Genomic DNA, 117,279 nt, shown 5'->3' with positions numbered 1-117,279 from the left:
TGGCATTCTATGCAACAGTGTGGTAGATTGCCCATTTCACGAAAAAAAGGACAAATTCAGACTGGTTATTTACCACCCAGTCTGTATACTCTCATCAGCAAAGTGATGAAAACTCATCAATAATATCATCAAGCAGCACTTGTCAGAATCCTACTTGCTGATGCCTAGTTTAGATTTCACCAAGACCACTAGGTTCCTGACCTCATCACTGCCTTGGTCCAAATGTGTATCAGGAAACTTAATTTCAGACATGAAGTGTGTAGGATCCTTAGAAAATAAAGCAGCTCATGCTTGCAAGCAGCAAGACACGGCAGCGTAGTACTTCGTTACATATTACTGCTGTCTCACAACTCTTAACAATGCAGACTTTATCCTGATCTTTGTGCTGTTTGTATGGAATTTGCAATGTTCTTCCTGTGATTGTATAGGTTTCTCCTAGGAGCTGCAATTTCCTCATAAAGATGTGCTGGTTGGTAGTTTAATTGGCTACCATAAATTATTCCTGGTGTAGATAGATAGTTGGAGAATTAGGCACAGTTAATGGGCATTAATGGAAGATTAGGAAAAAAATAATGGGTATAGGTGGGGGAAAGGGGATTGCCTTGAGAGTTTGCATAGTCTTGATGGGCCAGTTGATCTCCTGTGATTTCCAAAAGTAAATATGAAAATAAGACTAACTCCACACTTAGCCTAGAGCTGATGAGTTACAAATAACAGTTTATCACAGTAGTGTCAAGCATTGACCATTTTCAACAAGAAATGCCCATTGAAATTCAATATTTTTTTGTATTGGATCCCCACCATCAATAATTTTGGGGTAACTAATGATCAGAATCTCAACCAAATTGACTACACAATCTTCAATTCAATGTGGTGTAGCAAAGGCTGTGGGATTAGATTAAGGAATTGCAAATCAGTAGATTGGATTGCTCAACTCTGTTTACTGCACACTCCTTTTGAACACACTCCTGCTCTTAATTTATTTGTTTGTATGTGTTCAGCCATTGAGCTGCTCCACCTCTTAAAGTCATAGTCATATTTTATTGATCCCGGGGGAAATTGGTAAAATCATGGTTGGTTGGATTATAACGTACAGTTTGCATTCAGTAACTTTCAGTAACTTTCACCCCCTTGTTTATCCAACTACCTTTGCTTTAAGAATATACGAAGAATTTGATACAAACTATTTAGTTTAGAGGTAGTCTTACACACAGTGTAGTATGTAGCCTGGCACTGTGCCTACTGTGTCCTCTTGACTTCTCATTAAATCAAGATTGTTTCCCAATCAAAATAATAAAGACTAAGAAGTAACAACTCAGCATTGATAATTCTTAATGTGGCATTTTAGTAATTACCAGAAGTGCCATTGGTTATTGATTGTTCTGCTGTTCACCTTTGCTCACCTTGATCCTTGACACACTTCACTACCTTTATTTCCTTTAAGCTCAAAAACAATTGAAGAATCTCCAGTGTCTTGACAGTCTTTCATTGTTGATATTGTTTGAACACCTCTCTTCACAATTTCATCCAAAACTGTTGGAAGCGCTCTTAATGTGGGTGTCCTGAATTGAATGCATTATCCAATTACTGTTGCAACATGGGCATCCATCCAGTTATGTGGGAAATTAGTTTGCTATCTCTTTTTCACAAAAAGCAGGACCAAATGCCCCTGTTTTATTACCACCTTCAAAAATCAAACTCAACCTCTCTTTAGGTAGGAGATCAGTTTCAGGTAAATGGGAACACCCTGATTTCAAATTTTCTTCTTAAACTGTACCTAGCCCTCTCTTGGAATTATACTATCGTTTCTTAATTACTGTTGAGTCTAAATCCTGGGACTCATTACCAAATGGTGTTGAGGGACACTGCTACCAAAAGAAATGGTTCAAGGCAACATCTTCTGAAGAGCGATAGGAATGGACGATAAAATGTTCCCCTTGACAGATCCTGAAAATGAATATCTTTATTTTTTGTCTTAAAATGGTTTTACTATAAAAATGACCCAGAACTTGCCGACACCAAGCTTTCTGGTGCAACACACATCTGCAAATTTTCTCATGTTAGTGCGAGCATTCCGATGTTACTCCAGACATAAAAGGACCGGCAGTTTGCGGCTCCCTTTGTTGCTCTTCGCCCACGCATCCCTTCTGTAGTGCTTTACCTGCTGCAGATTAAGGCATAGTGCTGTTGCTCTCCCATGTAGAGAACAGCAGGGAGATCTCCCGGGGAGATGGCTGGTAATTCCTTAATCCCGCACTAATACTGACTCAGGTCACCTAGTGGAAGAACTCCGGAAATTCGGCAGTGTTTCCCAGTTACACACACAAAATGCTGGAAGAACTCGGCAGCATCTATGGAAAAGAGTACAGTGGACGATTCGGGCCGAGACCCTTCAGCAGGACAGGAGAAAAACAGATGCTGCCGAGTTCCTCCAGCATTTTCTGTGTGTTGCTTGGATTTCCAGCATCATTCCACAGATTTCCTCTGCTTCCCAGTATACAGTGGAATGTGTGTGTACGGCAGCAGCCGCCGCCGCCGCCTAGCGTTGAGGTCACCGCGGGCGGGAGCGCGCCTGGTTCCGACAGAGCGGGCAGGCACGCGCGGGGCGGGGTTGACGCGCTTGCGCGGTGCCGAGCTGATTGAGCTCGGGAGGTTGAAGCCTGTGGGGGAAACGGCCAGTGTCGAGGAGCCTGTCAGTCAGCTGGTGATTCGCAGCGTAGACACGGCAATACTACAAGGTAAGGTTTGGAAGAGTTTAACAATTCGGAGGCGGCCTTCGAACTGCTCCGGATTTATGAAAGCTTGTTCTACAAAGAGTGTTTAAGGGTGTTTGTCAGTGATCTGAGGAAGGGCAAAGGCCCCGATATTTACCAGTAATTGCAAAGTAAAGGAGGAGCTTATCGTGCTACGGAGTGAACATAGTAAGTTACTGTTCGAGTGTTTTCTACTTGAAATCAGGCTGCCCTGCCTTCACGGCTGAAAAAAAGTTTAAAGGTAGGAGTTACTCCGGGAGCTTTTTAGTTTCATCAGGTGACGCAATTATGTCGGTATGTGTTTAGGGCTAGACTTTGTAATGTACTGTATTATAGGCGGTTTTAATGTCCGGTTCCGACCTTGCCAGTGACATTGTTTAAGATATGTAATTGTATAACTTCCACAGAAAATTTGAAGTTCTGATATCCCAAGGTTACTCCGGTGTATTCCTGCTAGGTTAGAATCTGCAACATCTGTTTTGAAAATGTGCGGAAGTCTTCAAGCTCTTCCACATCCCATGCTTGTGGGGTGGGTTGAAGAAAAGGGAGGGGATGGGCGGAGAAACTATCGCTCAAGTCCACTTCAAGGACTTAGATGGAATTTATCACTGGAGGTTGTAAATCGGCCTATAAAGTTTTAACAAGAGTCGAGAAGGTTAATTGGCTCCTCTCTCCCTAGTGTAGATGGTTAAAGTGAAACTTCAAGAATCACAGAATAGATTAAGCTCGAAATCATGTGAGGGGTGGGTGGGGTATTTTAATTGGTTGCGAAAAAGTTAGTTAATTATTGGTGAAGCGCTCTTCTGATAGATGGTAATTTTTTTTGTGAAACTAATCACGTTACTGATACTAACCTGCGTCAGTGTTCCACCTTCATTTTGTAAGGTGATCTCCTTGAGAACTTGACTTATTTTGATAGCTGTAGCGGAGGATCATATTTCGTAATTGGGTTAATTAATAGTTGAAATTGACCAAAATTTAGGAGTTAATTAAAAATCGTGGTGTATATTCTGTACAGAATTTTTGAGAGGGGACTTTTGCTGATATTAAATTGTTAAATATGTTTTTATGTGTATTTACAAACTGAGTGGGGCCTAATTTCTGACAGTGAAAACTGCATTAGTTTATAATCCATTTCGGTGATTTAGGATAAAAATCGAACTTTAAAGCTCAGTTTATAGCTGAATTCTTAAGTTAGAGTTATTTTTCTTTTGAGGTGTCCATTGTTTAAAGTTTACCTTCATTCCTTTACAAATGGAACATATGATTTGCTCAGAATAAATGGCTGTACTTAAGTTTTTTTTACAGATAATTCCATATTTGAGTAGATTTTGGGGATTTTAATTGCTCCTTGCAATCAGCACTTTTAAAAAAAATCAGATTTAATAGCATATGCTTTAAAGTAGCATTAAATTTAAAGGAGGGAGGAAATCATCATCTGTGTTCTGTATTCATCAGGCTGGTTATTAAAACATTCATCTTTGTTTGCCTGCTCCATGTTTTTCGTGATATTTTTGCCTTGCGAAAGAAGCGTTTCGCTTTCTAACTTCTTGGATCTGTCAACATCTGAAAATGTGGAGTGATTTACTGTTGTAGGTATCATTTTATAGTGAATTTTTATCATAATTTTTACCCATTTTCATGAAACGTACCAAGTGCAAAAACTTTAAAAATGTATGAAGAAGGTAACCTTTTTCAATTTATTCTTAGGATGTTGTTGCCTTTGGCAAGGCCAAATTTGCAGTTCATTCCTAGTTATTTTAGAGTTATAAACAACTTCCTGAAACTGAAAGAATTCTTGCAGTTTTATAGTGTTAGGGAGCTTGATGATATTGACAAGTGGTGACACAATATTACTTTTGGATCTTGGAAGGGAATATTAAAGAAGTCCTAGTGATTAGCACTGTTCATGCTGTTGACAATGGCAGATACTGTCATATCTGTAAGAAAATACATAGTTGGATGCATCAGCAAGGGAGATGAGGCTGAGTACAGGGCTACGGTAGGAAACTTTGTCACATGGTGTGAGCAGAATTATCTGCAGCTTAATGTGAAAAAGACTAAGGAGCTGGTGGTAGACCTGAGGAGAGCTAAGGTACCGGTGACCCCTGTTTCCATCCAGGGGGTCAGTGTCGACATGATGGAGGATTACAAATACCTGGGGATACAAATTGACAATAAACTGGACTGGTCAAAGAACACTGAGGCTATCTACAAGAAGGGTCAGAGCCGTCTCTATTTCCTGAGGAGATTGAGGTCCTTTAACATCTGCTGGACGATGCTGAGGATGTTCTACGAGTCTGTGGTGGCCAGTGCTATCATGTTTGCTGTTGTGTGCTGGGGCAGCAGGCTGAGGGTAGCAGACACTAACAGAATCAACAAACTCATTCGTAAGGCCAGTGATGTTGTGAAGATGGAACTGGACTCTCTCACGGTGGTGTCTGAAAAGAGGATGCTGTCTAAGTTGCATGCCATCTTGGTCAATATTTCCCATCCACTACATAATGTACTGGGTGGGCACAGGAGTGCATTCAGCCAGAGACTCATTCCACCGAGATGCAGCACAAAGCGTCATAGGAAGTCATTCCTGCCTGTGGCCATCAAACTTTACAACTCCTCCCTTGGAGGGTCAGACACCCTGAACCAATAGGCTGGTCCTGGTCTTATTTCATAATTTTACTGGCATAATTTACATATTACTACTTAACTATTATGGTTCTATTACTATTTATTATTTGTGGTGCAACTGTAATGAAAACCAATTTCCCCCGGTATCAATGAAGTATGACTATGACTATAAAAACAGATGTCAGCTGGCTGTTGGCCTTTAACTGATAACACCAATGATTAATGGAGTTATCCAAATGATCAAAATGTTATTGATAACTTAATCAGCCAAAGAAGATTGTATTAAAATATCAGGGAGTATATATTTATGTGTGTGTGTGTATATATATATATATATATATATATATATATATATATATATATACACGCGCATGTGTATATATACATGTGTGTTTATGTATATATCTGTGTGTTTGTGCTTGTTTGTGATTTTATACTACCTCGAGATTTACCTTGCAGGCATCTAGAGGAAAATAAAGAAATACAATAGAATTATGGAAAAACTACATAAAGACTGACAACCAATGTGCAAAATAAGATATTGTGCAAATATAAAAATAATACTAAGAACACAAGCTGTGGAGTCCTTGAAGGTGAGTCTGTAGGTTTTGGAATCAGTTCAGAGTTGTGATGAAGTTATCCACACCAGTTCAGGAGTCAGATGGTTGTAGGGTGATAACTGATAATGTTCAAAATTCTTCAATTCGCTGTAGGCAGGATTGAATAATTCTAGTCACAAACTCTTGGATTTGATCCCTTTTATTTTTAAGTGTGTATATTTCAACTAGACTTGATGATTTATCCACTTCAATAGCCCTCCCAAACATTGAGCACATCTACATGAAACACCGTTATAGGAAAGCAGCATCCATCATCAGAGATCCTCACCACCCAGGCCAGGCTCTTTTCTAGCTGCTACCATCAGGTAGAAGGTACAAGAGCCTCAGGACTCCCACCACCAGGTTCAAGAACAGTTGCTATCCCTCAAACATCAGGCTGTTCAACAAAAAGGATAACTACACTCACTCTGCTTCTGGTGTTCCCACAACTGATGGTAAGACTTTTAAGGACTCTCTATCTTGTTATTTATTTATATTTGCATTTGCACAGTGTGCTCATCATTGATCCAGTTTACGGTTACTGTTCTATAGATTCGCTGAGTATGCCCGCAGGAAAAAGGAAAAAGAAAAGTTGTATGTGGTGACATGTATGTACTCTTGGTAGTAAAAATTTACTTTGAACTTTAAAACTTCAGTTTTTCCTCATTTACTATGTTCATTCAAGTCAGTATTTCATAGTTATTCTCCATAATTACAAGATTAGTTGGATCCCCTCTTGTGAAAACACCTGTGGTGTTTTCATTAGGAGTCAGAGTCTCAGCCTCATCCTCTTTACATGGGTTATCATAATAGACCCTACTCTTAGTTCTCCTGTTGCTGTATGTACTTATTTTAGTTGTCAGAATATATTTTAGTGCCATCTCTTTGATTTGAGTTTCCTTTTAATTTCATACCTTTCCTAGGCTTCATGCTGTAGTTTTCACTTGGTGTCACTTATACCTGGTAAATGCTTGGGAAATGTTGCTCTGAAGGACCTGGCACCGAAAGCCAATGTGCAGCTGTAGCTAGTGATTAGGAATGCAAATAGGATGTTTGTCTCTGAGAGAATTTGAATACAGGAGTTAAGATGTCTCACTACAATTATATAGGGTGTTGAAATGCACCCTAGGCATTGCGTACAGTTTGTTTTACTCACCCAAAAACAAAATGGAGTGTAGTGTCCAGAGGAAGTGTAAAGAAAATACACTGAACTAGTTTCAGTAATTTGTAGGACTTGACAAGCTGGATGCACAGAGGATGTTTTCCATGTCTGACAAGTCTAGATTTGTTTTATGCAGAGAGTGATGAGTCTTTGAAATGTTGTATTTCAAGACCTGAAAGCTTGATGTGCCATCAGAATGGGAAATCAAGAAGGAAAACCTACAATGGTTGGTATATAGGCTTGTATGCAACATTTTGGACCAGTGGAAATGGTCCAGAAGGGTTGTATGGAAACTATTATTACCATTTTTCTTAACAACTAATTTCATTACTTAGCCTAATAGGTTAGATTTACCACAGTACATAATTATCTATTTAAATGTTTATTTTGCTTTTATATCATCTCAATGTGTACTTAAGAATGTATAAATAATTGTAGTTTTATACATATAAAAAAATGGAAAAGTTATATGTGTGAAAAAAGTACATGATAATTGTGAACTCCTTATCCAAATAAAAATAAAATAAAAAAAAAATTGGAGAGCATAGGGACTGTTAATGAAGTTTAGGTCAAAGTTGTCAACATAACAGTAATACTAAAAGCCGTCTCAGTGACCTATGTCACATGTGTTACGGCTGTTTGAATTATGAGAATTCATCTTTGCAGAACTAACCTGTCATTACCCAGAATTTTGGGATACAAAATAAAATGTGTGCCCATGAATTTGTGTGAAATATAAATCAACACATTTTTCAACTTGTGTTTCTTTATGAATGTGCAGGTGATAGTGGCTTTGCGTTACAGAAAATCACAATGCAATTTAGTGTTTAACAGCTTCATCCCTTCAGTACTAATCAATAAACTTCAAAACGTGGGCATCTGTACCTCTCTCTGCAACTGGATCCTTGACACAGCCAGTAGGAATCAGAAATGACATCTCCTCATTGACAACACCAGCACACTTCAAGGATGCGTACTTAACCCACTGCTCTATTCCCTCTACACTCATTGTGTGGCTAGGCACAGCACAAACACTATCCATGAATTCGCCGATGATGCTACTGTTGTTGGCAGAATCTTAGTGATGAAACAGCATACAGAAATGAGATGGGTCAGCTGGTAAAGTGGTGTTACAACAAGAACTTTGCACTTAATGTCAATAAGACCAAAGAATTGATGGTGGAAGGGGAAGTCGATGGAATGCACACCAGTCCTCATTGAGGGATCAGCAGTGGAAAGGGTGAGCAGTTTCAAGCTCCTGGGTGTCAACATCTATGAAAATCTATCCTGGACCCATCATTGATGCAGTTATGAAGAAGGCATGGCTATATTTCATTGGGGGTTTGAAGAGATTTGATTTGAAAATTTCTACAGATATACCATGGACATCATTCTAACTGTTTGTATCACTGTCTGGTGTGGAGGGGCCCCTGCACAGAATCAGAAAAAGCTGCAGAGGAGCCAGCTCCATTATGGACACTAGTCTCCTGCCTGAAATATTTGGCATCCATCATTAAAGATTCCCACTATCCAGGACATACTCTCTTATTACTAACTTCAGAAAGGAAGTATAGGGGCCTGAAGACACACTCAGCGATTTAGGTACATCTTCTTCCCCCCGCCCTCCTATTTCTGAATGGACAATGAACCCATGAATGCTACTCAATTTTTGCTCTTTTTGCACTAATTATTTACTTTCATACATACATTCAGTGTCCACTTTATTAAGTGCACCTGTACACCTGTTTGTTAATGAAAATATCTTATCAGTCAATCATGTGGTGCAGTTCAAAGCATGTAGGTCAAGAGGTTTAGTTGGTGTTCAGACCAAACATCTGAATGGGGAAGAAATTTGATCTAAGTGACTTTGCCAGTGGAATTATTGTGGGTGCCTAACAGGGTAGTTTGAATATCTCAAGAGCTCCAGGTCTCCTGGGATTTTCACTCATAAGTCTGCAGAGTTTACAGAAAATGGTATAAAAACATCCAGTGAGTGGCAGCGCCGTGGATGAAAATGCCTTGTTAATGAGAGTGGTCAGGGGAGAATGGCCAGACAGGTTCAAGCTGACAGGAAGGTGATGGTAACTAAAATAGCTGCACATTACAACAGTGGAGCATCTTTGAACGTACAACACGTTGAACCTTGAAGTGGACGGGCTATAGCAGCAAAAGACCACACTGGATTCAACTCCTGTATCCAATAAAGTGGTCACTAAGTGTATATTCCTACATAAGTTTTAGTATATTTTATATACTGCACTGCTGCAGCAAAACTAATTTCATGATGTGTCAGTAATAATAAATCTGATCCTGATTCAGATTCTGGTTGGATGTCACATTCATGAAGTCAGATAACTTCAACAAAATGTGTCAAATGATGCAAACCCATGGAATATATGGAGCCAGTTGCAAAATCAGCCTTTTTTTATTTTGCAGTAAAGATGGCATGCTTGTGGTTTATAAAAATAGCAATTTCTTGGTAAAGTGGATTGATGTCTTGTTTTTCTAATGTGTATTTTAGTTTGCTTTCAAATATTTTTGCTGATTTATTTTATTGGAACTATATTTGAACTTTTTCATGAAGCTGTCAGTAACTTTTAAAAGATCACTTAAAAGAAACTTTGACAATTAAAATAAACACTAGGTTATGGTAGGATTTTCTGCTGTTGTCGGAAACAGGTCAGACAAGCAATTGTGTCCAAATAAGAATTAGATTTTCCACCAGCTGTATTTTAGTTTATGATGTTTTTTGTCACTGGGCGGTGGTGGAAATAAAGGATGGAGGACAGGGTTTCTGATTAATTTAATTGGTATTGATGGCTTATATGATGGCCTCCAAAAGTTGGCCATGTTAATTTTATGGTAGGGACATTAACGTAGAGGGATGCATGAAAACATGCACTTTAGTCCAGGCACTAATCCTTTCCTAACCCATTTCATTCTCCCTGCATTCCCATCACCAATGTTTGTATACTGCCATAACGATGCAACTAATTACCATTATGTTGTTCAACTTTAGTTGCATTGATGAATTAGTTATTATTCACAACATTTATTTCTCATTTCCCAATAAGTTTTTTCATATTTGGTGATGTTGTTAAAATAACCACTTAGTCAAAAGTCTAAATTTCTTGTAGGAGAATTTGAAGGAGATGGTGTGAGGTGATGGGAATGTGGGGAGAGTGAAATTGATTAGATGGGATTATTGCTTAGGTGGGTGCTTGATTGCTAGTGTAGGTTCAGTGGGTTGAAGAGTCTGTCTTCGTGTTGTATCGTTCCACGTTTATATCCCCATCCAATAATCATGAAAGTTATTATTCTAATTGTTCACAAATGACTATTCTGTAAAAATACTTGTTGATTTTTACAGTTACTGTAAGCTCAGTCGCAGTATCAAACAAATACATTAATTTTTCTGAAATGAGTTTCAGTAATTGCTATGCATGTCTTGGTCTTTATGAAAACCACCTTGCATGGAGCTCTGGGGGGGGAACGGACATTTTTTTTTAATGTCAGAATATACTTACAAAACAAAGGCACTGCTTTTCTTTTACACAGCGGACCAGTGACTGGTTAATACAGAACACTTAAGGAGCTTGACCAAGTTGGGTCAGCCATTCTGGGTGGAGATGAAAAGGCATTTTTTAGAATTTGAATCTTTGGAGTTCAGTACCCAAGAGGACTGTGGAGACAGTCATCACATTTAATCAAAACATTGAGATTTAACAGATTTTTGGATATTAAGGGATATTGAATTAGCACAAAAGAGTGGGATGTGGGGGAAAAGATCAATTGTGATCGTTTTGAATGACAGTAGGAATGATGTGCCAAAAACTATTGTTCATTTCAATGCATTACAAAGTGGTTGTAAGATTTTAGGTCTTTAAATTTTCAAAATGACTATTGAAAGATGCCTGAAGAACATCCCAAGAAAATAGAGAAACTGAAATTCTACTTAAAGTTTACCTTTGATCTAGCTTTTGATTTCCTCCATCATATGTTTCTTCTTGGCTTCTGTTTCCTTGAGTCCCGATGGTGCTGTGTGAATACATCTTGATTATTCATTTGCAGAGTGTGAATTCTGATGAACGTAGGACGGGCAGCATTCAATTCCCATTCTTAATTACCTTTGAACAGAGCGACAACTGGTAGCTCTTGGTAAGGATCTAAAATTTAGGCTGGCTAAATCAGAGCTACTGGTTTTACAGACTTATTTTTTTTATTTTATTGACGTACAGCATAGAGTAGGCCCTTTTGGCCCTCAGAGCTGTGCCGCCTTGCAATCACCCTGTATAATCCTAGCTTAATCATGGGACAACTTACAATGACCAATTAGCCTACCAACCGGTACGTCTGTGGAATTTGGGAGGAAACCAGAGCACCGGGAGGAAACCCACGTGGTCCTGGGGAGAACGTACAAACTTCTTACAGGTGGGGAGTTGAATCCGAGTTGCTGGCACTATAAAGCATTGTGCTAATCACTACTCTATTGTGCTGCCCCAAGTATTTGAAAGTTTAATGTACTAAATTAAATTCCCCAGGCTGTTTTGGTATAGTTTGAGGTTTAGATTCCAAGTCTAGGCCTTTGGATTGCCAGCATAGTAACACAACCATAATAACATTTTATTGCTTTGTGTCATCTTTCATTTCTATAAAACACACACAAAATGCTAGAGGAACTCAGCAGGCCAGGCAGCATCTATGGAAAAAAGTAGATTTGAAGTTTCAGGCCGAAACCCTTTGGCAGGACTGTTTTTCCAGCATCTGCAGATTTTCTCTTGTTTGTGATTTCATTTTTATAATTTGAATTGGTAGGAAAATGGTATACAGATAACATTTCCCAGTTTGGGTAGATAGGAGGAAATGTTTCAATGTTGTAATCAGTTTGAAGTGGTCCACTTGGTGTATGTAAATTGACTAGCAGTTTTGTCCTGATTATGAGAAATATTTAAACTGCAATAAGCTTCTATATTCCTGACAATGTGAAAATTGTTATAATCACATCCTGAGGTTAGGTGGGGGTTAATTGATGTGAGTGAGAAGATTATCTTAATAATGCACATTGCAAGTATCCTGTTGCTTTCTTGGAGTAAATATACCCTTTAGAATATCAAAAGCACTTTGTGAAATAAATTTAAAACAAAGATAAACAAGTAAAGTTAACTTGTATTTATAGTTACTTATGAAAAAGGAGGCTATTTGGTCCATGGACTCCATACCAGCTCTGGGTAATCTTATTCCCACTTACCAACTTATTTGCCTGAAGTCCACATGCCTATTATCTCGCCTCCTGATTTTCCTACAGCCTGTCTACACCAGGGAACAATTTAAATTTACCATAGCTGATTTACCATACCAGCGTGCCTTTGGGATGTGGGAGGAAAATTGCAATCACAGACAACATATAAACTGCTCTAACAGGACAGGATCAAAACTAAGTTATTGGAACTGTCTCTTTGGCAATCCCTTGATATTGAAAATGGCTTATCATCACTCCAGTTTGTTGTTGTTTTTTTTGTGGGGGGGGGGGGGAGTTCCTAAATGGCTTAGAAGGCTGATATGAGAATAGCAGACACTTCTACTGATGAGACAGGAAATGGCAGAAGGGGCAGGTGACTGGTTTCCAGGAAGGGCTTCTGTATAGTCTTGATACATAGCCTTGTGCTTCTCAGTACTGTCCAGAATATTTCTCTGTGATTTGACTAGTCATATGAGAGCAGGGTTTACTGTGGTGAATTTTGTGCCAGGTCTGAGAAGCTAAGCAAAACGTCTAACAACTCTGCTGTAAGGTTGGAACAACGTATTATTTCTACAGTTTATGGAACCAAGGGCAACATCCTTCAGACAGTTCACAGTACTGCTTTCACTTTTGCAGCTGCTTCTTTTAAATGTAATTCTGCTGCTGTTGGAGCCTGCAATCTACATTTTGGTGGTGTGTTTTTGGGCCGATTGGGCAGTCTTGCACCTTGCTGTCACTGAGGGAATTCGGTGAGGTTTCCAATCAAGTGTGTGGCTTCAATACCAAGAAGCGTGTGATCAACTCCATTTCTCACTGAACCCATGATGAAAGCATCGAGAAAGATTGAAATCAACGCGAGCAAAGGGTGTCAGCGCCGTCTACCTGTGGGTGACCAGTCTGTCGCTGGCTGCTGCCAGAGAAAGGTGTCTGAGTGACTGGGCTTTCGTTCTTGCTCACTGCTCCTGGAGGAAGGTGCCTGTGAATGGTCTCTCTCTCCCTCTTACTCTGCTGCTGGAAGATGGTGCCGGCTGGGCAAGGTTTAATCTTCGTGGTTCTGGTTTGGATTCTGTGGTTCATGTGTGTTTCTGGTTGTTTTGTGTGATTTTGATCGGGGCTGACTTGCACTGAGCCTGGGGGCAGCATGGCCCTGGATTGAACTGAAACTGGACTGGGCTGAATATTCCTGGACTAATTTGACTTGTGGTTCAATGTTTTATATTCTGTAGGAAGAGGTACAGTCGATGTTTCAGGCCGAGACCCTTTGTCAGGACACGTGAGTCCTGACAAAGGGTCTCGGCCCGAAACGTCGACTGTACCTCTTCCTAGAGATGCTGCCTGGCCTGCTGCGTTCACCAGCAACTTTTATGTGTGTTGCTTGAAGTTCTAGCATCTGCAGATTTCCTCGTGTTTGCATTTTATATTCTGGTTTTTTTTCCCTCTTTTTTTGTGCTGTTTTTTGCAATTGGTTCTTTGTGCGATGTGGGGCTTGATGAGTTTCTTTGAATGGGTTCCATGCTTTCCTTGTTTTGTGGCTGTCTGTAAGACGAACATCAGGGTTGTATAGTGTATATATACTTTGAGAATGAAAGCTCACATCAAACATATGAAGTCTTGGGTTTTTCATTTTCTGCTTTCTTTTTAAAATGTTGCGATTAGAAAAACTTAAGAAAAACTGAAATACAGTCGACCTTCACTAATCCGTCTACCTGTAATCCGGTTCCTTCGATAATCTGACACTGATTTCAAATTTTCCACGCAACTGTAATTTCAAACTTCCCAGGCCACCATACCAATCTGCTGCACATTGTTTTGGTTGCGCTAGATCTGTTCTCGTTTTGGCGCGCTCTTGTAAGCACAGACAGACAATTCCTGCTTGTTTTCCTGCATCTATTAATATCATTTGTGTGAGGCGCGGCCGCCCGGCACCCGCCCGTCTCACCCGATAGCGGCAGGGGAGCTGGCGTGCGCTGGATTGGTTCGCCTTTTCGCCTGCCTGCTGGCAGTTGCACACTGCCCTCCGGTGTCACCTGGCCGGCGCTCTGTTCTCTTCTGCCTATGACCTCAGATCGGACATGGTGACCCGCTGAATTTAAGCACATTACTAAGTGGAGGAAAAGAAACTAATGAGGATTCCCTCAGTAACTGCGAGTGAAGAGGGAAGAGCCCAGCGCCAAATCCCCGGCCACCTGGCGGTCGAGTGAAATGTAGCGTCTCAAGACCTCCTTTCTTGACTTCTGCTTCCGCTCACTTAGATGTGCTGCCACCAACATCAACAGTTTTTGAAGAAACTGTTGTGCCAGTTTCAGCACCAGTCCCTGATGCTTCACTCGTTTTTCAAGATGAAGTTGATGATCCCGTCAACCCCACACTTGCAGACATGTAACTTTGCCTGAAGTTTAGAAGTGGAAGTGCTCAACTGTTCTGTATTAGTTAACTCCTGTACATTTACCTGTACCCTTTATTTTATCTGTGCCTGTACAGTATATTACTTTATTAAAATTTCACTTGCTACTCATTTCATATTTCTGCTTCATTATTATCTAACTTGTACTGATTTACATGGTATTTTAAAGGTACGATGAGGTGGTTAGCTATTGCTTAATGTGATCCTTCTGTAATTCGGCATTTTCACTAATTCAGCACTCCTCAGGTCCCAATGGTGCCGGATTATAGAAAGTCAACCTGTATTAAGCTTTCATCTTAATATTAGTTTTACTTTAGAATCTAGATAATATATAATCCCTCAGTATCTATAAAATAAAGTGCAAGGTTATGGCATCTATTTATCATATTGAGCAATTGTTCTGTTTTTGACAGTTGATTATCAACTGGTCAGTTTAATATGGAATATTTCTGAAGCATGTTTTTTTTTAAAAAAATGCATGTTTTTGATTTACTTATTCAAACAAGGGGTAAAGTAGCTTGGATGGAAAAGGAATCCGTCTCTCATTTTGTCATACTTAATTGAACTGATTATTTGTGTGATCAATAGATATTTGTGAATTTGGGAATTGCGGAAAATCTGATTATGACCAGTTTTTGTTGAATGAGGTCCTTTGTCCCCGCTTGTGTGCTCCATTGTCTTGAATTCATTTGATCTAGGTCCTTACAGAGCCAGACTTATTTGGTCTTATTTGGATTTTGAATGACATGGGTTTAAATGATCTTCCCAGAAGACACACCTTTTGAAAATGTATTCAACCTTTGGCAGATAGCAAAGTTAACAGTTCCAACATTGTGACCTGTCAAAAGTGTTTATTAATGATGCAGGTACAAAATTCTATGAAAATTTGAAAACAAAAATTTTCCTAAAATTAAATTTGCTTAATAAAAAAAAGTATACACACATTTAAAATAACTTGGGCTTTTTTTGTGCCTTTTTCTGGAAGCTGTCCAATTGTCTTTCAATGAAAGCATTCACAGATCTGTCCCAGTTCTAACAGGATGCAATATATGAACACAAGTTTTGATAAATTCCTTCTCTGTTGTTTGAATCTGTACAGTGGAGCACAACTGCCAAGTTGCTGGTAAAGCTCAGTCAGTGCTAGTAGGACTTTGTGGGAACCCCAAAATTTGTGCTCACGTGAATAAAAGCCAGCAATTTTGTGTGGAACTGCCAGCAAAATTCCAGACCATTACTGACAAAGTTGTGAAGAGCTGAAAATCTAAGGAAGTTGTGCAGAAAGAAAGAACAACCAAGAACATGGTTCTACAACGATCCTTTTAAGTTCATGGAAGGTCTCTTCACACTGAAATAAAGTGGAACTTTGAAAACATCAACTAGAAGAGCACCTGGAAAAGATTCATACCGACTTGAAAAGGCTGGAACATGTCATTCCATCCAACATCCCACCAATTCTGCCCCCCACCTACCACCTGGATTCTGACCCTCCAAAATGAGAGAAGTGGAGAAGGCAGTCTGATGGGCAAGAACAGCATTTGCTCCCAGGCCTAATAGAGTACCATATAGGTTTTATAAGAATGCACTGGACGTCTTGCGGTTTCTCTGGAGGCTCATGAGGGTAGTGTGGCAGAGGCGAATAATACCTGAAGGGCTGATGGTGTCCTGATTCCAAAAGAAAATGATGAGAAAACATCAGTCGGTTTCAACCAGTCTGTCTTCTGAGCGTCAAGGGAAAGCCTTCTTCACTGCAATAGCTCAAAGTCTGGCCAGCAACCCGGAGAGAAACAAGTACATTGACACATCTGTACAGAAAGCAGGAATTTCAGGGTTCTCTAGGTGTTTGGAACATACAAGCATGATATGGCACCAGATCCAAGAGCTGGGAAGGACTGAAGAAATCTCTGTGATTGTCTTGGACCTCGCAAAGTCATTCGTCTCAATTTCCCATGCACTCCTCTGGGAAGCATTTGACTTCTTCCAAATATTGGAGCCCATCACAATGTGGGTGAAGCCATACTTTCAAGACCTGCAATTGTGCTTAACAACAGCAGATTTTACCACAACATGGCAGAGACTGGAAGCAGGCATTATGGCAGATTGCACTATATTATCCTTGGTCTTCACAATGGTCATGGAGGTCATTATCAGGGCTTCAAGATGGGTGGTAGGGCAAGTGCTGGTCTTCGTCTTCTCCTATTAGAAATACATGGACGATATAACAGCACTAACCATGACTGCAGTATGCACCAAGTGACTACGTGGAAAGCTGCAGGAAAACATCAAGTGGGTTAGAAAAAAAATCAAACCCAGCAAGTCATGAAGCATCTCCATAGACAAAGAATGTTGAAAGACATAAAGTTTTTCATCATTGATGACCCAATTCCAACAGTGAACAGCCTGTCAAAAGCCTGGGGAGGTAGTACAATGCCAGCCTTATAGAGAAAGAACACATGCAGCAACTAAAGCAACAGCTTGGATAGCATTGACAAGACCATGTTGCTTGGAAAACTGAAACTTTGGTGCTTACACTTCAGACTCCTGTCCCAGATGATGTTGCCACTCACTGTCTATGAGGTCCCACCAATAACCATGAAGAGGCTTGAGCAAAGCATCAGGTCATTCACAAAAAAAAAGTGGCTTGGTGCACCGGTACCATCATTGAGTCCTTGAACCACCTTTCACTGGCCTTGCAGAGGAATTCAGGTGTTCTACGATCTACCTACAGATGACACTGAATCGTGACAAGACCATCAGTAACGCTGCACAGACCTTATCAACTGGGCGGAAGTGGACCCCAGCTGATGTGGTGTAGCAAGCAACAGTGGCCCTTAGGCATAAAGACATTGTGGGGTAAGTCCAACAGGACAGGGGTCACTTTGGTCTGGCAGCAAGTGGACCCTCATGGCTTAAAAGGCCACAATTCCAGAGCGAAGAAGGATGGTTGTCGAGGAAGTGTGATGAGCAAGAAGAGTCAGACAGAGGTGCAAAGGCTTTTTCCTTGGCTAATGGATGCGGTGGGAAAGCATTGAGAGGAGGAAAATCAGCTGGAAGGACATATGGGAGATGGAAGCAAACAGACTTGGCTTTTTTATCAGAGTCACATATGATGTGCTTCCCTCACCAAAAAGAAACCTCCACCAGTGATTCGGTGAGAAGCCAACTTGTGCCCTGTGCCCGATTCTGGCAACCCTCAAGCATATCCTGGCAAGGTACAAAACCATCCTCACACAAGGCAAACACACATGACATCGCAATCAGATCTTGAAGAGTCTGACAGCAGCAATCCGAGACCAAGAGGAGAGCAGCCAACTCCTTGCCCCCTAGAGCGATCAACACTCTGACTTCAGCAGCATTTGTCCAGCAGGGAGGGAAAAGACCAACTAATCTCCCTCCTAAGCAAAAAACAGGACAGATGAACATGGCTCATGACTGGAAAATGCTGGTGGATGTCGATTAAACAACTCGTCTTTCCAGTGAAAATTGCTACCACCAATCCTTAGGTCAGACTTGGTTCTCTGCTCCAGTTCATTACAGATCATCTACATCGTGGAACTCTCAGTCCCGTGGGAGGATTCAGTGGCTGAAGCGTATAAATGCAAGAGGTTGCGCTATGCAGATCTAGCAGCTGAATCTCTGTGATGGGGCTGGAAAACCAAAGTTTGTACTGTGGAAGTGGGAAGTGGGATTTATAGCCACATCCACCATCAAATTACTGAAGGAGCTAGGGATCCACGGTCAGACTGTACTGCAAACCATCAGCGCCACATCAGAAGTGGCCGAAAGACGCAGTCAGTGGCTTTGGCTCAAGCTAACAGACCCCTCCTGGGCTCCAAGATAGCATCAAGAGAATGGGAGGACACAACAGGGGGTGACTCTGGGACGCCAGAAGTCATTGTCAAGCCCTGCAGAGATGTAGTAGGCTAATGAATGAAACATGACAGAGGGAAAACCCCTGCGTGTCAACCCTGCGCCACTCCTAACATCAAGGCAGTTTTGAGTAAGTGCTAACGACCTACTGGCAACAGGGATATTAACATCTTATCCTGTTTTTTTATTTTGATCTGTGAATGAGTTCTCATTTGTGCTGGTTTCAGAAGAACTTGGTTAAGGAGATGCTGTGGTATCAGTGTTCAGATCAGTTCATTGTCTTGGGTCACAGCAATATATAAAAACAACAATAAAACATGTTCAAAGGAAATTCCAATTTTTCTGGCTGATGTCTTTCTATTGTTCGCCTGATCTCTAAGGAACAATAGTATTAATGTTACTATTGTTCCATATTCTAATTGTTTATTCCTGTGCTTTTGCTATTGCTTTGTGATGACCTTTAAACTGAAATAAAGAGGTTGTTGATGTAAACATCATTTTCAGTTGTACGTGGGAGGTGGTAGTTGTGGAGAGCAATGGTGATTATTTTGTTTTGGGACAGGTAATCTGCCTGATAGGATAATTGCGCTTGCAGTTCATGCTTTCTGATGTGCATTCAGTCCTGGTCTGGCAATATTCGACTTTATATAACACATCTTTTTCAAAGTCCTCTGTCCTTCTACATTCTCAATTCTGCAATTTATTTCAGCTGAATAATACTCTAGTATTCCCAATCTTCTCTGATGTTGGGCTCTGATTAAAAAAAAATTAAACTAAGATTGGCAGCATGCAATTGGAACCTGAAGATCTACTTAGTGTCACTTTTTTTCCACTACTGCTGTTCTGTGAACACCTCCTTAGCCATGCTTTTTATTCCCAATTATCCTATCTATTTATTTGGTTCAGTGCTAATTTTTATTTCTATTTTTGTTCTTGTGTTGTTTTACTATTGTTAAAAGTTCTATGTAGGTACAGTTTGTTGCCGTTATGTAAATAAAATAGCTTACAATGTGTATGGTCTTTTAAATTTGCTGGTTATTGGAGAAGACAAGAACTTAATATGTATTTCAGCAAGAATTTGTGGTTGCTTCAAATTTTAATTTGAAAATTTTGGAATTTGTCATTTTGAATGCTATTTTTAGCATTTTAAGATCTCTTGAAATGCAGCTTTGGAAGGCATTCACCGAGCAATTATATTAGAAAAGTTTTAGTTCATGTTTTCATACATCCAAGTGACAAGAATATTTGTTAATTTTCAATTTTTGTGTATAGCAAGTAAAGATTGGAACAGAACTCTACAACTTTTATGAAAAATAAGTGGTTAAACAATTAATTACTCATGAAAATTTGGATCTCTCAGACTTCAGTGATTACTTTTGTATAATTTTCACTACATTCTAAAATTGATCTGATCAATAGTTGTATTTTGCATGCAAAATAATAAGAGTGAATTGATCTAGGTTTTGATGTAGCATCATCTAATATTAAAGTTTGAGCACTTTCTCAGTTTGGTTCAGAATGTGGTTTGCTTCGATTGTTTGCATGATTTTGAGTTTTTTTCTCTTGTGCGTCACGTGTTAGTCTTCTAAATTTGTTTCTTTAATTGGGTTCTTTTGGGTTTCTTGCTTTGTGGCTCCCTGTAAACAAATCTCAAGGTTGTATAACTTATGCATTCTTTGATAATAAATCTTTGAATCTTCTGAACTTTCTCTCCCTTCCCTCTGCTCCCCTCAACCAAGCTTCCTGTACAGATATGAATTTTAAAGTATGCTAATTAAATAGTTTAAAATATATAATTGAATCCACAATTGTTAAGAACAACAGGAGTTATTGTGTGTGTGGGGGGGGTGGGGAGCGAGATAGGGAATAATCTTTATGTACATTTCTCAAGATGTGATTCAGTGTTTCCTTGACATAAATTTTAAACAGTATGTATTAATATAACATGTTTCAGTAATGTCTAAAGTACTTTACATTTAGCTGTAGTCACTATTGTAAAATTCTAGGACACTTGATTATTTGCAGTGGCAATTAAAACAGAGGTTGAGGGTCAATCAGAAAATAAAACAGTTTTAGCAATTAGTTACCTTTTCAAGGGAATCCTTTCTGTTTATTAACTAAAGAATGTTTTGGAGTTTACAGCTTTGTTTATGGCTAATGCACCATCATATATTGAAGATGTATTTCATAAAATGACAAAGCACTTCTGTTTTAAAAAAAACACTGGATCTGGGGAAATCACATGACTTCAGTAATTTGCTAGTTGACATCATATCAGCAAGGTCTCCAGTTCCTTTTACGTACTTGGCAAACTGGGAAAATGTAATTTCCCTGCAAAGTAACCAGCTTTTTCTAGAGTCTAGATTGTGATGAGATAGCTACACTTTAATGTGGCTAACCCTATTATCATTGTAAAAGAATAAAATTATATTAATTATCTGAAAAGTATTGGGTAAATAGGTTAATCTTTGTTAGTGCAGCTGGAGTGCTAGCAGCTTGGGTTTAATCAGGTTAGTCCTGACGAAGGGTCTCGGCCTGAAACGTCGACTGCACCTCTTCCTATAGATGCTGCTTGGCCTGCTGCGTTCACCAGCAACTTTGATGTGTGTTGCTTGAATTCCCAGCATCTGCAGAATTCCTGTTGTTTGAGCTTGGGTTTAATATTGACTGCAAATGTTGTCTCTGTGGTGGTTGCACGTTCACTCTGTAACTGTACCTTTCCTCTGGGTGGTTCACTTCCCTCCTGTGTCCCCAAGAAGTAGGAGTGGCTAGGTTGAATGGCCACAGTAAATTGCATCTTGTGTGTGTGTGAGGAATAGAATCTGAGAGGACTTGATGAAACTGAGAATAATAATGGGATTCATGTAGGATTGGTGTAAATGGGTCTTTGATGATTAGTGAAGACGGGCAAAAGGACCTATTTCTGTGCTATATTTCTCGATGACTTTAATAGAAGTACTGTTTTTGGTGTGGTATTGTGTATTAAATGTAAACTAGATGAATATTCACAAATTCAAATATCTGAAAAGCGATTTATTCCCAGGAAAATGTTCCAGATTTTCAGAGTGAATTCTTCTTTTACTTTTACTTGTCATTTGATAGGATTACTTAATTACTCTTCCTGACATGCTGAAGCACCTTGTACAGTCCTCTATATATGGCCTGGTTGAGTTAGATGCCTTCATTCTTTGGAGTATTGTGGTTACCACATTATAGGGAATATGTGGAGGCTTTGGAGAGGATGCACAGGAGGTTTACCAGTATGTTGTGGATTGGAATGTATCAACTATGCAGAAAGGAGGTTGGACAAACTTCGATTGCTTTCTCTGCAGGTTTGGAGACTGAGGGATGACCTGATAGAAGTAGATAAAATTATAAGATCCTTTGACAGGATAGATGGTCTGGTCTATCTTTTCCTCAGGAAGGAAATGTCAAATAATAGAGGACATAGGTTTAAGATGAGGGAGAAACTTTAAACAAGATGTGTGAGGCAAGTCTACTTTTACACAGAATTGCATGTGCCTGGGATGCATTGCCAAGGGAGGTGGTTAATACAAATACAATAGCAACATTTAACAGTCATTTAAACTGCTGTTTGAACAGACTGGAATTGGAAGGATGTGGACCATGTTCAGGCAGAAGGGATTAGTTAGATTAGCATCCTGGTCAGCATAGATATGGTGGGCTGATGGGACCTGCTCATGCAATATACTGCATTGTATTTGTTTTCTGTGATTTTATTTTCCCCCATGTTCTTAAACTGTGTATCTCCATTTAATGAAACTTTGGGCTTGGATTGTGGCTAAAGTCGAAGGTGAGCTTATTGTCATATGCACAAGTACATGCATGTACGGGTGCAATGAAGAATTTACTTGCATCAGCATCACAGGCACATTGCATCTGATACGCAATATTCACAAGAGAAAGAAATATAAATTGCGCACAACTTTTAGAAGAATGCCATTAGAACAAATATTTTTTAAATAATTGTAGCACAAAGCAGTCATAGTGTTGCTATAATGAAGTAGTGATAAGGGTTGTGCAGGTTGGTTCAACACCTGAATAATTGCAAGGAAGTTGCTGTTTTTGAACTTGGTGGTGTGGTACTTCAGGCTTCTGTACATCCTGCCTGATAGTAATTTTGAGAAGATGGCATGGCCTGAATAATGGATATCTTTGATCAGATTGGCCTCCTTCCTCTTTTTAAAGTCAGCAATCTGTTCTTTCTTTTTATTGACATTGAGTGGGAGATATCAGCTGTGGCTCCGCTCAACCAGATGTCCTATCTTGCTCCTGTATGCTGACTCATCACCACTGGTGATTTGTCTAACAGCAGTGGTATCATCAGTGAACTTGTTTCCTGTTTGTTCTGAAAATTAGCTCCCCACCTGTGGAAAGTTTATTAGAAGTGAGGTTCCACATTATGGTGGGAAAGATTAAATCAAATGTTCGGGCAGTGATGCAGCTTGTTTGATCTGCTGCTTACTAAGATTGGCTCTTTTGTAGACCCACTGGTTATGATCATTGTTTTGGAAGCCATCATAAAGCAAACATAAGACAGAAACAAATTTCTATGGATGATGGAAGTTGAGTGTGCTCTACAGTTCCTCTGATTTGATGAAGTCAATCAATTTAAGAGGTCAAAAATAGGTGTAAGATGCTTTAGTTTCATTTCTCTTAGAGCTGTGATGCAGTGATCATTATCTCCACTGTGTGTCTTCTGCCACTGGGAAGAGGTGGTTGAAAAGGTTGCCGGCAGTAACTTGTGAACAGGAGGCGGCAGTGGACAAGAACGTATCTGTGTATTTGCAGACATGCACCCACAAACATTTTGATTACTGATTATTGATTTAATTACTTTGGCACAATATTATGGGCTGAAGCGCTTACTCCTATGCTTTATTGTTCAATGTGCATAGTGCCAGGTGCCATAAGTCTGTGAGGATTTGCCCACATAACAAATTCCAGTGTTTTAACCAGATACTGCCATCAGGTCTTCAGTTCCCTTTCGTAACTGGATCAAAAATACGCTCAGTTATTTGAATTAGCAGGTTAGCAATAACTTTCCATCTTAAGAAGACCCTGAACAGGTGTCTTTCACTCCATAATGTGAAATTTAGGACCTGGAATGAGACTATATTCATGAGTTCCAGTGATAGTAGTGGTGAATTCAGGTTACCGGTTGGAAGACCTGTGCTGAATGATAGGAAGATGGGAGACACTTTTAATTATAAATGCTTTGATGAGCCTATTGCAAATGCATTCAAAGAGATTGAAGATTTTGAATTTGAAACTGATTGTCAAAATTTTCTTAGTTGGGAACTTAGTTGGGAACACTTTGACATTGCTGACCTAAGTACGATATGATGGGAGGAGATGGCTAGCCCAAAGAACAAGGCTGAGGGTACATCTTAAGGCAGGTCAAACCAAAAAAGGATCATTGTCTACATGGAGTGATTTTTATCCTGCATCTCTGTGACTCTTCTTGGAGACTTGAACTAACCATACACAGTACAAGGTACATGTAAGATAGCAATAAACGTAAGTCAAAAATGAAATATAGCCCAAGTCCCTGAGTGTCATGTCCTGTAGATTGATGGTGCATGGGATGTTGTTGGCAAGAACAAGCCTGCTGCAGTCCAATCATTGCATGCTAATAAAAAGTGCAGCTGCAAACAAACACCATCTAGCTTGTCTTCCACAGAGTGAACACTGGGGAGTAGCACTGTCGGCAAGAGCTATTGGTAAGCTTCCAAACCCGGCAGTGATACCTGGTCCATGCAGCCGAGGCCACGCGGCCCCCCTGCCACTAGTCTTGCCAGTGAACCGAACTTGCAGAATTCTACATTACTTATTTTCAGCAGGGTCTTGCAATCATGAGGAAAAACGTCCAAGACAATCACTTAGATTGTTTGTTGGATTGCATATAGCCTCTGATGCCAACTTCCCTGGGTGGCTGGAGCAGGCTGTAATATGGTACGCAACAAGTCTGGCTCTACCGCTATCAAGCAACTCACTAGTGGGGTAGACCTGCTGTACTTGATGTTCTTGAGAACCAGCAATGTCTTGCAATTGTTAAAAAAAGATGTAAGGGAGGTGAGTGCGACAGGACGGCAGTTGTTCAGACATGTTACCTTGGTCTTTTTAGGTACAGGGACAATGGTGGATGTTTTGAAGCAGGAGGACACTGGGAGAGGGAGAGATTAAAAATGTCTGTAAGCACACCTGCCAGTTGTGCCACGCACATCCTGAGTACCCACCCTGGGATGCCGTCCGGTCCTACAGCCTTGTGACTGTCCACTCGTTGGAAACACCTGTGAAAGAAGGATAGTAGATTTAAACAGGTCAGGATCTTAGCACTTTGAAGGAAAAGATATGTGATGTGATGCTGTCTGGCAGACCAGAAGTTTGTAAAAAGAAAAAAAGTAGAAACCAGCAAAATAAACTTAAGATTAAGTGAGCAAGAGGAAGGAATTAGTTAAGATAAATGTTAACTGTGGGAAGTCAGGAAATGAAAGAGGCAGTGTGGTGATAATTTGGCCCAGCACATCACAGGTAAAGCCCCCCCAACCATTGAGCACATCTACATGAAATGCTGTCGTGGGAAAGCAGCATCCAGCATCAGAGATTCCCACCACACAGGTCATGCTCTCTTCTCACTGCTGCCAGCAGGTAGAAGGTACAAGAGCCTCAGGACTCTCACCACCAGGTTCAAGAGCTACTTGTCAGTCGTCAGGCTCTTGAATAAGAGGGGATAACTACACTTGCTCCATCGTTGGTTGTGGGAAGCATCCCAATAATCTCCCATTAAGAACTCTTTATCTCATGTTCTCATTACTTATTGCTATTTATTTATATTTGCATTTGCACAGTTTGTTGTGTTCTGGTTGATTTTTTTTCATTGTTCCTGCTATAGTTACTGTTCTGTAGATTTGCTGAGTATGCCCACAGGAAAATAAATCTTGGAACATTCAATAAATTATTTGAAAGCTACATGAATTATATCTTCAGTTCCTCTTCATCCAGAAGGTGGTTTGATGCTAATTTTTGATAAGACAGACACCACTCATTGGAGGTGCTCAGTGAATTTGTTCTCAAGTATTTCTCTGATTTTTGAACTGACCTTGAAAGTTTCCTTCTGCATTAATGTGGCAGGTTGTTTCCATGATGGCACAATCAATGATTTCACATGTTTTGTAAACAGCAAATAAGCAGCAGCTAAAGAAATAGATCCTGAAGAATGATAAAAATTTGTACTTTATAAGCTGCCACCCACCAGTATTCATTGTATATATTGACTATTCAGTTACTGTTTTTTTTTATCAATTGATAATACAAATATAGACTTGTAATTGTTTATGGTGACAAGTGTCTAATATTCTGACAGCTATTACATTGGAGTGATTCTTGTCAAGGGCAGTTTGACACTAAAAGTTGTCAAAAATGAGTGGCTTGGATTTACCTGAGCCTATAATCCTCATTTCCAATTCTCTGAATTTTTCTTCTCTGGATCTGGAAAGCTGATCCCATGAAGCTTGAGAGTGCCAGTGTTAAGTGGCAGGATCCTGGATGGTAGCTGGTCACCAAAAGCACCAAGGGACTTTCTGACCTGGAGGTGATGGAGGGGATCACCAGCCTTAATCTTTGGGACCTATTGACTATGGTCTTTGACCACATAGATCCCTAGGTCTTTGCCCTTAGCGCCTGCTAGCCAATTTGCTAGCCTTGACAACCAGCTCCTGCCCCTTCATTTAAGGAGTCAAAGTACATTTATGATCAAAGTATGTATAAATTATACAACTTTGAGATTTGTCTGCTTACAGACAAATCAAGAATCCAGAATGAACCTGATTTATATATTTATTTTTAAAAGGACCAACACCCAATGCACAGAGAAAGAGGGGGGGACAGCAATAAAAGTAAATAACACCATTCCAAACCGAATTGAGTCCACAGACCTGAATCCCAGAGTAGACCCATAGCCTAGATCTCAGTTTATCATACAGTGGGGCAAATCGCTGCAAAGTTCGCAGACACGAAGCACGTAGTAGCCAGAACAGTGCCATAGCCTCAGCACCACAGAGAGAGGATTAAACATCGCGCAAGAGTGAGTGGAATTGGCCTGATGCTTGCCTCTGGTCCCAACATCCTTCCTTTCTAGCTGTCTGGCCGGCACTTAAGTCATCCAAACACTGGATCATGCCACACACTACGACCCGGGCCCTGACCTCTAACTCCTTTCTATCCCTGTTGCAAAACCATAACCTGACCCTTAACTCCTCACCCTGCCCACGAAACCATCCCCACAAACCTAGTCAGTTAGTTTCGCTAGAAAGAGTATCAGATAATGAAAGTTTAAAAAAACTGGCAACATATTTGCTTTTCCTATTTATATGAAAGAGAAACATGTAATATTTAGAGTTTAAGATTCCTCATTAAAACAAAAGCAAACAACAGGAATTCTGCAGATGCTGGAAATTCAAGCAACACACATAAAAGTTGCTGGTGAACGCAGCAGGCCAGGCAGCATCTGTAGGAAGAGGTGTAGTCGACGTTTCAGGCTGAGACCCTTCGTCAGGACTAACTGAAGGAAGAGTCCTGAAGAAGGGTCTCGGCCTGAAACGTCGACTGCACCTCTTCCTAGAGATGCTGCCTGGCCTGCTGCGTTCACCAGCAACTTTTATGTGTGTTGCCTACAACATTAACTCTGTTTCACTTTCCACAGACAATACTGACTTGTGCAGGTAAATAGGTTGGTGGTCTATTTGAAGTGTGGTGAAGTCATTATTATGGTTTTGCAATCACATGAATGGTAGCCAAGGCAGGTTTCTTTTCAAGGATATCAGTGAACCAGATGGATACTTACAACAAGCTGCATTGTATGTTCAGTGTTACTAATATCGGCCTTTTCAGTTCTAGACTGACTTAATGGTTCCCAGTTCCTTAAGTCAATCAAGTGAGAGTTTGCTCTAGATAATTCGGAGGAAGTGGATACTTAAAAGATAAATAATACTTTGATCCATCTAGTGTAGGTAGCTTCAAGGCAAAATCTGGTCCAGTGGTTGGCAAGAAATGACTGGTGATATCTGCATTACAGGCTTCCCTCTCAGTCCATCAACACCCCACTACTCAGTTCCTGACTGAATCAGAGACGTTGTTTTTTTCCCAAGGTCTTAGTGAGTCAGAGGCGTCCCAACTCTCAGCAGTCAAGTGTGCTTTAAAAAAAGAAACCTTGATGCTTCCTGGATCATTGATGGTGCAAAGGGTGGGGAGTTGTTTTCCATGGGAACTTGGCAATGAAAGGAAGGACTGTCTTAGCAGGGTGATCATAATTTCAGAGGGTTGGGATTGGCACACGTCTCTACCAAGGCATTCACCTTCCTTTTCAAACTGATAAATATGAGCTGTTGCCTGTTTTGGGATGATTTGACCTAATGAAGACATGAGGAACTAAGGTGAAAGTGCTTGTAAATAGCAGAATTGTGCAGTAGTGAAGAAGGCGGCGGCTCCATTTAATCTTGGATATGTGTATGCAAGGTATTCTAGAGTGCTATCTATTTTTATAAGAAAATCTTCAGTGACAGAGTGCTTAATGTATTTAAGTAAAAGCCATGCCTCTAGTTCTCTGTGTTGGGACTATAACTGCCTTAACCAAATATTTGCCTCCTTTTTCCTCACCAAAGCCTTACAATGAGTACTTTCACAACCGTGTGGAAGTAATGCAATTCATTAACTCAGAGATGCTGAATAAAATCTGGAATAGACAGCAACGTGACCATTTGGATGTCTATCTTGCGTGTTTTAATTTTAATAAGGTACTTGGGTACTGATTGTAAACATAACTTTGCTGGATCAAATAACGACAGCACAAAAAGATCATTACTTATCTTTTCACCGGTTTATTTCATCGAGCTCAACCGGCTTGGACCCGACATCAGGGAGAGAACCTTTCTCATCTCCCTGGCAGTTTTACAAGTTCACTGCCTGATGTCAGAATTGTCAGAAGTTATAAGGCCACCGATACAAAAGAACGATCAATTTGATAACCATTCCGGCCAAGTCGATGGACTATTGATACAAAAGTACAATCGATCTGTTAGACACTCCAGCCACCTTAATTAAAGAAAAGAATGTCCTACCTGGTTTGCTGGAGCCACAACTTAATTACAAAGATAGGAACATCCGTCAAATTTATGCTTTAATTAAGAAAGGAATGTTCTGTCTAATTTCCATCAGGTACTGCTTTTTGTCAAAATCAAAGGGTGTGAAAAGCCCAGAGATAACTTATGTGGATCTGGGCGAACTTTAATCCTTATCTTGCTCCAAAGAAAGCAGCTGTGAGACATTATTCAAACACACTGCAGTTACAGACATAGTATACTTAATCCATTGTTTACAGGGATCTGAAAATCCCCCATTCCCTTGAACTTTGTCACTGATCACTAAAATTCTGAATCTTAGAAAGGTTTGACATGGTCTACTTCTACTAAAATTCTGCTGCATCATGAAAATAGATTTTAGAAAGGCCAAAGAAGTTAGAAACGTAGAAAACCCTACAGCACAATACAGGCCGTTCGGCCCACAAAACTGTGCCAAACATGTCCTTGCCTGAGAGATTACCTAGGGTTACCCATAGCCCTCTTTTTCTGAGCTCCATATAGCTGTCCAGGAGTCTCTTAAAAGGCCCTGTCGTATCCGCCTCCACCACCATTGCCAGCAGCCTATTCCACGCACTCACCACTCTCTACATTTAAAAAAAAACTGAAGTAGAAAAGTTTCAGAAGCTTATTTAAAGTCAGTTCTGGAGATGCATCCCTCAACATTGAGCAGTTGACTGTTTGCAATGTTATGCTTGAAATTAAGAGCAGAGTAAGTGAAATTAGGATCAAGCAAATCCCATGAATACAAGGGATGTCTGAGTATACTTTGGCCGGCTGGTGGCATAGTGGCATCAGCGCCGGACTTTGGAGCGAAGGCTCCCGAGTTCAAATCCAGATGGCTTCCTTGCAAGCTTTCCATCCGTGCTGGGTTGAGTGTCGAGCTAGCAACTTGGCCTCGTAAAAATAAGAAAGACTGCTTAAAAAAAACGCTGTCATGACGGCGTCCTGATAGCTCTACCCGAGTTAAGGGCTTTCTTCTTCTTCTTCATGATCTTTGTATCTTCTTTGTATCATCTCCTACTGTTTTAATGGTAAGAAGATTTATTTAATGCTGGACAGGTAAGTAAAGGTTGTGAAACATGTATGAAAGATTAAATATTTCTGAACTTTGCTTTAAACAACTTACTGGAGGGTGACCATTCTACAATGTGCTGATTGTTGCCTTTTTCTAAAGGGTTATATGAAGCGTAAAAGGTAACTAGAATGGAGTGTTGTGACTTGATCCTGTATGTGTTACAGGCAGACTCACTGTTGGCTAAGACACTTGGCTTGGTCCTGGACATAATCGCTCATGCTCATGTGTGCCCTGTATTATTGCTGGGTGACCTTTCATTTAACTGTAAAGCTCCTCACCCTCTTGCTCTGCTGCTGCCTCCAATATCTCTATCTGCTGCGGCTGCAGCCTTTCTTTCAAGATGCAGGGCTTGCAAATTAGCCTCTAACCGAGCTTTGTCTGTTTTAATGGCAATCTCCCTCTCTGCAACTGTAGCACATGCTTGTGCAATCTTTGCCTGGCCTCTGCCTCATGATGCTGCAGCACCAACTGATGATTTGCCGATTGCAATGAGGGTTATTATTAGATGGTCTGTCTTGTGAGCTTTGTCTTTTCTGTGGTGTGTCTTTGGCCGGTTGCATTCTTGTCTTTTTATTTTTACTCGATTGTATGTATATGTGCTGCCCAAATAAAGCACCCAGAGCTTGGACACTATTTCCTGACTCCTGTGTTCAGTTGAGTGGAGTTTGGCTTACTCCTGAGTTGTGCACTTCCTACTTCACACACAAGAAGAGCAGAACAATAAAAATACAATGATTTTAATAGTGCAGACAAAAGAAAGACAACACGGGATTGTATAAATGTACTTCAGTCTGACTGAAAAACTCCAAAACAAAATGGTTGCCCTCAAATGAGCCAACTGAATTTCAAATTTAAAGGCACAGCGCTATCAGCATTTAAGTTGGCAGTGCAATCAGAATAAAAGTCAGTAGGGCTACATTTCAAAATAAAAGCCTAAACACTCCCCACCCAGTAGGTGATTTTTTTTTTCGGTTGCATTACAGACTACATTTCCATGAAAGGTGCAATTGTTCCCTTTAAAGCTGACTTACCAGTATGGAGGGAGCAGTAGCATGTTACCTTGACACTTTCCAGTTTATATGAGCTTCCCATCGTACTACATTTAAAAAGAGCAGTTGCCTCAGGATCCTGGCAATGTTCCAACCTTAGCCAACACCAGCAAAGCAAATTACATTGAACTTTTGCTGCATGGTGTTTGGCCCATGAATTTGTCAAAATAACAGGCTAGGCACTTAATTTCAAGGTTTGTGTGAGGTAATTTCTTAATTTTCCAATGTCAGACATCCCACCCTGCAAAAACTAATTTCAGGGAGGTAGCACCCCCACCCTCTGCAACCCCATATCCCCTCCCACGGGTCGACCTCCAAGGGTGTATGTAATACTTTGTTTAGTGATTTTGTCTAATCTGTAAACCAAGTTGGGTATATGTAGAAAATGTGACTTTAAAATATGTACTTACATTATCATGGAGTCATTTTTTTATTCTATTACAACTTTAAGCAAGTCTACAGGGAGTTTGGCCTCATCACGTAGGACATCAATAGAGAAGCTCCTTAGTAGCTAGCCAGCTAGTTTAAATAACGTTAGCTGTGCTATTGAATGAATGACACCTGTTAAACTCACCTCAACATGTCTTTTACATTTTAACCCACCATGGGCAATAGAAAAGTCACTGTTGCAAACAGTGCAGCGAGCAACAGTCATTATTTTTGAGGTCAACTGTAAAGCCCGCCCACAGAGAAAATTGATAGGTCTACTTAGCATGAAGCGAGACCAATCTGGATGCTTGCTCTCCCTCTCAAAAAAAACATTTCTGGGATATTGTATATAATTCGCAGGCGTCAGGGAGCTGCCATCAATATGCGGAAGATTCCCGGAACTTCCGGGAGAGGTGGGATGTCTGCAATGTATTCCAAAAGGAACAGTTTGAATTTCCAGGCATAATTTATCCCCTGCCAATAAAAGGCTCCAAGCCAAAACGATATCCATTATCTCCAGGAAAATGGGAGGCATATTGGGTGTTTAACCTGGGTTCTCTATATTTACTGAGCAACTTGTATCAATTGCTCTCGCCTGCTTGATCAAACATCAGTTAGGTTGGGTCTATCAGCAGATATGCATACTTGCATGTTAATTAGAATTTAATTAAGTAGGCTGTGCTTGGCACTGCATATTTTTGCAGCTACTTTTAACATAAATCGACTGTACATACGATCTTAAGTGGCTGTTAATTACACTGTACATCTTTGAAGTCTGTATTCACTGGAATGTCTTCATATTTGAAATTATGCTGCTCTCTATTCACACAGACATATTTGTACACTGACATTACTCGTATCCCTATTTACACAAGGAGTTACTTGAATTGAATTTTCCCACTATCCTATTATGTCACTACAGTTAGATTTAATCTTAAACTTGAAACAAATATCAGTAATATCTGATATTAAATATGCTCACGTCAATTTACACCTGGGCCAGGTCTTTATTTTGAAACTGAAAAGCTTGTTTTTTTCCCCCTCTGGGTAGGGTGGAGTAATTCTTTCATTGTCAGCAGACAGACAAGTACAATCACATGATGTCCTCTTGAAACTACTGTGTAACAGGACTGAGTGATGGGCCAGATAACCAAATTGGGAAGCTTTATGGAGCCAGTAAGAGTTGACAAATGTCATGCAGTGTAGTCATAACTCTTAAGGTAAATAGAGTTGGCCACGTGGTTAAGGCGTCGATCTAGTGATCTGAAGGTCGCTAGTTTGAGCCTCTGCTGAAGCAGCATGTTGTGTCCTTGAGCAAGGCACTTAACCACACATTGCTCTGCACCGGTGCCAAACTGTATCGGCCCTAGTGCCTTTCCCTTGGACAACATTGGCGGCGTGGAGAGGGGAGACTGCAGCATGAGCAACTGCCGGTCTTCCATACAACCTTGCCCAGGCCTGTGCCCTGGAAACCTTCCAAGGCACAAATCCATGGTCTCACGAGACTAATGGATGCCTAAATAGAGTTGGTGAATATTGAGTTGGATATTGTTTCATCAGTTGATACTTGGTAGGGATTTGCAGTTGTTCAATGCTGAACCTTAAACCAGTTAAAAAAAATTAACTCTCTGCTTCTTCCTCACTATCAATGTAAACTGAGGTCTCTTTGTGTAACATTTGTTAATATATGTAAATTGATCATATTGTCAAAGTCATTTTGTAAAACTTCTCACCGTCTGATCTTTCAACAAATCTTAGCTTTTTTTAGTGATGAGGGGGGCAAATGTGGTAAACATTTTCCACATTAAGATGAATATCAAGTTCTGCTGGAAGAGAATTGACTCAATGAAAGCTGTCCTCATTTCTTTTCCCTCCCCCTCCTCCCCCTCCTGTGATCTGGCTCATTATCTAGAATTCCTTCTTGCGATCCTGAGTCATCCAGATTTGTTCTTAACAGAGGGGCATTGGGTGAACTTTAGTATCTGAGAATACTGAGAAGCCCTCTTAGTGCTGCCACATACAGTTCAAAGTTGTTCTGTGAGGAAAAAACATTTGGTCATCTCCTAGATTCTTTACAAAGAAGGTCTGAAAGGAAAAGCATTATTGGTTTTAAAGTTTCGTCCATTACAACTTAGTTACACAGTAAGCTGATTCCAGCTTCTTGTGTATTCAGTTGCAGTAGCCATAAAATGTTTCTATTACTCTTTGGACCTTGACATTAAACCTGGTGCATATCCCAGGGTGTAGTCAAAACCCAGGAATGCCAATTTTCAATGCTAAATCAAGGAAAGCACTGGGACCTGAAGGTCAGCAAGCAGCTTGCCAGTATCAGAGATGTTTGAACAGCATTTATATTGTTTTTCATTGTCATTTAAGTTATAAATAGACTAATTTTTGAAACATTATTTACATTTTCAAAATAATTTTTAAAATACATGAAAAAGCTAGCAAATAAAACATTAACATTAAGTAAATTTTAAAATAATCTAAGTAATTACGTTTTATCAGGAGATTGCTAACCATGTTCAAATGAATGAGGTTAATGTTTATCAGTGGGCCTGAGAATAAGCGAAGGAGTTGAACGCAAAGATCCTCTGGCCTCTCTATCAATGATCCACCACTGGGCTCAGTGGTGGGGTGCGGAGAAAGGGAGGTGATCATCTGTGTTACCACTAGATCTCAGAGTTTTGTTCTTAGACTCTTCAATATGCAAGCCATGTGCATTTTACTAGCTTTTTTCAGATGAAAATGTGGTAAAATCTTAAGGTTAGATGTGCTTGCAAAAAATCTATTCAGATGAGGGAAATAATTTCTTACACTATGCTTCATACCGGCGATGCAGTGAATTAAACAGAGTTTTGTCTTACATTGACATTAGCCCGAAACATCAACTGTGCTCTTTTCCATAGATGCAGCCGGGCCTGCTGAGTTCCTCCAGCATTTTGTGTGTTTGTTTGGATTTCCAGCATCTGCAGATTTTCTCTTGTTTGTGATTGGGTGACTAATGCAGTAGTGCTTTTTACTTAAAGAAAATGCATTTTTTTGTTTGAAATGAAAGAGAAAGGTTGGTAGTTTGGGTTGGCTGTTTGTTTGTAGGGTTGTTCGCCGAGCGTGGAGGTTAGATTGCAAATGTTTTGTCACCAGTTGAAGTGACGTAATCAGCAGAAAGCTGAGTGTTGTTTCTGCTGAGTGCTTGCATTTACATTGGTCTGACCTGTTGTTCTGATTGGCTGTCACACTGCTAGCCTTCACTGAGTTCTGGCCAACTGGATAGTTGAGTGATCTCCGCTGGCCCATATCCCTAGTAATCAGTTGTTGTGAGCATCGGTTCTTTGGGTATCTGTGGCTCACCCCTTGGCCTTGTTCCCGCAGAGACATAGGTTTGTAAATTACATCCAGTTCAAGAACTACAAATATGCTTAAAGCATCTTGTCGCTCAATCGGACTAATCAATAAACAACGCATGACAGTTTCTACAGAAGTTGCAGAACATCCAGCTGGATAATGATGGTCTCATTCAACGTCACTGTACTGTTCATGTCAATCAATCACAACTTGGTGAAAGAAACGATATGCAAACTACTAAAAACCAACCAAACTACTTAAAAACCAGCAGCAAACCCCAGTCTATGAGACCCCAAAGTATATGCGGACTACTGAACTTTTGCTCTGCAACGTACTTCAGATTTAACTGACATCTCTACCAACAGCTGAAAGGAACACCAGTGGGATCTCCTATATCCAGGCCCATTGCAGAAGCTGTCCTGCAAAAACTGGAGAGGGCGGTATTACCGATCATCAGACCAAAACTATGGATGTGGTAAGTCGAAGCAAGCAACCAACTCCCTTCAGTAGGATCAGGAGGAATGCGGACAGAAGTTTGGAAACATACAGACCAAATCCTCAATGGTCACTGCAATCACTCCAACTACCACAAACGAGGTTGTGTCCAAAACCTATTGAACCGAGTGGAAACATGCTGCAGTAGTGTGAACTTCAAAGAATGAAGAAAATCGCCTTTCCAAAGTATTATACTCAATGACTATCCAAAAAACTTACTGTAATTGGAAGGTGTCTTGTCCAGAGAAACAACCTTTTAACTCTTACTGAACAGACAGGGATGAAATCAAGCCAGCTCCAACCACACAATAATGGTAGCGCACAAACCTAACACAACTATCAGAATGCTTGTGTTGAGACCTAACGATCCAGCAGGCCACATGGAGAGAACAAATGTAATATGCCAAATCCAACGTGGAGACAGCCCCAAACTCAGGAGGACAGACGGGGAGAAAACTACCTACAAGATTACATGAACATCAGCCAGCTGTAAGAAGACACAATCCTCTGTTACTTATCTCAGTACATGAAGACCAAGAAGGACACCAAGTTCATCTAGAAAACTACAAAAATCCTGGCAGTAGCACAAGAGAAGAAATCAAGAGAATTCTTACAAGTTTGTTTCTCAATCGAAGACTCTATTAACAAGCATATGGAACTGGATGCAATTTGTGAACCTATGTGTCTGCAGGATCAGGGCCGAGGGGTGAGTTGTGGACACCCGAGGAACCAGAGCTCACAACGACCAATAACCAGGGATATGGGCCAGTGGCTGGAACCCAGTGGAGACCAGTGGCCAGTGCAAGAGCCAACCAATCAGAACAACAAGTCAAACCAATATAAATGCGAGCACTCAGCAGAAACAACACTGATTATGTCACCTCATGATGAAAAGTTTGCGACCTAACCTTCTGGCTTAGCGAACAACCCTACAGATCTGCATCTTTCGTGCTGTTCAATCAAGTTCATCGGTGGGGTGTGGTGAAGAGCAGGAGACCTACCTATGTAACAAATTAAATGTTATCCATAGCTATAGTTAAGTAGAAATATCATGGCCGTTTTATAAAAAGGAGAGCGGGTGGAAAAGTATCTTAAGTTTGAAACATAAATATTGTAGCCTTTTTGGAATTTGAGAAGTGTCAGCTGATGTAGAATGTGTGCTAATCTTGGTTAGGTACAGTGAGTTTTAATTGTAACATGAATGGTGTGGAATAACATCAAAATATAGTGATGGATGCCAAAAGATTTTAAGTACTCAGGTATACTAATGCATAATTGAAATTGGAGATCATAGCTTAATCTATAATTCTACAGGTTTTAAGGGACTAAATGTCCTACCCCAGTTTGTATGTAATTCCATAACCTGTGTGCATTTTGAAAGGTATCCTTGCACAGACATTAAAATTTGGTAAAAATACTCAGTTTAGAGGTGAAGTAAAAACATTGGCAACAAAATTAAATTCCAGCACGTTACCAAGGGTGACATGCAATATAAATATCAAGTATATGATTAGTCATTATCAGATATGACAAATGTTTTGATTATCATTTTATTTGATTGGTTAAGCAGAGTTTATTAATTGTAAGTCCACATTAGGCCATGAAGAATTGAGAGGATCTTTCACGATTTTCATTATTTGTTGTGGAATAAATGGTACAGTTTTTTTAATATTAAAATGTATATGCCCTTATCAGATAATCTCACCACATCTTTGTGACTTTTTCTTTTAACTTTGCATATTGTTCCTACTTGACCCTGGCCTTCAAAAGTAACTCGTGCCTCCCTATCACCTTTTTTGAGTTTGAACTGAACAGAAAAAAAAATCCAAGGATGTGCTCAAAGCTTCCTTGGAATAATGAAACATATCCATTGACTCCTGGAAATCCCCGACATGTGACCACACAAATGGAAGCGTTCAATAGTTCCATTCAATATCAGGGAATGTATATAATATACAACCTGAAATTCTTGTTCTTCGCAGACATCCTCAAAAACAGAATAGTGACCCAAAGAATGAGGGACAGTAACATTGCTAGAACCCCCAAAGCCCCCCTACTCCCCCACCCCATGCACAAGCAGCAGCAAAGCATCGACCTACTGACTTCAGGATAAAAGCATCAGCACCCTCTACCCGCCGAGTAAGCAATAGCAAAGCCCTCAAAAAAGGCCGTGATCTGCAGTACAACAAAAGTAGATCGTTCACCCAACATTTCGACGTAGCACATGCACTCTGTCTCTCCCTAATAAAGGGCCAGAGAGAAGACAAAAAAACCACTCACTGATTCATGGTGTTAAAGTTGGTCACGCTGCTTTTTCTGCCCCGAGTTTTCCAACTCGAGAATCAGCAACAAACTCTCCTTCACCAATGAGAGAGAGAGAGAGAAAGCAAGCGACCCGAGCGCAGAGCCCTCTGACAGCTGATCCACTGTTCCTAATATTGTTTTCACTCGTGATGCTTCATTCGGCAGAATAGGCTTAGAATTGGCTCATCCCCGGAGCCACAAAGCCTCGGAACCCCGAAGATGCGCTTGTCTTCTAGGCTGCATTCTTGGGATGTCGAAAATGGCTAGTCTTACCGAAAGGGGGAACCAATGTTGTAAAGACCAAAAGTTCGAGTGCAGCTGTAGGTCAGGGTCTTCAACAGAACCCATCCACTTTGAAAAGGAAAAAAGAGAGACATTAAAGATAGAAATTAAGCTGTTTTCATGGATGACCTCAAAGAAGTCAGTGTCTAGTGCCATCGTAGCTCTGCCCCTCCTAAGGAAGAGGAGACTTGGGGTTTATTTTCAACTTGTTGTCCATGGATTAAAGGACACAGAAGCCTAGCATAAATGACGGAAGCAGTGCACTACATCATAAAATGCCCATTCAACTGTTCAGTCAGGTATCACCTGTCCCATCTGTGAAACTGTCTGCATTTCTCATATTGGCCTCATTGGTCACCTCAGCATCACATAACTGGAGCGGAAGCAAGTCACTGTCAGTCCTGAGGTACTACTTGTGAAGAAGGCTTGGAACAAATATAGATAATGCTGGAAGGGCAACATCAGGGAGTAGAAGACGTGAATCCTTCATCAAAAATGGAAAGTATGGAAGATGAAGTGGAGAGAGCAGACTAGAGGGAATATCACCAAAATGGGGGAAATTGACAAGTCAAGGGAGAGGGAAGCTGCAGATGTAAGCAATAGGAGCTTGTGGTTTCCTCATGCTTGCTCTGCCATTCAGTAAATTGTGAGAGATCCACTCCTGGCCTCAACACTTTTTCTGGTGTCTCCCTATACTCCTTGACTCTCCTATTTACATGTCTATCACCTCCACAGTTCCTTGCTGCAGAGAATTCTAAAGATTCATGGCCTTAAGAAAATTATTCTCATCTTCTGGAATGGGTGACTTTTATTCTGAGTGAAGGGGTAGGAGATGGGGGACAAAGATAATGAGAATAAAGGGGGCTGGGGATCAGGTAGGGGAACTGAAGGAACAAGATCATGGAAATTGGTATGGACAAGATTATGCTTGTCTACATACATATGTGTGCTTTTGGTTTGTAATGGTTTTGGACCTTTGTGCCAAGTCAAATGTCATAGCAACAGTACAAAGGCCACACCAATTAAAATAAATGTTTATGTATCTTCCACTCTTCAATATTGTCCTTTATCTGGAGAAATGGCTTAAGATGATGACTCTCAGTGTCACTGTGTTTCAGTGTTGGTGGGACAATCATTTAATTTCACCAGGAAAGTTTAAATCAAATGTTGCAAGTTCTGCTTTGAAGACTGACTAGGCTAATTTGGACTTGAATAGAGTTTTTAAAAATCTTTTGAAATTGTAGTTGAGTAGATCTACTAAGTTAAGCATGCTGGTAACTGTAATAAATGAAAAGTATTTGTTTATTTTCATTTTTTTGTAGTTCTGAATAATGAATGATTTTAAGTAGGGCTGATTTTTGATTTATACATATCTACAGTATGTTGGCAATTTAACATTAATCACTGTATACATGAAAAGGCTTTTATAAATGACTTAACCCTGACCTTAAGCCCCAAATTTTGTAAAATATTAAACATTCAAATAAAAATGATGGCATAATAGCAATGCTATTTATCAGTTTTTAAAAGAAAATGAGTTTTGCCATGATTAGCTAACAGATAATTTTACATTTTATGATATATTTTTGTAATCTAAAGATTGAGATATATAGTAAAGGTGGAGTTAGATTTCAGAGCAGTCATGATCTTTTTGAATGGCAGTGAAGCATTGAAGGACAAACAGGTCTTTTTCATGTTAAATTTTGTTAGAAGTCATGCAAGTGATGCATTCACAAAATATTAAAATGTCTCAACACAATATGCACAGTTTTTAGCTCTTGTTTACCATTATAACAACCTCTTAAAATGTATTTGCAGATAAATAGGCAGTGGAATAAGTAGGTAACAATGTGAATAAAAATAAGTTTTAATTCAGGTTATTATCACTAACATATATCGTGAAATTTGTTTATTCACCTTTTGAAAGACCTGATATTAAGTAATAGAAAATAACCTAAACTGTATAGTTTCCTAGGATTCTTATGGTGCATGGGCATGTATTAGTCAATTTCTTAAATATTTAAATCATGTAATTTACTAAAATATTTTAAAATTTGTACTGTACCTAAATAAATCCAGTTGTGGTAAACTTTGATAATTTGATCTGGAGACACAGCCATTTTGCAACCAGGGCTCTTTTCAAGCACATTTTTTTTTAAAAGGCAGTCTGCTAGATTTTGAAAAACTGATTTTTGCTGAATGTAACTTGAAAGTTATCATTCTTTTAAGCTGGTTTAGTCAACTTAGGCTGAAAACCAGCCCACCTAATGAAATAATTATTTGGAGAAGGAATAACATCATCTTTACAATTGCAAGCTTATCTAGGTTAAATTGAAATAGATAAGCATCCCAAATAATCAACGGGAGAAGAAGCACATAGCATTTTACTGAAAAAATATTATTTTTATTTCAAGTCTTAAAAACTATTACTGTAATTTCAGTTCTCCTTAGGTTCTGTCATGCTTTCCTACTTTGAATATCAACGCCCAAATTCAGGGCAGCCTCTAGTGACTGGAGAGTGTAATCCTTGTGAGCCAAATCAGTGTCTTGTTATTTCAAAACAAGTGTTTGTTTAAAGAAAACACCGTGAGGATGGGGAGTTGGTATTATACACGAGAAGATTTTGATTAAACAGGAAGTGAGATAAGAAACAAAAAATTCAATAGTGTGTGTGATTTGCTTCCTTTGTAAGTTGGACCTTTGAGGTTACTAATTCCCACAGTGGGTAAGATTTGTTGTCTCTACTGTTTCTAGAGGACACATAAGTAAGATTTTTAATTACAATTAAGATTTTAGCCCTGCGGTCAGTGCAGCAGCCTCATAACCCCAGCAACTGAGCTTAGATTCTGACCTCTGTTGTCTGTGTGGAGCTTGCATGGTCTCCTGCTGCCATTATGGGTTTCTCAAAGTTCTCCCGGTTTTCCCACATTCTGAGGGCATGTTGGTATATAGGTTAATTAGCCACCATAATGTCCTTCCAACTTGGATGGTAGTGAGAGATTTGGTGTGTGAGAGAATAAGCTACAGAAAGAGAAGTGGTATTGATGGATTGTTCTGAGAGCTAACATAGAATCAATGGACGGAATGGCCTACAGTGTAATAAGAAATTGTCAAATGAAGCTTCATGCCTTATTTTATGCTTAGTGCATGGGATGTTTCCTCATATCAGACTCTTAAAAATAGTTAAGTATATGAGTCACTTTTTGGATCTTTTCCACTGGAATGAGTCTATCTGATAAAAATTTAGGATTTTGGAATATGATTTAATATGGTTAATTGTGTTTCATCATGAAATGAAGGTCAAATGATTCAATCTGAGAAACATCCAGGGATGTAGGAAAGAAATGTGAAATTCTGCACATTTTCAGATTACTCACCTCTTCCAGGATGAGTTTAGATTAGATTATGGGGACACTTAGTCCACGTTTATTGTCATTTAGAAATGCATGCATTAAAAAATGATACAGTGTTCCTCCAGAATGATATCACAAGAAACACAGGACAAACCAAGGCTAAAACTGACAAAACCACATAATTATAACATATACAACAGGAATTCTGCAGATGCTGGAAATTCAAGCAACACACATAAAAGTTGCTAGTGAACGCAGCAGGCCAGGCAACATCTGTAGGAAGAGGTGCAGTCGACCCTTCAGTTAGTCCTGACGAAGGGTCTCGGCCTGAAACGTCGACTGCACCTCTTCCTAGAGATGCTGCCTGGCCTGCTGCGTTCACCAGCAACTTTTATGTGTAATTATAACATATAGTTACAACAGTGCAAAGCAATACCGTAATTTGATAAAGAGCAGACCATGGGCATGGTAAAAAAAAAAGTCTCAAAGTCCCGATAGTCTCATCATCTCACACAGGCGGTAGAAGGGAAAAACTCTCCCTGCCATGAACCTCCAAGTGCCGCAAACTTGCTGATGCATACCATTAGAAGCACCCAACTGCAGCAGACTCTGAGTCCATCCGAAAATTTCAAGCCTCCGACCAACCCTTCGACACTGAGCACCATATTCTGCTGAGCGCTTTGACCCCGCCCCAGCTGCCGAGCAACAAGCAAACCTAAGGACTCGGGGCCTTCCCCTCCTGAGATTTTGGACCACACAGTAGCAGCGGCGGCGAAGCAGGCATTTCAGAAATTTCACCAGATGTTCCTCCGTGCTCTCACGTCTGTCTCCATCCTTACTTGACAAATAACAGACATCACCACTGGAGTGGCTACTGTGAGTTGCGTCGCGCCGCCATCTTCTCCTCTCCTCTGAAGATCCCCTTAGAAATTAGCCCTTAAACAAATTTTATGCAACATAAACAATGAAATTCACTCAGGATTTGAAGTGATAAAAATTAAGATGAATGTGTTTAAAGATGTCCTTCTAAGTGACTTGGAACCAGAAGGGAGATACAAGAATATGGTCAGAGGTGGCTTAATCTGATTAAGACTATAGGGGAAGAGAAGACTTGAGATAGCATATATTGAGGGAACACAAATTCAGGAACTGCCATTGAGTATATTTCATGCAGTAGTGCCACACAAAAGCAGTGTCCATCTTCAAAGACCCCCCCATGTCATGACCTCTTTTTACAATTATAGGAGATGCAGAAGTCTTGGGTCCCATACTATCAGGTTCAGAAACAGTTATTAATCTACAACCTGGCGTACTGACCTCTACCTTGCCGAGGCACAGCGACAACTCGCGGGTACCTCCTCTTATTTACCCCTCGATCGTGACCCCACTAAGGAGCACCAGGCCATTGTCTCCCACACCATCACCGACTTTATCCACTCAGGGGATCTCCCATCCACTGCTACCAACCTTATAGTTCCCACACCCCGCACTTCCCATTTCTACCTCCTACCCAAGATCCACAAACCTGCCTGTCCTGGCCGACCTATTGTCTCAGCTTGCTCCTGCCCTACCGAACTCATTTCTGCATACCTCGACACTGTTTTATCACCCCTTGTTCAATCCCTTCCGACCTATGTTCGTGACACTTCTCACGCTCTTAAACTTTTCGATGATTTTAAGTTCCCTGGCCCCTACCGCTTTATTTTCCCCATGGATGTCCAGTCCTTATATACTTCCATCCCCCATCAGGAAGGTCTCAAAGCTCTACACTTCTTTTTGGATTCCAGACCTAATCAGTTCCCCTCTACCACCACTCTGCTCCGTCTAACGGAATTAGTCCTTACTCTTAATAATTTCTCCTTTGGCTCCTCCCACTTCCTCCAAACTAAAGGTGTAGCTATGGGCACCCGTATGGGTCCTAGCTATGCCTGCCTTTTTGTTGGGTTTGTGGAACAATCTATGTTCCGTGCCTATTCTGGTATCTGTCCCCCACTTTTCCTTCGCTACATCGACGACTGCATTGGCGCTGCTTCCTGCACGCATGCAGAACTCGTTGACTTTATTAACTTTGCCTCCAACTTTCACCCTGCCCTCAAGTTTACCTGGTCCATTTCCGACACCTCCCTCCCCTTTCTAGATCTTTCTGTCTCTGTCTCTGGAGACAGCTTATCCACTGATGTCTACTATAAGCCTACTGACTCTCACAGCTATCTGGACTATTCCTCTTCTCACCCTGTCTCTTGCAAAAACGCCATCCCCTTCTCGTAATTCCTCCATCTCCGCCGCATCTGCTCTCAGGATGAGGCTTTTCATTCTAGGACGAGGGAGATGTCTTCCTTTTTTAAAGAAAGGGGCTTCCCTTCCTCCACTATCAACTCTGCTCTTAAACGCATCTCCCCCATTTCACGTACATCTGCTCTCACTCCATCCTCCCACCACCCCACTAGGAATAGGGTTCCCCTGGTCCTCACCTACCACCCCACCAGCCTCCGGGTCCAACATATTATTCTCCGTAACTTCCGCCACTTCCAACGGGATCCCACCACTAAACACATCTTTCCCTCCCCCCCTCTCTCTGCATTCCGCAGGGATCGCTCCCTACACAACTCCCTTGTCCATTCGTCCCCCCCATCCCTCCCCACTGATCTCCCTCCTGGCACTTATCCGTGTAAGCGGAACAAGTGCTACACATGTCCTTACACTTCCTCCCTTACCACCATTCAGGGCCCCAAACAGTCCTTCCAGGTGAGGCATCACTTCACCTGTGAGTCGACTGGGGTGATATACTGCGAACGGTGCTCCCGATGTGGCCTTTTATGTATTGGCAAGACCCGACGCAGACTGGGAGACCGCTTTGCTGAACATCTACGCTCTGTCCGCCAGAGAAAGCAGGATCTCCCAGTGGCCACACATTTTAATTCCACATCCCATTCCCATTCTGACATGTCTATCCACGGCCTCCTCTACTGTAAAGATGAAGCCACACTCAGGTTGGAGGAACAACACCTTATATTCCGTCTGGGTAGCCTCCAACCTGATGGCATGAACATCGACTTCTCTAACTTCTGCTAAAGCCCCACCTCCCCCTCGTACCCCATCTGTTACTCATTTTTATGCACACATTCTTTCTCTCACTCTCCTTTTTCTCCCTCTGTCCCTCTGAATATACCTCTTGCCCATCCTCTGGGTCACCCCCCCCCCGTCTTTCTTCCCGGACCTCCTGTCCCATGACCCTCTCGTATCCCCTTTTGCCTATCATCTGTCCAGCTCTCGGCTCTATCCCTCCCCCTCCTGTCTTCTCCTATCATTTTGGATCTCCCCCTCCCCCTCCAACTTTCAAATCCCTTACTCACTCTTCCTTCAGTTAGTCCTGACGAAGGGTCTCGGCCTGAAAAGTCGACTGTACCTCTTCCTACAGATGCTGCCTGGCCTGCTGCGTTCACCAGCAACTTTGATGTATGTTGCATTAATCTACAACCATTAGGCTCCTGAACCATTGTGAATAACTTCAATCACCACTACTCTGAACTGATTCTTTGACCTACAGGCTCACTTTGAAGTTTTCTTTAAAACTCCTCAGTATTTCTTTTTATTTGCAGTATGTCTTTTGCGTATTGGTTATTGTCAGTCTTTGTGTATAGTTTTTCAGAAATTCTGTTTTCTTTATCTCCGCTGTTAAAGACTACAATGAAATCAATCTCGTGTATATAGTAATATATATGTATTTCAATAATAAATTTAATTTGGACTTTGAGAGGTCCATGAAATTAGGGAGAGAATACAAGGTAAATTGAGTTAGAGATTGAAATTTTTGACATAAATCATTGAGAACACAAAGGAACAGTGGACTTAATGGGAATCAAGCTTGGCAGAGAAGTGATGGTTTAAATAAGCATTTTCTATCGGTGCACTCAAATAACAAGAAATACAAAGCAACAATTTTGATTGGGGGGGTGGGGAAAGGACTAAAACTGAACAAGCGGAGGAAAAACAAATCTGTTGGATCTGGAGAAACACTAAAATGGAGAAAGGAAGAAAGTAAGATACAGAAATAATGCATCTTGGTTTGTGGTGGCTTGTAGTTTGGCAAGGAGAAAGTTATAGGTATGTTTATAGTGGCCCACAAGGTTGCATCCTCAGCCCCCAACTCTGCGTCTGAAGCCAGATTCTGCTCTAACTCCATTTATGGTTTACAGTTGATACCACTGTTGTGGACTGTATCTCAAATAACAATGAGTCAAAATACAGGAAAGAGATGGAGCTTGGTGACCTATTGTCATGACAACTATCTTTCCCTTAACAAAAGAGTTAGTCATTGGTTTCAGAAAGGGAGGTGATGCACATGCTGTTGTCTACATCAGTGATGTTCAGGTTGAGAACTTCCAAGTTCCTAGGTGTGAAGGATGCTTCTACTTCCTCAGGAGGCTAATAAAATTTGGCATTTCCCTGCTGACCATTACAGATTTCTTTATTGATGCATCATAGAAAGCATTCTGTCTGGATGTATAATGGCTTTGCATGGTAACTGCTCTATATGTGACTGCAAGAAACTGCAGAGAGTTGTGAATGCAGCTCAACACCTCATGAGTGCCAGCCTCACCTCTATAGACTATGTATATACTTGTTACCTTATTAAAACAGCCAGCATAATCAAAGACTCAACACACCCTGGACGTTCTGCCTTCTCCCCTCTCTCTCATTGGGCAAAAGATAAAAAAGCTTGAAAGCATATAGCACCAGGCTCAAAGATGGCTTCTAACCTACTGTTATTGGACTCTTGAATGGACCTCGTACAATAAGATGTCTCTTGACTTCACAATCTAACTCATTATGATTTTGCATTTTATTGTTTACCAGCATGACATCGTTTTGGTAGCTTTATTTTGCATTGTTACTGTTTTGGATTATTCTAGTTCAGTGCACTGTGCAATGTTTTGATCAGTTGACTGTATCTTAAAGCATGTGAATAAACCACTACCAGTACCAATATCCTTAAAGCAAATGATGAGAAATTTTGGCCCAAACTTACAGAAAAGGATCTTGACTGAACACAGCCAGAATCTCACCCCCCACCCCCCCCCGCCTCTTGTGGCATGAGCAATTACTTGAGAATACCCTTTTTGCCTCTTGCTTTTCATCAACTTGCTGCCTCTAGGTAATGCTATTTGAAAATACATTCAGTCTTGTGTCAGCATGGGTACAACCTCAGAATCCAAAATATCACATCAATCCCTGTCCCTGACAAGGCTCTAAAATTGAACCAGGCTGTTTGCAACTTTGATATTATGTGGACACTTTTGACCTTTGGCGCCACCACTAAATGGCCTTTGTAATATCATCCTCTGCCTTGACTCATCAGCTACAGAAACGTAATCCATTGCCTTTGCTTCTGCAGATTTATCAGTATTCTCCGGGCTGGCCACCTCTTTAATTCTACTTTCTGTAAATTAAAGATAATTCCAAAATAGTGCAGCCCTTGAATTACTCATTCTAGTCCTGTTTACCCGTTTGTCCTTACCCTTGTTGAGTTATATTTGTTAAACAATGAGTTAATTTTAAAATTATCTCCTTATTTTCAAATCTGTCTTTTACTCAGCCTTTGTAATTTTCTCTAGAGCTAAAATTATATATGTTCATGTATAGTTTAGAATTAAAGAAATTGCTTGATGTGTTAGAATCCACTGACATTTTCTTCCATTACACAGTCCACGATTCAGTCTCTTGTTGGTCTACAAGTTTGCATGAAAGATTTCATTGTCAAATTAATTTGTTTTTCATGCAGATAAAATTAAGTACTTCAGGGCAAAATTCACAATTTGCAGATAAGAGTTGTCAAGAGTGAGGTGAATAGTAGAGGGCAAAGGCTGGCAGAATGGACAGACAAATGGCAGATAGTTTTTAACAGCGGTGTAAAGAAAGTGAAGGGAAGACATCAACTAAATGGTTCAAAGCAAAAAGATATGCAGGAACAGAACAATCAGATTGTGTACTCTAATTGTTTGGGGAAGGGGCTGGGGTCAGGAAACAAGTAGAATGTGCTGTGAAAATAATGACTAAAATGGCCAGTATTTACATAGAGTACAAGAAAAGAAATGTTGCAGAGCTATAAAAAGAAACGAAGCATTGAGACTGACAGGGTTTCTTTGCAAAGAACAATGCATTCTGTGTTGTAACAATTCTAACTGTGCAGTACCCTGAGAAGAGATCTTTTGGGCATGGTGGCAGGAGCAGGGCAGAGAGGAAGATGAGAGCAATCCCAAATATCAAGGAGACAAATTGATTAGAAACTGGACTTTTATTAGTGCCTGCAAAAAGTGATTGATGAAACATTATATGTAAAATATTACTGGCTCATGTAAGGCAGATAAGGAATGTCGATTCAGCATGTGCTTGATATAAGAATGAGAAATTAAGTTAAAATTGTTTTTTTTAAAGGAAGCTTCAAGACAGGTGTCAGAAGCATTTTCACCCATAAACATCTGCAAGTCATCAGCTAGAAAAGAGGGAAATATTTTTCTAGTAATATCCATTTTAATTATTTTTTAAACCATCAATTTTGGATAAGACCTTTTTAATTTGGAAAACAGTGGGAATAACAACTTCGATTTGTTTTTACAGGACTGTTTAATGTCTTTTTCTCAGTCAGTGGATAAATATGGTTTACCTAATGTACATTTCTTTAGATATTTACATATTAGGAATTTTTTATGTGGATTGCTGCCAAATTACCCTTCTGCTTATCCACCTAATATGACAGATGCTCTTTTTCAGCTTAAACCACTTCAAAAAGGGTTGATACCTATAATTTATAAATGGATATTGAATTTACGAATGATATTTAACAATAAAATTAAATGTGCTTGGGAATTAGAATTTCAAGAGTCATTTTCAGATAATCAATGGAGTAAAATTCTTCATTTGGTTAATAACTCATCTATTTGTGCCTGTCATTCCATGATACGGTTCAAGGTAGTGCATTGGGCCCATATGTCAAAGGATAAACTAGCACATATTTTTTCCAACATTAATCATATTTGTGACAGATGTAATAGTGAGGTGGCCACTTTAACTCATATGTTTTGGTCTTGTATAAAGCTGGACAATTTTTGGAGAGATGTTTTAAAAATATTATCAAAAGCCTTGGATCTGGACCTACAACCTAATTTACTTATGGCAATATTTGGGATTACCCCATCGAAACCAGGAAATATTCCTGTTTCTGCTCAACGTATGATAGCCTTTTCGACTTCATTGGCTAGGAGAGCCATCTTACTGAAGTGGAAGCATTCTAATCCAGCTACTGTCTTTTATCGGCTTTCTTCCATTATGTCCTGTTTAAGTTTAGAGAAAATAAGAAGTCGGACATTCGATACATCCTTTAAATTTGAGCAAATCTGGTGACCTTTTATTCAATATTTTCATTTTATTTGATTTATTACTCTTCCAATTTTTTTTTTGAAGTTTTAGATTTGATCAGAAAGTTTTTCTTTTTTTTGGTTGTATCCACAGAATGGACTGCCCAGTCCCTTCTTTCTTTTTTTTCGTATAGTGTAGTTGGGGGTCTTTTTTCCTTCATTTAAAATTCAAAGTTTTTTTTTCTTTCCTCTTCTTGAACTGATAAGAGGAGAATAGCTGTTTCCTTTTTTATTATATACTAGCTTAACACTATGTTTGATTTTGATGATGTCTATTTCAATCTCTGTTTGTATTGTTATTTATATATATATATATGTATTGTTATTTATATATATATATGAGATAATTCTCATGTTTGCATTTATGTTCCCTTTTAAATCGATAAAATGATTAATAAAGAAAGAAAAAAAAGAGGGAAATATTTTTATACGATTTGAGCTAAAACAAGTTGTTTGGCCTCTTATGGGTTGTAATGCACTTTCCATAATATATTTGAGATAATATTGGTATATAAACAGTTATGTTTTAAATTGGTTCATTTAAAACATTCAATTGTTTTCGGCACTCTTTTTAGTTCTGTCACATCTTTTCCTTGGTCTGGTGACGAGAATTACGTAGGGTAGCAGCTTCAATATGATATCCCAATATATTCAATATCTCTGCCTATGAAGGCAAACATGCAAAATTCTTTCTTTGCTACCCTATCCCCTATGTCATAATTTTTAGAGAATTATGAAGGTCTCTATGTCAATGTTTTTAATGTCCCTTCTATGTATGGTGGGCCAGTATTAGATGACCCAGTCTGCATTCTCTTGCACTTTTCCATATGCCACCGCTCCACACAATTTTCCAGTTGATCTATTTCCCACATTGCAAAATATCTTGATTTTAACAAAACAAACTGTTAAAAATGACTTCAACTGTTTAACACTAAGCATTAAAATTTAAGGCCAGAAATGGTCTTAAACTTTAATGCTTAGATCTGGAACATGACTTGAGATGGATATGAAATATAAATTCTGCACTGCATTAGACTTGACGCTTAAAAGATCAAATGATTTTAGAAAGGGTTAATCAAAAAGGCACTAATTCTTCACACTTTATGCACAATTCATTTTCTAATTTTAGGGGAAACTCTGCAGCTACGTATGTGTAAGATCTTAAAAAGGAATAAAACTGGGCAATCTAAACAGGGAAGTATATTTTTTGTCATTGTGATTATTTTGTATTTGTAAATATGGAAAATGAAAGATCGTAGATGTTCTTTTGTGAAGTTGATGGTGTCTAAGTAATACTTTGTTGTAACTGACTGCTTTCAGATTAAGAAAGTGCAATATTTAGCTCTTTTGTGTTTGGTTAAGTTGAGGCTGTGTACAAATTTGCTTCAGTATACAGTATAATCTTGTTAAAATACAGTATTACATATGGACATACTTAAAACTGTGGATGTGAGTAAAGCTTCAGATTGTCCACTTCAGTGGGATATATGCTGCAGTATCAGTTGTCTTTGTTAAGTGCAGTCTCATCTAGTGCAGAAAGATGAGCTGATTTTTTTTGTCCTGCCGAAGGGTCTTTGGCTGAAACGTGGACTGTTTTTTCCTTAGATGCTGCCTGGCCTGCTGAGTTCCTCCAGAATTTTGTGGGTGTTGCTTGGATTTGCAGCATCTGCAGATTCTTCGTCTATGATTCTTTGTTGGTTTTTTTGGATATAAGTAGCTCTTAGCATCTCTGAGAATTTGTGATCAGAATGCCTGCTGCATGATTTGTTTGTTGAATTCTGGATAGTGCCCTTTATCAAGATCCAAAGAAACACTAGTAGCACATGTATATATTTTTTCAGGGGAACCTGCAATGTAATTCCCAAAGTATTTGTAATTATCAGCATTTAAAAATCATTATTATTGACGATTAAGTTCAACCAGGAATGTACCAAAGCTGGCATTCGTTTTTATTTATATATTGAATTGTGAATTTTCACGTTAGTCAAAATGTTAAATGACATTGAACTGATTTTACAAGCATTTACTAGGAAAAAGTCAATACAGTACAGTATGTACATTTCAGAGTTGCAAAGCCTCTGCTTTCCAGCACTGGTAGAGACAGGCACCACAGTGTATGATCTTAACCTATGCTATTTTGAGTGCATTTGAACTTGATATACAGGGCAAACAATGAGGAATTCTGCAGATGCTGGAAATTCAAGCAACACACATCAAAGTTGCAGGTGAACGCAGCAGGCCAGGCAGCATCTCTAGCAAGAGGTACAGTCGACGTTTCGGGCCAAGACCCTTCATCAGGACTAACTGAAGGAAGAGCTAGTAAGAGATTTGAAAGTGGGAGGAGGAGATCCAAAATGATAGGAGAAGACAGGAGGAGGAGGGATGGAACCAAGAGCTGGACAGGTGATTGGCAAAAGGGATATGAGAGGATCATGGGACAGGAGGCCCAGGGAGAAGGAAAAGGAGGAGGGGGGTAAAAAACCCAGAGGATGGGCAAGGGGTATAGTTAGAGGGAGAGAGAGAGAGAAAGAATGTGTGTGTATATAAATAAATAACGGATGGGGTACGAGGGGGAGGCGGGGCATTAGCAGAAGTTAAAGAAGTCAATATTTATTAGGGTTTCCCCCCCTCCCCCTTTTCCTTCTCCCTGGGCCTCCTGTCCCGTGATCCTCTCATATCCCTTTTGCCAATCACCTGTTTAGCTCTTGGCTCCATCCCTCCCTCTCCTGTCTTCTCCTATCATTTTGGATCTCCCCCTCCCCCTCCCACTTTCAAATCTCTTACTAGCTCTTCCTTCAGTTAGTCCTGATGAGGGGTCTCGGCCCAAAACATCGACTGTACCTCTTCCTAGAGATGCTGCCTGGCCTGCTGCGTTCACCAGCAACTTTGATGTGTGTTGCTTGATATACAGGGGTAACTTTTCAAAAAGATTCATGAACCCTTGCTCCAATCATATTAGAAAGTTTGTTAAATTTTCACAGATTGGATCTAATTATCTATTAAGACAAGATGATGCAAGTGAACAATGGTGACATTCTGCAGGCTACATACAGTGCTTCTAACTGTTCTTTCAAATTGCTCTCACTGCAGTCTGCAGCATGTAATTTCCCTCTAGCAATGTACTTTTAAATCAACTTAATGGTCTACAAATTTCACAGTTGTCTGAAGGGTTGAGCAGACCAGGCAGGTACAGCACCTTTGAATGGAATTGGCCAGAAGCTAAGCAGGAGGAGTGGGGACTCCAAGCCAGGCTGAAATGCAGAGGGATGAGGGCCCCTCTACCCAGCATCTTGTTAGCAAATGTGCCATCGTTGGAGAACAAAATTGAGGAGCTGAGGGCCAGATTGCTGTATCAGAGGAAAATTTACAAGGACATGTGTGTAAAAAGGGCCCGTAGGATCATTGGGGACCTAGGCCATCCCAACCACAATCTATTCCAGCTGCTACCATCCAGAAGTGGTACCGCAGCACAAAAGCCAGGACCAGCGGGCTCCGGGACAGTTTCTTCTGTCAGGCCATCAGACTGATGAACTCATGCTGATTTGAGTGTACTCTATATTACATTGACTGTTCTATTTATTATAAATTACTATGATTGCACATTGCACATTTAGATAGAGATGTAACATAAAGATTTTTACTCCTGTATGTAGAGGATGTAAGAAATAGTCAATCCAATTCAAATGAGAGAGATTGTTGTGTCCTTTGTCTGAGCAAGACATGGCTTTCTGTCAGCACTCAGATACAATGATCAGACCAGAAGGCTTCTCAGTATACAGATTGCTGATCAAACTATTGATTCAGAAAAGGCAAAAGGTAGAATTGTGTGGTTCATGATAAACTCTTGATGGTGCTCCAATGTAGTAGTTTAGTTTAATTCTTGATTCTTGTTCCCCTGACCTTGAACACCTAACAGTCAAATGCCATCTGTTTTATTGACCTAAGGTATTCTCCTCCAGATTCCTAACCACAGTTTACATACCACATACCACCAGCAGCTGACTATAATCAAGCACTTCAGATACTTATTTTAACTTCATTAGTCCACAGGACTTGTTTCAAAAATGCATCAGGCTTGTTTAGATGTTCCTTTGAACTTTTGAATAGAACTTTTTGGCTGCAATGAGCAAAGGTGTGTTTGGAGAAAAAAGGGTGCAGAATTTCATGAAAAGAACTCCTCTCCAACTGTTAAGCACAGGGGGTGGATCAACCATGCTTTGGGCTTGTGTTACAGCCAGTGGCACGGGGAACATTTACTGGTAGAGGGAAGAATGAATTCAATTAAATACCAGCAAATTCTGGGAGCAAACATCACACCGTCTGTAAAAAAGCCGCAAAGATGAAAAGAGGATGGCTTCTACAACAGGATAATGATCCTAAACACACCTCAAAATCCACAATGGACGACCTCAAGAGGCGCAAGCTGAACGTTTTGCCATGGCCCTCACAGTCCCCTGACTTAAACATCATCGAGAATCTGTGGATAGACCTCAAAAGAGCAGTGCGTGCAAGACAGCCCAAGAACCTCACAGAACTAGAAGCCTTTTGCAAGGAAGAATGGGTGGAAATCCCCCAAACAAGAATTGAAAGATTCTTAGCTGGCTACAAAAAGCGTTTACAAGCTGTGATACTTGCCAAAGGCGGTGTTACTAAGTACTGACCATGCAGAGTGCCCAAACTTTTGCTTCGGGCCCTTTTCCTTTTTTGTTATTTTGAAACTGTAAAAGATGGAAATAAAAAAGTTTTCTTAAAATATTAAAGAAATGTGTCATCTTTAACTTTATGCCTTTTGGAAATCAGTTCATCTTTTACTCGCTTAGCTATTCATAGTAACAAAAATTTTGACTGGGGTGCCCAAATTTTTGCATGCCACTGTATGTATGACTGAGATTAAGCACAGCTGTAATGCCATATTTAAGTTTTCTGACAACACCACTGTTGGCCAAATCAAAGTTGTTGAGGAATCAGCACGAGGGAGATTGAAAATCTGGCTGTGTAGTGCCACAACAAAAACCTGTTAGCAAGATCAAGGAGCTAATTATTGACTTCAGGAGGAGGAACCTGCAGGTCTATTAGCTAGTCTTCGTCAGAGGGTTAGCGACTTTAAATCCTTTGGTGTTATCATTTCAGAGGTTCCGTTATAGAAACATAGAAACATAGAAAATAGGTGCAGGAGTAGGCCATTCGGCCCTTCGAGCCTGCACGGCCATTTATTATGATCATGGCTGATCATCCAACTCAGAACCCCGCCCCAGCCTTCCCTCCATACCCCCTGACCCCCGTAGCCACAAGGGCCATATCTAACTCCCTCTTAAATATAGCCAATGAACTGTTTCCTGTGGCAGAGAATTCCACAGATTCACCACTCTCTGTGTGAAGAAGTTTTTCCTAATCTCGGTCCTAAAAGGCTTCCCCTCTATCCTCAAACTGTGACCCCTCGTTCTGGACTTCCCCAACATCGGGAACAATCTTCCTGCATCTAGCCTGTCCAATCCCTTTAGGATCTTATACGTTTCAATCAGATCCCCCCTCAATCTTCTAAATTCCAACAAGTACAACCCCAGTTCATCCAGTCTTTCTTCATATGAAAGTCTTGCCATCCCAGGAATCAATCTGGTGAACCTTCTTTGTACTCCCTCTATGGCAAAGATGTCTTTCCTCAGATTAGGGGACCAAAACTGCACACAATACTCCAGGTGTGGTCTCACCAAGGCCTTGTACAACTGCAGTAGTACCTCCCTGCTCCTGTACTCGAATCCTCTCGCTATAAATGCCAGCATACCATTCGCCTTTTTCACCGCCTGCTGTACCTGCATGCCCACTTTCAATGACTGGTGTATAATGACACCCAGGTCTCGTTGCACCTCCCCTTTTCCTAATCGGCCACCATTCAGATAATAATCTGTTTTCCTATTTTTGCCACCAAAGTGGATAACTTCACATTTATCCACATTAAATTGCATCTGCCATGAATTTGCCCACTCACCCAACCTATCCAAGTCACCCTGCATCCTCTTAGCATCCTCCTCACTGCTAACACTGCCACCCAGCTTCGTGTCATCCGCAAACTTGGAGATGCTACATTTAATTCCCTCATCCAAGTCATTAATATATATTATAAACAACTGGGGTCCCAGCACTGAGCCTTGCGGTACCCCACTAGTCACTGCCTGCCATTCTGAAAAGGTCCCGTTTATTCCCACTCTTTGCTTCCTGTCTGCTAACCAATTCTCCAGATGCAGTGACCATAAGCTGTATATGATTCAATTCTTCCATGAGAAGTGTTTTCATTAGTCTATTCATGAAGGATCTTTAAAAAACACAGTAAAATTATTTTATTTACAGTATGTGGGCTGATTTTTATGGAAGTTACTATGTTTATGAAACAAAAACAATTATTGAGAATGGCTGGGCAGTTACAAAGTGATTGAAATATGTCTATTTATCTCCAATTTACTCTGGATGATAGAAACACAAAACTCTGCAGGTAATTCCCAACTTTGGTGCCCAAAGTGTCGATCTCTGACTTTATGTAGTGAGAAAAACAACGTGTGCTTGTTTCTTTAGTAATTTTGGGGAGCTCTAGAGAGCCATATAATGTTACTTGCTCAGTGATGTTCTGCATTTCATAAAATTACTTTACACATAGTAGGGCACTATGTTGACTGCAAACCAGGCAGGTTGAAGGCCTATGTATGAATTTTACAAATATGCAGTCTGCTTGCAAGAAATTTTATAGTTGGTAAGTCATTAGGAAAAGCCTGACATATTTGGAAATGTTCAGGGGCAGAAGTTCCTAGATTATTTGACTATTTTGTAGGATAGATACCTTTATGGGATCCTTGGAAGAGGGAAACTGGTATGAGAGATTTGATAGTCATTAACAGACAAGTTAAGAAACCATAGGGAAGAGTGGTGCACAGAGGTATAACTTGACTATCTGCACAACACTTTGAGCAAGTGGTTCCTCACAATGCAGAGAGTAAGGATTAATATTGCAATGGGTAAAGATTTGAACTAGATGGTTGGAATGGATATATTTTGGAAAAAAAGAATTAGAAAGACTGTAGGGCCCTACAAAAACTGGTCCAGATGGTTAATAAAGAAATGGACAACTTACTCAATGAGTATTCTATATCCAATTTTCATAGTAAGGACAAAATTCAGTAATTACAAGGGGAGCTAAAATGCATTATATTTGATAAATTGTATTATGGTTTTCTAATGTTTTATTCATTGAATTCAAGTTGACAAGTTGCTTTATTGTATTTTTGTTCAAAATTAGCTACAGTACTCTGCAAAAGTCTTAGGCATCCTAAGTTTTTTAATACAAATTTTGTTTTAGATGTTTATTTTTTGTCTTTTGCATGAGTGTTTTAGTAGAAAAGAACAACTTTAGATTTCTAAACATTCATTTTCCAAAAAATTAAATGTTAAAGAATTTTTTGCATTTCATGAGAGGAAGTTACATATTAAGTAATAGATCACTTTTCAAATTAAAAACTTGATTATTTTGTAGGTACTGTAGGCTTTTTGTAGGCCCAGTGCATGATTAAACAAAGATAACAAACAGGTGCTAATAATCAATGGCATAATGAATTGAATATACTAAACTGATTAAAACAAACAGGTGCAGAAGGAATCAAACTAGGCAACTAAAAGGTGAGGGTGTGGCAGATGTGACAGTTCAACTTTCAAATCGTCAGTTCTTACATGATGGCAATGACGAGCATAGCAACAAAACACAGTGGTCATTCTGCATCAGCAAGGTCTCGCCCAAATAGAAACTTTGTGGCAGACAGGAGTTTCATGATGTTCTGTTCAAGCTCTTCTGAAGAAGTACAAAGAAACGGACAAGGTTGAAGACCGGAAATTCAGTGGTTGGCCACGGAAATAGTTCATCAAACTGATGGCCCTTCTAAATCAGAAGTCCAGCACTGCGATCAGCTCTGAACTCTCAGAAACCACTAGAACTCAAGTACACCCTCTACAATCCAGAGAGGTCTTGACAGAAATGGGTTCATGGAGGAGTTGCTACCAAAAAGTCATTTCTCTGAACTGGAAACAGCCAAGAGACTCACCTACGCACAAAAACACAAGGACTGGGGTATTGAACAATGGCAGCAAGTATTCTGGATTGACAAGTCAAAATTTGGAAACTTTTGGCTTAAACTGGAGGCACTTTGTCTGTCGAAAAGCTAGAGAGCACAACATGGATCAGTGTCTGCAGCCAACAGTGAAGCACAGTGGAGTTCCTTGCAGGGTTGAGGCTGCATTTCTCCAAATAGGGTTGGTCATCTGGTAATTAATAGAAACTCAGTGCTGAGAAGTACAAGCAGATTTTCAGCCATCAGACAGTAACATCAGGGAGGCATCTGATCATCCAAACTTCATTCTGCAGCAGGACAATGGCCCCAAACACGCGGCCAAGGTTATAAGGAACTACTTTCAGTGAAAAGAAGAACAAGGAGTTCTGCAACAGATGGTATGGCTTCCACAGAGCCCTGATCTCAACTTCATCGAGGCTGTCTTGGGATTACCTGGAGAGACAGAAGCAAGGGAGACCACCGAAGTCTGCAGAAGAACTGTGGCAGGTTCTCCAAGATGTTTGGCACAACCTGCCAGCTGATTTTGTTAATAAAACTGCATGACAGTGTACCTAAGAAAATTGATGCAGTTCTAAAGACAATGAGTGGTCACACCAAATATTGATTTGATTTGGATTTTTTCATTGTTTACTGCTCTTTTATAGTTTTTTCAATATTTAGAAACTTTTCATTATTTTTGAAAGCATCTTTGCTTTACAGAATTTTTTACATGTGCCTAAGACCTTTGTACTTAATGTACAAAATCTTACAGAAGGTATATTGAAAGTGAAGTTCAGCAGTCAATAGGATCCCATCCCTTAGGCACTGTTTAAGTAGAATTCTCTTGACCCTTTGGTGATTATAGAAGCTTGATAGGCAGTTACTAATTTGAGTGGAATAAAGAAATTGTTTAAAATGAGCATGAAATTCAAATAGATTATCCATCTTTGATGCTGCCCTCACCCAACATCTCTTCCATTTCCAGAATATCCACTCACCCCATCTTCCCGTTGCCTTAACAGTAACAGAATTCCTTTTGTCCTCACCTACCACCCATCTCCAAAGGAATCCTACTGCCAAACATATCTCTACCTCCCCATACCCCCTTCCCTAGCTTTCTGCAGGGGGCACTCTCTCTGTGATTCCCTTGTCCATTCATTCCTCCCCACTAATCCATTAATCTCCATCCTGACACTTATCCCTATGAGAAGCCAAATTGCTACACCTACCCATTTACCTCCTACCTTATCTCCATTCTGGGCCCCAAACAGCTCTTCTAGTCCTTCACCTGCAAACCTCCTGGGGTCATCTATTGTGCCGGGTGCTACCGATGCATCTTTTTCTACATTGGTGAGATCCGTCATAAATTGGGGCACTGCCTTGTCGAGTACCTCCATTTGATCCACCGAAAGCAGAACTTCCCAGACATTTTAATTCCCATTCCTGTTCTAATATGTTGGTCCATGGCCTTCTCTTGTGCCACTTTGAGACCACTCTCAGGATGGAGGAGCAACACGTTGTATTCCATCTCTTCTATTCCCCACTCTGGTCTTTTGCCTCTTCTCACCTGCCTGTCACCTTTCCCTGGGTCCCCTCCTCTTTCCAGTTCTCCAATGGTCCACTCTCCTATCAGATTACTTCCTCTCCTGTCCTTTATCTTGATGACCTACCTGGCTTCACCTATCACCTTCTAGCTATCCTCCTTCCCCTCCCCTCACCTTTTTATTCTGGCGTCTTCTCCCTACCTTTCCAGTTCTGAAGAAGGGTCTCTTCCCGAGATGATTGACTGTTTTTTCATTTCCATAGATGCTGCCCGAACATAGGTGCTACCTGACCCGCTGAGTTCCTCCAGCATTTTGTGTGTATTGCTTTAGTTGGGTTTCGTTTCATAAAAATGATTTACTGGTAAACTGACTAACTGGTATAGATAACCATTTGAAGACTACTATGTTCTTTCTGTAGTTTATTTTTTCAAATACTATTGATGGTACAAAAGAACACCTCAGTGATCTTGCATGTCTTGATTAAAATTTCAGTCTTTTAGCTAATGCAATTTGAAGGAAAACTCAGCCACTCCTTTCATTTGTATGTTAGTCATTAGAAAAACTTGTACAGTACTTAAACTGATGTTTATTGCTGTATAATTACCATGCTGTACGTTCAATGCTATTTTAAGTATATGACCAAGTGAAACTCTTGATTCAAAGCTATTAATAAAGTAATTATAGAATCCTTGGGTGGGGACATAAAACAGATTCAACACTAACAAATTTAGCAGTTCTGTACCCAATCATTACAAACTTTTGGATCATGCCCTCCTGGGTAGGATATGAAAATGAACCCCGGCACATTTCCAGAATTGTGTAATCGTATATCAGGAAGAAATCCTCAAGTAAGTGTTAGCTGGTTAGGAGTAACTAGATAGATCAGGTATATACAAAAAAACACAAGATTCTGCAGATGCTGGAAATCTTGAGTAACGCGCACAAAATGCTGGAGGGCAGCAAGTCAAGACAGCATCTGTTGAGGGGAATAAACTGATGGCATTTCAAGTTACAACCCTTCACGTGGACTGAAAAGGAAGAGGGAGGAAGCCAGAATAAGAAATTTGAAGAGAGAAAGAAGTACAAGCTGGCAGATGATGTGTGAGACCAGGTGTGGGGAAAAGTAGGTGGAGGTGTGAATTAAGAATCTGCGAGGGGATAAGAGTCTGTTAAGGGGCTGAAGGAGGAATCTAATAGGAGAGGACAGTGAACCATGGAAGAAGCGGAAAGGGGGGAACTAGAGGGAGATCATGGGCATGTGAGGAGAAGAAAAGGGATGAGAGGACAATTAGAATGGTGAATGGAAAAAGCGGAGCAGGGGAAGAGAAATTAATGGAAGTTGTTGATGTTCATTCCATAAGTTGAAGGCTACCCAGATAATGAAGGCTTACCAAATTCAGATTGGAGGAGACTCGCCTCATATTCCATCTGATACCTCTAATTTTTGAATTCTCTCCCTATTTAGAAAATAGTTGTATGCCTTTTAGTATATGCCTTTATTCTGTCTACCAAAGCGTATGACCATATACTTATGCTGTAATACTTCTACCACTTCTTTGCCCATTCTCCCAACCTGACCAAGCTCTGCTACAGATTCCTTGTTTCCACGACGTTACCCGCCCCCTACCAATCTTTGTATTTTCTGCAAGCTTTGCCACATAGCCCTTAATTCTGTCATCCTGATCTTTAACATATAATGTGAAAAATAGCAGACCCAACACCAAACCGTGAACAACAGTACTAGTCTCTGGCAGCCAACCAGAGGAGCAAAAGAGGAGACCCCCTTTTATTCCCACTCACTGCCCTTTATCAGTCAGCCAATCTTCTGTCCATGCTAGTACATTTCCTATAACAACATGAGCAGCCATCTTGTTTAAAGTCCAGAATGGTTTTCCGGTGGTCCAATGTCCACACTTGCCTCTTTATTACTTTTTTTAAACTGAAAAGCTTTCAGTATACTCTTTTATATTGTTGACTAGCTTACCTTCATATTTCATCTTTTCTCCCCTTATTGCTTTTTCAGTTATCTTCTGTTGGTTTTTAAAAGCTTTCCAATCCTGTAGCTTCCCACTATTTCTGCAATATTGTAACCTCTCTCTCTTTTGCTTTTCTACTGTCTTTGACTTCCCTTGTCAACCATGATTGCCTCATCCTCCCTTTAAAATATTACTTCTTTGGGAAGAAATGATTCTGCATCTTCCAAATTATTCCCAGAAACTTCTGCCATTGCTGCCATCCCTACTGGTGTCCCCTTCCAATCTACTTTGGCCATTTCCCCTCTCATGCCTCTGTAGTTAACTTTACTCCACTGTAATATCAATCAATACATCCAGTTTTAGTTTCTGTCTCTCAAACTGCAACATAAATTTCATCGGGTATGTTCACTGCCTCTTTCAGGACTCTTATTTAATAAAGGATATTGGTTTGATCAGAGAAAAGTATATGTATCTCAGGAATAAGAAATTGGAATAGTGCCAAAGGGGTCAATGGCATAAAAAAAGGTCAAGAACCCTGCCTTAAACTTTGCACCACCAGCTCCTTAGCCACACATTCAACTGTTGTATCTTCCTATTCCTTTACTCATCAGAACATGACATAGGAGGTAATCTTGAGATTACAATCCTAGAAGTTCTGTTTTTAATTTTGAATCAAACTCACAATTCTCTTTGCAGGACTTCTAATTTCCTCTTACACTCGAGGGACTTGCTGACTATCTTGCCTTAACTTATTAGCTGTTGTTTTCCCCTTGAGCAGGCGCTCGTAATCTATGTCTCCCAGATCCTGTCTTGCTTATTGAAATCCACCTTCCCTCTTGTTATCTGCTCAGAAGACTGGCTTCATTCCAGCTGGCATCATAAACTACTAATAGAGGACAAGTTTCAGATTAGGTTTTCACAGGTTTAGTGGTTGATGGTTTTGATTCTAACAGCTCTAGATGCCCCTTTTATCACAGAAGTATGGATGAAGGAGTTGAATTGCTTATCCATTTGCCCAGGCATGGATATGTTGGTAGCTGATTTTCAATGCGTATTGTGCAATTGAGTAAGTGATGCCACCTAATTGTTTATGGTTACTTATATGACAGCATGGTTTTGAATCATTAACAGGGAAGCTAAGGGATGTATTTTGTTGATTTATGTCAACAGTTGGTTGTCAGGCTGATAAACATTGGCCATTTTGGTGTGAAAGTGATAGCAATATGCTTCAGGAATTGGTTTGTGAATACACTTGATGATAATTGGCTTTCAGTTCAAATACTTTGCTGAAGTATTTACAGATGTTATAGAACAAACCTGCTTGAAAACTTAACGCAGTAGAATATGGTCTGAATTAGCACTATTAAAAGAAGCAATTCCTGACCTTTTTTTTTCTCTTTTCACATTACCAAATTCCTAGTTAAGTAGAGAATCATCTGGATGACCCTGCTCTTTCCCTATCTTGTTTCTAATATAGATGTACAGTGGCCCAGAAGAGATCCCAATGATCCAGACACCTTAAGCCAGGGCTCTTAACCTGGGTGTCCATAAATCTTGTTCTTTAATGCATTAATAAAGAAGCAAATTTGTTTTTATATTTTGATAACTATTTCAATATAATTGGTTTCTTTTGTAATCCTATGTATTTTTATATTTTTAATACTTTATTCTGAGAAGGGTTCTACAGGCTTCAGCAGGCTGCCAAATGGGTCCATGGCAGAAAAAAGGTTAAGAACCCCTGCCTGAAGCCCTTGCCTTGCATCACCACCTCCTTAGCCATTCAACTCTTCTGTCTTCTGTACTCATTCCTACATGACACAGGAGGTAACCTTGAGATTACAGTCCTAGAAGTCCTGGTTTTAATTTTGAATCAAACAATTCTCTTTCCAGGACGGACGGACACACACACACACACACACACACACACACTCACACAATCTCCCTCTCCCTCTCCCTCTCCCTCTCCCTCGCCCTCCCATCATTAGTACCAATGTAAGATGATAGTTGCTCCCTCTCCCATGTCACAATGTTCCACACCCACTCTGAGACTCTGGCACCAGGGAGACAATGAGCCACCCTTGAGACTCGCTGTGAGACACAGAAGTGCCTGTGCCTGTGTCCCCCTTGACTGTCAAGTCCCGATCACCACCACCACGCTACATTTTGTCTTTCCCTCTGTACAACAAAGCCAATTCTGGTGACACGGCTTTGGGTGCTCCTATCCTCAGAGGCAATTCCTCTCCCCCCCCCCCCCCAGAGTGGTATACCAATTAGAGAGGAAAATAGCCACACAGGGAACCTGCACTATCTTCCTTCCCTTCTTAGTACCAGCCTACTATATTATTGAATCTTTGATGACCATTTAACTGAAGCTCATAAAATACATTGTGATTCCAGTATGCTTCCCATGTGGTCTGAGAGGAACTACAGCTGGACATAGTTGTTAGGAATGCTTGACCTTTCCCTGATCTCCCACATTTCACAGAAGGAGCATTCCATTCCACTGACTGCCATTTCATGTTATTACTATGTTTAAAAGAAAAGCATAGATATTATCTGATTATCACTCAGCTTTCTCGATGAAGCCTTCTTTGTCAAAGCCTCTGCATTTAGATTACAATCTCAGCACTTTGACCTCGAAACATCTTTTCCAAAAAATTCCGCTCTGAATTGTCAAATGAATTGCATATGGCAGCTACTGCAGACAGATACATTGAGCAATGCATGGAGGTACACAGGAGAGCCATAAAGTAGCAATAACATGTACTAATATTCATGACTATGCACCAATTATTAGCTTACAATGATTTTAAAATAGTGGAAAATCCAGCTATTCGCACCAGTGGAATATTTAGAACATAGAACACGGAATAGTAGAGTATGGGAGCACGTCCTTCAGCCTACAAAATTTATGCCAACCGTGTTGCCAATTGAAATTGCACCCGGTCTATATCCCTCTGCCTTGTGCCTGTTCCTATGCCTGTTTAAATGCCTGTTAAGTTTTGCCTACATGTCTGCTTCCACTACCTCCCCTGACAGTGTATTCCAGCCTCTTACCACTTTCTGCATATTTAAAAAAAAATTTCACAAATCTCCTTGAAACCTTCCTTCCCACCACCTTGAATCTATACTCTGTTGTATTTGACATTTCAACCCTAAGATAAAGACTCTGAATATCCACCCTATGCCTCTCATAATTTTATAATCTCCTGTCGGGTAACCCATCAACGTTCAACACTTCGGGGAAGTCTATTCACCCTCTCCGTGTAGCTAACAGTCTCTAATACAGGCAACATCCCAATGTTGTGTTTTTTTTGCATTCGCCAAAGCCTCCGTAATGCTTCCTGTAATGCAGCAACTAGAACTACAGTACATGCAAGTACTCTAAATGTGGCCTAACCAAATTTTTATACAGCTGCAGTGTGACTTGTCCAAACCAATAAAGGCAAGTAATGCTTTATTTACTACACAATCTACCTGTGTTGACACTTACAGGGAGCTGTGGATTCGCACTCCAGGATCCCCCTGTACATCACATTTCCAAAGGATCCAGCCATTTACTGTACACCTCACACTTGCACTGATTAAACTCATCTGCCATTTCTCTGCCCATATTTCCCATTGGTCAAATCCAGCAGTTCCTTAGACAACTGCAACTCCATCAATTTTTGTGTCATCTGTAACCTTATTAAACAGTCCACCAATATTTTTGTCCAAATTAGAGATCCTAGTACTGATCCAGGTGGAACACTGTGGTTCACTGATCTCCAGTTAGAACTATACCCTTCCACCACTATTCTGTTTCCAACGGCTAAACAAATTTTGAATACAACCCAAGAACCTGTACATTCCCACGTGCCGTAATCTTCTGGATCAGCCTACGATGAGGGACCTTGTTATGCCTTAATGAAGACATCATCCACTGCCTTATCAAGCATTTTCATCAACTCCTCAAAAACAAGTCGATCAAGTTTGTAAGACATGCCCTGACCAGCACAATATAATGTTTACTCTTCATGCTGTAAATCACCTTCAACTTTGTGTAAATCTTTCATTTGTGTTGCTTTTAAATTGGGAACCTTTTCAGCTGTTGTTATTCTAGCTTGCAGTTTTGCTGAGATCATTTGCCCCTTTTGCATTGGAAGAATTTCACAGTTCAAACTTGTTATGGAGCACTCCCATTAAATTGTATCATCTTTCTCCTCTAGTTTCACTTTTCACATCAGACTTGCTCAAATGATTTGGGCTTCATCTGCTCTTTGACTGACTCCATACTAATGTACAGCTTCAACACTAATATAAGTTACTGGCAGAAATTCTCTTGCATATTAGGAAATCTCTTCTATAGATATGACAATTCTACATGTACACTCAAATGTTATATCCTATAAATTTAATATATTAGATTGAATTTATTCCTCTATTTAAATGGCATGCAGAATTGTCCCACTGTACTCAATTTAATAAAGAAATTGCAATATGAAAACACATTCTACATCACAATTATGCTAGAAAGGTGATGGTATTGTTACTTTATGTGCCATTTCTATTAACATACGTTTTTCCACTTTGTTTTCAGTTTTAGAAGATTTCTAACTGCCAGTTGACCTGCAAGAATAATATCAACACAATCATGTCATATGAAGATTCAGCTGTGAATGAAACAGCCAGTGACAGCTTCTGGGAGGTATGGTTGAATGGTTGCTTTGTATTTTTTCATATGTTTTGACCTTTCTTGAATCAGTTGGCTGAATTTGTATCATAAATATACAAATATTTTCCACTTGATTATGAAGTCACAAATGCAAATACCAGTACTTGATTATACACTCACCCCTTGTTAATCAGTAATATCTGATCAACAATTCTTGATTGCTTATAGCCCATACCTGTGTGGAACATGTTGGTCAGTTTCCAGACCACTTGTGTCAATGGCTTCTACCTATGTAATATTGCCACTGCTGACCCAGTAGAGAGTGGGTTGTGTTTATATAGCTGCACCCTGTGTTTTCGGATTTGATCACTTCTTGTTATTGAAGTAGTTCTTTCTTATATCAATGGTTATGCTATGAACAATATATACTCTAACTATGGCACTCCACTCGCTTCTGTGTAATCCCTGGTATTTATAAAATTAGTCCACAAACTGAGTTAACTCAACTCCGATCTCTTTCTTGGGTGCTTCCAAACTTGCAGACATGCTATAATCTTTTGAACCTGTCACATTCCATAATTAACTTCTTAAACATTATGATACTGTTGGTGTTAATAGATTATTTGGGTATTTTCAGCTGGAAGCATTAAGATGGTATATTTATTTTGGGCAAAATCATTCTTAGCAAAACTTGTTATTTGTGGGCAGATTGTATTCATTATGAATAACAGAAAAAAATATGTAGTTAGCAATGAACAAATGGGTCAAGTAAAGTTGCTATCAATACTTAAGATTGTGCTAGATATTGTACCAAAATGTATGCATCAAAAAGCATTTAGACTTTTGGCGAAAAATAGTGACAGTATGTAAAGAAAGAGAACATTTTGTTGAGTCTACAATTTGTACAGTGATGTTCTGATTTGAATAATAAGTTTACATTTAAAAAAAACTCCAGTGATTTCCTATATCGATTTTTCAATGATTCTTTATCTGGCTCAACATGGAATGTTTGTGGTACTTCCTTTGTACTCACCAGAGCACTGGTTCCTGCATTCCCTTTAAGACAACCTAGTTCATTGATATTTTTAATTTTGTTATAGTACTGCCTAATAACTTTTTTTAAAAAATCAAAATGTCCGGGAGCAATAATAAAAAAAAAACCTTTGTTTGGAAAATCTTCTAGTCCAACAGCACCAATATGTCAGATTGGTTTTTAATAGTTATAGAAAAAGTAATTTCCAGCTGTTATGAAAAAGTAGCTAACGGACTTTTGATTCATCACAGTTGTTAGATATTTTGCAGTATCTTTGTAACTGAAGAGCTGTTAACTTCGTGTGAGCATCATAGACATGGCCTGCATTTATTGTCCTTACAGTTGTTAAGCCATTTCAGAGAGCAATTACAAGTCAAGCATCTTGCTGTAGGTCTGGAGGTCTCAATTCACATGTAGGCCAGACCAATGAAGAACATGTGTCTTGCTTCTTAATTGTCATTAATGAATTGAGTGCATTCTAATTTTTGTTACTGGCTATAACAAATAAATTTAAATTTATTGACTTTATTAGTTTTGACTCTTGTAAGAGGGAAGATATACAGGATTTCAGAATTACAGAATTTTAAGTGGAATTCTGAGTATAATGTTGGTTCCCTTTTTTAAAGTAAGGATGTATTTGTTTTTGAAGTAAAGCAAAAAAAAACTATGTTGCATTAATTCCTAGAATAAATAAATTGTCTAATGACGAAAGATTGAATAGACCAGGCCCATACTCATGGAACAAGAAAAATTAGACTTCATCATATTGATGCATATAAAATTGTGTATTAGAGTAATGATGTAACAAGTTAGATGCTCTTAAAGCTAGAGCATAAAATTTCTAGAAGGCATTTGATAATGTCCCATAAAGGCTGTTGATCAACAAGGATCTACAGCAAGTAGAATTTGAGATGATGCATAGATAAGACCATAAGCCTATAAGACATGGGAGCAGAATTAGGTCATTCAGCCCATCTAATGTGCTCTGCTGTTTCATCATGGCTGATCCATTTTCCCCTCAACCCCTATTCTCCTGCCTTCTCCCTGTAACCTTTCATGCCCTGACTTATCAAGAATCTATTAACCTGGTTGGTAGGTTAATTGTCCATAGTGAATTGTCCTGTGATTAGGTTGAGGTTGTTGGGTGGCACGGCTCAAAGGGCCAGAAGGGCCTATTCCGCACTGTATATCAATAAAAAATAAAATACACCCAATGATTTGGCCAACACAGTTGCCTGTGGCAACAAATTCCACAAGATCACCACACACTGCCTAAGGAAATTCCTCCTCATCTCCATTCTAAATGGATGTCCCTCTGTTCTGAGGTTGTGCTCTCTGGTCCTAGAGTAAAGAGGAAGTATACTCTCCAACTCCACTCTTTCTAGGCCTATTAACATTCCATAGGTTTCAGTGAGATTCCCCTCATTCTTCTGAATTCCAGTGACTACCAGTCCAGAGCCATCAAATGATCATCGTACAATGACTCTTTCATTCCCGGAATCACTTTCGTGAGCTTCCTTTCTTAGGTAAGGGGCCCAAAACTTCTCTCAGTTCTCCAAGTGAGGTCTCACCAGTGCCTCAAAGCCTCAGCATTATATCCTTGTTTTTTATTCTAGTCATTTCAAAAAGAATGCTAACATTGCTTTTGCCTTTCTCACCACCGACTCAACCTGTTAAGTTAACCGTTAGGGAATCCTGCAGGAGGAGTCCCAAGTCCCTTTACACCTCAGATTTTTGAATTTTCACCCTGTTTAGAAAATAATTACACTCTTATTCCTTATTTGCCCATTTGCTTAATCTGTCTAAGTCCTTTTGTAGCCTCCCTGCTTTCTCAGCACTATCTGCCTTTCCAACTATTTTCGTTTTGTCTGCAAACTTGGCCATAAAGCCGTCAATTCCATACACCAACCCCTGTGGAACACCACTAGTCACCAGCAACCAATCAGAAAAGGCTACATTTATTCCCACTCTTTGTCTCCTGCCAATCAGCCAATGTTGTATCCATGCTAGTATCTTTCCTGTAATACTAATAGGCTCTTACCTTGCTAAGCAGCCTCATATGTGGCACCTTGTCAAAGGCCTTCTGAAAATCCAAGTGTACAACATCCACTGATTCTCCACTGTTACCCTGCTTGTTATTTCCTCAAAGTATTCTAATAGATTTGTCAGAAAAGATTTTTCCCTCCCTTCTTGAAGAGTGGAGTTTGCAATTTTCCGGACCTCTGGAACCATACCAGAATCTAGTGATTCTTGGAAAAATCATTGCAATGCCTCCACAGTCTCAGCTACTTCTTTCAGAACCCTGGGGTGTAGCCCATCTGGTCCAGGTATCTTATTTACCTCCAGATCCTTCAGCTTCTCAAATATCTTCTCCCTGGTAAAGCAACTGTACTCATGTCTTTTCCCTAACACTCTTGAATGTCCAGCATACTGCTAGTATCTTCCACAGTGAAGACTGATGCAAAATACTTATTCAGTTCGTCTGCCATTTCCTTGTTCCCCATTACTACCTCTCCAGTGTCATTTTTCAGTGGTCCAATATCCATTCTCGCCTCTTTTTTACTCTTTATATATCTAAAAAAAAAATTTTGGTATCCTATTTTGATATTATTGGCTTACTTACCTTTATATTTCATCTGTTCCCTCTTTATGGCTCTTTTAGTTGCTTTCTGTTGGATTTTAAAAGCTTCCAAATCCTTTTACTTCCCACTATTTTTTGACTGTGGCAAAAATTCCCTGAAAATTTTCCTGAGATAACAGATTCGCTCTAGGAGAAGAGATTACACAGAGTCATAGTTATACAGCACAGAAACGGGCCTTTCAGCCTAGCTCATCTATGCAACCAAATTGATAACCTTAGTTCCATTTGCCTTCATTCAGTTACATTTCTGTAAACCTTTCCTATCCATGTAGCTGTCTAAATGTGTCTTTAAATGTTGTTGTTATACTCATCTCTTCCACTGCCTCTGGCAGCTCATTTCATATACCCACCACACTCTGTGTGGAGAAACAAACTGATCCCTTTTTAAAATTCTCCCCTCTCTCATTAAACCAATGCCCTGTAGTTTTAAACACTCCTACCCTGGAAAAAGATAGACCATTTACCTTGTATATGCTCTTCATGCTTTTATAAGGTCACCCTGATTTCATAAGCTTCTCTAAGGTCACCCTCAGCTTCCTACACTCCAGAGAAAACAGTGCCAACCTATCCATTTTCTTATAAGTCAAACCATCCTATCCTAGCAATATCCTTGTGAACTTTTTCTACACCTTTTCTAACTTAATAACATCATTCCTATGGCTAGGTGAATGAAACTACGCAATGTCTGAGTGTGCACTTATCAATGTCTCATACTACTGTTAATATGAAATTCTAACTCTGTGCTCAGTGCTGTGAGCAACGAAAGCAAGTAGGCCCAAATGGTGACTATTTTTCCCCAGCCTAAGACAGGTAGGGCCCTTGAGTAGAATGTCATAATAATGGGTAGGCTGTTTCAAAATGAAATAAGGATACATCTCTTCACTAGAGGGTGGTGACTCTTCGGAATTTTCTGTCCTGGCCCTACTGTGGAGGTTGTCTTGTGTTCATTCAAAAGACAGATCAAACATTTCTGGATATTAAAGAAATTGAGGGATATAGGTATGGTGCTGGAAAATGTGAGTTAGAAGATCAACCATGACCTAGTCCAGCTCCCATTACTTAAAAAAAAACAAGTAAAACTCTGGATTCAGTAAATTATGTTATGTCACTGGACATTTGATGCAGCAGTGTCAGTGATGTGAGCTGCAGTAGATAATTGGCATAGGAATAATTGGTTTAGTGATATATTTGACTGCTTTGGCTTTGGCACTAGCTTCTACTTCTTTACTGATTGGTTATAGCCGTTTGCATCAAACCCACCACTTTAAATTAACCACTTTTCTTTAGAGTTTATTATTAATGAAGTCTGAATACTGTATTTTGGAGTTTTTTAATCCTCTATGACATATCTTAGTCAAACTATCATCTCAGTTTCCTCTGTGGTGACGTAAAATATTTTGGGTGATGACTTCCTGCCAAATTGGTATATGAATAAAAACGCTTCTGATTCGCAGTTAGATGGTATTGGTCATCTCTGTGCACAGTACTGTATTTGTCAACATGGAGCAGAGAGTAGGTTTGTAAGGATGTTGGGAGTGGTGAGGATGAAGTGCCTCGGGAGGCATGTGGGGTAGGTGGCAGAGAAGGAGTGCCAGTGGCAGGGGGTTGTGTGGGTGCAGACACACCTGGCCCTAAGACACCAGGAAAGGTCATTTGATTGCAAACAATTGGTTTATTGATCATTTCAGAATGTCTCTTGGGTGCTTCCCCCTCCCTCCCTTCTCTCTCCCCCTTTTTCCAACCATGGTTCCCCTCTTCTTGCCCACTTCCCACTCTCAGTCCGTATCAGAGTCAGGTTTATCATCACTCACATATGTCATGAAATTTGGTTTATTTTATGGCAGTAGTACAGTGTAATACATAAAATTACTACAGTACTGTGATAGTCTTAGGCACCTTAGCTATATATATGCAAATATGTTTATGACAGTTCCAGCTTGGTGAACTCCGTGGCAAATAAATTCAACTTCTGTTTTGTTCATGTTTCTGTCTTCTAGCACAATCCTAATATCACTTTGTTTGATAATTACCTTATGGTTCCTGTAAAGTTGGATAGCTAGTATGCTTTCGGCACTATGACAATGTTGTTGCCCAATCAATCCTTACATGTTTGATCAACACAATTTCAAACAACACAGTTTGATCCTTCCATTTGAGCCTTCGGCACATCTGGTAGTGGACGAGGTGCACTTACGGTAATTTGCATGACATTTGACTTAATACATATGTGGGCTTCATGCCCCTTAATTTTGCTTTGCAAATATTTGATTTTCATATTGCTCTAGCAGTTTATCTACATGTGGCTGTAAAGTGCCTACACTAAAAACATTTTTCTAATCCACTTTTAGTTCTTTGTCTGTTTTCTCATAATACAGTTGGTCTGTTTATATAGTTGGTGGCTATAATTGGTAGTTTCCCTTTTTTACCATCATGTGAAACTTCATTTTTAAAAAATCAATGAAGCCAAATTTAGTTGTAATTCTGTCAGTATGTGCCTCTGTAAACATGCAGATTGCAGTAATTGCTAAGTATTGAGAATACAATATACCAGTTAGATCTTTTTGGATTCTTATCTGCTGTCTGGATTCATGATTGCCAGTCCTTGTGTACTTGTCTCACCTGAGATGAACACAAACAGATGTTCTTGTTGGCAGTCCACAGAGGCAATAGCAAGTCTCAGTGACAACCGTGTTGAGACCTCTTCTTAATCATCAGTTATCCAATAAGTTGAAATTATTTTCATCTGAACAGAGCAAGCAAAGTTCAGGCTAACCATGTTTTTAAATATATTCACAATATTGACCTGCACATTTTAGTCAGCATTACATCTAGGGAAAAATAGAAAGGTTAGAAATACACAGCAAGTTAGGCAGCATCTTGTGGAGAGAGAAACAAAGTTAACATCAGGGTTGTTGAGGTAATAAAATGCTATCGGGGCTGGTTCATAGTTGTTTGAGGGCAATTAGAAATGGGATTTAGAAGGGTGGCACTGTAGTGTAGCAGTTAGCACAACGCTATTAAGCACCAGCAACTCGGGTACAATTTCACTGCTATCTGTAAGGAGATGTTTCTGTGTGACTGCATGGGTTTCCTTCGGGTGCTCCAGTTTCCTTCCACATTCCAAAGATGAATGGGTTAGTAGGTTAGTTGGCCACATGGGTGTAATTGGGTGGCGTCGATCATTGAGCCAGAAGGGTGTGTTCCTGTGCTGTATCTCTAAATAAATAAACAGACAAAAAAAAAGCTTGCCGGCATTATAATTGTATGAATACAGCAGTTGATGGTGCAAATTTATTTGGGCAAATGGCTTATTTCTATGCTTTAGCTCACTGCAATTTGTTTTTAAAAAATTGAATTAGTCTTATAGATGGATGACCTTAGAGTTAATGTTCTGGCATGAGCAAGAAAAGTTGGTTATCTGAAACTGCTGAAATCAATGATGAGTCCTTAGTGCTGCAACAAAACTTGATGGAAAATTAAGTTGTGTTCCTTGAATTTATTTTGGGCTTCCTTGGAATAGCTAGGGAGGCCAAAGAAAAGTAGTCAGAGTTGGATGGAAAAATAAAATCACATGCTTAAAGTCACTAATATAATTGTTGAATTTAAGATCATCCACCTGTAACATTAATTTCTTGTTTCTCTCTCTGCTTGATCTGGGTATTGCTAGCATTTTTTTCTTGCCTCAATGTTCCAACTGTTGTGATTTGTCTCCTTACAATTTTAGGTGCTGAATTTGTGAGAGGTGGATCACTAGACAGCTCTGAAAGCATTGTGTTCCTGGGAGCATTTCTGTCTCTATCCTATCACAGACATTCCAATTTATTCTCCTCTCTCTCCCTCCCTCTCACCCAGCCCACAACTTAAAACATACTTATTTTCTGACTTCGGTTCTGAAAGGTCACAGACCTGAAACATTAACTCTTTGGTTCTCTATATTAATGCTGAACTAATAAACAATTCCAGCACTTAGATTTTATTTTAGATATCCAGCATCTGCAGTTATTCAGAAGCAAGTTTCACTTATAATTTGCATTCATGTAAAGTGAATGGTTTTATAAAATGAGGTTTAAAGTAAATTGATATAAAATTTATTATGAAAATCTTCTGTCATGTTCATTTGTAATAGACTGACACTTTTTACTACATTCAAAATATTATTAAAGTGCTTCTCCCAAAATGAAATAGAATTGGCTTTAGTCCTCATTCGCCCGTTGCAAATTTAAAGAACAGGTATTTTGTGCTGAAAATTTCATGAACAGCTAAGCCAATCAGATGGTTTAGTTTGTTTTGGAATAGCTGGCTATAAGATACAGAATTCCCTTACTCATAAATGAAATTGAATCTGTTATGTTCATATGTAAAACCAGGTGTGAATGTTGGTTTATTGCTTCAAGTTGGATAGGTAAACAGGTTTAGCAGGTTATGGGCCAAATACTGGCAAATTGGACAAGCTTGGATGGAGCATCTTAGTTGACATGAGCCAGTTGGACCAAAGGGACTATTAACATACTGATTAGCTCTATAACTCTAAGTAAAGGTGAGACCTTATTAACAGTATTTTCCCAGTACTACACTAATGAGGCATGTTTCTACAGCCTTCTGATTCAGAGGCAGATTGTTACTACTGCAGGTTGGGCAGCATCTGTGATATGAGTCTATGTTAAAACTCAGAGAGGGAGAGAGAGAAACACTCTCCACAGATGCTGCCTGACAATCTGAGCGTTCCTTGTGCTTTGTTTTACCTTTAAAGTGTTAAATGTATTCACATAATTTGCACAGAAACATTGGTAATAACAATATTCTTTTATTTTGCCCCTTGCTGTCTATAGATTGGAAACTATAAGCGCTCTGTAAAGCGCATCGATGATGGCCACAGACTCTGTAATGACCTTATGAATTGCCTCCATGAACGAGCTCGTATAGAGAAGGGTTATGCTCAACAGCTTACGGAATGGGCCAAGAGATGGAAACAGCTATTGGAGAAAGGTAAATATAGAATTCCCAATTTATCATCATTTCCATTGGGAGGAATAGAAAGAGTTTTATTTGTATTTTCAATAGTATTTTCATATTTCTTGGATGAAGATTTATTTTTGAAGCTTATTTATACTAGTATAAATTGGGCTAAACCATGCAAATTAGCTGAAACAGTGCAGAAAGTTGGGCTGGTCAATTAACCAGCAGGCATTTAATGTAAATAAAAATTAACATTTTTAAATTTAGAACCACAGAACATTACAGCAGAGAAACAGGCCTTTTGGCCCTTCTTGGCTGTGCCGAACCATTTTTGTCCCTAGTCCCACTGACCTGTACCTGGACCATATCCCTCCATGCACCTCTCATCCATGTACCTGTCCAAGTTTTTCTTAAATGTTAAAAGTGAGCCCACATTTACCACTTCATCTGGCAGCTTATTCCGCACTCCCACCACTCTGTGTGTGAAGAAGCCCCCCCCCCAATGTTCCCTTTACTTTGATTTATAAAGGCCAACGTACCAAAAGCTCTCTTTACAACCCTATTTACCTGTGACCCCACTTCTAGGGAATTTTGTATCTGTATTCCCAGATCCCTCTGTTCTACTGCACTCCTCAGTGCCCTACCAGTTACCTTGTATGTTCTACGTTGGTTTGTCCTTCCAAAGTGCAATACCTCACACTTGTCTGTATTAAACTCCATCTGCCATTTTTCAGCTCATTTTTCCAGCTGGTCCAAATCCCTCTGCAAGCTTTGAAAACCTTCCTCACTGTCGACTACACCTCCAATCTTTGTATCATCAGCAAATTTGCTGATCCAATTTACCACGTTATCATCCAGATCATTGATATAGATGACAAATAACAATGGACCCAGCACTGATCCCTGTGGCACACCACTAGTCACAGGCCTCCACTCAGAGAAGTAATCCTCCACTACCACTCTCTGGCTTCTTCCATTGAGCCAATGTCTAATCCAATTTACTACCTCTCCATGTATACCTAGTGACTGAATCTTCCTAACTAACCTCCCATACGGGACCTTGTCAAAGGCCTTACTGAAGTACATGTAGACAACATCCATTGCCTTCCCTTTATCCACTTTCCTGGTAACCTCCTTGAAAAACTCTCATAGATTGGTTAAACATGACCTACCACGCACAAAGCCATGTTGACTCTCCCTAATAAGTCTCTGTCTATCCAAATACTTGTAGATCCTATCTCTCAGTACTCCTTCCAATAATTTACCTACTACTGACGTCAAATTTACCGGCCTATAATTTCCTGGATTACTTTTAGAGCCTTTTTTAAATAACAGAACAACATGAGCTATCCTCCAATCCTCCAGTACCTCACCCGAAGATACCTGCATTTTAAATATATCTGCCAGGGCCCCTGCAATTTCAACACTAGTCTCCTTCAAGGTCCGAGGGAATACCCTGTCAGGTCCTGGGGATTTATCTACTCTGATTTGCCTCAAGATAGCAAGCACCTCCTCCTCCTCAATCTGTATAGATTCCATGACCTCACTACTTGTTTGCCTTATTTCCATTGACTCCATGCCAGTTTCCTTAGTAAATATAGATGCAAAAAACCCATTTAAAGATCTCCCCCATTTCTTTTGGTTCCATACATAGCCGACCACTCTGATTTTCAAGAGGACCAGTTTTATCCCTTACTATCATTTTGCTCTTAATATACCTGTAGAAGCTCTTTGGATTATCCTTCACCTTGACTGCTAAAGCAACCTCATGTCTTCCTTTAGCCCTCCTAATTTCTTTCTTAAGTAATTTTTTGCACTTTTTAAACTCCTCAAGCACCTTATTTGCTCCCTGTTTCCTATACATGTCATACATCTCTCTCTTCTTCTTTATCAGAGTTCCAATATCCCTTGAGAACCAAGGTTCCTTATTCTTATTTACTTTGCTGTTAATCCTGACAGGAACATACAAACTCTGCACTCTCAAAATTCCTCCTTTGAAGGCCTCCCATTTACCAATCACATTCTTGCCAGAGAACAACCTGTCTCAATCCACGCTTTTTAGATCCTTTCTCATTTCTTCAAATTTGGCCTTTTTCCAGTTAAGAACCTCAACCCAAGGACCAGATCTATCTTTATCCATGATCAAGTTGAAACTAATGGTGTTACGATCACTGGAACCAAAGTGTTCCCCTACACACACTTCCGTCACCTGTCCCAACTCGTTTCCTCATAGGAGATCTAATATTGCATATATTTTGATTTAGAAAACTTTCATGAACACATTTTACAAACTCTAACCCATCTAGGCCTTTAACAGTATGGGGATCCCAATCAATATGTGGAAAATTAAAATCCCCTACTATCACAACTTTATGTTTCCTGTAGTTGTCTGCTATCTCTCTGCAGATTTGCTCCTCCAATTCTCGCTGACTATTTGGTGGTCTATAATACAACCCCATTAATGTGGTCGTACCTTTCCTGTTTCTCAGCTCCACCCATATGGCCTCGGTAGACAAGCCCTCTAATCGGTCCTGCCTGATCATTGCTGTAACATTTTCCCTGACTAGCAATGCCGCCCTCCCCCACCCTTCATTCCTCTGCCTCTATCACGTCTGAAAGATCAGAACCCTGGAACATTAAGCTGCCAGTCCTGCCCCTCCTGCAGCCAAATTTCACTAATGGCTATAATGTCGTAATTCCATGTGTCAATCCATGCCCTCAGCTCGTCAGCCTTCCCCACAATACTCTTTGCATTGAAATAGGCACGCCTCAGAAGGTTATTCCCACCACACACAACTCTTCTATTTGTGACTTTGCATGAACTTTTAACATAATTTATTTTCACCCCCCCCTCCACTATTTGCTCTGGCACTCTGGTTCCCATCCCCCTGTATATCTAGTTTAAACCCTCCCCAAAAGCACTAACAAACCTCCCTGCAAGGATATTGGTCCTCTTGTAGTTCAGGTGTAACCCGTCTCTCTTGTACAGGTCCCACCTGCCCCAGAAGAGGTCTCAATGATCCTGAAATCTGAAACCCTGCCCCTACAGCAGTTCTCCCACCACATGTTCATCCGCCAGAGCATCCTATTCTCACCCTCACTGGCACGTGGCACAGGTAGCACTCCTGAGATTACCACCCTCAAGGTCCTTTTTAACTTCCTACCAAGCTCTCTATACTCACTCTCCAGGACCTCCTTACTCTTTCTTCCTATGTCATTGGTACCGATGTGTACCATGACATCTGGCTGATCACCCTTCCACTTCAGAATTTTAAAAAATTTGTTAACAAAATCTCTATCTCTTTAAGAAAAAAAAATGAGTACTCTTATTACCTTTGGGTTTTTAACCAGGTGATTCCGTGTTGATCAAATTTATAATCAGTTGCTGCTTCAGGCATCAATGGGAATTGATGGAAGTCTGTATCAAATGTGCACAGAATTCTGACTCATTGGAAGCTGTGCAAATGGTTTCAGTGAGTTCAGTTCTTTGCAGTACATAGAACCCAAGCTGTACTTCTTTCGATCTAGAAAAAAAAACTCCATTCTCTGAGGACAGCTATGCCATGTTTCTTCTGTTCCTTCTCTTTTTCTACCTGCCTGCTTATTACCACACAGACAGAGGCCATTCAACCCATTTTGTCCACACTGGCTCCTAGCAGAGTAATTCCATCAGTCCTGTTCTCCCTTTTGTCTCCCTGTGATCCTGAAAATCCTCTCTCACAATCCCATCAATTCCCTTTGATTCTTTGGCCACTTATCTACACTGGGGATAATATATTGTATCCAGTTAACCTATCGCGCGTCTTTGGGATGTGGAAGGAAACCAGAAGTCCTGTCATAGGGAAAAGATGTAAACTCTACACAGATACTGCTTAGATCCAGAATGAACCCACATTGCCGGAACTGTGAGGTAGGAGCAGTGATTCCTGTACCATTGTGCCATCTTTCTCCACACTGTGCCACTTTTCAGTTACAAAGGGGTAGAAATGAGCACACGATTACAGGAGTGATGTAGAGGTGCTGAAGGGAAAGCTGCAACATGTTAAGTATCTCCTACAACTTTGTTAGAGCTGGAGAATGCAATGTTCAGCATGAAAGACTTCCTGTAATGGCTACTGTTCAGTCTTTGGGACTACTTTACTCTCTGCTTTCTTTTAAATTCAGTTTATTAAACTGTATCACTAATGTTTGAACTCTTTGCTAGACTGAAGAATTTGCTTGCACCATTCACAATATTGAAACTCAACAGATCATACAACATTTTGTTGTAAAGAAAAACTTGTATTGCTTAAATTTTATGTTACTAATCTTCAACTTCCTGTGTAAAATGAATGCAAAAACTATATTCTATGGTTGCATTTATAATTATATTGTTAAGAAGTTAAAAAGTCAAAACATCTCACAATCTCAACGAGATGCCATCTTACTAGTTCTCCACACAGCTTTGGAGCAGCTAGATGAGTAAAACACACGTCAAACTGCTGTTTATTAATTACAGCTTGGCATTCAGCGCCACTATCCCCACACTACTACTCAACAAACTTCAAATCTTGGGCCGCTGTACCTCCCTCTGCAACTGGATCCTCCACTTCCTTATCAGGGGACCACAGTCAGTGCAGGTTATTAATACCATCTCCTTGTTGACAATCAACACAGGCTCACCTCAATGATGAGTGCTTAGCCCACTGTTCTACTCTGTCATGATAGTGTGGCACAGCTCTAATGCTATCTATAAATTCACCAATGACAGCACTAATGTTGGCAGAATTTCAGATGGTGATGAGGAGATGTACATGAGTGAGATAGATCAGCTGGTTGAGTTATGTCGCAACAACAACCTCAAATTCAAGGATTAGATGGTGGACTTCAGGAAGAGAAACTGGGGAAACACACACACCAGTCCTAATTGAGGAGTCAGTGGTGGAAAGTATGAGCAGTTTTAAGTTTCTGGACATCAACATCTGAAAGGATCTTTCCTGCACCCAACAAATTGATGCAGTCGTAAAGAAGTCACACCAGTGGCTCTACTTCATTAGGAGTTTGAGGAGATTTGGTACAGTATGTCACCAAAGACTCTTGCAAATTTCTACAGATGTACAGTGGAGAGCATTCTGGTTGGTTGCATCATGGCCTGGTATAGCAGTTCCAATGCACAAGATCACAAGAGACTGCAGAAGATTGTAGATTCAATCAGTTACATCACGGCCACAACCCTCCCTACTATCGAGGAGATTATCAAGAGGCAATGCCTGAAGAAGTTGGTACCCACCATTAAAGGCCCTCACCATCTGGGACAGGCACATTTTCCATTACTACAATTGGGGAGGAGGTACAGGAACCCAAAGACCCACATTCAACATCTGAAAAACAGCTTCTTCCCTTCCATCAGACTTCTGAATGGTTCATGAACACTATCTTGTTCATCTTTTGCACCATTTATTTATTTTGTAACTTATAGTGATGTTTAGGTTTTCCTGTGTACTGCTGCCGCAAAACAAGAAGTTTCATGACATCTCAGTGACAATAAACCTGGTTTTATTTCTGTTGTTTTTTTCACCAACCATTCAAAACTAGTATTTAGTCAATTGTGTGGTTTAAGATTGTGATTATATAACAATTACTATTTAATAGCATTATGTTCGCCTGAGTGACATTCAAAACTGCAACCTTTTGTACTGGTTCAGGCTACTTGCAAATCAATCCGTCGCTCAGGCTGAAATTGAAAGACTCTGCACTGCATAATTCTACATAATTCTGCATAACTGCCACTTATCAGCATTAAAAAATACTGAAACCTTTAATTTAAGAAACCGATGAAGACACTAAGAACTCTATAGGTCTTTAACTCAGTAATTTTGAATCAAGTTGCACACAGGTGGAGATAAGCCTATTTCCAACCTTATTATTTAAGGTTGGGGAGTATATTGACTGGTTGCATCATGGCCTGATAGAGAAACACCAATGTCATTGAATGCAAAATCCTACATAAAGTAGTGGATATGGCCCAGTCTATCACAGGTAAAGCCCTCCCCACCGTTGAGCATATCTACATGGAGCGCTGTCACAGGAAAGCAACATCCATTATCAAGGACCCAGCCATGTAGACCATGCTCTCTTTTCGCTGCTGCCATCAGGAAGAAGGTACAGGAGCCTCAGGACCCACACTGCCAGGTTCAGGAACAGTTATTACCCCCCAGCCAACAGGCTCTTGAGCCAGAGGGGATAATTTCACTTGCCCCATCATTGAACTGTTCCCACAACCTATGGAATCACTTTCAAGGACTCTTTATCTCATGTTCTCAATATTGCTTATTTTTTTCTTTGTAGATGTGCAGTTTGTTGTCTTTTGCATATTGACTGTTTGTCCGTCCTGTTGGGTGTAGTCTTTCATTGATTCTTGTTTTTCTTGGATTTACTGTGTATGCCCACAAAAAAAAACAAATCTCAGGATTGTATATTGTGACACTTATGTACTTTGATAATAAATTTACTTTGAACTTTATTAATATAACTGAATTGTGTTGCCACTCTGTGTATCAAAAAATACATGCTTTTAAAGTAAAAATTCACAATGATTTGACCCTTCTCTAGAACATATTTTGTCCTTTCTGTTCAAATCCTGAATTATCTCTTGACTGTTTCAATATTTGTTTTTGATAAAATTGAAGATAAGATGGTTGTTGACAGCTGTAAATATTTTGCAAATTGGCTCATATAAGTGTTCAAACGGGTTTATTGATTGGTGTCATCTTTGCAGGTCCACAATATGGTTCTTTGGAAAAAGCTTGGGTATCATTAATGACTGAGGCAGAAAAAGTCAGTGAGCTGCATCTGGAGGTCAAGAGTACATTGATGAATGAAGACTTTGAAAAGATCAAGAATTGGCAGAAGGAAGCCTACCACAAACAAATGATGGCAGGCTTCAAAGAAACCAAAGAGACAGATGATGGATTCCGTAAAGCACAGAAGCCATGGGCCAAAAAGCTGAAAGAGGTAGGGAGAAGCAGATCCGTCAAAATAAATTGATTAATATTGGTAATGTACAAATTTCTCCAGAGGTATTCTGGACAGTACATTTGAAGCAAATTTCCAAAATTCAGACTTTTGGGGAAACTAAATGTGGAGGTGGGGGGAGCAGGGAAGAAAGTTTTTCTCATATCTGATTACAATGAAAAATATTCCACTTCAAATTGTACTGTTTCTAAGTGAAATTAATAGAGAACCAGTGACAAGTTCCTTGTCCATTCTTTTGAGATCCAGACATCACGGGTTTAGGATCAATGTAGAGCAGAACTTACTTTACATCATGACCTTAAGGACGGTCACCATGATTCTCCATGAGCCTTTGCTATTTGGTTTGATTTGCCTTTGAATAAGTTTGATTTTTAATGGTGATGTCAATGCACATTGAAAGCACTTTGCATCGACTCTTAGTTATAATATGAATTTAAAGGAATAAAAAACTTTTAAAGAGACATTTCCCATAACAAGATATATTGGATAAAGATAAAATGTATGGAGGGCAGGAGCTTGTTTGGAGCAGACACTGTTGCTTCAAATGCTGTGTAATTCTAGTTTTATTTTGTCATTATAATATGGATGTATTAAAATGCTGCAGTGTGGTGAAACATCAGTCTTGATTTGACAAGTGCTACAATTTATTACTCGTGTTTGTTAAATGTATCCTTAAAAAAAGAAAGTTTCCTGACAGCCAAACTTTATTTTCTTCTATAAGGTGGAAGCTGCCAAGAAAGCCTATCATGCAGCTTGTAAAGAAGAGAAATTAGCAATATCCAGGGAATCAAACAGTCGGTCAGATTCAAACGCAAGTGCAGAACAGATGAAGAAATTGCAGGAAAAAGTTGATAAATCTAAGCAAGATGTTCAAAAGGTAAAGCTGCCTTACAACTGATATTCAAGATTCAGTCAAATAGTAAGTTTGTATACATAGTATAAAACAGTATTGACAAGGAATCAGACTATGTTCACTTAATCCCAATTTAGTCAACTCTACAAAATCTCCTTCAATGATATATAAGTGCCGATGGCCAGTCTTAAAAAGAAGTACATGCAGGAATATACTTGGTGTTTATTTAATATCACTTTGCCTTGTTACTTCTATGATGATTTTGAGACATGTGTTATAAAATTGAATTCAACAAATATGATGACTTAATGGTCATGTAAAACTGCTTCCAAGATCCTTTTAAGGGAAGGAAAGCTTCTATCCCAATCACGCCAGACATTTGTGGTTCAAATTCCATAATATGTACTTGACAATGCAATTGAGTGTCAGTTTGACCTCATTGTACTTACCAACTCACAATTAACAGCTGTTCTCTTCCAATTCCTTCAACACAGTCCTTTAGTTTAATCTGTTCCAGAATTGGAGGCAATGTGTGCCAGGACTATGAGTGTGAATAAAAGTGACTCATTGTTCTTACTGCATAAGAGAGAAATTAGGTGGTAAAGGAAATAATTTACATAAATTTGGCCCACACAAGTCAGGGATGGTGAACCAAAGCACACATGCCCAACATGACATGTTCAAAAAAACATTTGTTGGCATGTGGCGTGCAATGCAGCCCCTGAATTCATTAAACCCAAACATAATAAAAAGATACATAATGATTATCTTTACTGCCAGATGCAGCATCAAATGATATTTTTTTAGAACCTAAGAGCAATGAGATGTTTTCACAGGAATCAGAATCAGGTTAATTATCACCAGCATGTGACGTGAAATTTGCTAACTTAGCAGCAGCTGTTCAATGCAATATATAATATAGAAGAAAAAAAACAAAATAATGATTATAATAAATAACTAAATTGCAGTATACATATATTGAATAGATTAAAAATTGTGCGAAAAATCAGAAACACTCTATATTTAAAAAGTGAAGTAGTGTCCAAGGGTTCAATGTCCATTTAGGAATCGGATGGCAGAGGGGAAGAAGCTGTTTCTGAATCGCTCAGTGTGTGCCTTCACGCTTCTGTACATCCTACCCAATGGCAACGGCGAGAAAAGGGGATGCCCTGGGTTCCGGAGGTCCTTAGTAATGGACACTCTCTTCCTGAGACACCGCTCCTTGAAGATGTCCTGGGTACTTTGTAGGCTAGTACTCAAGATGGAGCCAACTAAATTCAAACCCTCTGCAGCTTCTTTCAATCCTGTGCAGTAGCCCCTCCATACCAGACAGTGATGCAGTCAGAATGTTCTCCATGGTACATCTATAGAAGTTTTTGAGTGTATTTGTTGGCATACCAAATCTCTTCAAACTCCGAATGAAGCATAGTCACTGTCTTGCCTTCTATATATAACTGCATCGATATGTTGGGACCAGGTTAGACCTTCAGAGATCTTGACACCCAGGAACTTGAAACTGCTCACTCTCTCCACTTCTAATCCCTCTACGAGGATTGGTATGTGTTCCTTCATCTTACCTTCCGGAAGCCCACAATCAGCTCTTTCATCTTAGTGACATTGAGTGCCAGGTTGTTGCTGTGACACCTCTCCACTAGTTGGCATATCTTGCTCCTGTACGCCTTCTCGTCACCACCTGAGATTCTACCAACAATGGTTGTATCATCAGCAAATTTATAGATGGTATTTGAGCTATGCCTAGTCACACAGTCATGGGTATAGAGAGAGTAGAGCAGTGGGCTAAGCACACACCCCTGAGGTGCACCAGTGTTGATTGTCAGTGAGGAGGAGTTGTTATCACCTCACACCAGCTTGGTGCCAGCTAGACTGTTGTGAAAACATGTTATGTTGGATGGTACGTTTTGAAATCCTTGCAGATTTAATGTACACATCTGATAGTAAATGTTGAGCCAGTTGGTATTGGCTTTGCTCTGCTTATATTTTTTTCTTTTGTCATTTGTGAATAAACACTAGATATTCAGTGACTACCTTATGTAGTTTAGCACCTCCATGAATATTCATGTGAGTTCTTATTTTCAGTGATGAACTTGGTTGTCTAGTTATAGAAGTAGACTTACTGATGAAATTAGTGCTACATGCATAGGTCTTAAAACAACCAACTTTTAAATATTTGTCATTGTTACTGCAACAACAGAAGTCTCACTGAGTAAAGTGTTTAATTTACCTGATATTTTATGAAAATGCACCAAATCTTATAATTTCACATTCACATTTCTTGTGTTATATTTGAGTGAAATAACAATACTATTTAGAAATTTTTACTTTTTCCATCGTCTTTTAAAAGATTAATATTAATAATTTTGAGCAGGTTTTCTAAATGCTTCACTTATTTCAGTCTGTCTCTCTTACACTTTTATTCATAGAAAAACAATACCGTAAATAAGCAATGGCTCTCATTTTTCCTTTTTTTTTTAAAAGGGTCCATAATTATTGTTACTAATTCATTAATCAATGATCTCTCTCAAAATTAACATGACGTGAGAGAATTCACTCTCACATCAACTCTACGGAGAGCAAGAATTTCAGGTTGTATGTTGTATACATCTCTGATGTGAAATGGAACCATTGAACCGCTGACAGTTTGGGCATGCTCTCTCAAAAAGGTTTGCCACACCTGGTCTATCTGTTGAAGCTACAATAATCATAACATTGACTGGAATGACTATTAAACAGAGATGTAAAATTGAATAATCTAATTTGGGCAGTAAAATATACAGTTCATTCTTTCATTCTCAATGTTAAATAATAAAAGCTTTCTCAAAATATAACTATGTGCATTTTAATAGAAATATGTAAATACTGCGAACTAGTAATTTCATTTAGTCCTACTTGTGTATTTCACAAATTATACTGGTTGGCTTATGAAATATCAACCGATCTGCCTTTCTCAATTGATTTCATATCTTCTAGACAAAGGAAAAGTATGACAAAAGTCTGGAAGAGTTAAATAAATGTACACCGCAATATATGGAAAATATGGAACAAGTTTTTGATCAATGTCAACAGTTTGAAAAAAAACGATTAGATTTCTTTCAAGAGGTCCTTTTGGGGGTTAAACAGCATCTTGACCTATCTGCCACCAGGTAAGGATTAAAATATGCTTGGTATGAAATAGAACTGAAGAACTTAAAATACCACCTCAATTAAATTCCAAATAAATTGAGGTGGCATTTTAAGTGACCACTAAAATTTACTGAAGGAATATTGTTTCAAAGCATTTCACAGTTAGTAAGAATGGTGAAGTTAGAATGAAAGAGAGAAGTAATATGAGCAGAAAATTAGACACTATTAGTCTATTAAGAGTTTATATGGGACTGCCCACTAAGGTGATTTGTAAAGAAGAAGAGGTTAAGGAATTAGGACGTGTGAATTTAAATTTTGTTCACTGTGGCTAGAAAAGGGAGGCTTCAGGAATGATTTGTGTTGTCATTTGTCAAGTAACAGCAGATCTGCTGAAGTATAGGTGAAAGGCAAACAATATTATAGAGTTTAAAGTAGATAGTTTTAGTGAGGGTTATGTGACTGTGGCTCGTCTGAAGGTCAAAATGCCCAAAATCTGGCCTAGTTTCATAGTTGTCAGGTTGAGAAATGGAGACTTTTTTGGGGAAGTTTGGGATAGACTAAAGGCAGTGGTTTTGGCTTTCCTGTTATACAGTATATTGGAGAAAATTTCAGCATATCTGCCATAGGATGTTTGATAAAAGCAGACAGAAGAATCAGCAGGGGTGGTGTTAGGGTGTATTTCAGTGTTGTAAATGAAGATGTAGAACTTGCCGTGTTTGGAAAGCTTTCCTGAAGGACAGCTTGTAAATAGGAAATAAGAGGTTGCCATGGATAGCTCTTTAGTGAATGACAGAGGTAGGGGATGGAAGGAGAGGTCATGTGGGTGACTCTCTGCCTACACTACAAAATGAAAAAAAGCTGCTAAATGTGTTCTACCCAGCTTTGTAAGAAGAAGAGTTGGTGTGGTTAATGATATCAAAGGTTCAAGACTGGTCAAGGAGAAGAAAGAATTATTTTGTTCGTGTTAGAGGCATGTTATTTGTGCTCTAGCAAATGTTATTTTGGAGCTGTGGTAGGATAAAAGGTTAATTGGATATATTCAACAAGAGTTGCGAGACTGATTGGAGAGATAACTTTATATTTCTGATATTTTTTCTGCCAGCTGGATTTCCTACATTCCCACAAGGTTGACTCCTTTATAAACAAGGGCTAAACAATGTGATTTGTCAATTTGATAAAGGTGTCCAAATTGTGAAGGGCTGGGACATAACTGATAGAAATAGACCCTTTACAGCAATTGAAGTGTGCTGAATAAAAGGGCAATGATAAAAAGATTTTGGTTTGATCTTGTTTGGAATATGAAGGTAACAGCTTGGAAGAGAGATTTTTCATTCCTTAACTGCATAAGTAAATCTGCCTTGCTTTTTGAAAGTGCATTGTAATAATAAGTCTTGATCCATGTTCCTTATACTTGTCCAGCTCTAAATAGGGGAGTTATATAAACCTGAACTTTAATTGTAAATTGATATTCTCCTCCAGTTTAAAAATAATTATGTCAATTCTACATAAATGAAAGTAACTAGAAAATTATTCGAATATGGAGGTAGTACTGAAAGATAAACAGGAGCAAGGGATAGAATAGCTTTCACACTAACATCATGGTGGTGTAAAATGTAAGTATGCTTAGAGATTCTAATTTCTAATAATTGGTATGTTATAAATATTTGTTCCTTTGACAAACTTTTTTGCTTTCAAAGCTATACAGCTATATATCAAGAATTGGAGCATGCTATTATTTCAGCAGATTCTGAAGAAGACCTTAAGTGGTTCAGAAATGCACATGGTCCAGGAATGTCTATGAACTGGCCCCAATTTGAGGTACGAAAGCTGAATTAAGTCCAATGGTATAGTTAGAAATCTGGCTCCTTCAATCTGTCTGTATTTGCTTTTAATAATCACTTATTATAATTCTATGTAACAAAGATGTCTACTTGTATATTTTTGCTGCACTTGATTATTTGAAACTACACTGATAATGATATTGTTCGCACAAAGGTTTGCACCTTTAAGCCGGCTTTGTCTTGGCTGCTGCTAAAACATTGCTGACTCGGTGTATTCTTGAAAGTGTTTAAGCTATAATTATGCCAGTATAATTACAGCTATTCATTCAACTATAATAATACTGTTTTCAATTTTTGTCTTGCCTTTGTTTTCTTCATCTCTTCAAGTAGTCTGCACTTTCTCATGATTTTCCACACTGTGGGGCACAGTTAAATTCATTATAACCTACAGAGGGTGTAATAGCATAGTGAATAAGTTAATATTGGTGTAGTAACTAGTGGCCTAGGTATTCAAACCTGAGGCATGAATTCAAATCCCATTATTACTGATAAGGGTACAAATGAAATGTGAAACAAATCTAGAATTTTTAAAAATGCTTATATCATTAATGATGAACACAAAGGTACTGAATTGCCATACATGAATATCTAACGTTCCTGCCTATTCAACATCTACATGTGACTCCAGAAATATGTTTTGTCTGGAAATTTATCCCATAGCAAAATTGCCGATTTTTACTGCCCATTGGGTTGAGAATATACAACTTGCCAGTGATGTTTCACAGACTGTGAATGCAAAGTACTGCATGCTTCTTTGGGTGCTGCTTCACGGAATTTAAACTTTGTCATAAAATACAGATGCTTTCATTTCTAATAATGAAAGGAGCATGCTAACAAAATGCATTTTTGTTGTTTTATACCTTCTGGTGTAATCTTGTTGCCTGCTACCTCCAACCTTCATATTCTAAAAGCTGTGCATCTTAGGAATAATCCAGTGTTGCATTCTACATATATGCTGAAGATGGTTCAAATTGTCCTTTTAACTACTTCACTTCTGTCATCAAACTGCCTTCCCAACAAGTATACCTACATTTGTTGCAAGTTTCTTCCTTAAATTTACTTTGACCTATTCCCTCCCCACTACCAACATCTTTACTTCATTGCTAATTATATATCACTCATAGGTAGCAACTTTGATCTCAAACTAAGCTTCCAATCTTGTATCCTAGCTATCGCAAATACACTCCACTATTTTTTTAAATATATATATATATTGTTGTTCATCCATCATACGTCGATGAGGACCTCGACACCATTATTGATGGTGTCGAGACTAGCGCGTGACTTGGATTTAAGTGAGGGAGAGTTGCGCAGCGTCAGCCTCACTCTCTCTTCCCAATTCCCATCTGGATCCAGTGGCAAGACAGAGTCAAGACGGCTGGAGATGGGACTAGGCGCAGTGGATGACCAGGACGTCTTCTGTGTCTTGTCCTGCTCTACACGTTCCACGACGCTTGCAGAGACAGCCTTCTTGACCGTTGGACCTTCCATAGGTCTCGTCCGCTCAATCCGCCGGAGTCTGTCTTCACATGCTGGGATAGACAACTCCCTATCTCACCGAGGGTTTGAGACCCGTCAGCTACCCTCACCTGGTTTAGCCGGCTTGTCGAAGCCGTTGCCCGGGGTGTGGCCGCTATCGCATGCAAATAGTTACGGGGAGCCACAGGTGAGAGCTGAGTGCCAGGTGGGGACAGAGGGCATTGATCTACTTTCAGTACTGGGTTGATGGTGACCTTAAAATCACCACAGATCCTGACAGACCCATCCTTCTTGGCTACTGGGACCACCGAATTTGCCCATGAGCTCCACTCAACCTTGGAAAGAGTTCTTTCAGCCTCCATGCGATCTAGCTCACTTCCTACTTTATCATGGATGGTATAAGGAACCATATGGGCTTTGCAAAATTTGGATGTGGCATTTTTACTTAACACTATTTTACCATTAGTATGTTTGTGTTTTCCAATGTCATTCTTGAACACTGCTGTGGCATCATCCAGTATCTTAATTCGCTTTCAGTTGACGCTATTGTAGGGGATGTGGCATGCAAGTGGTGAATGGATCTCCAATCAAGTTGTGGTTGTCTCAGCAAATCACATCCACACAGTGCTGGCTCGCCTGCTGTTACCACATACAAACCCAGTATGGCTTGTTGGATATTGTATTTCACTGTTACGAATGCCATTCCTACAGGAGTTATCTTTTCTCCAGTATAAGTTTTTAGTTGGATATCTGCAGGCTGCAGTTCAGTATACTGCTCAAACTCATTTTATGGAATGACTGAAACAGCTGAGCCAGTGTCTAAATTTTAATTAATTTGCCATTCACTTCTGGTGTAAGCCACATTGCTTGTCTCTTGTTAGTTTCCATATTGTAAATCTCAAGGTTACCCAGTCCTGGCAACACACACTCAGTAGGCCAGGCAGCATCTATGGAAAAGAGTACAGTCGATGTTTTGGGCCAAGACCATTCCACAGGTCCTGTGGAAGGGTCTCAGCCCGAAACATCAACTGTAGAGTCCTGCAGAAGAGCCTTGGCTAGAAATGTTGGCTGTACTCTTTTCCAATGATGCTGCCTGGGCTGCCGAGTTCCTCCAGCATTTTCTGTGTGTTGCTTAGATTTCCAGCATCCGCAGTTTTTCTCTTGTTTGTGATTGAGCTACTCAGTCCTATGTCACTCTAATCATTATCAGATTTTTCATCAACAGCATGCAAATTAATGCTCTTTTTAGAACTGCAACTTGACTCTTTAGCTTTTTCTCTGTCCCGTGTAGTCCATTTATTTTTGTCTGCCCAACCTGCTCTTTGTATGTGTCCTACTTTGTTGCAGTTTCTGCAACTTTCACCTTTAAACCTGCATTGGTCTGGTGCACGTGAACTCCTGCCAGAAGAGTAACGCAATTTGTTTGGCCGGTAGGTTTTTGATTAGACATTGCAATCCTGTTCACACTCACATTCATTCCTGACTGTAAACTCCATTGTGTCTGTCTGCTGTTTCCATTGATACAGCGATTTCAACTGCTCTTTTAAACGTGAGTTGTGCTTCAGCTAGGAGCTGTTTTAGAATGCTTTCTTGTAAGGTTCCACAGACTCATCACTGAACTCTCAATGCTCGGACAATTTCTTCAATTCAACCACGCAAGCTAAAATGGGCTCCCCTTCCTTTTGATTCCGCTTATGAAACCTAAGGTGTTCTGCAGTCAACATGGTTTTGGTTCAAAATGTTCCTGCATTACTTTCACATTATCAGTAAAGCTCATTTCTGCTGGTTTGGTTGGAGCAGCCAAACTTCTAAGTAAATTGTATGTGTTTAACACCAATGCACTTGGCAAAGCTAGCACTTGCTTTTCATTGGCTATTTCATTTGCTTCAAAATAGACCTCAATTCACTTAGTATACAATATGCGGCTTTCTTTTGTGCAATCGAACGTGCCTATCTTTCCAATGTAGCTAGCCATGCCTGCTTTTTTTCTTTATTTATGATTATCACCCAGTGCTCATGTTCTGCCTTTTTTAACTTGACTGTGTCTGTCTCTTGAAGAAACTTGTGCTGCTTTTTTTTTTACTTGACTATTTCTCATGGTGCTTTTTTGTTTAATTTTAACATCTTGCTGCGCTTCAGCAGGTAGGCAGTTGTCACGGGTTCATTTAAGACTTCCTTGTTGGCACTATTATGTTTTGTAACTATAAAACATAAAAACTAATTGAAAGGAAAATAAGGAACCAGAGCCAGGGATAATTCGTATCTGGTTCATTTTTACTTTGGTGAGACATGAACGTGTGATGTGGTGGTTTGATGATGCGTGCCATTCACATAGTTTTACATGTAACCCATAATGAATTATTTAAATGAACAAGAATGCTTAATCAAACAATATATTTACAATAATACTGAAATATTAAATAGACAACATATCCTACTCTTCGTCATCAGGTATGTCTTTTGCTACTTAGCTACCTAACTTCTTGTAGAACCCACCTTAATTAAGCATTATTTACCATCTTAATCTCTTAATTTTTTTTGTATGTTTCTGGGAATGGTTTTGGAGCACTTTCCCACAATAAAGGTGCAGTAAGTCGCCCTGAAGTAAAATATCAGCCTTGATTTTATTGAATAGAGGGACTGAGTGACCCACTACTGCTACTGATACTTACATAACTACAGGTTATTGTTCTTATTCTTGCAGTTGCTGTTGACGTGATCAGTCCTCAGTCACTACAGTAGAGCAGCAATGCAAGGTTAAAAGTAGAAATGAAGCTGGAAACAATTGTCAGAGTTAATGTGCTGCTTTGATTTAATATGAATTTTACTCATAGCTGGCATACATTATGTTGGCATATTTAAATGCAATTCAAAGGTTAATATAACATAGATGGTGTTACATTTTGTAACTGTTTCTTCCCATTTTATTTCTGGCTATCAATGATCAGGATGAGGTTAGTATTTCTTTTGCTTCAGCCAGTTTTAATGAAAAATATTCTTTAATTGCTCAAATAATTTCCGCTGATTCATGTTCTCTGACCTGCTGAATATATAGTGCCTATAAAAAGTATTCACCCTCTTGGAAGTTTTCATGTTTTGTTTTATAATATTGAATCACAGTGGATTTAATTTGGCTTTTTGTTTTACATTGATCAACAGAAAAAGCCTTTCGTGTCAAAGTGAAAACACACCTTTACAAAATGATCTAAATTAATTACCAATATAAAACAAAAAAATAATTGATTTCATAAGTATTCAGTCCCTTCAAGTCAGTACATAGTAGATGCACCTTTGGCAGCAATTACAGCCTTGAGTCTGTGTGGATAAGTCTCCATCAGCTTTGTGCACCTGGACACTGCAATATTTCCCCATTCTTCTTTAGAAAACTGCTCAAGCTCAGTCAGATGCATGGGCATTGTGAATGAACAGCCCTTTTCAAGTCCAGGCACAAATTCTCAATTGGACATTAAGCCATTCCTGTGTAGCTTTGGCTTTATGCTTGAGCTCATTGTCTAGCTAGAAAACCAATCTTCTCCCAAATTGCAGTTCTCTTGCAGATTGCAGCAGGTTTTCTTCCAGGGTTTCCATGTATTTTGCTGCATTCATTTTACCCGCTACCTTTGCAAGCCTTCCAGGGCCTGCTGCAGTGAAGCATCCCCACAGCATAATGCAGCCACCATCATGCTTCACGGTAGGGATGGTGTGTTTTTGATGATATGCGGGGTTTGGCTTATGCCAAATAAAGCTCCATTTTTGTTTCATCAGACCATAGAACCTTCTTCCAGCTGACTTTAATGTCTCCCATATGCCTTTTGGCAATCTCTAGCTGAGATTTTTGTGAGATTTTTCAACAGCGGCTTTCTCTTGGCCACTCTCCCATAAAGCTGCAACTGGTGAAGCACCCCCAGCCAACAGTTGTTTATGCGAAGTCTCTCCCATCTCAGCCACTAAAGCTTGTAACTCCTCCAGAGTCATCATAGGTCTCTTGGTGGCCTCCCTCACTAGTCCCCTTCTTGCACAGTTACTCAGTTTTTGAGGATTGTCTGCTCTAGGCAGATTTACAGCTGTGTCATATTCTTTCCATTTCTTGATTGACTTGCGGTAAACTGTATTCCAGGGGATATTCAGTGACTTGGAAATTTTCTTGTATCCATCTCCTGACTTGTGCTTATCAATAACCTTTTTGTGGAGTTGCTTGGAGTGTTCTTTTGTGTTCCTGGTGTAGTTTTTGCCAGGATACTGACTCACCAGCAGTTGGACCTACCAGATACAGGTGTATTTTTACTACAATCAATTGAAACACATTGGCTGCACGCAGGTGATCGCAATTTAACTAATCATGTGACTTCTAAAAACCAATTGCCTGCACCAGTGTGTCATATTAAAGAGTGAGTACTTATGCAATCAATTATTTTGTGTTTTATATTTGTAATTAGATAACTTTAAGGATCTGTTTTCACTTTGACACAAAAGAATTTTTCTGTTGATCAATGTCAAAAAAGCCAAATTAAATCCACTGTGATTCAGTGTTGTAAAACTACAAAACATGAAAACTCTGGGGGCGGGTGAATACTTTTTATGGGCACTGTAGATAACACAGTTTGCAGAAACATGTAAAACTTGTGGCTGAAAGCGCATACACTAAATATGACTAAACTTGTCAATTTTTGTTTAATTGTTAAATAGATCAGTAAGGCAGTAGCTAAAAAGTGTCCATTTAAAAGAAAATGTTAATTTTTGTATTTTGTTTTCTTTCTTGTCTCTGAAATATGCCTTTATCATTATTGGTTAAGTGAAATGCAGTCACTATTGTTGGATTGATAATTGAGCTGTAAAGTCTTCATAACTAACATATGAATGACAGATATTCCCCTTCTGATGGATGAGGGCGTATGTTTAAAAAAAATCTCATAGATGTTCATCTTCTGTGAATGGTGTTGGTGCCTTGATTTAAAGGTAGTGTCTCCTGCAATGCAATAATACCTTCAGTATAATATTAAAACTTGAGTCTGAATATAGATCAACAATATACAATCACTGTGACCAAGGGATGAGAGTGCTACTGTGGAGCCTTGCTGAACCACTAACCTCACTTTATTCAACTTCTGTCTTTCTTGATTTTTTGCATGTTTGGAAACATTTTTTAAATTTAGCTTGAAATACACTTAAAGGCACCATATTTGGCTTGATTCTTAAAAAAAAAACAACAAACTTGGAAAATCTTTCAGCAATGTGAATTGAGGTTGTGCAACTCAGACCTGGTCATAATGACTTGTAAAATTGTTGGAATCTTATCTGTCAGCAATGACCATTTATGATGGAACCGTAGGTAGAAAAATTTCTGATGATACTTGATGTAGAGAAGAGAATATAAATGAAGCATAATTAAATGTTTTGTGCTGCAGGAGAATGATTTTAAAAACCCAAGTTAATCTTGATATGTATAGGAAGAAGTACAGTCGACGTTTCGGGCTGAGACCCTTCGTCAGTACTAACTGACTTTCAGTTAGTCCTGATGAAGGGTCTCGGTCCGAAACGTCGACTGTACTTCTTCCTATAGATGCTTCCTGGCCTGCCGCATTCCACCAGCACTTTTTGTGTGTTGCTTGAATTTCTAGCATCTGCAGATTTCCTCGTGTTTGCGTTAATCTTAATATTAACATTTTGAAGTGAGGGGAGAGATGAATGGTTGCAATGGAGGAGTCCAAGGAAATTGCAGGTTTTCTCACTAATAATGGATGAAAAGTTGGGAGAATTCAGTAGTCAAAGACTGTTTGAGGAATTTAAGACCAGCGAACTTGCAAGAGAAAGATGGGGATTAAAAAAAAAATAAACAAGTCAAAATCTGATGATTTGCACAAGTTTCACATCAGTGTTTTGGATGGTGGTATTTGTACCAGTTGACATTTAACAGCCTGAAAAAGTTTAAAAATCTAGAGTTGAGTGACAATGTTTCATGATCATACAGTGTTCAATTCAGCTTGCAACTCTACAGATTTTTTAAAAAAAGCAATGCCATGTTTTCATTGATCTGACTGATGGCAGATTCATTCTAATATTCATTCGAACAGAAGAAATAGTGTAGCCAGTTAACCTCTCGAGTCTGCTCTGCCATCAGTCAGAATATAGCCTACCCATCTAGGTCTTTACAGCACTTTCCCACACTCTTTCTGTACACATTGATTCCCTTGTGATTTAAACATCTGTCAGTCTTTTTCTTGAATATATTAAGTGACCTCTTCCATAGGTCACTGGGAGCAAGAATTCCGAAGATTCATGATCCTCTAAGAAAAATTACCTTTTCCTCCAACTGAAGTAGTTAACCCCTTATTCGGAAACCATTACCCCAAATTCTACATCTCAGCATTCATCTTATCAACTCTCCTCAGAATCTTAGGTTTCAATGAATATAGGCCAAACCTTTAATCAGAAGTCCACCCCCTTTTCAAGGAATCAATTCAATGAAATTTTCTGCAGTGCCCCCAATGTAAGCACATCCATCTTAAATATGAAAACCAAAACTGTAAGGGTAGCAAGAGCTCTTTAAAGGTGCATCAAAGCTTCTCTGCTATTGTACTTCATACCCCTTGCAATAAATGCCAATATTTTTTATCTTCATTCCTAATCACTTGCTGTACCTGAATGCCAATAATTTATTTCAAGTGCTAGGATTCCCAGATTCCTTTGTACAATAACCTTTTGTGGACTCACTCTAATCTCCAATCTGAAAATGACCCAATTGTTTTCTGTTAGTTAATTATTCCCATAACTATGCCAGTATCTGCAGCCCTCTGTGCTCTTATGCTTTGAACTTCTGTTTGCACCTTATCAAATGCCTTTTGGAAATCTAAAGAGATTATGTTCACTTGTTCCCCATTATTTAACTAGTTTGTTAAATCCTCTAAAAACTCCTGCAATTTTGTTTCTTCCACAAAACCATTTGGATATGATCTGATATATGGCAAGCGGCATGTGCCACACAAGTGTGAAGAAATGGCCATTTCCAACAAGTACGAGCCTTACTTTCAACGTTTGTTGGTACTGTGGTATGCCTTCATGAGAAAGACTATAGCAATTCACCACCACCACCATCCTATGGGCAATTGGATGTAACCCTAATATTGTACGAAAAATTCCTTGTGACTGCTATGTAATCAGTTAGAATAGAATAGAATATCTTTATTGTCATTGTTGTGGAGCAATGAAACACAGTTTAGCAGCTCAACATTTTGCAGCATGACAAAGAATATATACATAAAATAAACTCTAAAACCTCAGGAATGCAGTCCAAAATTAATAATATATGGATGGGGGGGCGGGGTAGGACTATTGCACACCTGCCATTACTGGAAGTGTGATGCATTTAGCTGACGCTGTCTTAGGAGGGGAGGGGGTGTTATACATTTCACTGCTTGTGGGTAGAAGCTGTTAAGGAGACTCTTTGTTTTCGTCCTTAATGCTCTGTATCTCTTCCCAGAAGCTAGGGGGGAAAACAGGTGATGCCCAGGATGAGTAGGATCCTTTGAAATACAAGTAGCCTTCTTTTGAAGCTTGCCAGTATAAATGTCTCTGAGGGAGGGTAATGTTGTGCCAATAACCCGCTCTGCTAATCAGTTTTTACAATTTCAACATTTTCTATTTGAATTTATAATAGAATTTCAGGTTTACTTTTGCTTCTGTGTCAGGTTTTGAAATACACTGAGGCAGCTTACAGAAATCGCACACTGGCCTTATTCCTGATTATTTTGAAGATGGCAACAATTTTTAACTAAATGTGGCAACATTTAATATATTTAATTGGCTAAATGTGCTGGAAAATTATTTTTTCATTCAGTGTTACTTATAATAACAGGAATGGAGTGTAGATGTCAATCGCACACTCGGCAGGAGAGAAAAGCCGAAAAAGACTGGAGATGGAGTGATCTTGACAAGCGTCAGTCAGACGGGTGATCAGGGAGTCCAGCCGTCAAAATACAACAGGTAAGAGGTTGAGTAATTGCAAACTATTGTTAGCTCACCATTGAGGAAAAAATTAACACAGAATATTCCTCGACAGTGCATATAGTGCATATAAGTATTTTGGTGACTCTTTGTACAGAATACAGTGATACAGCAAAACTGAGTGCGCTTGTATATGAAATGCAAAGTTCCTATGCAGGTATGACAAGTAATTAGGAAGGCAAAAATAATGTTGGCCATAATTGCAAAGGGGATATGGTATTAGAGTAAAGAAGTCTTGCTTTAACTGTGTAGGATGTTTGAATGCATCGGTATATTACATACTGTATAATACATATGGAACACTTTTTGTGTTTGTATATGGAAGAATATACTTGCATTGGTTCACTGAGTTGATTCCTGGGAAGAAGGGGTTGAATTAGAAGGAAAGATTGAGAAGACAGGGCCTCTGCTGTTTGAAGATTAGAAAACCCAGAGGTGACTTGAAGCAGATAATGAGAGGACCCTCAGGAAAAAAAAAATTAGAATAAGGGGACATGCATGTCTCCTCTTCCTTTCAACAAGGTAATGGCCAATCTTTTGCCTAAATGGTGCAGTCCTGCACGATTGATGAGGGCAGGGTAATAGAAGTTATCTGTATGGACTTTAGTCAGACCTTTTTGACAACATGTATGGGAGGCTGATCTGAAAAGTTAGATAATATGGGATCCTGGGTGAGCTAACCAATTGGCGAAGTGGTAGGAGTGGGAGTGTGGTGGTGGAGGACTGTTTTACAGATTGAAAGACTGTGCCACAGGGATCGTCCTGGGTCCCCTGTTGTTTCTCACCATTACCAACATTTGAATGAGAATGAAGATGGTACCAAAATTTGTGGCGTAGTGGACAGTGAAGAAGGTCTTCTAAGATTAAAACAGAATCTAGATCAAATGGAAAAGTGGGAAAAGGAAGAATAGATAAAATTTAATTCTGAGAATTTGAAGTGATGCATTTTGAGAAGTTAAGCCAAGGCAGAGGCCTGGAGTGTGTTGTTGAACAGAGATCTGGGGATCAAAATATATAGTTCCCTTAAAGTGTTGACACAGCTGGATGGGTGGTGAAGAAGACATTTGGCATGCTTATTTTCATTGGTCAGGGCAATGAGTATCAAGACTTGTGATGTTATGTTACGGCTGTACAAGATGCTGGTGAGACAGCACTTGGAGTATTGTGTGCAGTTCTGATGCCTAGCTCTAGGGAGGATGTCATTAAGCTAGAGAGGTTGCAGAAAAGATTCACAAATCCGCCTTGAAAATGACAGAGGAGGTTGAGGGACATGTAATCTGCTCGTGATGTTCTTACATTCATACTGACATTCGCAAATTCTTGTCGTGCTTATCAAATTGTGCAATGTTTATGAAACTGGGGCTTCTGTAGAAAAGCCTGGATTCTTTAAATACATTACTGTCCACCCCTACAGATCTGAGTGGAACCAGGCAACCATTTAGCGATGAACTAAAGATGTTAATGATTCAGTTGTAAATTTTTTAGTTAATAGGCAAGTTTAAGATTTGTCTTTTTTAAAAAAGTATTCTGTACAAATTGCACCGAATATTTCTGAGATTATTCTCAGTCAATTTCTCAAGACTGAAGTTTCACAGAAGTCATTTTACTGCTTGACTGTACCATTAGAAAGATATCCAGATAATCTGTGGAGGTTTGCCAATGTGTCTGAATCAAACTTAAAGACCCACCAGCATTAGAGGTTGTTGATTGAATCATATGGCTTGGCAAGGTACAGACAAATCATTGATAAATTTCTAATTAGACTGCTAACTGGCATGTTGTGAGCAATGCCACTTTAGATGTAAAAATTTACCTTGGTACCAAGATGGTAGCGTAGCAGTTAGTGTGACACTATTACAGCTGGGGCACCGGAGTTCAGTCTTGGCATCCTCTGTAAGAAGTCTCTGTACGTCCTCCCCATGGAGTGCTCGAGTTTTATCGGGTTTTTTAGTTTCCTCCCACAGTCCAAAGACATACTGGGCAGGTTAATTGATCATTGTAAATTGTCCTGTGGTTAAATTGGGGTTGTCAGGGGTTGCTGGGTGGTGCAGCTCAAAGGGCCAGAAGGGCCTATTCTGCATTGTATCTTTAAATAAATAAAAAGTCCAGATAGACTGAGATAAATATCTGCAGAACTCTTGACTAAAATTGCAATTACGCAAAATCTTGAAATGCAGAATATGATTTTTGCTGATAAAGTACATGTATGTTGGGATTTGACTGCATATGCTAAAAGCAGGAGAGAAACTATACTGAAATACAAGAATGTATTAATTAGCAAAAGGTATTGTTATGTTTTATGGATTAGTTTGTGTTTGGAAAAAGTCATTGCTGGTGCATTTAATAACCGTTTCATGAAGCTCCAGCAGCATGAGTAACCTTATTTCTGACAGCTGACGGAAGAGTACTGATTGAATGTCATTGTGAAAGAAACCTGCTCTTAATGAAGTTATTTCAAATGACATTCTTAGTGTCCGGAGTACTACCAGCTCGATACGTTCCAGTTGTAACCCATTTGACGAGGAGGAGAATGAAAAGCCTGTCGATGAGAAGGAGAACACAATTCCAAAAAAGTCGGTGAAAAATTGTTTTTGAACTTCACAGTTATGTTCTTCTGCTTAACATTTCCTCATTAAATCAACAAAGACATTGGACTGATTAATGCATGGATTTCTGCAGAGCTGTGTATTTCAGAGATTCCAAATGTATTGTTTCTTCCTTTAAACAGTTATCTATTTGGAGTCTTAGTTTTTATACTTGTTTCTTCTGACATTAAACTATGTCACTTTAACATTGCTTAAATATTGATCTGCTTTCCTTATGCTTATGTGTATTCTGTAATGTTCTTGAACTTGAACTGGTGTATATGTCTGCGTGTTGACGTTATTTTTTTTATAAAACTTATGATGTTCAGTTTATGGAATCTGCTATTTGGTAGAAACTAACCACTTGAGTTAGACAAGTGATTAATTTTGTCATAATACTCTGCTTCATAAGGAAAAGGATATGCTATTTATTTTTAATAATCAGGGGAATACATATTTACACAAGTGTCATTAGAATTTAGATCCAAGGTAATGAGTTGAGATCATGCTGCTCTCTGCCATGATGAATTGATCCATTTTATGGCTTAGTGCCCAAATCTGACTGTGGCCCTTAAATACTGAAGCATTACTTATTCTTTTCCATACCCTTACAGGTAAAGGTTGGTGTTCCATTTAAATTTTTGCTACTTTTTGTTGCTAAACAGTGGACATGAACAATTTGTTCAGTTGCTGCTCATTATAATTAAACCTAATCTTGCCTCCACCATTTATCCACACAGGCACAGTTCCATCAGAAACTCACAAGAATAAGAATCCAGTATATTTTTCACATGTTGAGGGCAGACACGTTATTCTTGCCTCACCTATTTAAGTCAAGGTTGACTACCCCTGCCTGCATAGAGCAAAAATCAAACTTCCCCACTCTGCAGTGTACAGCTCAGTTAATTTATTTTTGAACTAGTTTTGATCTAGAATAGGAAATTAGTTTAGTAGCATAACTGAACATAAACCAAGTATCTTTATTTTTGGACAGTAATTACTGTACATTTATTTTCATGATTGTGTGCTATCATTATTGAATAATCAAAAATTTCTTTCATAGTACTTTTTTTTAACTATTGATCCTGATGTGATTTCAAATTGTATGGAAGGTTTGATGCCAACTCTCAGACCTTACAAGCTCCCAAATTCCATCACTTTCATTGCCAAATCCACTCATGGCAAGAACCAGAATTGCTTTTCTTATTATGGAAAAGGACTACGAATCACTGAATGGTCATGGGCTCTTTCACTGGATGTGCTTAAAATACAGATATATTCCTCTTTCTTTAATAATATGTTTAGCTTGTTTTGGAATGGTGTGATAAATTGTTTGCCTTGATTATATCATCTGTTTAAATTGTCAGAAGTGTACTAATTTGAGAATGATTAATGGTCATTGCAAATTATGTTAACTACTTATTTTGTTTTGTTAACAGTGTTAGTACTCATGAAAAGAACCAAAATTACACTACTGATTGGTCAGATGATGAAAGCAATAATCCCTTCAATTGCAATGAGACAAATGGTGACAATCCTTTCGATGAGAATCATTCATCAGGGTCAGAAGTGCGAGTACGAGCATTATATGACTATGAAGGACAGGAACATGATGAGCTTAGTTTCAAAGCAGGTGACTATTTATGTATTTCTAAATGTAAATCTGAATAATTTCACTCCTGGAACTGACAGAACTACATTTAATGGATGGAGATTATTAGAGGAATTACTGTTTTCATATTTTTATGATGGGTGGAGGAGGAAAGCTCAAGGGTGCTGAAAAAAAGTGTTTATTCTGTTTTTAATTATTGGGATATTGGGCCAATTATTCAGTAACAGATATTCTGAATAGATTTCAGCATGTATGTTCATACCAAGAGGGGAATTTTGCCAATGTTAAATAAATAAGGAGATTATTGGTGTGGTGAAAGGAATAAAAAAAGGAAAAAGGAGCTAGAAAGGCTGATATTGCCTAAAAGTTGGCAGTGCCAAGCAAACTAATGAGTATGATCAACATGTACTCTGCTTCCAAATTCATTCGTCATTTAACACTTTTTGAAAAAAGATAAAGATTAGCTTTATTTGCCCTATGTACATCAAAACATGCAGTGAAATGCATCATTTGCCTCAATAATCAACACAGTCCAGCTATGTGCTGGGGGCAGCCTCTATGTGTCGCCATGCTTCCGGCACCAATCTAGCATGCCCACAACTTACTCTAACCCTTACATCTTTGGAATGTGGAAGAAAACTGGAGCACCTGGAGGAAACCCATGTAGTCACAGAAGAACATACAAACTTCTTATAGACAGCAGCAGGAATTGACCCCGATCTTCTGATCACTGGCAGTGTAAAGCATTACGGTAACTACTACACTATCTGCCACCCTAACCAGTGAAGTTTTAGATATTGGTTAAGTTGTGCAGTCCAGATGGATTGCAACCTGGGATGTTTGGAAAGTGCTGATCACAGCCAGTCTTGAATGATGAAAATTGTTCAAAAAAAAAACTGGAAAATTGCAGGTGTTGCAGTCTTGTTCAAGAGGCAGATATGCTTGGAAATTGGTTTTACAGAAGTGTTGGGATTCTGGAGGAAAATAAATGTTTGGTCAGAAGTGCTCTAATAATGAAGTGTTTTCAGGACTTAAAATAAAATCTTATTTGACAAACCATTTTGGGTATATAAATGATGTATGTATCATCTACCTAAAGTATCTGTATTAAAAATATTAGATTATAATTAAAGTATAAATTGTTTAAGATAAACCTTTTGTGGAAATGCATATTTCCTGCTAAAGTTAGGCATTTGTTATGTTTATCGCAACTAACTTGGTGTTCTTTCTGTAACAGGTGATGAATTAACAAAAGTAGAAGATGAAGACGAGCAGGGTTGGTGCAAAGGGCGACTAGAAAGTGGTCAAGTTGGCTTGTACCCTGCCAATTATGTTGAAGTTATTCAGTGATGTAGAATGTACCAATGCAAAATGCAATCTCTTTTCAATTTAAATACACAGTTACATCAACCTAAAATAAAATATATTGGTGTAGAGAATGTACAAATTCATTATAGTAGGCGTCATTTCTTCAGCTACTGCTTTGCTTTGAGAAGAATCAAGTTTTTAACAGTGAACGAATAGGCATTTTAGCAGGCTGGCATCCTCTGAAGTTCAGCTAAAGCTTCCTGGTAACTGTGATATTGGATTTAAATATTATCTATTAGTCCATGACAATGGCAAGTTTTGTTTTCAAACATACAGATTGTAAAAATTGATTTTAATAACTTGCCTTGTGTGACTGCTGAATATCCACTTTAATTGTTATGCAACCTTTCTATTAAGTGATTTCCCTTGCCCAGTTTTCCATTTTTGAAAGAGAAATCAACTAAGTTGTCTGTTTTCAATGTTATTTTTTAAAATTAAGGCTTTCAATATTTTCCTATTAGTTATTTTAATATTTAATTTTGTTGCAGTTTCTCTTTTATAGAAATGGCATTCTTTTAAATGCATGAGGTATTGTAAGAAAGAATGATCTACTTTGATTTCCTCCCTATAGTGTAGAAATATTTAATCATTTATAGCTGTGCAAAACCATGTGCTTTGGTGTGCTAGCTAAACTTCCTGCACCATGTATTCAGCACATCAGTGAAACACTGGGATGCGTTTTAGTTAAGTACTACTGCACTTGTTGCCTGTTACTTTAATGTGATGTATCATAATTGATATATATCAATTGAAATAATGTAACGTTAAACTTAGGCAGTCTGTATTGTGAAAATTGTGGATTTTAATGTGGCTGCAGAATACAGGACTCCATGATTTTTAATATGTTCATTTGCTCCTAACCTTTGGAAGAGTTAATGTTAGATGTTGAAGAGAATGTATTCCAATGTTTCGTTTGCTTTCAGTTGTTAGTACACTGTTCTGCATATCTCTTTGATAACTGGAGAGTTTGAAAATCTGCTTTAATATGCAGCATGGAATCCTCCTTTACAGCAAAGACTGCAGAACTCTTAACATGTATTAAAAATTCACATGAACAAATAATTTGGAACTGGTGAATGTTTTCTAGTGCAATTTTGTTCAGTGAATCCTTCCAAGTATTCTTCACTGCTAGGATTAAACCAGAAATTGTGTGCAGTAATAACAAGGTAGACTTATGATTTAGATTATGAGGACATTTTTAATACTATTCTGGCCAACCATCTAGCTGAATGGAATGCTAAAACTCTACAATTTTAGGTAAGTAGCTGTATTGGAATACCGTGTATTATAATCAACTAAATGGCTGGTAGGCTTTTTAAAAAAAGTCATTATTTGTTCAGCTGGTGTGAAATGACGGTTTTAAGTATTGCATTTGTGTCATTTAATTCAGTAACTTATTAAATGATGGTGCCTTAGAAAACTTCTTCTCAAATGTTTTTGTAGAATCTATAGACAATGGGTTTCTTTTTTAAAAATCTTTTTTGTACACTAGTTTGAGGGTGAAATTTTAAAAATTAAACCCATCCCTTGACTCCAATATTTTGAATTTCCAGTAAGTTGGCTTTTACAAAACTAATTAGCTTTTTAACACATAGGTTTTGACTTTTAAAATTTAGTAGCACTACCAAATACTTGATAAAAAGTCTTGTGAACTAAACTATTTTTAACACCTGTTTGATACTTCAATCCATTTATAGAGATGTTTTTTTTTGTACAGCACCCTGAAAAATTCCTGTAGATAGTAGAGAATGAAAATATCAAACAGGAGAACTTGGAGTCATCTGATCATATGAACACGTGAAGTATAACAGGAATAACACCTGAATCCATTTAGTAGCATTATAGGTCTGATTGCAACCCCAACTCTGCAATTCAGTCTACCTACCCACGCCTCTAGATTTAAAAAGAATCTATGTCTGTCCTGAAAATATTAAAAGCCTTTGTTTCATCATCCTCTGAGGTAAAGAGTCTCTAAGTCTTGTAGTAATGAGGGAAAAAAATCTCACCTGAGTCTTAAAAGTACAGCCCTTGATTTTTAAACGGTGACTACCCAGTTCTAGATTCTCACATAAAGAGAAACATTCCCTCTGCATCCATCCATTTGGGGCATCTCAGGATTTTAAATATTTCGGTTGTCTCCTCCCACTCATCTAAAGTCCAGCAGATACAGCCTTAGTCTATTCAATGTTTCCTCAAAAGGTAACCCAGCCATTCTAGTTAAGTCAGGATCACCTTCTCTGAGCTGCAATCAACACATTGATATCTTCCCTTTAAAAGGGGGCACCAGTACAGTACTCCAGATGTGATCTCAATTTCCACAGCAATAAGTCATACTTTTTAAAACTTCCCAGTATCCACATACCAGACTTTTGCTCATGCACACCAGAACACTCATATTTCTCTGCAGACCAAAAGTTCTCTAATCTCTCACCATTTAGATTCTTTAATTTTCCAATCAAACTAGACAGTTATACGTGTTCCGACATCTAATTTTCAGCAGTTTGTCCACTTAACCCATCTGTAGCCCTTTCCCTTCTTATGTCTGTTTCATAATATTTACAATTATTTTATGTTATCAGCAAGTTTAACAGCCATCCCTTCAGTTTCTTCATCCCCGTGATTTTCATCAATTGTAATCAGTTGAGGCTCCACCACCGACAACTTTAATGACATCCTGGTACCAGAAAAGGACTAATTTACACTCATTCTCTGTTGCACTCTATCTTCTATCCATGCCAACATTTTACCTATTATGCCATAAGTTTTGATCTTCTGCAGTAACCTTTGATACTGAATTTTATCAGAAAATAGGAAGTAAGATAGAAAATAGTTATAGGAAGAATGTACCTAACAGTGAAATTAGAAGATTTTGGTTTCTCCTATTAATTAGAATGACAGGGTATGCAAATGGAGATAGGAGGTACAGTGAGGCTTTAGAGGGTTTTAAAAGAAGGATGGAGATCCTATACTGATTATTTGAGGATATTGAGACAGTGAAACTTTGTTAAAACTAGTAAGACACTGCAACAGATTTTCAAGGTTTTAAAGGAATGATCTGAGGAGCCTTGGAGAATACTGGGAAAATAGTGGAGTTAAGTTTAGGAGTGTGACGTAAACATTGTCTGATAGGTGGAGTGATGGCTGTGGAAGTGAGTCAGGTGGTGAGTTGAAAGCTCAATTCAGAAGCAGTTTGCATACCAAACCTGTGCATCATCTGATGAGGTTGATGAAATCCAGAGTTGTGTAGATTGTGGTTGGACAAATAATTGATTTGACAGCCATTGTGCACACTTAGTGACTGCCAGTAAAAATATACCTCAAAATGAAACTCCATGGTGAAAGAAACAACACAGCAGGGTCTGGTCAGTTAGCATCTACAAAGAGTTAATGTGGAGTTAACGTTTCATGCTTGAGTTGTCATTGGAGCATGCCAAAACTCCTCCCTTCCTGCCACAACCACCACCACTTCAATGCCATCTATTGGTGAAAGCAAGACCATTCCAGCAAAATGAGAATTAACGTTTTGTCCCTATACTAGCAAATGTGGTAGCATCATTAAACATATAGTTCTATGTGTGTTTGAGTTCGGAATTTATTTACACTGTTAAAACTGAATGGACATTCCACGATACTGACTTTCATATTTTTTGCTTTGCATTGCAAAGGACAAATAACATTACTGAACTGTATTTACATTCAGTCTCATAACAGATGTGCAAATTGGTAATCAGTCACAATGAATTCTGATTTTTTGTTTCCTTTTTATGATGCTACTGAATTGAACAATGGAATTTTAATGAATTTTAATTCACTGCAGAGCCTTTCATGTTTTTGTTGACAAGTCAATTATGTTGAGCCTTTAATCTTAAATGTACCACTTTAAAGATAAATTTATTCTTTAGAGGTGAATAGATACTGACATTAATTTCAAGAGTGGTGAAATGTGGTGGAGGTAGTAGTGATATAAATTGTCAGTATGTTTGTAGACCACATTTTATTCAGGATACATTGGCATGGGACATCAAAATACAAATTTTCTGGTGGGTTCTACCGCAGACATGAATATAACTAGACACAACAGTTTGAAGTTATATATGGGGATTGGCTATCTGAAATCCTTCTCTAAACTAGGAGTCATGCACATTTCTAGTCAGGTGTAAGAAGTATCCACAACCTCTCAGTTCTCCTGTACCTCATTCATAAAACTTCACCCAGTGGCAAGGATTGGATGGAAAAGTGACCAAAAGGCATGCAGGTTTGTGGGGTCAACAAGCAGTGCACAGAATTAAGATGCAACAACAGGACACATAATTCGTTGTTGGGAAATTATATTAGAACACGTACCTTGTAATTGACAAACAAAAAAAATAGCAGTTTAAGCATTGTTAAGCTAAAGTCAAAATAAATTCACCTATTGCATTATTTTTCTCATCAGAAAATGTGAACTTTTTTAAGAGACTACAATGTATACCTGAGTAAAATCAAAATGGACATATTGTACATCTGTTAACACATCGACAATGAGATACTGTACATGGAACTATTTTATTATCATGATGCTGAGATACATCTTAGGATGTGCTGGGACACATCATCAGTATTGTAATTTGGGGTCATTGGGTGTTTCAAGTCTTTCAACATCAGACACCCTCACCTATGAGACCCAGCCAGGGTTAATCAGGCCCCACCTTATGTCCCAGCAGCATTGGTCTATGGGGCACACCTCCTGATCCGTAGCTACCTGAAGGCCTGCTCAGCAGCCTCTGTGACAGTCCTGATGGTTCTTTTCTTTGCGGCCCCTGTAATGCCATGGAGAAGAGAGTAGGTTCTATAGGGTGAGCAGCCAGCAAATCCTCTACACTTCACCTCTATAGGCTTGCATTGTGACTTCCACACCTGTCTCTGGCACTGCTCTACCACCTCCGGGTATCTGGCTTTCTTGTGCTCAAACACCTCCTCAATCCAGTCTTCCCAAGACGCTGTCAGTTCCATCATGACCACCTGCATTGAGGTTGACACAATGCTGATGTGATAAAGTCAGGGAACTTTAATTGCTTGCTAAAATCGACTTTCAGTTGCCCGTCAGATGCTGTGGTGAGCAAGCCTGATGGTGATTTAGGCTGAGGCTGTAGTTGGTCTCCAGCTTTGACAAAGGCTGTGGGATTTCTGTATACTATAAATATGCTATGATTCTTCAACAGATCAGAAATTATTCCCATCACAGCAGTTTTTGGGCAATTCTAAATGCTTTGTAATTAATTCAAAAAAGGAACATTAAAGAACAGCCATAAACATTGACCACCAACAACAGGAAAGAGGCAAAGTGGAGCAGAAGACAAGAGATTATTTATGTTGATTTGATTCTTTAACCATCATTATCTATATTGAATAACTTTACCTTATTTAGTAAACTTGTTTTACTGAATAAACCAGTAGCAGTTTACTCAGTGCAAGTGTATCTCAAAATGACAGACCGGGGGAGATAAAGGAAGGCATAGGAATCAGCAGGTCAGATAGAATCTTCGAAGTTCAACATCCTTAGTTGCAGTGCATTGTATCAACACTACAAATCTTCATGTTAACAAATTATTTATCTGCAGTGTCTCTATCAACAGCTGACAAATCCTATTCTTAGTGCTTGATGTCATTAAATGTTGTTTATAGAATGCATATGATACACAGTGAAAAGTAATAGCTGCATGCCTTCCTCCCATGTATGAAGTTCCTGCCATTCACACTTGCCAAATTTCTATCATACTCTGTTTCCACTAGATGTCACGTTGTATTTGATGTGCTGTTTAGTCTGCCTGTTTGCCATTTTTCCAGAACTGTTAGCATCTCAGCATCAAGTTCATCATGAAACTCTAGGAGTTAATTCCTGAGGTGGCTGACAATTTGGCTTTTTTAAAAAGGTTGTTTGAAAACATTATCACACCCAATGTTCTGGATGAAAACAGTCAAATTTTCTTTGCCACAGGAGTAACTACAGACCCAATATGCCAGTGAGATATGAAATTTTGACTAATGCATTTTAGATGTTCCAATATTTTAATTCTGTAGGCATTGTTAGATCCTAAGAAGAAAGAAGAATAACTAGCAGCGCCTTATTGGCTGTAATCCATAAGTTCAAAAGGTACATGAAGATCCCGAGTTAACAACTTCTAAAAAATGAGCCTGCAGCTAATTCCACTATGAAGTGTAATACCAGCATCAGTACACAGTCAGGAGCATGACTGTTTTTCTCTTTTCCCTCACTTCTAGACATTCTTCAATTTTGTCTGACTTTCAGAGAGCTCTCCTAGTTATAATAGCTTCACAACTTTGTCTGCCTAGTCTCATTCCTTCTGTTTTCTTTTTGTGTTCATGGGAATTTCTATTGATGGAAAACGTTATTAGTCCTACTTGCTGTTTCTTTCCTCTTGATAATTCATGGTATGATTAAAACAGGCCTGTCCTTGTATTTCTTTCAATCCTTTTTTTGAAGGCAAGTATTCCAAACAGAAAATGCTAATAAATTTATATACCTGTCAGCTAATAGCAAGTTATTTTCAGACAAATTTCAGTAATTAGATTTAGGATTAAGAGAGAAAATCTGCCTGACGCAGTGTTATGTTCATATAAAGAAAGTTGATCAATTGCTTTCTGAGGACTCCTATTGGAGATATTCCCAGATGACCAAATAATTAGTATTATCCTAAACTCTATTGATCTGTATTGAGATGTGATCAAAAAGTTGCAATAGATAGAAATCCTTTTAAATTTTCTATTACTTTGCTTAAATTGCCCAATAATTTTATGGATTCATCATTAGCACCAATGAAACTGTAGTAAAACACCTGCGCTGATGCAGGGTTTTGACCTTTCTATTCCTTTCTCCCACAGATGCTGATCGACCCACTGAGTTGCTCCAGCAGATTGTTGACTAATTAATAAATCTGTTTTAACATGAACATTTAATTGAGTACCTTGGTTATCATATTTATCAACTCATTGAATAACTAAGTATGATAACACTTAGCTGGCTTAACTGCACATTTAATTAAATATCCATAAACCTTTAAGTTTTAAAGATTTAGATTGTAGTTCCTGAATATACAAAGGAATTAGACAAAATACCACAAGCAGAGGATACCAGTTGATTAGAACTTGCAATTCTAGATAAGACTATACAATATGAAAACCAAAAATTCTATATAATGAAATATTCTGATTTGTTAAATAAAAATTGATAACTGCTATTTGATTGATTGTATTTAAATTTCTAAATATTAAGGATTATTCAAATTTAACTAGTTTTGTTACATTTCAGTCATTTTTAGCATTATTGTTGCAACTGTTACTAAAGAATAAATTTGATTGCATTTGAAGTTTAAGTTCATGACAATATTCGCATTATAAACTGAAAATGAGTTTAGGTCAACAAATTAAATAGCTGGTTCCTACTGAAATTACTGGGAAAAACTTCTGATGAACTTTGATATGTTAATCTAGTAAAACATTTCTTCTAACTGGTGAATTAAGATCAAAGGAATATTCTTAAAATTAGAGCTCCTCCATACAGGATCTAAGCTAACAGAAGTAACTTTTCAACTAGATATAAATAAAAACTGGCTATGTCTTAGTCTTGTGATTACATTGTAGATTGCTGTTGATTGTGATCTGCATGAGTTGATTCAGACCTGGCTTCTTTGGTTTTAAAAATTGCATGAGTGCATGCAAGTCCTCGCACTACTTAAACCTTAAATGTTTTCAGATTATGGAAGGAGAATAATAAGAGTAATAATTATGATACTTGTGTTCTAGTATTTTTGCCTTTGTTGAAAACCTTAGTTGTCATGGCAATTATGAATATGAAGCAAAGCAATAATGAAAATGAGTGTGTCTTCCTGTTGTTTCATTGATATTACCACTGACATGGTCAAAAGAAGATTATACCCTTGAGTGAACTTGTGCTTCTTCCTGAAAATAAGTCAGCCCAAATTCTGTAGTGATGCTGAGGCCTAAATTCCAAATTCCACTAACTGTGGTTACAAATAACTGTATTTGCATCATACCATGTACTTTATGGAAATAAGATGCTAATTCGTGTACTCTTTGTCCCATTACCTTATATTTTAAAAAAAGCAACTGCAAAAGTGTTCCACCTTACCATTCTATGTAAAACTTGGACAATGTTTCCTGAGTTATCTTTTAGTTATTCTAATAAAAGGCACCTTTAAAACATCGAGAGGTGGAAAGAGAAATATAATTAGGACTTGAATTTGTTCTAATATTGAGAGCTCTAAGTTTTCACAACAATATTAAAATGAAAATGGAGCTTATTAAAGTGTATAATTTCAAAGGTTATGTATTTTTGCCCAGAAATTGGAGCTTAGCCTTTTTGGTATGCTGAACAAGTGCTGTGTGTAGTATTAGTACCTTGCAATGTATCGGGAAATTGACAAATAACCTGCTTAGAAAATGGAGTGCCTTGAGTTACGAGTTAGATTGCAGCTGCCTAAAGGACCTCTGTCTATGGAAACCTGAGGGCAGCTGCAGGAGGAAACAGAACTGCAGTCGGGGAAATTGCAGAAGAGAGGATACAGACAGTATATAGGGTTGAATAGTGCTGCCCACCCACCTTATAATCATTAACATAGATTCAATGCCTTCGCAAGAGATGGACTCATCATACTGACACAGACAGACAAACTAGTGTGTACATCTGTTGCAAATTAATAGAAATTCTGCAAGAGATATGTGGGCAATAAATAGGCTGGAAGAGAGTGTACAGAGAAATGTATTTGATAAAACATTGACTTTTTAACTTTATTATGATCCATTGCTGATCCACAAGGCTTGCCCATTGATTTTCTTGCATTTTAAATGCAGGTGCTGGGTTGCACATATTTCTGTTAGTAAATGTGGAAATGGCTATTGCCACACTGAATTGTAATCATTAGAAATGCTTTGTATATCAGGCAAGATTCAGACAAGCTAAAGTGAATTTCAGTTTTTTCTCCTGTTGTATCATCTCATTTATCTCAAGCTCCTGTTTATCGCCCATTATTTCAGTTATTTACTCTCAAAATTCATTGGATTTTTTTTAAAAAAGGTATTTGACGTTATAGATATTCCTGATTACTCAGCTTGTCATCAACTTTCCTGATTCCATTAGTACCCGAGCTTGTCTTTTCTGTTGGAAGGTCCACACTGAACTCAGAACAAAAGGCAATATACTATGAATCTAATTCAGATACGATATTAACAGAAAATGCAAACAGCAGGTCATGTTACATCTAATGGGAAGGCCAGCCATTTAGCTCCTCCAGCCTTTTACACAATTCACTGAGGTTGTGACTGATCTGTGGCCGAAGAATACAGGCCAGAATTTTCATCATGTTCTCCAAGAGTTTAAAACTACCAATGAAACTAACATTGATTGCACTCACAATTAAGTAGCCACATGACGTGAAATTTTATGATGTAAAGGAAAAATTGCTCAGTTGAATAGTTAAATAAGGTTATAACCTACTTTAAATATTTGAATGAAAAAACAAAATTCTGGTGATTTGCCACTGCTGTTATTTTTTAGTACTGTAATTTTTATCAGTCCCTATCCCTGATTAAATGTTAAACTTCTCAGGATGTTGTTTTCTTACTCCAATGGAAATAATGCAGAAATATTATTGTCTGTACTTAATTTGCATCATCACTTAAGAGCTTGCACAGCAGTTTAGAGTTAAGCACATTGGTGGGCTTTGGAGTCTGGGTTGTAATTAGACCAGAGTAAGACTTGCGTGTTTCTTTCTCTAAAAAAAAATCCAGTTGTTTTATGGTTCCATTTCTGATCCTAGAGATTTATTATAGACTTTTGATTCCTCACATTTAATGTTGAGTTTCAAATTCATTCATATGTTGTGCTACAGGCCTCTGAATATTTGCTGAGTAATAACTACAATGCCAGAAATCCATATCATACTATATAATCCCTTCTCATGAAGAATTAAATGAAAGAGAAGAATAGAATCAGCATGCCTGGTATGCATATGTAAGAATTAACAATTCAATAGCCAGAATATGGATTACATCTGTAATTCTAGTAAACTTGATAGCAGGACCAATTGTCATTCTTGGAATAATTTACCATTCATAGCCAACAGTCTGTTTGATATTAGGTGGATAGGTCGCTGCATGGAACCTTGCTCTTGTTTGCAGGGAGGGAGGTAGGGAATGATAGGAGCTTTGTGAGCTATTGATTTGAGAGACTGGAATAATGGGTTAAGAGGAAAAAGGTTGTAGAAATTCAGGAAGGAGCAGTGGGAATGCAGCAGGCCTGGGAGCACATGGTGGCTGTGGGCTAGGGAAGAAATTGTAAAGCCTTGTTTTGTTCAGTTGCCATGTTCTCCAGTGCTCTCATCTGAACACATTAAATTCTAAGGATTCAGACACTGATAAAATGAATGTTAATTCTTGTTTTATTCTTCTCATGTTTTTTCTGACATGTTGACTATTTTAAGTACTTTCTTTGTATAGTATCTACATAAATGTTGACCTGTCCATTTTGTGTTTTAATGTAAAGAAACTTGAAAAGGAATTCCAATTGCCCATGATTATTATTATTATTTAACCTGAATAAAGCTTTATTTGCATAATGAAAATACCAAAATTTGTTTTTAACCACTTGTGTGCTTATTACTTTGGAAAGATTTCACATGCACAAGATGCAGATGCACATTTCAACTATTTTCCTCTCTATCAAAAAATTCCTTTAGAGATTGGGAGGGACATTTTGGAGAGGAAGGGGGAGCAGCCAGATGTCTTGGTACATATTGATGCCAATGACATAGGAAGGAAAAACAATGAGGTCCTGAAAAGAGAATTTGGAGAGCAAGGTAAAAAGCTGAGTAACAGAACCTCCTGGGTAGTAATTTCTGGATTGCTGCCTGTGCCACGTGCCAGTGAGAGTAGAAACAGGATGATGTGTGGCTGAGAAGCTGGTTCAGGGGGCAGGATTTCAGGTTCTTGGAACATTGGGATCTCTTCTGGGGGAGGTATGACCTGTTCACAGTGACGGGTTGCACCTGAACCCAAAGGGAACCAATATTCTCATGGGCAGGTTTGTTAGAGCTGTTGGGGAGGGTTTAAACTAATTTGGCAGGGGGGTGAGAACCGGAGTGAAGGGACTCGGGATAGGACAGATGGTAAAAAAGTAAAGATAGCATGTAGTCAGACTGTCAGGAGGGGCAGGCCGGTGATGGAACTCAGTTGCAGCCAATAGGCTGAGTATCAAATCATTAGGGTTGCCGAATCAGAAAGGATAGCAAATACGATACTCAAGGTGGTGTATCTAAAAGTGCGTAGTATAAGAATAGGATGGATGATCTTGTTGCAGTATTACAGATTGCCAGGTATGATGTTGTGACCATCACTGAATTGATGATAGTAGTTGGGAGCTGAATGTCCAAGATTACACATTATACCGGAGAAATAGGAAGGTAGGCAGAGGAGGTGGTGCGGCTCTACTAGTAAAGAATGGCATCAAATCAGTAGAAAGATGTGACATAGGATCAGAGGATACTGAATCCTTGTGGGTTGAGTTAAGAAACTGCAAGGGTAAAAGGACATTGGGTGTCATATACAGGCCTCCCAACAGTGGCTGGGAGGTGGACCACAGTAACAACAGGAAATAGAAAAGGAGAGTCAAAAGGGCGATGTTATGGTAGTCATGGGAGATTATAACATGCAGGTTGGTAGGGAAAATCAGGTTGGTAATGGATCTCGAGAGTGAGTTTGTTGAATGCCTATGAGATAGCTTTTTAGAGCAGTTTGTCATTGCCTACTAGGGGATCAGCTATGTTGGACTGGGTGTTGTGTAATGAACTGGAGGCGATTGGGGAGCTCAAGGTAAAAGAACCCCTAGGAACCAGTGATCACAGTATGATTGAGTTCAACTTGAAATTTGATAGGGAGGAAGTAAAGTCTGATGTAGCAGTATTTCACTGGAGTAATGGAAATTACAGTGGTATGAGAGAGGAGTTGGCTAAAGTAAATTGGAAGGAGCTGCTGGCAGGGATGTCAGCAGAGCAGCAATGGCATGTGTTTCTAAGAAAGATTAGGAAGGTGCAGGACATGTGTATTCCAAAAATGAAGAAATACTCAAATGGTAAGATAGTACAACCATGGCTGATAAGGGAAGTCAAAGTTATTGTAAAGGCAAAAGAAAGGGCATACAACAAAGCAAAAATTAGTGGGAAGATAGAGGATTGGGAAGTTCTTAAAAAACCTACAGAGAGCTACTAAAAAAAGTCATCAGAAGGCAAAAGATGAAATATGAAAGCAGGCTAGCAAATAATATCAAAGTGGATAGTAAAAGTTTTTTTCAAGTATGTTAAAAATAAAAGAAATGAGAGTGGATATAGGACTGCTAGAAAATGATGCAAGAGAAATAATAACGGGACAAGGAGATGGCTGATGAGTGATGACTAGATGAGTATTTTGTGTCAGTCTTCACTGTAGAAAACACTAGCAGTATGCCTGATGATATAGTGTGTGAAGGAAGAGAAGTGGGTGCAGTTATTGTTACAAGAGAGAAGGTGCTCAAAAAGGTAAAAGACCTAAAGGTACATAAGTCACCTAGACCAGATGAACTGCACCCGAAGGTTCTGAAAGAGGTAGTGTTAGAAATTAATGGTAGCATTGGAAACAAACTTACAAAAGTCTTTGGACTCTAGCATGGTGCCAGAGGACTGGAAAATTGCAAATGTTACTCCACTCTTTAAGAAAGGAGGAAGGCAGCAGAAAGGAAATTATAGACTAGTTAACCTGACTTCAGTGGTTAGGAAGATGTTAGAGTTAATTGTTAAGGATGAGGTGATGGAGTACTTCGTGACACAGGACAAGATAGGACAAAGTCAGTATGGTTTCCTTCAGGGAAAATCTTGCCTGATGAATCTGTTGGAATTCTTTGAGGAGATTACAAGTAGGATAGCTAAAGGGGATTCAGTGGATGTTGTATATTTGGACTTTCAGAAGGCCTTTGACAAGGTGCCACTCATGGGGCTGCTTACCAAGTTAAGAGCCCATGGTATTACAGGAATGTTACTAACATGGTTAGAGCATTGGCTGAAGGAGGCAGCGAGTGGGAATAAAAGGATCCCTCTCTGGTTGGCTGCCAGTGACTAGTGGTGTTCCACAGGGGTCGGTGTTGGGACCACTTCTTTATATGCTGTATCTAAATGATTTAGATGATAGAATAGATGACTTTGAAGCAGATGGAAAATTGATGGAGGGGCAGGTAGTGTTGAGGAAACAGGTAGGATGCAGAAGGACTTAGATTAGAGGGATGGGCAAGAAAGTGGCAAATGAAATACAATGTTAGAAAATGCATGGTTATGCACTTGTAGTAGAAATAAATGTGCAGATTATTTTCTAAACAGGGAGAAAATTTAGGAATCTGAGATGCAAAGGGACTTGGGAGTCCTTGTGCAGGACACCCTAAAGGTTAACTTGCAGGTTGAGTTGATGGTGAGGAAGGCAAATGCCATGTTAGGATTTTTTTCAAGAGGTCTAGAATACTAGAGCAAGGATGTGATGCTGAGGCTTCATAAGGCACTGATGAGGCCTCACCTTGAGTATTGTGAACAGTTGTGGACCCCTCATCTTAGAAAAGGTGTGCTGGCATTGGTGAGGGTCCAGAGAAGGCTCACAAGGATGATTCCAGGAATGAAAGGGTTATTGTACGAGGAATGTCTCATGGCTCTGGGTCTGTACTCGCTGGAATTCAGAAGGATGAGGGGGGATCTCATTGAAACTGTTGGAATGTTGAAAGGCCTAGACAGAATAGACGCGGAAAGGATGTTTCCCATGGTGGTAGTGTCTAGAATAAGAGGGCACAGCCTCAGAAAAGAGGGTGCCCTTTCAAAATAGAGATGCGAAGAAATTTCTTTAGCCAAAGGGTGGTGAATTTGTGGAATTTGTTGCCACATGCAGCTGTGGAGGCCAGGTCATTGGGTGTAATTAAGGCAGAGATTCTTAGGTTCTTGAATGGACATGACATCAAAGGTTACAGGGAGAAAGCCAGGAACTGGGGTCGCAGAGGAGAAAAAAAAGGATCAGCCATGATTGAATGGCGGAGCATACTCGATGGGCCAGATGACCTACTTCTGCTCCTATGTCTTATGGTTTTATGATCATGGCCTTTTAATCACAATGCCAGTCAATCTGTATTGATGATGTAACCTTTATTTTATTTAGTGATACAGCATGGAACAGGCCTTTCTGGCCCTTTGAGTCACAGTGCCCCTACAATTCCCTGACAAATCTGATTAATAAGGGGATAATGCACAAAGGTTGCATGGATGAACTACAACAATTGTTCATCCCAGTTTGGCAAAAGAATAAATCAAGGAAGGTAGTGCACCCGTGGCTGACAAGAGAAATTAGGGATAGTATCAATTCCAAAGAAGAAGCATACAAATTAGCCAGAGAAAGTGGCTCACCTGAGGACTGGGAGAAATTCAGAGTTCAGCAGAGGAGGACAAAGGGCTTAATTAGGAAGGGGAAAAAAGATTATGAGAGAAAACTGGCAGGGAAAATAAAAACAGACTGTAAAAGCTTTTATAGATATGTAAAAAGGAAAAGACTGGTAAAGACAAATGTAGGTCCCCTGCAGACAGAAACAGGTGAATTGATTATGGGGAGCAAGGACATGGCAGACCAATTGAATAATTACTTTGGTTCTGTCTTCACTAAGGAGGACATAAATAATCTTCCAGAAATAGTAAGGGACAGAGGGTCCAGTGAGATGGAGGAACTGAGCGAAATACATGTTAGTAGGGAAGTGGTGTTAGGTAAATTGAAGGGATTGAAGGCAGATAAATCCCCAGGGCCAGATGGTCTGCATCCCAGAGTGCTTAAAGAAGTAGCCCAAGAAATAGTGGATGCATTAGTGATAATTTTTCAAAACTCGTTAGATTCTGGACTAGTTCCTGAGGATTGGAGGGTGGCTAATGTAACCCCACTTTTTAAAAAAGGAGAGAGAGAGAAACCGGGGAATTATAGACCGGTTAGCCTAACGTCGGTGGTGGGGAAACTGCTGGAGTCAGTTATCAAGGATGTGATAACAGCACATTTGGAAAGCGGTGAAATGATCGGACAAATCAGCATGGATTTGTGAAAGGAAAATCATGTCTGACGAATCTCATAGAATTTTTTGAGGATGTAACTAGTAGAGTGGATAGGGGAGAACCAGTGGATGTGGTATATTTGGATTTTCAAAAGGCTTTTGACAAGGTCCCACACGGGAGATTAGTGTGCAAACTTAAAGCACACGGTATGGGGGGTAAGGTATTGGTGTGGGTGGAGAATTGGTTAGCAGACAGGAAGCAAAGAGTGGGAATAAACGGGACCTTTTCAGAATGGCAGGCGGTGACTAGTGGGGTACCGCAAGGCTCAGTGCTGGGACCCCAGTTGTTTACAATATATATTAATGACTTGGATGAGGGAATTAAATGCAGCATCTCCAAGTTTGCGGATGACACGAAGCTGGGTGGCAGTGTTAGCAGTGAGGAGGATGCAGGGTGACTTGGATAGGTTAGCTGAGTGGGCAAATTCATGGCAGATGCAGTTTAATGTGGATAAATGTGAAGTTATCCACTTTGGTGGCAAAAATGGGAAAACAGATTATTATCTGAATGGTGGCCGATTAGGAAAAGGGGAGGTGCAACGAGACCTGGGTGTCATTATACACCAGTCATTGAAAGTGGGCATGCAGGTACAGCAGGCGGTGAAAAAGGCGAATGGTATGCTGGCATTTATAGCGAGAGGATTCGAGTACAGGAGCAGGGAGGTACTACTGCAGTTGTACAAGGCCTTGGTGAGACCACACCTGGAGTATTGGGTGCAGTTTTGGTCCTCTAATCTGAGGAAAGACATCTTTGCCATAGAGGGAGTAC

The 117,279-nt window shown here is 39.2% G+C and overlaps 1 protein-coding gene across 3 annotated transcripts; it reads left to right on the top strand.

Moving 5' to 3' along the window:
- Window positions 1-2,580: 2,580 nt before the first annotated feature.
- LOC134351621 (protein kinase C and casein kinase substrate in neurons protein 2-like) lies at window positions 2,581-109,457 on the top strand. 3 transcript variants are annotated; one of them, XM_063058019.1, is made up of 12 exons: window positions 2,657-2,738; window positions 5,841-5,974; window positions 64,746-64,853; window positions 73,324-73,480; window positions 80,208-80,443; window positions 81,186-81,341; window positions 84,306-84,478; window positions 86,156-86,276; window positions 95,631-95,758; window positions 98,251-98,352; window positions 99,804-99,997; window positions 101,214-109,457. In XM_063058019.1, the coding sequence occupies exons 3-12, from the start codon at window positions 64,800-64,802 to the stop codon at window positions 101,324-101,326; spliced, it is 1,434 nt and encodes a 477-aa protein (XP_062914089.1). In that variant the 5' UTR covers window positions 2,657-2,738; window positions 5,841-5,974; window positions 64,746-64,799; the 3' UTR covers window positions 101,327-109,457. The 3 variants fall into 3 exon arrangements, with proteins under 3 accessions (XP_062914087.1, XP_062914089.1, XP_062914088.1); XM_063058018.1 differs by lacking the exon at window positions 5,841-5,974 and adding an exon at window positions 49,689-49,753 and having other exon boundaries at window positions 2,659-2,738; XM_063058017.1 differs by lacking the exon at window positions 5,841-5,974 and having other exon boundaries at window positions 2,581-2,738.
- Window positions 109,458-117,279: the final 7,822 nt, after the last annotated feature.

The sequence above is a fragment of the Mobula hypostoma genome, chromosome 9 (genome assembly GCF_963921235.1).
Source record: "Mobula hypostoma chromosome 9, sMobHyp1.1, whole genome shotgun sequence".
Taxonomy (NCBI): domain Eukaryota; kingdom Metazoa; phylum Chordata; class Chondrichthyes; order Myliobatiformes; family Myliobatidae; genus Mobula; species Mobula hypostoma.
The sequence above is the reverse complement of the archived record's forward strand: the minus strand, read 5'-3'. Positions and strand labels throughout refer to the sequence as shown.

What these genes read in the sequence shown, in the direction of transcription:
- LOC134351621 (XM_063058017.1), top strand. Translation starts at nt 64,800, where the DNA reads ATGTCATATGAAGATTCAGCTGTGAATGAAACAGCCAGTGACAGCTTC. An exon ending in CAGCCGTCAAAATACAACAG is followed by an intron (nt 95,759 to 98,250) that starts GTAAGAGGTTGA and finishes TGACATTCTTAG; the next exon opens with TGTCCGGAGTACTACCAGCT. An exon ending in GAGAACACAATTCCAAAAAA is followed by an intron (nt 98,353 to 99,803) that starts GTCGGTGAAAAA and finishes TTTTGTTAACAG; the next exon opens with TGTTAGTACTCATGAAAAGA.